Source organism: Dipodomys merriami, unplaced genomic scaffold (genome assembly GCF_024711535.1).
Source record: "Dipodomys merriami isolate MVZ:Mamm:240054 unplaced genomic scaffold, mDipMer1.0.p SCAF_4, whole genome shotgun sequence".
In the NCBI taxonomy this organism is placed as follows: domain Eukaryota; kingdom Metazoa; phylum Chordata; class Mammalia; order Rodentia; family Heteromyidae; genus Dipodomys; species Dipodomys merriami.
This window is the reverse complement of record NW_027205603.1, coordinates 43045151-43189329: the sequence shown is the minus strand read 5'-3', so window position 1 is coordinate 43189329 and position 144179 is coordinate 43045151. Positions and strand designations below refer to the sequence as shown.

Below are 144179 nucleotides of genomic sequence, written 5' to 3'. Positions count from 1 at the left end.
TCGCCCAGGGGAATGTAGTATCTAGAGACCCAGCAAGGTTAATGCAAATTATCCGGGAGCTTACCCCTGAGACAGCAAGCGGTTCCATAAACATTACCTTTGGGATCCCAAGCAGAGAAATGATATGCTTGACTTTGGTTGGCATTTTCAAGGAGACTAAACCTGAAAATGTGAGTGAAATGAAGACTTGGGTTTATAGGCCAAGCTGTCACTGGGCTGTTGAGTTATGAGGCTAGACTTTCGGTAGCTGCCACGTTAGAGGTCAAGCACTTCTAGGTCAACTTTCACCTCGTTCAGAAAACCTGTGATGAAATTTCAAAGGCTCTTTTCGGATGGTGGTTTATTAAGTTAGGTTAGCTTGAACAAGAAAGAAAGGCAGAGCCAAGATGGGAAATTTCATAATCTTTGTCCAGTGTTGTCTGCTTTCTTTCTCTGTTGCAAGGCTAGTCTGATCCTAGTGGTACCTGAAGAGTTTTACATTCATGGTAATGAGTTCTGACAACAGTTTTCAGAATAAACACATTCTGATCATCCCAGTTTCACAAGGGAGGGGAAAAACATGATGCCTGGAGAGGTTAACTGACTTGCCTGGCACTCTTTCCTATGGAAGGAAAGAGACAGATTCAATCCAAGCAGTTTGGCTCCAGATCCTGTGCTCTTAAAAATTTCATAGGGAACCTGGCACTGGTGCCTCATGCCTGCTATCCTAGCTACTCAGGAGGCTGAGCTCTCAAGATCTTGGTTCAAAATCAGCTTGGTCAGGAATCTGTGAAACTTTTATCTCCAATTAACCAACATAAAGCTGGAAGTGGAAATGTCAAGTAGTAGAGCACCAGCTGTGAGAAAAGGTAAGGAATAGCACCTTGAGTTCAAGCTTCAATACTGGTAATTTTTTTTAAAAAAGCATATGATCTCAATAGAAAGCCCACGGATTGGGAGAAGATCTTTACTAGCCATACAACAGACAAGGGTCTCATATCCAAAATATACTTGGAACTCAAAAAATTAAACCCCCCAACAACAAATCCTCAAAGAAACAACTGCCCAATAAATAAGTGGGCGAAAGACTTAAAAAGAAACTTCTCTGAAGAAGAAAGAAGGATGGCCAATAGACACATGAAGAAATGTTCAACATCCCTAGCCATAAAAGAAATGCAAATCAAAACAACATTGAGATATCACCTCACTCCAGTTAGAACGGCAAAAATCAAGAACTCTAACAACAACAGATGCTGGAGGGGATGTGGACAGAAGGGAACCTTACTTCATTGTTGGTGGGAATGTAAACTTGTTCAACCACTTTGGAAAGCAGTATGGAGGTTCCTCAAAAGACTTCACATAGAACTCCCCTATGACCCAGCAATCCCACTTTTGGGCATTTACCCAAATGTTTACAAACAAGACCACACTAAAGCTACCAGAACAACTATGTTTATTGCAGCATTATTTACCATAGCTAAGATATGGAACCAACCCAGATGCCCCTCAGTAGATGAATGGATCAAGAAAATGTGGTATATATACACAATGGAATTCTATGCCTCCATCAGAAAGAATGACATTGCTCCATTTGTTAGGAAATGGAAAAACTTGGAAAAAATTATATTAAGTGAAGTAAGGCAGGCCCAAAGAAACATAGGTCCCATGGTTTCCCTTATTTGTAATATCTAGTATATGTATGAGTCAAGCGGAAAAGGTCAGATAATGTGATGTCAGGAAAATGAACCCTTAGATGTGTATTTTAAGGTTTTTTTCTTTCATGCATGTGTTTCTAACGCATTTATAAGATTATCTCTTTGTTGCTTTGTATGTCCCTCCCCCACAGTATAACCCCTGCTTTCACTATATTTGATGTCAGTATAACTTGTGGAGGAGATGGGGAAAAACCAGTTCTTTAAGGATACAGGTGGACCTGTTGCAACAATGAGAAGTACAAGTTGTCATGTCCAAAACGAGCTTTACAACGTCGGTGCGGGGGGGGGGGGAGGTAGGGGGGGAAGGGGGGAGAAGGAGAAGGATTGGGATTGGGGGGGAGGGGGGAGGCTGGGAAGGGAGGTGAAGGGTAAACAAAGGAGGAGGCTGCAATGCTTGGTAAGAAATGTATGCATTATCCTGCCCATGTAATTGTAACTCCTCTGTACAGTATGTTCACAAATTAAATTAAATTAAATTTTAAAAAAAGCATATGATCTCTCCGTGGCTATGTTGGATTCTATACAATGATGTCCTTCTAAACCATCCATAGTATTTCTTTCAGAGACAATACTAACAGACAACTGCTTGATGCTACAGGCTAATTTTTCTTCACATTAGAGTAAATATGTAGAAAGATGTTAGGGCAGTGAGGAAAATCAAAGTGAAGAAGGCCAAAATCAACCCCCCCTAATTTGAAATCAGCATTGAAATAAGGATTTTAGAGTGCTAATTGCTTTATCAAGTGATCTCATTTAAATCCCATAGCCGCCATTTTACAGTCCAAGAAGACTGAGACTCAGAGTAGTTGAGCACTTGAACAATGTCACATAGGCACATCCAAACCTCCGTCCCCACATGGACCTGGGGATTTGTTCTTATCCACAAAAGATCTATTCAATCTTCAGGTCTTCTGGATCATGTAAGACCTCCCAGAACCTGGTTCAGACATTTATGAACAAACAAGAGAAAAAGAATAAAACCAGACCAGACTTCTGAGGCTAGGGGTGGTGCCTAAGATAAATAACCACCTGCCACAAAAGGAGGGAAAGGGACAAAAGGAATAAAATTGAATCAACCCTTTATATAGCGAAGAGAATATTGTAAATGAAAGTGTAGAGAAGGTTTGTGTCTCCATCTCTCTGATAACAAAGCACTATAGTTGAGGTGGATTTTAAACAACATGAATATATTTCTCCACTTAGTTCTAGCAGCAGGAACTCTGATGTTATCAGTAAGGGCAGGTTCTGGTGAGGACTTGACGGGTTGCAGACCACAACACCTTCTTGTATCCTTCTCCCAAGGTGAAAAGAGCTTGAGAGTTCTCTGGCCTCGTACTATCGGAATGGAAATCTCATTTGTCCACCCTCATGACGTAATGGTGGAGTCCAAAGATTCCACCTCCAAGGGCTACAACACTGGGATTAGAGGTTCAACATAAAAATGTTGGACAGCACCAACATTCAGTTAAAAAGTTAGGGTAACTTTTAAAGCAGATTCAGATAGGAAAAAGTAAAATATTTAGGCATAAAGAGTTTTAGGGAAACAATGATGATAAAATAATAAAAGCTACCATTAAGATAGCATTTACTAGGTATCAGATATTATTCTAAGAATCTTACATTAGGAAACTCATTTAGTCCTCAACACCATTCCATAAGGTAAGCTCTACCATGGCTCACAGTTTACATATGAAGAAACAAAATATAGAGTACAAGTCACTAGTCAAATATAACAAGCAACTCAAGCTATTGAAGTCAGAACCAATTCCATATTTATTTTTGAGATACTCACAGTGAATGGCTACATATACCTATTATAGTAGAACTATATGTGATTTCATACACCAAATCTCAATTTCATGCAACTGTCCCATCACATTTTTATAGTATTTTAAACTTACTTACCTCTTTTGTTTTTTTGGGTTTTGTTTTATTTTTTGTTTTTTGTTTTTGTCTGTCATGGGGCTTGAACTCTGGGCTTGGGTGTTGTCCCTGTGCTCTTCAGCTTATGGCAAGCACTCTACCGCTTGAGCCACAGTGCCACTTCTGGTTTTCTAGTGGTTTATTGGAGATAAGAGTCTCACAGACTTTCGTGCCTGGGCTGGCTTTGAACCGCAATCCTCAAATCTCAGCCTCCTGAGTAGCTAGGATTACAGGTGTGAACCACTGGTACCTGGCTTCCTACTTATCTCTTTTGAAAAAGACTTGGGCCGATGGGGACAAACAAGTCGTTTAAGGATTTAGGTGGACCTGTTGCAACAATGAGAAGTACAAAATGTCATGTCAAAACCAGCTTTACAATGTCGGTGTGTGGGGGGGAGGGGGGTATAATTGGGTGGGGGGAGGGGGGTAAAATTGGGTGGGGGGAGGGGGGAGGCGGGGAAGGGAAGTGAAGGGTAAACAAAGGAGGAGGCTGCAATGCTTGGTAAGAAATGTAAGCATTATCCTGCCCATGTAATTGTAGCCCCTCTGTACAGTATGTTCTCAAATAAAATAAAATACAATTAAAAAAAAAAAAAAAGAAAAAGACTTGGGCCAATTTTCTGTTAAGATGGACATTAATATTAAATGTGTGTGTGAGCATGCATGTGTTCATGTACACATGCACATATGCTGATCCTAGAGCTTGAACTCAGGGCTTGGGTGCTATCCCTGAGATTTTTTTTCAAGGCTAGTACTCTATCACTTGATCCACAGCTCCACTTCTGATTTTTTTGATAGGTAATTAGAGATAAGAATCTCACAGACTTTCTTGCTGGAGATAGATTTGAACCCAGATCATCAGATTTCAACCTCCTAAGTAGCTAGGATTACAGACATAAGCAACCGGTGCTTTAGCAAACCATACACTTGCATCTTAACTTGATCATAGTCCAAATCTCCATTAGCCATTTTATTTCATGAGTTCTTAGGTCTGTAGTCCTATTATTTTCCTTCCTTTTCTCCTTCTTCAATTGAAAAGTGATTAGGATAACCCCAGAGAATGGTGACTTGCAGGAGAAGGGCAGGCATTAGAGCTGAGGAGAACACACAGCTTGAGAATTTCAATTGATTTCAGAAGGTGCTAGAACCAGGTAGCAATGGGTATTTGGGTGCATCTAGTGATGGCAACCCACGTAAAGATGGTGTTAGAGTTAGGAAAGCAGGGTCAGACAGGCAAGGTCATTCAATGACTAAAGACAAAAAGTGGAGCAAAATAACAAACCACAAAGGCCAGATTTCTCAATGACTGAAAAGAACCCTACAGTATTGGATGGGTATTAGAGTTATCAGTGTAAGCTCATGCTTTTGATAAATATAGATATAAACGGTTACAGATCTCTCTGGCCTAGAGCTATGCTCACTGTGAGCACAGCTAACATCTATCATTCAGAACTCACCTTATAAATTCTGATCTGCAGTCAAAGGAACTGGGACTTCCTAGAGGACCAGATGAGTTTCAGGCTGGATCAGGGAATATTATCTTTTTTTGGGGGGGGAGGGGTTCCTGTCAGGGGGCCTGAACTCTGGGCCTGGGTGCTGTCCCTCAGCTCTTCAGCTCAAGGCTAGCGCTGTACCACTTGAGCTTATGTGGTGCTGGGGAATCGAACCTAGGGCCTCATGCATGCAAGGCAAGCGCTCTACCACTGAGCTACCTTCCCAGCCCCTCCTGAAACATCTTTTGGCACCAGACAATAAGAAAGTTCTTTTTAAAAAAAAGTTGTGGGATGTGAAGGGTAAACAAAGGAGGAGGCTGCAATGCTTGGTAAGAAATGTACGCATTATCCTGCCCATGTAATTGTAACTCCTCTGTACAGTATGTTCACAAATAAAATAAAATAAAATTTTTAAAAAAAGTTGTGATAATATGTCAAAAGAACATAGAAACCAGTCTGAATGAGCATTTCTATAGCCAAATCTGGTACAATCTGAGCATTCAAATAATAGTGAGACATTCTTAGCCATAGGAAAATGCAAATCAAAACAGCATGAAAATTTCATCTCACCCCAATCAGAATGTGGCCATCACAAGAAAACAAAGAACAATAAATGTTGGTGAGGATGCAGAGGTACAAGGAGATGGGGGGGGGCAAAACATTTGTACACTGACAGTGACAATGTAAATTACTTTAGCCACCATAGAATCAATGTGGAGAATTCCTTAAGATACTAAAAATAAAACTACCATATATAGTGTACTACCATTCTTGGACATGAGTTTGAAGGAATATAAAGAATCATGTGAAAGAAGGTGTATATACCCATGCTTACAGCAGCACTGTTTACAATAGGCAAGTATTAGAACTACACAGAAGCTCAATAACTGATAATTAGATGAAAAATGTAATACATATATACAATGGAATATTAATCAGTCATAAAGAAGAATGAAATTACATCATTTGCTAGAAAATGGATAGAACTTGAAATCATCATATTGTGAAACAAGACAAGCTTAGAAAGACAAATATCACATTTTCACTTAATGAAGAATTTAGACTTAAAAATAAGAACAATTTGGAAGTGGCGCTATAGCTCAAGTGGTAGAGCGCTCACCTTAAGCTGAAGAGCTGAGGGACAGCGCACAGGCCCAGAGTTCAAGCCCCATGACCGACCAAAAAAAAAGTCACAAAAATAAGAACAATTTATAATATGATTGTAAAAGGAGGTCTATTTGTGGGGGGAGCCAGGGGAAAGGAGGGAGCATAGGAGAGCAAGAACTATAAAAGTACATTATTTATGTATGAAATTAGCACAATAAAACTCACCAAACACTGTTAAAAAGGAGGTGAGGGCTGGATGTAAATGGCTCATGCTTGTAATCCTAGCTACTTAGGAAGCTGAGATCTGAGGATCACAGTTCAAAGCCAGCCCAGAAAGGAAAGTCCATGAGACTCTTAACTCCAATAAGAAATAGAACTGTGGCTCAAGTGGTAGAGAGCTAGCCTTAAGCAAAGAAGCTTAAGGACAGTGCCTGGGCCCTGAATTCAAGCCCCAAGGACCTGCACATACACAAATACACACACACACACACACACACACACACACACACACACACACACACACACACAAAGGAGGTGGGAGAGAAAGCAGAATGGTTAAGAAAGACTAACAAAAAAAGGATTAAATTGATCAAAATATGTCATATGCAGGTTGTAATTGTCAAATTGAAACCCCGTCTTCATGATTAATTTATGCTAATACAAATTCTACATTAAAAATGATAACATAAGACAAACTATTAGATAAAGTAAGAACTCATGTTTCTGATCTGATAAAAACAAGTAAGTAATAAGTAAATAGGGGGAAAGGAATCTTTTCACTTCATATAGCATCAATTAATAACTGTAGAAGAAACAAGAGAAATAGAAAAACACTACAACCAGAATAACTCAAATAAGAAACATCAGTGGATACAAAACTATAGTGAGATGGAAACAAGGATTTACATATAACAGTATTCCCACAGAAAGAGTCATGTAATTGTAACAAGAAAAGGTGATTTTGGGAGACAGAATGCTGACAAGGCAATCAGAGTTCACATCACTAGGAAGGGGAAAGGCATCATCAGCCACAACTTTGCATCTGTGAAATTATCTCATAAAGGAAGATGTTTTTATAGTGGGGAAACTACATAACTTGATAAGAAGGAAATACTTGAAACATGCAAACTGAGTATATTTTTACAAAGTGGCTGATCTGTAACCTTAAAGCATGTAAAGATTTCAAATTAGAGGGAGGACTGGGAAACAGTGAAAGATCTAGAAAGGCAGACATTCAATTCATTGCAGAAAATGACTTTGGATCCTTATACCATTAAGTATATCAGTAAGTGATGGGTAAACTTGAATGGGGCCTAGGTGACTAGTATAGCAGATGCTTTGTACTGTTCTTTATATTTTTATAAGTTTGAAGTGATTGAAATAACTCATTTTTAATCTCAAGTAAATTATAAAAATTATTGAATCTGACACTCTAAACCAAATTTTGCCAAAGACCAATGGATCACACATCTGTAAACCTAGCTACTCAGGAGGCTAAAATTGGGAGGATCACAGTTCAAGGCCAGACAGGAGTAGAAAAAAAATCTCCATCTTGACAGAAAAGTTGAGCACAATGATGCATGTCTTTCCAACTATGGCAAGAAGTACAAAATAGGATGCGCATCATCTGGGCCAGCTAAGGCAAAAAGTGAGACTCTATCTCCAAAAAATAAAAAACAAAAAGGGCAAAAGGGCTGAACATGTCCACATCACTGAGTTCAAACCCCTCAGTGAAAAAAAATTATGGTTTACATATTAAACAGAAAGACCATGGAAATGTGATCAATTGTTTTCTTCGCTGAGGCAGGTACTTAAATAAGCAGAAATATTTATTTGGAATGATATCCTTATTGAAAACTGAGAAATCATGGACTCCTTCCTTTATAGTGTTGGAAACTAAGGCTTAAAATTTTTTAAAGGATGGAGTGCTGTTACATAACAATAGGACAACAGTTATAGATAAGAGTTTTTCTTTAAAAGATCTAGAAGTATTCTCCTATGTTGTGATATAACCAATACAAAACCCGCTTTACACTGTTCAAATAATGCCTGGAGGGAGTATTGTTTTAGTTTCTGATCTGCCTCACACTCAGGTGAATTTAGACTCTTAAGTTTTTACTGGCAAAGAAAAACATTCCATTATTAATCTTTCAGTTAGAAATATCTATTCTTTTGACATATTGACCCTCAAATTTCCTAGCCATTAGATCAACTTCAAACCAGATCTAGGATACAGACAAGTCCCATGGAATCTACAGTAAACATTGTGAATTTCTTCTTATCTTCATCCCAACCCAAATGATCATTCATAATCCACATGCTAATTGTTATTTCTCTCCAGTAGTTTGTTCAGGGGTATCAAGGCCTCTCCAGAATTTGGGAAACAAGTATACTTTAATCTTAGGTCTTGCTAAGACCTAACGTAAGAAATCTAAGGATAGTGTCAGTGTCAATGACAACATACAGAAAGAGTACATCCAAAAGCACTGTTTAGATAACAAATTAACACTGCAGATAGTTTCATCTTAGGATCTCCTAACATTGAAAACAATAAGTATCATTAAATCAATTTGGGATGGGCTTTTTACCATAGCCAAAATTAGCTTGATGCATGAACATCAATGGAAAAAAATATGGCCCAGGATATTTTCCTGCAAAAGAATAGATCTTGATCCACTGTAACAATGAGATGTACAAGACACTATTTTGAAAACTAACTTTACAGCTTGGTGGGGGGGAAGGTGGGAGGGAAGGGATGGTAGGGGAAAAACAAAGGAAGTGGTTAACAATGATCAATAGGAAGTGTACTCATTACCTTATTCATGTAACTGTAAACCCTTTGTACAGTATCTTTACGATAAAAATACATATCAAAAAAGAATAGATCTTAAAATATTATATAATATTTTATTATTAATTTCATTAAGTCATTATTTAATATATATTCTATATATGCTAGATATATAGAATGTCTTACTATATATATACTTACTATACATCTTACTATATATATCTTACTATACTATATATATATATATCTTTTATAACTTACATTAAGTAAAAGCTCCTATATCTCAATCCGTTTCTGAAAGCCACCATACTTAGCAAGCAGCTTTTGTAAACAAGAATTCATAATTTTTCTAGAGTCTACCACCGGGTCCAGTCACCAGAAGAAGAGAAGGAAAAGAGTTGAGTCAACCAAACTCAAGCTCCAAATTTCCACCAACAGCATATACTGCCTCAAAGTTTACTCTTTAAGTTCTTATTAACCAAGACTTTGCACCCCAAACCATCACTTAGTTAAGGCTAGGAAACAGTAGCGGCTAGGACAGCAAATAGCTCCCCTAAGGTTACCACCCAGAGCAGTGGACCTGTAACCAATGCCCTGTCCTCACTCCAAGCCCTGCGACCACATGCAAAGCCCCCACCCCAGTAGCCAAGTGTGACCTTTAGGACAGTGTATACAAAATGCTGAACTGGAGAATTGTCAGATGGAATGGAGAGATGGAGAGATGGGATAATAGCTGAGAGATAGTGTTAAATGGGCTCCTGCCTGGCCAGCGCTATCAGATTTCTCAGAATGGCATGTGACTGCCCTTGGGGGATCAGTTTACCTTAGGCTCCTGCCTAAGGCAGGAGATTCCCACGTAGGGGTAGTGCCACCTGCTGGCAGCTCTCTTTGCAGGGGCAGATGCCCTTTAATTCCAGGGATGGTACTTCTCCCCAGACACAGGAGAATACTCAGCAAGTGATGGTTTCATTTTCATTCTTAAAATCATGCTGTTATCGACTTAGGCAAATACAAAATTCACCTAAAGAAATTGACCAAGGTATCTCAAAAACATTACAGAAAAAGAAATAGATAACAAAACAGACATTTGCAAGAATAGCTATGCCAGTCCAAATAGTTATCCTGCAGATAAAAGTGTCCTTGGGTTTAATCAAACATTAACATTTTACACAAATGACGTGGTGAACCCAATGCTTGGGGAAAAGCACAGAGCTGTAGTACAGTAGTTGATGGGGGCTTATACAGAAAGATCACGTTTTAATCTTCTCTGAGTATCTTAGCCTCTTGGAGAATGTACTCTCTACTTGGTAGATAGAAGGAAAAGGCACACACCTCAAAGTGCAAATCCTGGAGGTGAAAGTTCCCCTTTTAATGCAAGTCCCCAAAGTGTTCTTGGTAGATACAGCTGTGCAAAGCAAGTCAGTTCTCCAAAACACAGACCACGAATTCTAGAACAATGAAATTTCCCTCATTGTCCCAGGACAGACTAGACCTTTCAGTCATATGAGTGTAATAAGTAGGAGCAAATAATTAGGTCATACTGTTTGAGCCACATTGCATTGTTCAGAGTAAGCCTCTCCTCTCTAAGAGCTTGGTGTAGCCTCTGTAGCAGGAACAGTGCCCTCAGAGAAGCCCCTTGATATTACCTTACAAAACTGTGACAGGAGCTAGGAAACTTTAAAGAATAAGCAAAAGTACCAGAGGGCTGAAAACCCAATCTCTAAATAAAGGATTTGCCATGGCAGTAGTCTAGAGACAAGGGCTATGCATAATCAAATGTATTTGAAAATCATCTGTCTTCTCTGCCTGGGCAGAGGACGTAATGATGGCATACACAAAAAGCAAGAGCAAGCAGCAAAGTGCAATCGAAAGAACAGCCACACCTCATGGAAGAAATCCCACACAGACCTTGGGACAGCATTACAGGGTTAAGATACCGAGATGTCGGGGGTAAGCACCACTAAGTTTGCTCTCCAGCTTCATCTTGGATGTTCACTGCAGTCGTAAATTTTAGCCAATTACTTCACATGGTTGTGTCTCAGTTTTCTCATTCATGATGAAGAGGCCATGGTATGTATGTGACAGGGTTGTTATGAGGCTATGAAATTGAGCTAACAATGCCAGGAATGCACTTAACAGGATGCCTGACACATCGTAAGTATTCAGTAAGAGCCCGTGAGTCTTCTGCAGTCTGTGTCATTGTCTATAAAAAGGGAGGGGGTGGGTAATAACATCTATCTAGTAAAGATCATGAAATCTATTCAGTGCACAGGATACTGAAGGTAGAGGGTATACTATCTCAATCTGTCTAAGCCTCACCTTGTAAGAGTAAATAGATAATTGGCTGGGTAGAGTAGCCTACACCTATAATCCCAGTTACTTGGGAAGTAGAGATCAGGAGAATCAACGTTCAAGGAGAGCCTGAGAAACAAGTTCACACGATCCCATCTCAACAAATAAACTAGGTAGTGTAGTACCTTCTTGTCATCCTACCACATATTCAGTGTAGAAGAGCATAGGCCAAGGTCAACCAAACAAAAATCATGAGAAAAAAAACTAACTAAAATCCATAAAGGGATGGAATTATGGCTCAAGTGGTTAGAATAATCTGCCTAGCAAGCATGAGGCCCTAAATTCAAATTCCAGTATCACAAAACAATAAAAAGATAATAAATAAAAACTTGTTCTACACTGGATATAGCATAGTAATCGCTAAATACATTTGTTATCACTATTATTATTTAAGGATATTCAACAATCATCTCTTTAAAAATGTTAACTTAATCATATCTGGTAGTGGATCAACTAGTACTAGTCACTCCAAAGATACAAAATTGTAAGTCTTCTCTCTTTTTTTTTTTTTTTTTTTTTTTTTTTTTTTTGTCAGGGGCTTGAACTCTGGGCTTGGGCACTGTCCCTGCACTCTTCAGCTCAAGGTGAGCACTCTACCACTCGAGCCACAGAGCCACTTCCAGTTTTCTAGTGGTTTATTGGAGATAAGAGTCTCATAAACTTTCCTGCCCAGGCTGGCTTTGAACCGCCATCCTCAGATCTCAGCCTCCTGAGTAGCTAGGATTATAGGCGTGAGCCAATGGCACCTATTTTAAGACAACAAAATTTGTTGTCACTAGCAATAACACCAGATGACTAATCTTGTCTCAGTAATGATATTCAAAGAGATTTCAAGCTCTCACTATGAAGATGATTCTCATGACAGGGAAGGATCAAGGGCAGTAAACAAGAGATACTGAGTAAAAGAAGTCAGGACATTTAAGGCAAGAGACTTCATCTCTCACCCTTGTTAGATGATAGATACTTTCACCAGCCTCACGGGCTCTGCTACTCATTAGTTCAGTGTTGAAACAACAACAGAGACAAGAAAGGCATTGACTGGCATCAATGAAATCCAGCAGTAACCATAATTCCATAGATGTTATTGCTGCCTTCAAAGCCAGCCAGGACTTGGCTAAATTGTGAGTTTTGTAGGTTTATTTCTCTTGCTCTATTTCCTCCTTTTCTCATCCTTTACCCCACTACAGCTCGTCTTTCCAGGCTTTAGCCAGAGCTTAAGCTCAATGATCCGTCTCTGGGAAGACCCTGTTTCATATCCCACTCCTAAAGATTTCCATGCTAGATGGAGGGGCTCAAGCCTGTGGTCCTAGCCGCTTAGGAAGCAGAGATGGAGAATCACAGCTCAAGGCCATTAGGATATAAAAGTTCACTAGACTCCATCTTAATTAATGACTTGGCGCCATGGGTCTCAGCCTAGGACAACCCAAGCCTAAAATAAGCCCCTATTTCAAAAACAACAAATGTGAGAAGGATCTGGCTCAAATGAGAGAATACCTGTCTGACAAGTCCAAGCCCTTGCATTCAATCCCTAGCAACACCAGAAAGAAAACTCCACGTACCCTGCTGCATCTCTCATCTTTTCAACTCAAAGCTCTGTACACTGATAATCTAATGGACAAACTCACAATAATGCTACAGCACCTGTTTGTTGGCTTTCTCATTTCTATCCTTACTGAGCCCTACTGGAAACGCCATAAGCATAAAAAAGATAGCAAGTCATTTATTCACCAAATATTCCCTGATTACCTGCTATTTTCTATGGATAATAGTATTATGCTATACAGTGCTAACATCGTGAGAGAAAAAGAAAGAGAGAAAGAGAGAGAGATCAAGCATGTGTGGGTGAAAGAGAAAGAAAGAAAGGAGTTCTGACTTAAGAGGCTCTTCTGGGTGAGACTATTGAAAGGGGTGACATTGATCAAGATATATTGTATTCATAAACTGCTTTGTTAAATAGCAACTCCTTCATACAACTACTTAAAGATACTATTTTTTAATTAAATAAAATAAAAAGGGAGACATTAAAAAGAAGCTCAGTCAGTCAAATTGAAGCGATGATGTATATAAATCATTTCAATTCAATGTAATAAGCAGACACTCTAATAGAAGGCTACTAGGCCATGCAGAAGCTCTAAGTCATACAGAACTGGGATTTGGGGACCTAGGTGTTCTGACTCCCAAAGCCTATTATCTTGATTACTGTGTAATAGAGCAAGGCTGGTTAGTGAGGCTTGTTCTTTTGAAGGAAAGATTATGAAATATTTTAGGATTTTTTCTGATTGATTTTCTTTTTTTCTGATTGATTTTATAAGGTGCTGACTTTAAAATAATATATTGAAGCTATAGGGGAATAACATGCCAAACATTGAGAGAACAGAGCCTTTTACATTTATCCCAGTATCTGACATACTGTAGTCATCCAATAAACATTTAGTTAAAACTAAGAGAATACTTAACAACTAAATGTGTATCCACCTCTGAATTAGAGTTTTATGCCTGAGTATTTACTCAGAAACATGAAAACATATGACTATTAAAAGACAGGTACAAAAATATTTGTAGACATTTTGTTTGTAATAACAAGAATGCAAGAAAAACCTGTGATTTCTTGATCCAATGGAAGACTAATTAAAACAAACTACATACAGGACACCAGACTAATGTCTTGCAAAGTACTATGCTAAGTAAAATAAGTCAGACAAAAAAGTAGCAAGTGTGGTGAGTGAACTTCCATCCAGAGGAAAACCAAATTGAAATAAACATAAATAAAAAAGAGCAATATAGGTCAGTAATTACCTCTGGTAGGGGTGGAAACATGAGGGGTAGAAACTCACCTTTTAGGGTGACTGCAATCTTGAAAATATTTTTTTGCACAATTGTATTCATCTGTCACAGCTCAGGAATGTTACTTAAGATCTGTGCATTTAATAACATATTGAAATTAATTTGTGTATTATAGGCCTACATTACTGGGTTGAGAATTAAACCATTAACCAATTGATCTGTTCCAAATTGTTAACTTTTGGGGGAAAAAAGGAAAGGCAACTCACTACCTTCTTAGTGGAAAGGGTTTCATTTGAATTATACATAAATGTCTTGCTTCTTTTCCATTTTAAAATAAAAACTAGCTTATACTTTAAAATTTTTCTTATAGAAATGTCATTTTTTTTTTAGAAAGATTATTTTTCCAATCTGGTGTTTTTTTCTAAACGCATCATCCAGCTGCTGCTACTCAGAAGCAACATACCTCTTCCTTGTTAGGCCACAGCTCCTCCTTGTGGTTAGCAGAGGTAAGACCTTTAAATTCCTGCCACAGAAACAATTACAATTGATGCGTTAGTATTAGGATTAATTAAAGTGGAAACACCAGCATGGTTTTGTCTTTACTGCATACACCTAGATTCTCAATCATTCATCTGATCAACTAATACAACTCAAGAAAAAATGCTATTTCTTGGAAATAGCAAATGGAATCCAAAATGCAATTTTTAGTCTCAAAATCTTTTAATCTGTGGCAAAATGGCATAATGTGTGAGCTACTCAAACCTCAGTCAAAACAATAAATTCACTATTGTTTCTTTGGTCTGTAGTAACTTTAAACCATGCTATAGAAAGACATGGACTCTACTTCATTGTGTAAGAGATTTTACCCACTCAACATCATTTTTATCAGTGGCTTAAATGAATATGCAGTATCTTTTATGCCTTCTTTTTTTTCCTTGATGTTACTGAGGTTTTAAACTCAGGGCCTTAATAAAAAATATATAAATAAATAAATAAACTCAGGGCCTTGTGCTTGCTAGGGAGTCACTCTACTATTAAGCCAAGTCCACTTTATTTTAAGATAGGTTCTCACTTTTGCCCAAGCCATGCCTGTACCATCTATTTTACACTTCCCACTGTAGCTAGGATGACAGGTACCCACCAAATAACCAGTTTCTTCCACTGAAATGGAACCTTGATCCTCCCATTTTCAGTCTCCTACATAGCTGGAATGGCAGGCACATACCATTGCACTTAAATATAGGTTGTCTCAATGAGAATGTTTTTGCTGGAAATCCTTTTTTGTTGAAAAAAAGAATATAAACTGATTCTTCATGAAGTAGGATTTCATGTACTTATTTATTCACTCATTTGGTAAATATCTACTGAATTACTCGCAAGTCAGGCTTTGACCAAGGCACTGGGAATCTGAAAAGATGGAGTTGTTTTTCCTTCCTGGGCTTACATTCTGGTGGAAGAGATTGACAGTGAGCAAGGAAATAATTATAGGCCATGATAAGAAGTACTAAGAGAACCTCTCTATACTTGATTTGTAAAACAGTGTCAACAGATGTACCTTAATGGGTTCTTTTGCCTAGATGCTAATAACTTAATTGGAATCATCTAAAAAAATATCCAAGCCATTACACAGCATTTGAAGATTTACATATATACTTTGTTGATATTAAAAGCTTGCTCCAACAGCCTCCTTCCAGTTCATTCCATTCAAAACATCTTTATTTTTCTTTCTTCTTTCTTCTTTCATATTAACTTTAAGTAGTTGTACAAAAGGCTTTCAAGTCAACATGTCAGTTTGTGAGTACAATGTATTTTGATCAATGTCACCCCTTTCACCAACCCCATTTAGCCTCTTTTTTAAGTATAATCTTATCAGTAGAGAGTTCTCCCCTCAGCCATTCTTGGTGTGGTATAAAAACAGCTCCTTACATATTTTTCTACCAATCTTTTCTTTTGCTCCAAAAGCTAGTTGTAACTATTTTTGCCACATACTTTCCATGTCTTTTCTTTTTACTTGTTTCCAAAAAAACAGAGAAAATAAAAATCAATGGCCAAGTCTCACCCATGCCTAGACTCGGTTGTTTATGGAAACTTGAAGAGCAGGAGGCTTGAGCACTGCAGGTCAGTGCACCCTCACCCAGTCTGGAACACCCATGCAAATGTGATACCCATCAGAACCGGCTCAGAGAGGAGCAGAGCACTGGATTCATGTACACAAAGGAAACTGCACTCAGGATACCTGCTTTCTAGATCAGTGAATAGATGGCTATCAAACTAAAGTAAACCTCTTAAAAGTTCATTTCTATGTGTAAGTCAAGCTGTGCAGAATGACCCTGGGATGGAATTAGGTTTATGGGATAGGAACCAAGAAGGGCATTTACAGCTGCCCAGACACGGAAGAAAAACTGCTTCCTGCCTCAGAGCAGGTGAAAAGAATCTCACTCAGCCTGGACAGGGAGTACCATAGTGCAGCAGGAAAAGCCTTGTGTTAAGATCATAGCCCCAAAATTCACTAGGCAGGAGGCCTTAGACAAGTGAGTGAGGTCACTTCTCAAAATCTGTGCTTTACCTATAAAATAGAAAAGATCATGTTAATACCTACTGTCCTGAGAATCAAAGGAGACCGCAATTGTGTAAGGTATACTGGATTTGGATATTTAGGAAATGTTAAGATCTTTAGTAAAAGAAGAAAAGAAGCATGACTAGTTTGGCAAACATCAGCATATATAGTAAAATAAAAATACAGAGCCTGGGGCTGGGAAGGTGGCTCAGTGGTAGAGTGCTTGCCTAGCATGCATGAGGCCCTGGGTTCAGTTCCTCAGCACCACATAAACAGAAAAGGCCGGTGGCACTGTGGCTCAAATGGTAGAGCGCTAGCCTTGAGCTAAGAGCTCAGGGACAACACCCAGGCTTGGAGTTCAAGCCCCACGACAGACAAAAAAAAAAAACCCACAGAGCCTGCTGAAAGATTTTTTTTTGAAACATTTTTAAAAGAGGGTTTGGAACATATATTCATGAAGGGAAACAAAGATGATTAAACCTATTTTAAACAAGGAAGAAGCATAAATATAAAAAGATTTTAAATATCACTATTAACTCCATGTATGTTATATCCTTTCCGCTTCTCTAGCAGAGTCTACCTGGAATGGAACAACATTTAAAATTTTAAAAGTCCAAAAGTTAAATTCTTAAAAGTCTAGTTCTTTAAAAGTTTGGTTCTTCAATTTTTAACTTGAAAGCTCAAGATATATACACTCTTTCTTGGCCTGGGCAAGGCCCTGGGTTTAATGCATAGCAGTGCAAAAGGAAAAAGAAGTTACTGGGAATATGTATAACTGTTCATAAACCATGAAGATAAGATGGCACAGCAAGATAAGATGATAAAAGCATGAATTTCAAATTGGAGGATCTGACTTCAAGTCCCAACTTTGCCATTTACTAGTTGTATGAACTGAAAAGAGAAACATCTTGGTTGTATGCAAAGCGATAATAATGCACAGTTTTGCTGCATAAGGTAGCAGTGAAAAGTGAAATAAAATTATATAATGTATAGTAGAAGTGCCAGACATTGTGTACCTGTTTTATTCATTTATATTTATTAGGAAACTTTTGCTATGATTATTTATGATAAATTTGAATTACAGCAGTAATAAATGACTTTTTAAGCTCACGTAAATAGGACTCTTAAGCTCACGTAAATAGGACTCTAAGTCCTCAAAATAGATGAGTAAACAAATCTCTTCCCTGTGTCAATCAGGACTTAGTCACCGTAAAGTTAAGTTTATAAATCCTACAGATTTACAGCTTTTCAAAAAAGAAACACAATCAAAAAAGACTAATAGATGATGTACAGAGGGGTTACAGTAACATAGGTCAGGTAATGAGTACATTTCTTTTTGAACAGTGTCACCTCTTCCCTTATTTTCTCCCAGATTTTTCCCTCCTGACCTCTCCCCCCAACAAGTTGTACAGTTCATTTTCAACATAGTGTCTAGTGATGTCACTGCTGAATTGGTTCACCCTTTGTCCCTCCATTTCTGTGCTTCCCCATTACTTCCACAAAACAAGACAAAAAGTACAGAAATAAAAAAACAGCAACAAAAGGGGAGGAGGAAAAACATAAATAAAGTAAAATAAAAAATTTCTTTTTCCATTTTTTGTAGTTCATTTCAATAAGTATGATTTTATATGATCACCTTTACAATAAAAATAAATTTAAAAATAAGGCAAAGGGAAATTAAGTGTAGGGATTCTACTTAGGAGACTAAGGTAATTTAGGCTTATGGGATGTTTAACTTAACATTGGAGAGATGAGAAGCAATAGCTCTATCTAATCAGGAGCTTCCAGTCTCATTGGATTTCCTGATCCTCTTCAGTGGGTTTGCATAAAAGCTGCATTCTTATAGAGATTTTATAAGTCTGATAATATCCTGTAACTCTGCCTTCTATGCAGCTATGACAAAGGTTGATATGCTTAATAAAGAAAGGACTCATTGGGTGCTGGTGGCTCACAAATTAATCCTAACCACTGAGGAGGCTGAGGTCTAAGGATCATGGTTCAGAACCAGCTTAGGCAGGAAAGTCTATAAGCTTCTTATTTCCAATTAACCACAAGAAAACGGAGCTGTTGCTTTAAGTGGTAGAGTGCTGGCCTTGAGCAAAAAAAAACTCAGGGAGAGCACCCAGGCCCTGAGTTTAAGCCCCACAACCAACCAACAAACAAACAAAAAAAAGACCTCATAAAAATTGATGAGCAAAGCAATAACACTACAAAGAAAAATGGACAAGACATATGCTCATTTACAAATAAACTTACAAAAACATTAAGTCATCAAAGAACTATAAAAAATTTGAACACTCATGTGCTGTCATTATTAAGCATTTCCTAACAACAATTCAAAATTATAAATAATGGTTTGATGGTATATGTGAAATAGATGCTTTGGTAAAATAAATTGGTACAATTATTCTGGAAAAGCAGTTTGATAATACATATTAAGAGGCTTAAAAGTATTGCAACCATTGGACCAGAAATTCTTTTCCTAAGCCAAAACTGAGCCCTGAGTCCTAGAAGGAGTTCATGGTTATACAAATATATAATAATAACAATAACAATTCTAGTCAGCACTTATTTAGCATTCGTAGTTTTCATCTACTTCCTTGCTTTGCCTGAAATTAGGTCTTACCCTATACCCAGACTGGCCTTACACTCCCTGCCTTAACCTCCTGAGTGACAGGAACACAAATGCATGCCACTGTGTGAGATTCATTATTTTAGGTATCTTACTAATAGTTTCCTTATAACTCACACTGAATTTCTTTTTTTTAATTGATCACCATTGTTTATTTTATTTTTTTAATTTTTATTTTTTATTGTGAACATACTGTACAGAGGGGTTACAATTACATGGGCAAGATAATGAGTACATTTCTTATCAAGCATTGTAGCCTCCTCCTTTGTTTATCCTTCACATCCCTTCCCAGCCTCCCCCTGCCCCCTCCAATCCTCCCCCCCCTCCACCAAAGTTGTAAAGTTCGTTTTCGACATGACAACTTGTACTTCTCATTGTTGTAACGGGTCCACAGTTATTCTTAAACGACTTGTTTTTCCCCTTCTCCTCCACAAATTGTACCAACATCAAATATAGTGAAAGCAGGGGTTATACTGTGAGGGAGGGACATATAAAGCAACAAAGAGATAATCTTATAAATGTGTTAGAAACAAATGCATGAAAGAAAAAAAACATTTAAATACATATCTAAGGGTTCATTTTCCTAACATCACATTTTCACACTGAATTTCTATTGTTTTTCTTGATCCCAAATAAGTAACTAAGGCAGAGAAATGAGAAGTAGTTTACAGTCAGTCACAGAGTTGGTAAGTAAAGGAACTAAGAGTTGAGTTCAGGCACAAGGATAACAAAGCCTATTCTAAAAGTAAAGCTAAAGCGCAAGCATGTAACAGTAAGTGCCAAGAATATATCACATATGCTGCTTATTTTGTTCATAGAGCTTATGAATGTCATCAAAAGAATCTCCCATTTGGGGCAGAAAACAAGTTGAATATCCTTAGCAATAAAGAAAACAGTTAAGGAGTCGTACATAGAAGTAGAAAAGTTGGTGCATGTAAAGATTTTAGAATGGAATTATGGACTTAATTCTCAGGATTACTAATGACCGAATTGACAACACGGTTTGAAATAATTCACCCCCTTTTGTGTTGTAATATCTATCACCTATCTGCACCTTGCTTTCCTCCCATTGGTCTTTATGTGTAAAACCAAGCTATTACATATTCAACAACCTGCCTCTGACAGAATTTAAGAACCCTGGTCCCATTCTCCACACAGTGTCTTCACTCTAGGCTTTATGTTAACAACTACATGTTAGCAGGCTAAACTAAGGAATATATGAAATTACTGATTTTACAGTGAAATCATCAACCTAATGTCCAAATACACCTGGGATCTACTTTTTAAATCATGAATTAAAGGCCAATTGAAAAACCTTTCATTAGCCCTCACATTTGAAAAAAGAACTGGCCCCAAAAACCTATGTGAAGCCCTTAAAAGGGCAACAAATGGGGCCAATTTTTTCCAACATTTGCTATGAAACTAAGAAAAAAATGCCAAGCAGAAACAAAACGCTAACTTTGTTGGGTCAACTGCTTCCATCTCAATGTGCTTTGTGTGACACCACATTCAAATTTTATAACATTGTTAATCAACAAAATCTTGTGGAAAAAGCATTATAAAAACAGAGTGAGTTCATTTATAAATAAGTTGTTCACTAGATTTATTTTTTTAAATATATCAATACGAGGGCACTTAATTTGAAGTATCTCTACTCAGATTTTGAAAAATGGAAAGTTCTGGGGTAAATCCCATAGAAATGGAAAATTAAGCAAATTTTATTTGGTTAAAATCTTTCCTTCTTAGTATATTTTCACACATATTACAATTGGAAAATGACCACCTTTTCCCAATAAGCATATTCATAGGCAGTGCTGACATTTCTCTAGACATGGCTTAAACTGCCAGAGATTTTTGGCATTTTGCAAAAGGACTAATTGCAGTAGATGTGGATGCCAAGGAATGAACGTCTCTGCTTTAAAAGAAGTATCTATGACTACTAAAATGGCATACAAAAATATGCTACAGGCAAGATAGAAGGCTTGAGGGAGCTTTCCAAGGTCAGACAATATAGCTGACAGATTTTATTTTCAACATCACAAAGCTTTCCAAACTTACCCTAATTCTCCCAGTTAAATAAGGTACTGAAAAATACCTATACATGTCTCTCAGATATTAATTCTCTTCTCCAGTCTATATGTCTGCAAACAGAAAGAGAGCAAGGCATAACTTTAAAAGAGCACTAGATAATCTCAGGTCTTAACTTTCAGCAACCACATTCATGTCTAGGTTTGATGACTGTGTCATGTTGCTGTTCTTCCCATTATCTAGGAACTAAATTAAATAGATATTATATACACATGAATGTGTAAGTATGCATGTGTATAAATATAAAAATAGATACAAGCTTAGTTTTTAATCTTGGAATAAATAGTCCATCAAAGAGACTTTTATGTTCCACAGAGGCAGTTCTCAAATGACTTCATGGTATCATGTTAAAAACCAGAACATAGTCCATTTTTACAGTAGATTTACTCAATTGCAGTTACTAATCAGATTAGCATCGCCTTTATGTCCAACAAATTTTAAAAGTTTAAGGATCATTAAAGAAGCTACATTTATGTACTCTGTAGCCTGCATTATTTTACTTGTTAGCTCTTTTAAAAATCTTTGCAATTAATCATTTTTCTTTATAAACAGCATTTAAAATTGTTGGAAATGCATCATTACAAATTTTATTGACTTTTAGTCATGTGACAGCAGTTTTGTTTATTTTAACATGATGCATTGTTGCTTATATCAATGTATGAAATAGGTAGGCTCTATTTCCATACTGACAATATTTGAGAATAAGACAACAATGTTACCTGAAATTTCTTGAAATAACTATATGAAACAAAAGAAAGAAAAAATGTTCTATGTATGGGCAATCGAAAGCCTGCAAAATCTACTCACCTACTAATAATTCTGAAAGAAGGTAACATAAGCCAACATAAGTAATTTTATATGAGTTAAAGGCAAATAAAATTATTTTTGAGGTAATTTCGACATTTTTAAATTTCTTACATTTAAAATGCAATTATTATTTTAAGCCACGGTGGCTGCACCACATTAAGCTAACCTGATATCTTGCATCCAAAAGAAGCAATTTAACTTTCTCAATTATACCACTGGATAAAGAATGCTTAAGAACATGATGTATGATTTTGCTTATAATAGAACAAACTAACATTTTTACAAAGCTTCTTACATACCATAAAACTGATTAGTTTAAATTTCATTTATTGATTTCTGTAATTCATACTTTGGAGGATATATTGCAAACCAAGTCTAAACTTTTGAAGCCAGAATTTAAATTCAATGTCTGAAAAGTTGCTATACAAATGCCTTAACTAGTGAACAGCTAGTATATTCTTCCCTTGGAAAATAAAGATGTCAAATAAGACTTGAGTAATGGAATCTCATTTTTATCACATGCATCGATCTACTACTCTGAAGTCTCTAGCTCTAGCATTTACTTAAACATTAATTTATTCTACTATGTATCCTAATTCAAATAAATTCTACAATAAATTATAAATAAGTATATTATAAATATATATATGATATACATACATATAAGTATGTGTAAGATACAAATATATTAATCTGTATAATAACTATAAGAACAAAATGGACCATGCTGAAGGAAATATGGTTAGTTTTAAATTTTCTTAGTAGCAAATTCCATTTTCTGGTACAGTCATGGCAGGGGTAGAGGAAAGAGGAAGGAAGTTGGATAGTTAATAGACCATGTCCAGAGATCCCACAAATGAATGATCAATTTTCAAAGGATTATTAAGTGTCCAGGTGTCTAATAGATTTCCCCATGGCTTATCTATTAAAATTCTAGATGACAACAATGACATTCACAGACATTACTGTGCACTTTGGGAGGCAGAGAAGTGCTTGGATCCTGGTGAAAAGAAACTTTACAGGGTGGTCTTGTGAAACTATAAGCACATATTGCCTTCAAGGGCTGAAGAGAGAACTACTAAGCAGGTCCTTCAAGGAAATGTCCTTTTCATTAGAACATGAAGACAATTTTTCCAAAATAAGGCATCCTATAGGAATTTGGTGAGACAATTGTGTGAGTTTAAAATGCCTCATTATATCTATGAGAACTCTGAGAAAGAGAGAGAAAGAGAGAGAGAGAGAGCATAAAAGGATGAAATAAGCCTTCAAAACAATAGAACTCAGAAAAAATTCAGGTCCACAAATTTTCCAAAACATCTAAACAATCCACTTAATGAAGTAAGGATGAGAAAAATCTACAGGACAACTGGGAAATGCAGGAGATAAACAGAGAGTAAGGGGTGTGATCAGTATGAGAAGACAAAGAAAGTTAATTGGCTCTGATTACAATTTGTCATTCACCAACTAGCTCTAACAGAGGAAATAAAATGTCTAGAAACAAATTTCAAAAACCAGACTTCACATCTCAAAGTCCAAAGAAAGAAGAAATTAGAGAATCATGATGAATGTGAAACTTAATTCAGTTTGAAATGAAGTTCTCTTACTATTGAGACTATTCTGAACTCTACCCTGAGAAAACATAAAGGTCTTGAAAGATCTCTTGGATGCCATTATTAACTTCTATTAATACTATTTATTCTTTGGTCCTATGTCTTTCTAGAAGGAGTTCAATCGTTCTGTAAGTGCTTTCACTTAAATTGAGTCCATTAAAATCTACAACTATACAGTACAATTCAAGAACACTAAAATAGTTTTGTCTACATAATTATAGGTATTTTCCCGACACTATTCGTGCCTAGCACGATTCTATATAGAATTTTTGACAGGCAGAGGTATAGAAAATATAACTTTGGTAAACTTAGCATTTTTTTCCTTTAAGTCTTCAGTATGCAAAAAGTTTGCAAAAAGTATTAGATTTGCTTAACAGAAGCTCGCTTTTACATAGATCTTGTTTAGTTTCTTATACAGATCTGTGTGCTTGTTTGTTTTTTTTAATCTATCTGACTCCCTGAAGCAGTAAGGCATTTTGCTCAAGCCAGAACTGAGAAATTTTGAGTATAAGACTATTAGACAAGGAAATAGGGAAAACAAATTAAGAAGGGTCAGGAAAAATAAAGAGCAGATCTATAAAACTAAATAAAAAGCATGAAAATACCAAGCAAAGTCTCAACTTATACTACCAAAAATATCCTAGACAGATAAAAATAATCTTATATTTGTCATCTTGCTAAAACCAATCTGTAAATATTATCTACTATATGCATGCTCACATTCAAAACAGGTAAAATAGAAGACAAAGAAAATCAAGTATTCAAATTTTGCTAAAAAGTATGTCTAAGAACAATCTACTGTATTTGTTCTAATGTATTTCTTTGGCACTATCTCCAAACCATAGTACATGTTATTTTTCCAGTATTCTCTACACAGTATTATATTTAAGCCAGTCTACTCTAAAAATGATTATGATTTTATATTTTTTTATTTTTAAAATCCTCAAGAATGGAGCTGAGGGTGTGACATAACTCAGTAGTAGAATATTTTCCTGAAAGGCCCAAGAGCCCAGGTTCACCCCCTACCTAGCTTTATGAGAGAGACACAGAGACAGAAACAGAGACCGAGATGTTGTGGATTGAAGCTGTGGCTCAAGTGGTAGAGTACAACCAAAAAAAATTAAAGCAAACAAGCAAATTCTCAAGACTACAATATACTACAGTAATTTACAAATTCAGAAACTCTTGCTATAAAATTAGATTTTTTAAGTCATTTAAAAATAAAGACTGTATTTTTACTTTAGGCAAAATAGTAAAAGGAAGAAAATTTATCTTCAATGTTCTACTGTTAACATCTTTTTGTACAAATAACTTTTTGTATAGATTCCTTTGTATTTTGATCCTTTTTTCATTTCCAATCCAAAATTATTTCCATCCAAAATTATTCTTATGGGGACATTCTCATAAGATATACCTCTTTGAGATATGAAGACATTTTTAAATGCAAATATATTATCTTTACCTAACTACAGCAACTTTCTCTTACTAGAAATTCTAAAATTTGTGCATACACTCTAGCAATCATGAAAGTTTGAATTCCTAGGTGCATGAATTAATTGTATGTTATGGTTTTTTTTAATATATGTTTTTATTGTAAAGATACTGTACAGAGGGGTTACAGTTACATGAGTAAGGTAATGAGTTGATTGTATGTTATTGTTGTTGTCAATATGTTTTTTTTAAGGAACAAGTAGTTAGGAATAGAAAATATGGAGTATGTGGCAGAGCAGCAACAGAAATATTTGTATTAACTGTCCTATTTTCTTTTACAGAATGAGAACTGATAAAAAAAATAATAACCTTAGAATTTTACTTCAGAGTTTGTCTAGAAGGAGAATGGTAAGTTATACATAGAGCTAATGGCATTTTTATACAAACTGTAGTCATCAGAACCATAGCTATAGGCTCTTGAATTGAGGATGTAACTTTGACAAATACCCATTTTGTTGTGTCAAATATGTTTAAAAAAGAAAAAAATGGGCTGGGAAGGTGGCTCAGTGGTAGAGCGCTTACCTTGCATGCCTGAGGCCCTGGGTTCGATTCCTCAGCACCAAATAAGCAAAAAGAAAAAAGCCGGAAGTGGTGCTGTGGCTCAAGTGGTAGAGCACTAGCCTTGAGCTGAAGAGCTGAGGGACAGCGCCCAGGCCCAGAGTTCAGGCCCCACAACCAGACCCCAAAAAAATTAAAAACTCAAATAATAAATAAATAAAAAAAAAAAGGATTACTCCAAAGCTAGATCAATGGGGCTATAATGGAATCTACAGATAGAGTCAACAACTCTAGACCATACAGGCATTCAGATAGAGCATGAGACAAATAAGAAATCGTCCCTTGCCTTTGTATATGTATTCTTCATGTTCCCATGAGGCAAACTGAACCTTTGTTACATCACATTGAAACTCTAGCAGAGACCCTAAAATTTTTTCTAAGAAGCAGGAAGTGATGGGTGAAGATTAATTGTGAAGGATCTATTATTAATAATATTTACAGGACAATATGTTACCATTTTCTTTAGTTTGTGTTCATTGTTTTGCTTGCTTATTTACAAGAACTTCCATAGGTTTCTAAAACTTCAATCTGTGTATCTGATAATGTCCTATATTCTTTTTTTTCACAAATAAACCAACTTTAATAGATAGTATTTCGTATTTATATAGCACCTTCTTCAAGAATCTTAAATGTCCTATATTCTTGATTGAATTTTCTTTCCAAAAATTGTTTAAAGTGTCTGTCCCTCTGGTTGAGGGAACAGTCTACTCTGCATTTGCAGAGTAGGTAAAGTGGGCTTTTTTTAAGCATATATGCTAATTGTATAAAGGGTCTTCATTGTGAAATTTGCATACATGTATATAATGTAGATACATTTCCCACATGCACACCCACATGCACGCACACCCCCCCCCACACACACACACATACACATTGCTATTATTCCCTTCCCCTTTCCCCTGGAGGCTGGGGACAGGAATGGAAGGAAACAAGTCATATTTGCTGCTCAGGCTGCTCAGAACCAACTATCACTGGGTGTCAAAGGGTTCATTTCATTGTTGGGGCTGGCACTAAGGTAGTGATGATCTAACTAAAATCCATGCAGCCAAGATAGGAATCTAGTCCTCTTTCCTTAATATAAATTGCTACATTAATAGAGAGCTACAATCAGCAGACTCCTATGTTTTGAGATTAATGTAAGTAAGGTAATAGTTGAGAGGGAAATGAGCAGATGCACATACAAAGAATACAATCCTTCACTGATAACCACAAATATTCATGTTCTTCCCAAAGTATTTGAAATTATCTTTGCAAGGTATTCTTTGACGACAATTATGATAAAGTGTCCAATAGTTTGACCTACAATTGACGTATTAATATTTATGCAATTTAGACAGAAAATGAGATTGCTTTTAACTAAAATATTATTGCTTAAACAAAAAAATGTTAGGTGCTACAAAAACATATATATACATATACATGTGTTAAAAATCATTTCTGGGTCATCTTTTAAATCAATGCATATATAATCTCCATCTATATATATATAAATAATATCCTTATGGGGGGAGAAAAAACTTATTTTCTTACTGATGGTTAGGTTTATTGCTTGGGCTCTTCAAAGCTAGATGCAAATTTATTTAAAATATATTTTACATGACACAGAAGACCTCAGTAATGAAGATCCAATGAAATAAGTGAACTGTGTACTTTTATGTTTAGATTTGATGAAGAAGGAAAGAATGTTTGTGGAGAAATATGATTGAACAAAAAACATATCGTCTAATGCTCATCAACAGAGAACTTAGCAAGGCCTATTTGTTCAGCTTCTGTGTCCCTGCTCTTCAGAGGTAAGTACATTCCTTTCTCTCTCTTCCATGCTTCTGGAGGAGTGGCCAGTAGAAAGCCAGAAAGTAAACTTCCTGATTCTGCTGTTTCCTTAAATGCCAGTGTGGCATTTTGCACATATGGAATATTCTGAATCTCATGAATGGTCTCTATTAGAAGTTTGTAGCTCCAAAGAGGCCTTCCATGGTTAGAAGAGATATGATACATGAGCCAGTCTTCCTCTTTTTGAAGACTGGTAGGCTAGAAGGTCACTTAAAAGACTCTAGGGTTTCTTCTCCACTTTCCTCCAAATCTCATCACAGAAACTGACACCTGTTCTGTCTGGGAACAAGTGCTGTCCTAGAGGAATGATTAACTCATGGCTGGAAAATGTGAACATTTTCTTTACAGAAAGGAGGGGAAAGCCTTGGTAAGGACAATAGTAATTTACATTTGCAAAGAGCTTCAGCAGGATACAAAACATTTTCATTTCCATTATTTTATTTGATTCTTAAAACAATCCTATGAGGTAACTAGAGCAGCTGTTATTTCTATTTTACATGAGGAATTTGAGGCCTAGAGATGTTAAGTGATTTGCCCGAAGTCCTCAAATTGTTAAGTAACATAGTCATCGTGCAAAACCTTCTTTAAATTCCAGGAACAACCACCTTCTCGTCACCACTCAGATAACACTGAATAGCAAAGCTCTAGTGGACAGCTTCCTGGAAACACAGTCTCATCCTCAAAGAGAGGGTGGAAACTTTTTATATGCTAGTAGCATCCTGAAAACTTCCACAAGGTGTGATTCTTTCTCATTTTTCCTAAAACACCACTAAATCTCTAGCGTCAGGGACACAGGAGAGAAACAGAAATGTCCTCCCAACTCCAGATCTCGACATGAGACATCTGTTGGTATCTTCTTAGTAAGTTAAGATACTAAGAGAAAGCTGAAATGTTAACAGACAAACCAGGAAATCTGTTCCCATGCAGTACTAAACAAACAGCTCAAGGGGGTAAGAGAACAGCTCAAAGCTGCCTTTCTGTGGGCAGGCAGCTCTTTCTTCACAGCTTCCTGGTATGTCTTTGCCTGTAAGTAGTGTTATGAAATGGTGTGATTTTAATCAGCTTTGACTGCACCTTGCTCAAAAGGTTTACTCAGTGTAGTCCTTAGAGGCACATTACCATTCGGCTCCATTCCAGGGAAGAAGTCTGTTCTTCATCAGCTTTAGAAAGACAGGAGTGCTTTTGTCTCACTGTTCCAGACCTAAAGAAGGGCCTAAAACCCAGATGGCCAGCCATAGACTTGGCCTTGCCAAACTGCATCACTGCTGTAAATAGGCCAGTATGTAACCCAATTCTCCAGTAATAACTTAGCGGAGGTATGTAAAAATGGTACAATATCGAAGACCAGTCAATCCTGAGTTAACGTTTCTCTATAGCGATTTAGTACAAATGACGCTCAGGCTATCAACTATGTTCAGCACAACCCAGCACAAATCTTGTCAAATACCTCCAGTACATGCAGCCATTTTCCCCAAGATTTCAGAGTTCTCCAGAATTCCTACAGATACTCAGGACTATGCATTTACTTACTGACTTCAACAAATAGCACCCAGTACTAGTGATGATAATACACAGTCATAATTTCTTTGTAATAAAATAAAGGAATAAATTAAACTAATGATGTCTAGAATCATAAACTTTATAGGCTACCATGAGATTCCAAAAGTTCTTCAGAAGATTAAAACAAATAAAGCAGGTCTGGGAAGGTGGCTAAGTGGTAGAGTGCTTGCCTCGCATGCATGAGGCCCTGGGTTCCATTCCTCAGTACCACATAAGCAAAAAAGCCAGAAGTGGCATTGTGGCTCAAGTGGTAGAGCACTAGCCTTGAGATGAAGAACTGAGGGTCAGTGCCCAGGCCCAGAGTTCAGGCCCCACAACCCACAAAAAATAAATAAATAAATAAGGCACTGTAATAGGAAGTAAGTGTGCCTTTTTTTTTTTTTACACAGGAAAACCGGAGATGGAGTTTCTAGGGACTTAAGGAAACTTGAAGGAGAAAAAAGAAAGAGCCAGTCATGGAGAATCTCACAGGAAAATGCCCTCCATTAAAAAAGTATTCTATTACAAAGAAAAAAATGATATCTTTGCTGGGCAAATATCTGTGTAGTGGTGTCTGTCATAATCTTCATTTTCAATTTACACTGGGATATTCTTCGGGAAGACCCCTGACACTCTCAAAGGCAGTTTAGTTAGGAGTACGGCTGCGGAACCAACCTGCTTATTGTATATTCAAGCTTTATATTCAACTTGCTAGCAATGCATCTTTCACCAAACTGAGTAAGCTACATGGACTATGGTTTCTTATTCTGACAGTGACCATTAACTCATAGAATAGCAGTAAAGATTAGATATTTGGTACACATATTCTAATGAGCTAGAATGATGTACAATATAAAAGAAGCATTTAGTAAATATTTACAATTAGCATGAGCTTAGAAAAAGCTCACATTGAGTCAATTCAGCGGTGATACTCACTAGACACTATGCTGGAAATGAACTTTACAACTTGTGGGTAAGGGGATTCAGGAGGAGAAAATCTGAAAGAAAAGAAGGAAGGGGATGACACTCTTCAAAAAAAATTTACTTATTACCTGACTTATATAACTGTAACCCCTCTGTACATCACCTTTACAATAAAATTTTAAAAAATAAAATACAAAATGACCTCCTAAAAAAAAAAAAGAAAAAGTTCACATTTTTAGGAGCACTTTTTAATTGAAAAGGTGATGAGCTGGGGGGGTTACAGTTACATAAGTAAGACTATAAGTGTATTTGTTTTTAATCATTGTTACCCCATTCCTCCCTATCTCCCACTTACCCCTCCCTATTCCCCTCTCAAGAGCAATTGTTTTGTTGTTGTTGTTGTTGTTGTTGTTGTTTTTGCCGGTTGTGGGCCTGAACTCTGGGCCTGGGCACTGTCCCTCAGCTCTTCAGCTCAAGATTAGCGCTCTACCAGTTGAGCCACAGAGCCACTTCCATTTTATTCTGCTTATGTGATGCTGAGGAATGGAACCCAGGGCCTCATGCGTGCGAGGTAAGCACTCTACCTCTGAGTCACCTTCCCAGCCCAAGAGCAATTTTTTTCCCAAGAGCAATTTTTTTTAACTAGGCATTTATCCACTCCTTTTCTCTTTGGGTTTTTTTTAACTGTATTTTTTTTGTCTTTTCTTTTTTGGTACTGGGGATCGAACTCAGGACGTTACACTTGCTAGGCAAGCACTTTGCCACTGAGCTACATCCCAGCCCTTTTTTGTTTGGTTTTTTTTTTCCTTTTCTCTTATCATAAAACCTTCTACCCAAGTATCTCACCTAAGCACAAACTATACAGAAAAAAATGTTTTTACAGAGCTACAAGCAGCTTGACTTGGATCTGGTCTTGGAGAGGATCCAAGATATCTAATCTGCTGAAATTTTTAACAAGATTGGCTCTATCTATATATTCTCCTTTTCCCTCTTGTCAATATGTAGCTTTCCTTTCCATTTCAACCACTTGACACAAGCCTCCCTCCCTACAACATTCCCATTTCTATGTTAAGCAGCCCAAGAAACATAACTTCTTCCTGTTTGCTTCACAGAACTTGAGCAAATATCTATGTCCACTGACACTCCAGCTAAGTTGCTTAAACTTAAGTAAGAAACACAGTAATTCATGTTGTTTAATTAGCCAATACGTTTAGCTTCTATACCAGCATAACTAGCTAGGCAATAACACATATTAGATTTGGCAGCTATACATAAACTCATACTTTAAAGTATTTTAAGAGGAAAAAAGAGCATGTTTCATAATTCCTTGGTCCTGCTTATTATCCATAGGAAATGTCCCTAACTCTTGCCTTTAATCTACTCTGCATCTCCAAATTATTTCCAAATGCTTATTTCATATTAACAATGGTGCTCTAACATCTATTATGATGTTTACATATGATGATTTAATGATTCTACCATTTTGCAGACTTGGGCAGAAAGAATTAGCAAAACTTGACTATAGCTATATAATTAGTGATCTATATAAGTAGGTATTTCAGTAGTCCAAAACTGTTTTCCAGAAGTTTATATTTAAAACAACCAATACAAAACTAACATACTACAATACAAAACTACCAATATAAAACTAATATACTATAATAATAAGTAAGTAATACTTTTTGTTCAAAAGAAAACAGTAAATCCATATTATCATAATGAAAATGTCTGGAGATGTATACATATATATACATATACAAGAGATTGGTTAATAAATGATTTTCTTTTTCTTTTTGAGAGCTAGTTGTATTTTCCATGATAAACAGGCATTGCTTTATTGCTTATATATATATATATATATATATACATACACATATACACATACACATACACATATACACACACATATCACCAATCCTAGGGCTTGAACTCAGGGCCTGAGCACTGTCCCTGAGCCTCTTTGTGCTCAAGGTTTGAGCCACAATACCATTTCCAGCTTTTTATGAGTAGTTCATTGGAGATAAGAGTCTCACAGACTTTCCTGCCCAAGCTGGCTTTGAACTGCATTCTTCAGCTCTCAGCCTCCTGAGTAACTAGGATTATAGGAATGGGCTACCAGCACCCAGCTTAAAATACATAATTTTTGTAATAATACACATAAGAACAATGTTATATTAATAGTAGTGGTTAGAGTTTATGAGTGTCTTGAATATATTTGTTCAATCACCATACACCCTAATATGAATTGGTACTGTTATTTATTCCTACTTTAGGAAGAAAATTACTTAGGAAATCTAAGTAATTTGCCCCATTATACATTCAGATTGTGGAGAGGCAGATGCTGAACCCAGTCAGTATGACTTCAGAGTCCTGTACTCTTTTTTTTGTGCTGCTGTTCCTTTTATTTACCAGTAAGGTGTCTTGAACTTAGGAACCTAGTACTTGCTTACTCAAGGCTGATGCTCTATAGTGTGGGCCACAACTTCAGCCTGGCTTTGTTACTAGTTCATTGGCAATGGAGCCTCATGGACTTTTCTGTGCATGCTGACTCCAAACTGAGATCTTCCAGATCTCTACCTCCTGAGTAGCTAGGATTATAAGCACTCATTGACGTCCATTATTCTTAACAAATATTCTATAAGCACTACAAATCACCCAGTTTATTAGCCTATTATTTTATACAAAACACTCAATAGTTAAAGTGAATGATTTTTGTGTTTATATAAATGTTGAAATGAGAAATAGCTTAAGTCATTATTTGGCTAGTAAACTAGTTTTTTTTTCCTTGACTAGAGCAATCTAAAAACCACTCATAACGTGCTCAAATAATAGATGGAAAAGTGCTTACAGGCCAAAAGCACTTTACAAATGTAAACTTTATCATAAAACTGTTTAATGCTCAGTACTCAAAGGAGTTTATTATGTCATTTAGCCTCATCATCAAAATATGAGTTTAAAGATTGTGTCTATTATGAAAATAATTTGAAGTCACTATCACTTTCTATGTCTTTAATTTTGTGATGGACCAGCACACTTACTATTTTATTACCTTTAAGTAGTTGAGCATTTGTTGCCATTTAACAGAGAAATTTATGGATGCTATATATATATATATATATATATATATATATATATATATATACATATCTTGATCAATTTTATGTGAAGCACACCAATACTGGAACTTGAACACAGGGCCTCTTGAATCTTGTCACTCAGAGCTGGCACTCTACCACTTGAGACACACCATCATTTCCAGCTTTTTGCTGGTTAATTGAAGATAACAGTCTCAGATTTGTCTAACCAGACTGGCTTCAAACCTTGATCCTCAGATCTCAGTCTCCTAAAATGCTTGGATTATCGGCACAATCCACTGATGCCTAACTTTGTCATATTTGCTCCTATAGGCTAAGATAGTTTTAGGTACCCTCATCCTATAATATCAATAGTCTTAATCGATATCTACATAAATTCTTTATCATAGTAGACAAAAGCTGATGTTTACATTGCTTATAATCTGTGCTGGGCATTATTCTAAGCTCTAGATAGACAGACAGACAGACAGAGACAGACAAACAGATAGCTTTTGAGATGTAATCACTTCAATTCAGATTAATAACTACTACCACTATTCCATTTTATAAATAGTAAACTGAAGCATATCACAAATGAGAGTTCTCCAAGATCACACAGCTGGAAAGTTCTGAAGCTAAAATTAAAAACCAGGCAGTCTGGCTCAAGAGCTGGGGCTCATAGGATTCTCTTCATCTTCATACTATTGTAATCCTTAAGGTCCAATGATCTGAAATTACAAATAATACATTGCTCGCAGAATTGGAAAAAAACTAAATGGGTTCAAAAACTTCACCATGTTAACATGATACTTCTCTCCACATTAATTATAGACTCACCGCAATCCCAATGAAAATCTCAACACTTATATGTAGAAGTTGACAAGCTAATTCTAACTTTAAAATAAAAATGCTGAAACACCTAAATATACCCATAACAATTCTGAAAAGAGCTAAGAAACTGGAAGGGCTTATACTACTTCATTTCAAGGATTATAAATAAAGAAATAGTAATCAAAATAGTTCATAGTAGTGGCATAAAGATAGATCATAGATTAATAGAAAAGAATACCAGAAAAGAACTCACACATCTCTAGACAACTTTTTGACAAAAGCATAAGGACAATAGTGGAGAGAGGCAGCCTTTCAGCCAATTGTGATGTCATTACTGTATAGCCACATAGGAAAAAAGTGAATTTGGACTCATCCCGTGAACTGTATATAAGAAAATTTAGTCCAAATTCATTGTAGGATCGAAAAGTAAAATGTCAAAGTATAAATGTTCTAGAAAAACATGGGGAAATAAATTTTCTAGATCTGAACTATAGGTCAGCAAACTTTTTCTAAAGTAAATATTGTTAGTTGTGGAGCTTGGACTCAGGGCCTGAGCCCTGTCCCTGAGCTCTTCTACTCACTGCTACTGCTTTGCCACTCTGAACCACAGAGCCACTTCTGGTTTTCATTTGAGTAATAGGAGATAAAAGTCTTACAAACTTGGGGCTGGGAAGGTGGCTCAATGGTACAGCGCTTGCCTTGCATGCATGAGGCCCTGGGTTCGATTCCTCAGCACCACATAAGCAAAAAAAAAAAAAACGCCAGAAGTGGCGCTGTGGCTCAAGTGATAGAGCGCTAGCCTTGAGCTGAAGAGCTGAGGGACAGCGCCCAGGCCCAGAGTTCAGACCCCACGACCAGAACCCCCCCACCCCAAAAAAAAAGAAAAGAAAAAAGAAAAAGAGTCTCACAAACTTTCCTGCCTGGGCTGGCATTAAACCATGATCCTCATATCTTAGCCTCCTGAGTAGCTAGGATTATTGGTGTGAGCCACAGCACCTAGCAATAGTAAAAATTGAAGCTTTGAATATCAAAAGAAAACACAAAGGGTATTGTATATATTATTCAATGAATTCCATGAATTTTTCAAGAAATTCAGAATGAAGTAACAATAGCCAATTGACTTTTTAAAAGGTGATAGTAATAATGGTAATAATGGGATTATTATTATTTGTGTGATATGGAGGGGGTGGGGGGGAGTGTACCAGTCCTGGGGCTTAAACTCAGGACCTGGGCTCTGTCTCTGAGTTTTGCTCAAGGTTAGCACTCTCCTTCAGCCAGAGCTCTACTTCCAGTTTTTTGAGTAGTTTACTGGCGATAAGACTCTCATGGATTTTCCTGTCTGGTCTGGCTTCAAATCTCAATTCTCATATCTAAGCCTTCTGCATAGCTAGGATTACAGGTGTGAGCCACTGGTGCCAGGCTTTAAGACATACCTCAGATTGTTCAAGAAATAGCAGAGGATATAGGTATGTTTTAAGATTACATGTGTACTTTTTTTTTTTTTTTTTGCCAACCCTGGGGCTTGAACTCAGGGCCTGGGCACTGTCCCTGAGCTGCTTTTGCTCAAGGCTAGCACTCTACCACTTAAGCCATAGCACTAATTCTGGCTTTTTCTGTTTACATGGTACTGAGGAATCAAACCCAGGGCTTCATGAATTCAAGGCAAGCACTCTACGACTAAGCCACATTCCCAACCCTGTACTGTAAATCTTATTTCAAAGTCTTTTAATGGTCACCTTATTTAAACACATCTTAGCTTTTTCAAACTAGCTAATTGTGAGCCAATTGTGAACCTGAGCTCAATCAATCTGAACAGAGGGGCAGGGCCTGCTATGTTAGGGATAGAAGGGGAAACAGATGATTCCTATGTGTATTTCCTTGCCAGATTTCTGTGTGATGGTACACCCTTCTGTAGGAGCAAACTTTGCCTTGCTGAGACAATAAAAAAAACGGTTTGAGGGAAAAATTAATTTGTTAAAATGAAGCTCAAAGTTATTGTTTTCTAATATCAAAATTGATGACAGAGTGACATCAGTGAAAACAGAATAAATACTTCAACAGTTTACCAATCAACCAAGCAAAAACAAGTACAGAAAAGGTCAAAATGACTGTCAAGATCACTCTGAAAATTAACAAAAGACTATTAGCAACTCAGACAGAATTTTTTTGGCAGGGAGGAGGGAATGCAGTGTTTTTCTCTGATGCCAAGGCTGGCCTTGAACTCATGATTCACAATCCTCCTAACTCTGCCTTCTAAGTACTAGGATTATAATTTTTGTCTTTTAAAAAAGATTAACTTAGCCAGGCACCAGTGGTTTATGCCTGTAATCTTAGCTATTTAGGAGGCTGAGATCTGAGGATCAAGGTTCAAAGACAGCCTGGGCAGGAAAGGCCCTGAGACTCTTATCTCCAATTAAACACCAAAAAAGCCAGATATGGAGCTGTAACTCAAGTAGTAGAGCACTAGCCTCAGTGAAAAAAATCAGAGACAGTGCCCAGGCCCTGACTTCCAGGCCCAGGACCAATACCAAAACAACAAAAATAAGAAATAAAAGTTAATATTTCTCAATGATAAAATTAAGCTTTAGGGCTGGGAAGGTGGCTCAGTGGTAGAGTGCTTGCCTTGCATGCCTGAGGCCCTGGGTTCGATTCCTCAGCACCACATAAGCAAAAAGCAAAAAGCTGGAAGTGGCGCTGTGGCTCAAGTGGTAGAGTGCTAGCCTTGAGCTGAAGAGCTGAGGGACAGCGCCCAGGCCCAGAGTTCAGGCCCCACAAGCGGACCAAAAAAAAAAAAAAAAAAAAAAAAAAAGCTTTAACTTACACTAGTTCCATACCATATTCTCCAGTTCAACCATATTACTAAAAATGATAGCTTATGTTCCCAGTATCAAAGGGAACAGGATAAACCTTATTCTGAAAAACAATTATTCCTAAACCTGTAGGTAGCTATCAGAAAGGCTCTACTAAAATGCATGCCTTAGTTGACGTCAGCTGAACTTGTCCATTACAGAATATGTTTCCCTAGGGATCACCTGTCAAATGCTTAACATGAAAGATGCCTGAAGGGGAGACAGCTCCAGTTAGAGCAAACAGCAGACTGGTCAAAAAAGGTCTTAAAAAGGAAACCTGAAGAATGTCTATCCATAGAGGTTTGAAAAGCTTTAGCATATTCCTGGAAGTCTAGAAGGTCACAAATAGACCCAGAGCAAAAATTAGGTCTGTAAAAAATAAAAATAAGGAATTTTTAAATAGACATACCTGTAGTAAAACTGACAAGGAAAAAGACATGATTCAAATTGCCAAAAATCATGAATAAAAGACAAAACATAACTGACAAATATACATAATTACAAAAGATTACAGGGAAATATAATATACACTTACATAGAAATTGTAAAACTTAGGTGCTTTTTTTTTCAATTCCTAGACAGGAACTCTCAAAACAAATTGAAAAATGTTTTGTGTGCCTATGCCATTACCAGTGCTTAAACTCTAGGCTTCATGTTCACTAGGCTTCCTTATACACGCGTGGCACTCTACCATTTGAGCCACAACTCTAGTCCTGAATTTTGCTGGTTAATTGGAGATGGAATCTTAAAGACTTTTCTGCCTGGGTGAGTTTTGAACTGTTTTGAACCCTCAGATCTTATCCTCCTATGTTACTATTACAGGCATGAACCACTAGCATCCAACTGACTCAAGAAAATTTTAATCTGAAGTTTCTGAATTGACCTAAAGAAACTGAGTAATTATAAACTTCCCCAAAAGAAATATCTAGTACCCAGTAGCTAAACTGGTCAATTCTACCAAAAATTTAAGAAAGAATTAATCTCAATTCTTCACAAACTCTTCCAAAAAGTAAAAGAGAAAGGAGTATATTTTTAGTATATAGGGCCAATGTTACTTGATAAACCCAAAGACATCACAAGAAGATATAGATGAATATATCTTATTATATACACAAAATCTTCAAAACACACTAGCAAACAGGCTGGGAAGGTGGCTCAGTGGTAGTGTGCTTGCCTTGCATGCATAAGGCCCTGGGTTTCAATTCCTCAGCACCACATAAGCAGAAAAAGCTGGAAGTGGCATTGTGGCTCAAGTGCTAGGGCGCTAGCCTGGAGCTGAATTGCTGAGGGACAGCACCCAGGCCCAGAGTTCAGCCCCCACGACCAACAATAACAACAACAACAACAAAAACTAGCAAAAAAAATGACCAAAATAAAAATGAGCATGCAAAATGACTAAGTGACAACAAAGAAAAAAATCAGCAAGTATTAAGTACTTCACATTAATAGGCTACACACAAACACTCACTGGTCGGTTCAATAGATAAAGAAAAAGCATTTGACCAAACAATTACCCTTCATGGCCAAAACAAAATCAATAAACTAGGCATACCGAGGAACTCATTTTTTTAATTCTTTCCTTTTCTTTCTTGTTTCTTCTTTAGCGATACCGGCAGATTTTTTAATTCATTTAAATTATATCTATAATTGCTACATTAAAAGAATACATATTACTGGATAGTGTATAATATCTTGATATACATATAACTTAATTTTAGTTTTATTATCTTTAAGTAGTTTTACAAAGCAGATACTATTCAACAGCTGGTACTAGAATAGCTAACATCTACAGGCAAAAGAACTCTCATCTTATATATGCAAGATTTATCTCAAAATGAATGAATGATCTAAACAGAAGAACTAAAACTAAGAAAAACTACATAGTTGAATGTCTTTATTACTATTTTTAGTACATTTAGGATGTTTTAATAAAATTCCATAGACTGGCAGAGCACCAATGGCTCACACTTGACATCCTACTTACTAAGGAGGTTGAGATATGAGGATCTCAGTTCAAAGCCAGCCTGGCCAGAAAAGTACCCGTGAGACTCATCTCCAACTAACCAGTTAAAAACTAGAAGTGGTGCTGTGGCTCAAAATGGTAGAGCACTAGCCTTGAGCAAAAGAGCTCAGGGACAGTGCCCAGCCCTTGAGTTCAAGCCCCACAACCACCACCAACAACAACACATAGAGTGTCTTTATATAATAAAAAATGTATCTCACTGTTCTTGGGACTAGACAGACCATAATAATGACCCTGGCTTAGATATGACATTAAAAGTACAAACCAGTTAGGTGCCAGTAACTCACACCTGTAATTCTAGTTACTCAAGAGTCTGAGATCTGAGAATTGTAGTTTGAAGCCAATCCAGGCAGCAAAGTCTGTGAGACTCCTACCTCCATTTAACAAGCAAAAAGGTAGAAGTGGAGCTCTAACTCAAGTAGTAGAGTACTACCCTGAGCAAAAAAAGCTCAGGGACAGTGCCCAAGCACGGAGTTCAAGCCCAGACTCACACAAAAAATAAAAGCACTAACCATAAAGAAAAAACAATAGAGGACTTGCTTTGGGGAAGTTTAATTTTTTGTACTCTTGTTTATTTTAGATATAACTAAACACAGAGCTTCTGTATGACCCAGAAATCCCACTCCTGGGCATTCATTCAAATGACCACAAACTAACCCGTACTAAAGCCACCAGCACAACCATGTTTGTTGCAGTACTATTTACCATAACTAAGATATAGCATCAACCCAAATGCCCCTCAGTGGATGAACGGATGAAGAAAATGTGGGAATTCAATGCTTTCATCAGAAAAAATGGCATTGCCCCATTCGTAAGGAAATGAAAAGACTTGGAAAAAATTATACTAAGCAAAGGAAGCCAGACCCAAAGACACATAGGCTGCATGGTTTCCCTCATTTGTAATAATTAGAATGTGCCTATAAATCTACAAGTAAACCCAATGGATAGTAAAAGACAAACAATTACACTTGGATATGATTAATTAAACAGCAGTCTAAATGTTCACATAGTAAGAACAAAGGAGGATATGCTTATGAGAGGATCACAAGGGCTCAATAGCTATTTGCATATGATCATATAAAATGATGTTTATCAAAATAACTACAAGAAATAGAAGTTTTTTTTATTTGTACTGTTTGTGGTTCTCCCCTCTGCGTCCCCTCCCCCCACGCCCTTTGGTTTATTACCTTCTGTCTCTGTTTTTAGTTTTATAACTTTTGTCTTGTATATAAGTTTATCTGATCTGGGAAAGGGAAGGAGAAGCACAGAAATGGTGGGACAATGGATGAACCAATTCAGCAGTGAAACCCACTAAATACTATAAAATAAATGAACTATACAGCTTGTGGGGGAGGGAAGTCAAGAGGGGAAAAACTAGAAGAGAATGAGGGAAGGGTGACAATGTTCAAAAGGAAATGTACCCATTACCTGACATGTAACTGTAACCCTTCTGCATATTACCTTTTCAATACATTTAAAAAAAATAAAAAACAGGGGCTGGGAAGGTGGCTCAGTGGTAGAGCGCTTGCCTTGCATGCATGAGGCCCTGGGTTCGATTCCTCAGCACCACATAAGCAAAAAGAAAAAAGCCGGAAGTGGTGCTGTGGCTCAAGTGGTAGAGCGCTAGCCTTGAGCTGAAGAGCTGAGGGACAGCACTCAGGGCCAGAGTTCAGGCCCCACGACCGGACCAAAAAATAAATAAATAAATAAAAATAAAAACATGTACTTCATAAAAATTCATCAAAAGACACTGCATGAAAGAAAACTACACAGTCCACAAAATAGCTAATATATTATAAATCATATATCTGATAACACTATATTAAAAAATGCTTGTAACTCAACAATAAAAACATAAATAACACAATGAAAATGGGTGAAAGCTTACAATATTTTTAAAGAACATGTATTAATGTTGAGTAAACCATAAAAAAGATGAACATCATTAATCTTAGGGACATGCAAACAAAAGCTTCAATGAGATACCATTTTATACTGGTTAGGATGGCTATTAGAAAAGGAAAGAAATAATCCATCATTGGTAAGATTATAAAGAAAATAGAAGATCCATATATTGCCAGTAGCATATTAATATGGTACAGCTACCGTTGAGACAGTCTGACACTTCCTTAAAACATTAAACATAAAATAATAATATGCTAAGTATGTTAGTTTTCTGGAGTTCCTGTAACAAATTATCCAAAATTGGATGGTATTAAGTAACAGTTATTCTCTCCCAGTTGTAGAGACAAGAAGTTGAAATTGGGCTGCTGGTAGTGTCACCTTTCCTCTGAGGGTCCTTGGGAAGGAACCTTCCAGCCACTGCAGGCTTCCGGTGTTACATGATAGCCTTGACATTCCATGCTTGCAGCTGCATCACTCAAATCTCTATTTCACAATGACTATCTTCCTCGTATGTATGTTTTGATTTCACTTTTCTTATAAAAATACTTTTTATTGGATTGGTGTCCACCATTGACTCAATAAAAACTCATCTTATTTTATTAACTCCACAAAGATTCTATTTTCCAAAAAGTCGTATCATGGTACCAAGCGAGAAGATTTCCAACAGCCTGTTTTGAAGGACACAGCTTATCCTACAACACTCATGTCTTCTAGTTGCATAGGTACAAGAAATGAAAATAGCTATTAACACAAGGTTTTACGCATGGGTGTTAGCAGCAACGTTATGATTCCACACTACATAATTCCATTTATTTGAAATGTCAGAATAAGCTAGGCACTAGGAGTCCTGTCCATAATCTAAAGAGGATCAGATCTGAGGATCTTGGTTCAGAGCCATCTCTGATTACTTGCAAAGAGCTAAGGGTAGAGATATGGCTAAAGTGGTACAGTGCCAGTGACTACTGTACAAGTAAAAACAAGCAATGACAAGATCCTGAGTTCAAAATTCAGTACTGAGGGAGAAACAGAGAGACACAGAGAGAGACATATTCAGAAAGAAGTGATTTGAATAAACAAATACACAGGGATATAAAATATATTTCTAGTTGCTAGGGTATAGAAGAACAAGAAAATTGGAGTCTCTGTAAATAGAGATAACAATATTTATGCACAAATTTGTGAAAATAGTAAGGAAAAAGCACTGAATTACATATTTAAAATAACTTTATAACTCAATAAAATTTAATTTAAAAATTAACTGCAATGAAAAAAAAATTAACTGCAATGGACTGGGGAAGATGGAGGAAATGATGGAAGAGGTGACATTGATCAAGACATATTATACTCATAATCTGATTTGTGAAATTGAAACCCTTTGTACAACTACTTAAATTTTTTATTAAAATTAAATTAAATTAACCTATAATAGTCTCTGTGGAAAACAAAGTAGCCAAAAACATTGCAAATATACATTCATAAATGCTGGTGCTGGTTTTCAATGAGATCTTGCTGATTTTATCTTTGTAAATATCCTTCACACAAACATTGACTACCAAACACCTATTAATAGCAAGACAATCTGATAAATCTGTTTGACTACATTCATCATCTGCAAAGCATCTATAAAGTTCTATTAGAAACTTTCTCTTCTGTATGTTATTACATGGCAGATCAGTTACTTATTGTTGAAAACTATAAATAGAAGCTCCTCAGTTGTATAAATAGATTCTGAAAAACAGAATTTCCTTTCAATTTGCATCATGTCATTAAAATATGCTGCTGGAAAATATATCTGCTACAAATTTGTATGTAATTGAATATCTCATATTTTCTTGTAAGCTTGAACAGCACAGGAAGAATATAAGCAGCTTTGGCATTATTTGTTACTCAAACAACAAAAACCAAAATGACTTCATGTCAGTGTAAGATCTCATTAAGCACTGCCTGCCTTGCCATTTTCAGTTGAATTCATTAAGAAACTTCATTAAACTAGAGCAAACCCCAATTACAAAAGCCATTACAGTTTTCAACAGCAATGATTCAAAGAGATTCTTTCATTTAGTCTTGGCAGTGAGCTCAAAAAAATGTGATCATTGGGCAACACAGTCAGAATGATCAATGTACATATTTGGAAACTGAACTCGGAAACTAGAGGAGATGGGTAGGGATGGGATAGAGGGGGGAGAATGACAGAAGGAGATATCTGATCAAGATGTACTTACTGTGCATATTACTGACATGTTTAACTGAAACCCCTTTGTATAACTACTTTAAGAAAATGTGACCATTGGGCTTTGAAGGTGGCTCAGTGGTAGAGTGCTTGCCTTGCATGCCTGAGGCCCTGAGTTCAACTCCTCAGCACCACATAAGCAAAAAGAAAAAAGCCGGAAGTGGCGCTGTGGCTCAAGTGGTAGAGTACTAGCCTTGAGCTGAAGAGCTGAGGGACAGTGCCCAGGCCCAGAGTTCAGGTCTATGACCAGCAAAAAAAAAAAAAAGGAAAGGACACTTAGAATAAATGCCAACATTTGAAAATCAATCTCTATAATCCATCATATTAACCACAAAGAAAACCACTAATCAAGATGCATTGTATTTGTAGACTGCTTTGTTAAATGGCAGCTCCTTTGTACAACTACTTAAAAATAATAAAATATATTCATTAAAAAAAGAATTTCTCAATAACTGTAAAAACATTATTTTTACGAATACTTATTGCTGGGCACCAGTGGCTCACACCTGTAATCCTAGCTACTCAGGAGGCTGAGATTTGAGGATCGTGGTTCAAAGCCAGCTCAGGCAGGAAAGTCTGTGAGACTCTTATCTCCAATAAACCACAAAGAAAACCAGAAGTAGCACAGTGGCTCAAGTGGTAGAGTGCTAGCTAGCCTTGAGCTGAAGAACTGAGGGACAGCGTTCAGGCCCAGAGTTCAAGCCCTTTAACCAAAAATAAAAAAAAAGAATACTTATTTATGATGTAAAAATCTGTGGAAGCTAGGAAGCTAGAAATAGAGTTAAAAGTTCCTCAAGTTGACAAATAACAGCAAGAGAAAGAGAGAGAGAGAAGTGAGAAATCTATGATGAGCAATAGATTTTATGACAACAAACTTACACTTTTCCCCTAAGATTAAGAACAAGGCAGGATATTATCTCTCACCACTATCACTTAACATAATGACATAGTCCTGGAAAGCCTAATTAGAAGAATAAAGCAAGAAAAGGAAATAAAATGCATACAAACACAAAAAGAAGTACAACTGTCCCCATTTACAGATTTATCCACATACAAAATCGTAACAAATTCAAAAATGAAGGTAAAATTTCCTAAGACTAATAGGGGAGCTCAGCAAGATTGCAAAATACAAGATAAACATACAAGTCAATTGCCTTCATACGAGCTAGCAATAAACATGAAGCCACCAAAATGTGAAACGCTGGTGAGAATGCAGAGAAACTGCATAGGTCATACATTAGCTATGGGAATGTGAAGTAGTTCTGAAATGCTTCTGAACCAGTAATTGTACTCCTGGACATTTATCTCAGAGAACTGCATACCTATGTTCACACAAAAACATTTATACAGGTATTTATAACATGATTCATCAAAGCTCCAAATGCAGAAGCAACCTGTATATTCACCAATAGACAAATGGTTAAACTATGTTGCATCCATGGTATGGAATGTTCTTCAGCAATAAAAAGAAAACAATTACACTGACTGAAAAAAAAGACAGTTCAAAAAGGTGACATATTGTATGGATGAATTTACATAACATGATTAGAACTTAAAATGAAAGTCAACAGGGACAGATAATAGTCATCAGAGGCTAAGGAGAGGATGGGAGTAGGAGAAGAAAGTATGGTCTTAAGAACACAGCCTGAAGGCTGCTGGTGGTGATGAGAATGGGCTATGTCTTTTCTGAATTGACACCAGCATTCTTTTCAGAATAATGTACTTTAATTGGAAGAGATTGATTAAGGAGGACATGGTTTACCTTTGTATCATGCATACAATGACATGCACATACAATTATCTCAAGAGCAGTTTAATTAAAAATAAACAGAAAATATTGATGAGTAGATGTCAGAAGGTCATAGAAACAAACAAAAATTTCCCAAAGGCCAGAGCTGGCACAATTTGGAAAACAAAGCAAACTCCAAGCATAACATACATCCATGAATCCATACTAATATAAATAAATGATTGAATAAAATAATGAACTCATTATCTTAACTATGTAACTGTAACCCTTCTGTACCTCACCTTGACAATAAAATTAATTTTTTAAAGTAATGAGTAGGAGAGATGAGGTAAATCCCCATGTAGAAAATTCTCAATAAAAAAGTATGGAGAAACCTTCCCCTTAAGGAAAAGTTCAAGTACTCACTCCTTTGGGGTGGCTCTACATGATGATTCACATTTAAAGAGGACAGTAAGCTGGGTGCTGATAGCTCAGTCCTATAATCCTCGCTGTTCAGGAGGCTGAGACCTGGGGACTGAGATTTGAAGCCAGACCAACAGGAAAATCCATGAAACTCTTACCTCCAATTAACCACCAAAAAGCTGGAAGTGGAGCTGTGGTACAAGAGTGCCAGCCTTGAGAGAAAAAGCTCAGGGACAGCATCCAGGGTCAAAATTCAAACCTTACCACCAACACACACACATACACACACACACACACACACACACACACACACACACACACACACACGTGTGTATGTATATATGCATATACATATACACATTTATTATATACATATATGCATATATATAATAGTTCAGTAAGGACATATTTTTCACAAAGAAAGATCACATTGATAATGGAAAAGTCTAACAGATTTTCAGATACATGATCTGTTCATGCTCTTGTATTTACTACCATAAAGTTTTAAAGTCAAAGCTTTAAATTTATAAACTGAAATTTTATGTCCATACCAAAACCAACATGTGAATATTCATAACAGATTCCTAATTTCCAAAAAACTAAATACAACTCTGATGTTCTTTGGTAGGTCATAAACCATGCTTAAATTATTCTATTCCCATCATGAATATTACTCAGTAATGAAAGGAGCTAGTAAGCCACACAAAGGCTCAGCAGAAGCTAAATTTCATATTTCTAAGTAAAAGACATGAATCTGAAAGAACTATGTGACATGGTAAATTCGGCAATACATAAAAAATGTAATGAACTGTGATTGAGGAGAGTTTCCCTTAGTATATAGGTTTAGTATTACATTTGAAAATAAATCAGTATAATTTACTGTAATAGCAAAATATTTTTTAATCTAAGCATCTAAATAAATGTGAACATTTGACAATATTCAATACTTTAAGCTTGGTGTGATGGCACACTCCTGTAATTCCAGCATTCAGGAGGCAGAGGCAGGAAGATGGAAAGTGTGCTTCCAGCCTGGGCTACAAACTGAGACCCTGTCTCAAAAAAAAAAAAAGAAAGAGCTACCTATTCATAACTTTTAAATCTCATAGCCAGGATTAGAAGAAAACTTCCTCAACCTGATGAATATCTACTGAACTAAAAACTTAGAATTAACATCATGCTTAGTAAGAAAGACAATAGTTTTCTGAAAAAGGTGAGAAACAAAACAAAGATGTCTGCCCCGGTTCTGTTCAATATCGTGCTCGAGGGTATATTAGTGAAGGAATTTAAGAAAAGAAACATATGATTTGAAAAGGAAGAGGTAAAATTGTCTTAATTTTCAAATGCATGATTATACACATAGGACATACCAAGAAACCTGTTCCCCCAAAAAAACTACAAAATAAGAAGTAAATTTAGCAAACTGCAAGCCACAGGACCAGTATCAAAAAAAAAATCATTGTTATCTCTATACTATAGTATGAGCAATTTTGCAGGTGAAATCTGGGTTGAAGGGGTGAATTTATTCAATGTGCTAATTCAAAACAAAATTGAAAAAAGGAAACAATGCTATTTGCCACACACAGAAAAATTAAAATACTTAGGGATAAATTGCACAATGCATGTGTCTTCTAAAAATTATAAAAACATTGGTGAAATTAAAGACCTAAGCAATTGAAGAGTTCCTGCAATACTCAGTAGTATTATGATGTAAATTTTTTTTTTTTTTTTGGTCCGGTTGTGGGGCCTGAACTCTGGGCCTGAGCACTGTCCCTCAGCTCTTCAGCTCAAGGCCAGTGCTCTACCACTTGAGCCACAGCGCCACTTCCGGCTTTTTTCTTTTTGCTTATGTGGTGCTGAGGAATCGAACCCAGGGCCTCAGGCATGCAAGGCAAGCGCTCTACCACTGAGCCAACTTCCCAGCCCCTTATGATGTAAATTTAACTCTCAAAACTTATGCATTTTCAGTCAAAATCCTAGCAAAGTTATTTTAAAGCATAACAAATTAAGCATAATATTTATGTAGGCATATAAAAGATAAAGAATAAAGCTGGGCATTGGTAACTCACACCTATATTCCTAGCTACTCAGGAGGCAGAGATCTGAGGATTGCAATTCAAAGCTAACCCAAGCATGTAAGTTTGTGGGACTTATCTCCAGTTAACCACCAGAATACTGGAAGTGGAGCTGTGGCTGAAAGTGGTAGAATGCTAGCTTTGAGCAAAAGAGCTCAGGAACAGCACCTAGGACATGAGTTCAAGCTTCATGACAGACAAACAAAAGCAACAAAGAATAGTGAAAATTTTTTAAATGAACACAATTGCTACATTTACCATGTTTAAATATTTATAAATGCATTAATTCATGCAATGGAATAAGGTTAGATACATAAAACTACAGAACACACTAGACAACACAGAAATTACCACAAGCATGTAAAATCTCAAGACAAAAATCTCAAGGTAATTCAAGAGAAAGGGCAATCTTTTCAGTAAGCTCTGCCAAAAAAAAAAAAAACCTTATACATACACATACATAGAAAAAAAGAAGCTAAATCACTCAAGCAGAGATCATACTTATATTGTTTTTAGACATGCAACATGAGTGAGGAAAGCCATTATGTTCAAACACTAAACACTAAGGTTTGGCCATTTTAACTAATTCAATAATAAAGGCATGGATTATATGTTTTATCTCTTAATGAAAGTGAAGCTAAAGTAATATAAAATGGAAAAAAACACCTATGGACACTGGAAAATTGTCAGTTGAGAATTTCTATCACACATGAAATGAGAGGTATGACTTCAGTGAAGAGATATTTTATTAAGTGTCTAGTGCAGAGAAAAGTTTTAACAGTGCTCAGAGAATGCTATGAAATAATCTGAAATAAGCTCTGCTGTGTATTTTAATCAACATACCTTCGTTCTACATGAGAATGGCTCTATTCTACTAGCCAAGCTCTACCTCCTTACTAAGCCTAGAAAAGACTGCCAACACAAGAAGAACTCATTATAACCACTGTCTCAAGAACAGATTTAATATCCTCGTTTCACCCTGGGTTTTAATTCCAATTATTACAATGATGTACTCATTTTGTTAATTTACTACCTTTGTAAATAGAAAATAAATCAGTATTTTCACAGTGAGAAATTCACTTCCTTTGTTTAAATTTTATTTTATTGTAAAGATGCTGTATAAGGGGTCACATTTACATGAGTAAGGTACATTTCTCATTGAACATTGTTACCCACTCCATTGTTGTTCTCCCACTATCCCTTCCCTTCCCCCTCCACTCCCCCCCCAAGTTGTAAAGTTCATTTCCGACATAGTTTCCCTGAAGATCAGTGTTGCAATGAGTCATCATTTGTACTTTTTCAGTATTTTTGAACAATTCACTTTCTTCTTTTCATTTTTTTCTTTTGCTATGCTAGGTACTAATTTCAGAACCTCATGCATGCTAGGCAAGCACTCTTACCACTGAGTCATAACTCTATCTGGAAATGGTAAAAATAAAGGTAAAGAGTAAAGATTATATCTTTTTCTTTTCTTCTTTAATTCTGTTTTAAAGCATAATATTTAAACATTTTAAGTACCATCACTTTTTTATTATCAAATGGGATTTGGAAATATTAACCTATCATTTCACCATGAAGCTATCAATTTCCTTCCCAAAGACCAACCCACTCCCATTCTCTAAGATTAACACACAAAATTTGATCCAAGCATTTCTCCCTTTCCCCAAAATGCAGAAGTCGAAGCACATTACAGCATTCAACACATTCAAATTTGAATGTGGAACTTGAATTCTGAGCCAAGATAAAAATGTCAGCCTGATGGGAAAAAGAAAGCTCTATTTGTTTTATGACCATAGTCTCTAGATTTATCCAAGTGAACTTCTTTCAAGAACCATTTAACACAGTCAATTTGTTAAGGTATATTCTCTAACTGAATCAAGCCATGTCCCAATGCTCTAAATATACACAGACAACCTATGCTAAGATATCTCTCAGTGATACTCATATAATGTTTACTTCACTGTATGTATTGATAAGATTTCCTTATAACTACCCAAAGAATATTTTTGAGCACTCAGTAACACAATATTGGGCACTCTACAAAACAATGAGACTTATAATACAATGACAGTGTAATTAGTAGAGAAGAGTAAGGTTCTTCAAAATGTTGAATATAATAGAATTATTATATAGTCTATCAATTCAATTCCAAAAGGTTTGAAAGGGGGAACTCAGCCCAAAGACAGACACAAATCCAAGTGCACATCAATAGAGGAATGAGGAAGCAAAATATAATATGTTCCTTTTTTAGCCTTAAAAAGGAATAATATTTTGGTACATGATACAAAAGGATGAACAATGAAAATATGATACCTGAAATGAGATAGGCATAATACAATAAATACTATATTGTTACACTTCATACGAGTACCTAGTAGACACAAATTCACAAAATCAGAAAATAAACTAGAGACTGCCAGAGCTGTTATAAAATGGAATGAGTTATACATTTTTCTAATTTGGGGAAGGAAAAGGAAATAAAATGCCAAACTAAAAATACAGGTTGACCCATTGTAACAATGAGATGTACAAGACACTATGTTGAAAATGAACTTTACAACTTGGGGAGGGAAGGGGGGATGAAGGAGTAGGGGAGATGGGTGGGAGTGAAGGGATGGTAGGGGAAAAACAAAGGAGGAGGTAACAATACTCGATAGGAAATGAACTCATTACCTTACTCATGTAACTGTAACCCCTCTGTACAGTATTTTTACACTAAAAAATATACAAAAAATAGAATGAGGAGTTACTTATTTTTAAGTGCAAAGTTTCTATTTCAGACAACAAAAGAAAAATCTCAGGAGATAAGTAGTTGTCAAGGTAGCATAATTATTGACATAATAATAATATTAAAATTATATTATAAAAAGTACATATTATATTATACACAATAATAAATTATAAATTTTATATTATGCATATTTTTCCATAATCCTGGTGGCTCACACCTATAATCCTAGCTACTCAGGAGGCTAAGATCTGAGAGTAATGGTTCAAAGCCAGCTGGGCAGGAAAGTCTATGCAAGTCTTATCTTCAATAAACTACCAAAAGAATCCAGAAGTAAAATTTTGACTCAACTGGTAGAGTGCTGTCCTTGAACAAAGCTCAGAGACAGCACCCAGGCTTTGAGTTCAATTCTTAGGACCAGCACAGCACAGTGGAGGGGAGAATTGGTAACTACTAAATACTAAGATAATAACTCATATGAATGTTGTAACAGTACAAGATACCAATATGAAGGTTGTAAGCTATGGAAACTGTACCAATTACACATCTTATTTGCCTCAGCAAAGACAAAGGCTAATTAGTTAATGAGTAGCAAGCAGGATAGCTGAATATTTACATTTTAAAAATCTATGATAGGGGCTGGGAAGGTGGCTCAGAGGTAGAGCGCTTGCCTTGCATGTATGAGGCCCTGGGTTCAATTCCCCAGCACCACATAAGCAAAAAGGAAAAAAAAAGCCAGAATTGGCATTGTGGCTCAAGTGGTAGAGCGCTAGCCTTGAGCTGAAGAGCTGAGGGACAGCACCCAGGCCCAGAGTTCAGGCCCCACGATTGGACCAAAAAAAAAAAAAAAAAATCTATGATAATTCTCTTATCGATGGCCTTATCACTCTACGGAGTAGCTGGAAGCTAATATGTATTTTGTTCTTTTGGAGGTAAACTAAGAAAAAGATAAATATGTTGTCCTAAACAGAATATGAAATAGTTATAGAATGATGAAGAGTTATGGCCTGCTAAAGATAACGCTAGTTTCTGATAAGAAATGTACTCACTATCTTGCCTATGTAATTGTAACCCCTCTTACAGTATTTTCACAATAAAAAATAAAAAAGATATGCTAGTTTCATAATTTAGTAAATATTTTAAAGTCATTCGATTTGTTCAGTAACAGGTAACTTAATATACAATTGTTAAGATACACATTATTTAAAAATCAAATAGAGAAAACAGTAGAAACAAATCAGAGTGCTAAGTCCTCTAAAGAGTTAAAACAAACTATAATCTTTGACTGTTCACCCTCTAAACCACGTCTTCATAAATTTGATTCATTTATAGAGTATTTTTGATGACAGCCAATTCTTTGTTGAAAGTTAAGTGCTCTTTTATATGAATAAATGAAGAAGGCTTGGGTTTGAACCAATACATTATTTTGACAAGTGTTTATTGGAAACCCAATTATGGGTTCATAAATCAGAGTTCTTTGTGGTCCATCAGGTGAGCTCCCTGATGCCACCAGATGTTACAATGAATACCAATGGGGTAATTAAAACAAGTCCATGCAATGCTGTCCCTCTCCTACACAATGACAATGGTCAAAACAAGACGAAATGGCTTACTATCTCTAATTCGACTGGCTGAAAATATGTCATAACCATATCTTCAAATAAAATGAAGACATTTATTTTCTATTTACTGTTGGATTAAAATGACAGGGCCAAGCATGATGCACAAGACATGTGATTTTCACATTTCCACAATCAAAAAGGGAAACATTCATCTGCACGGGTCCCATGACTGAACCATATCCTTAGAAAAGTTATTTCTTTTTTAAAAATTTTCTTTTCTTCCCTTCTTTTCCCCTGATTCCTCTTTTAAAATCATTGTTAATTGCTGAAGAAGTTAGCCCTGTTAATATAATAATACCTGTTGTACCAGATGCAGTGAACATTCAGTTTTCTATCTTAGAAAACTGAGTATTTTAAATATCTTATGTAAAAAGCTAAATATTTTATTTTTAAAACTTATATAATTCAATACCAAAAACAAACCTGTTGGTGAGACAATCTTTGCTGCTCCCCCCCCCCAAGAAAAAAACCATTTTCAACTGAAAATTAGAATCTAAAATCTTTTGGAAGTCCTTATATAGTACCTATATTCTAAAATCACTTGAAAATCCACATACAGTCTAGTGCTCCCTCATGAAAAAAGATTTATGAAAATGGGCATTTGCATATAATAGCCAAGAATGGTGATTATTTTTTTAAATCTTATCCTTTAAAACCCAATAAAATATAAAGAAAATGTGGGCTGGGCATGTGGCTCAAGTTGTAGAGTATCTGCCTAGTAAGTGTGAGACTGAGTTCAAACCCAATTTATATATTCATATATATATATATATATATATATTTCAATATTCCAGATCTGAATGATTAGCATGATACCTAATTCTAATCAAACCTAACCAGAACTAAGTCTAAAATTTCTGTCTTGCTGTAGGTATTACTAAACTTATCCAGATTATCTCTGGTTTGGGATATTTTCTTTTTCTTTTTCAATTGTCAGGGTGATGTATAGAGGAATTACAGTTACATAAGTAAGGTAATAAGTACATTTCTGGTCAAACTTGTTATCCAGAGAAAAGTTGGATATTTTCCTGTTTTAAATAGTGTTTATTGACTTAGTTTTGCTTCCTATGGAGGCAGGAATCTCTGCCTTTATAGACAGAATGATATTTGAGTTAATTTTGTGAAGGAAGTTAAAATTCTGTGCTTTCTTGTACAATAAAGTTGTGTAGGTTTGCATGTACACATCACTATTTAGCACTGAAACTGAAGGGTGTCTGCCTATCACAGATTGCTAGCTAGATGACTGCACATTTTACCCAAACAAAGTAATCCAGAACAACACCTTAGATATTTGTCTCTAGACCAGACAACCAAGTAAAGTACAGGTGAGGGAAAACCATATAGGTAGAGTTCTGTTATTACTCTACAACTGTGCTGCCTGTCTAATAGCAGGCTGACCACCGATGACAGTATAAATGAAGAAAGCAAGGGTTAACTTATACTACTTAATGAGATACTCTAATCTTCAATCAAAGAAATTATATCATCAAGACTACTTCAAAGAGTTATATCTAATGATGTCTGTTATTTGTGAAGGACAAAGCAGGGGGGGGGACTCTTTTCATTGTATTATAGGACAGTGTTTAGAAAGAGCAGGGTCTGTGAGCTGGGTCTCCCAGAGCATTTCTGGTTACACACCCTCTGATCTGCCCCATATCCCAAAGTTCTGCTTAAGTTCCTGCAGGGTCCTGATGGCTCCTAGTGGTTTATGCTATAAGAATCTCCATAAGGCCAAGCCAAAGGAAAGGTATTGAGAACAATTAAGGAATAGCGCTCACTGAGTCACTCCTTAGTGAATGTGATGAAAGTTATTAAAAAGTAAGCATTTAGAACATCTACAAATGACCTCAAGTGAAAACAATTCTTCAAATGAAGGCATATATACCCCAAAAATACCTATGAAAATTCAGTACTAATACTTCTTTTCCCCTAGCTCAGTGAAGCCAACTCCACTTAAAGACTGGCAAAATTCAAGAACACAGGGATCCTGCTTCACCAAGTTCCCAGCGGGAGGACCTCCTTCCCAGAAGAAATAAGTGTTCTCTTCTTACTGCAGGTAAATTTATTCTAGGTAAATATGGGCCAAGCAATGGGGCCTCTTTCTTCCCCCTCCCCTGACATCCATGTATTGAACTGATACTTGACAAACAAGCATGATGCAATGGTCCACCCATAGGCCCCTCATATCCCTTCCCTAACTTTCCTGAGCAGGTCTGTAGGACAGGAGAAGCAAGTCAAAAATCCTCAGGGTACCTTCCTCACTCCAACCATTGAGCTCCTCCTAATCTTGAGGTATGTCAGACAGAAGCTTGCCATCATCTCCAGATCCAGTTCCTGAGCCCTAGATTGGAGATTTTTGTCTGGGAGAGGCAAGCCATAAAACAAATAACTCCTAAGGTCTCACATAAAATATGTGACTTCATTTTTAAAAGAGTAAGCAAAGGCTGGGAATGTGGCTAAGGGGCTGGGACGGATTCTTCAGTACCACACAAACAGAAAAAGCCAGAAGTGACCTATGGCTCAAGTAGTAGAGTGCTAGCCTTAAGCAAAAGAAGCGCAGGACTGAGGCCCTGAGTTCAAGACCCAGGACTGGAAATAAATTGATTAATAGATAGATAGATAGATAGATAGATAGATAGATAGATAGATAGATAGATAGATAGATAGATAGATAGATAGATAGATAGATAGAAATTTAACCTATGAGCACTATCAAATAACAAGGGAGCCTATGAAAAGCAACTGGGAAGCCGGATACTGGTGGCTCATGCTGTAATCTTAGCTACTAAGGAGGCTGAGATCTAAGGATCACAGTTCATAGCCAGCCTGGGCAGGAAAGTCCGAGAGACTCTTATCTCCAATAAACCACCAGAAAACCAGAAGTGGTGCTGTGGCTCAAGTGGTAGAGCGCTAGCCTTGAGCTGAAGAGCTGAGGGACAGAGCCCAGGCCCAGAGTTCAAGCCCACGACCGACAAAAAAGAAAAGAAAAGCAACTAGGAGGTGTGTAGATCTAATGAAAAAGGCCTAAACTATAAGACCAGCTAGTTTACAGGAACAATCTGGAGAATAAAACAGCTAGGAGGATCCCTGGTAGGTTCAGAACAAATTCAGGCACTGATCTCAGAATCTCAGAATTCTTTACAAAGAGCCACAATCTGATTGGCTTACTGTGTGAGGCATTTATGCTCCAGAACATTTCTGCAGTGAACCAAGGAGTAAGTCAGCAATTGGTGGTGTTTAGCATTTGGGCGTGGTCAGGATGAAAGAGAGCCACAGCAACCCTGAAGTCATCCCCAGCTGTTAGAGCATTTTAGACGTTGCCAGAAAACCACGCAGACAACCAGATACAGAGAACAAAGAAAGGTTTATTGCCAGGAAAGGGGCCTGGCAAGACCCCTTCTCGCAAGGGAGAAGTGTGAAGAAGCACCGGCTATTGTCTGAGGTGACCTATATACCTAGGAGCTTAGGAGGGGCTAGAAGGGGCTAGGAGGCAGAGACCCTGGTATGGATATTTGGGCCAGAGGCTTCATCATGACGCAAATAGTAGATAAGAGATCCTGCAGCTGCCCAGACCTGAAGATCACTCCAAGGGCCTTACATGGTGGTATCTGCCCAGAGAAGTGCCATACCAAGGTAAAGAGGGGTTGGAGGCTGATTATTACCTTCACTAAATGGGCCTGGTGTTGCCTAAGAAAGGAAGGGGAAGGAGCATACTAAGCTATGGGAAAGAAGCTCACTGAGCTAACACCAGGTAGCTGAGGGCCCATATCCATGCTTTTTCTTTTTTGTTGGTCATGGGGCTTGAACTCTGGGCCTGCGTGCCCTCAGCTCTTCAGCTCAAGGCTCTACCACTTGAGCCACAGGGCCACTTCCAGTTTTCTGGTGGTTAGGTGGAGAAAAGAGTCTCACAGACTTTCCTGTCCAGGCTGGCTTTGAACTGCTATCCTCAGATCTCAGCCTCCTTAGTAGCTAGGATTACAGGTGTGAGCCACTGGCACCCAGCCCATGCTAACTTCTTGAAGAGCAAAAAAATCAAAGGCCTAACAGGGTGGACTGGAGTCAATCACTAAGCAAATAAATAAGAAAACAACAACAGTATGCTCCCAGAGTAGGAGACCAGTACTGAGGGACTAGCTACAGTATCTATAATGGCCAGTTACCAACAGAAAATTATAAAGTATTTAAACTGAGACTCATACTCCAAGCAAAAGTAAAGCAGGGAACAGATTGTGCCTTTAAAAGCAACTAAATTACAACATCACCATCATAAAAATGTTCATAGAAGTAAAGAAATAAAGAAACAAAAGAATATTGACAATGTGATACCAAATTTAATTTTTTTTTAAGATACAGAAACTACAGAAACCGGGCACCAGTGGCTCATCCCTATAATCCTAGCTGCTCAGGAGGCTAAGATCTGAGGATCACAGTTCAAAGCCAGCCCAGGCAGGAAAGTTGGTGAGACTCTTATCTCCAAATAACAGCCAGAAAACCAGAAATATAATTAATATATGCTAATAAATACAAATAAAAGCAAGAAAAAGACAGCAAAATTCCTTATAAAAGTTACTAAAACTTCGGGGGAGGGGCAGTTGGGGAGATGGGGAGGGAGGAGATAGTAGGGTAAAACAAAGCAGGGGGTAACAATGCTTGATGGGAAATGTACTCATTACCTTAGTCATGTAACTAACCCCTCCTTACCGTATCTTTACAATAAAAAATACTAAAATAAATATATGAGTAGGGACCATGATGTAAATAAAAAATATCTAAAAAAAAAAAATGTTACTGGGGCTGGGAAGGTGGCTCAGTGGTGGTAGAGTACTTGCCTTGCATGCATGAGGCCCTGGGTTCAATTCCTCAGCACCACATAAGCAGAAAAAAATAAAAAACAGAAGTGGCGCTGTGGCTCAAGTGGTAGGACTCTAGCCTTGAACTGAGCACCCAGGCCCAGAGTTCAGCCCCCAGAACTGACAAAAAAAAATTACTGAAACTTGAAAATCCATAGTCGGGTTCAACAGTATATTTGAACTGGCTTAATGGCTTAAAGATAGATTTGATAGAGGCTATTCAAAGCAAAGAACAGAGAGAAAAATGAGAAAAAATAAATAGATCTTCACAAATATGTGCAACACTATTAGTATACTCATATATACCAAGATATTAAAAAAAAAAACTCCTATCAAGGCTCATCTCACCTATAATCCCAGCTACTTGGCAGACATCAGGAGGGTATTTGCAGTTTGAGGTCAATCTGAATAAAAAGTTGACAAATGCTTCCTTAACAAATAAGCCATGTGTGGCATAAACCTGTAATCTCAGCAATGTGGAACCACTGGTAAAAGAATGACTATAGTCCAAAACTATATGAAAACCTATACAAAAAAAAATAAGTAAAGCAGAAGAAGCTAAGATATGTGACTAAATTGGTAGAACACCTGCCCAGCACATACAAGATCCTGAGTTCAAACCCAGTACCACCATCCAAAAACAAAACAGAACTTCATAAAAAGTATAATTTAAAATTTAATTAAGTATAATTTAACTCAAGGTGTTAACATCCAAAAATAAAAAACATGCAATGTTATATTTCAAATAAATAAAGTCATATGATCATTTTGATAGATGCAGGAAAAGAATTTGACAAAAATATCTATCATCTTAAATCCATCATCATAACTTTTTAAAATGTGTAGTAAGCTACAAATAAGGAAACACTTTGCCAATCTGATCAAGAGCATCTATAAAGAGCCATAGCTTTTGTTGTATTTAATAACAAAAGAAATCTGGCGCCAGTGGCTCACACCTATAACCCTATCCTATCCATCAGTAGGCTGAGATTTGAGGATCACAGTTTAAAGCCCAGCCTTTGTGGGGAAAGTCTGTGAGACTCTTATCTCCAATTAATCACGAAAAAGCTGGAAGTGGCGCTTTGCCTCTAGAGGTAGAGTGATCGCCTTGAGCAAAAGGAGCTCAGAGGTACCACCAAGGCCCAGAGGTCAAGCTCCAGAAACAGCAAAAAAAATTTTTTTTAAGTCAAGTTTCATGTCCCACACCTATATTCCCATCAAGAAGCAGGAAAGTCCCAGCCTCAAGCCAACCTGAGCAACATAGGAAGACAGTCTCAAAGAAAAAAAAAAAAAAAACAGGTGCTTGCCTATATGTGGAAGGCTCTAGGCTTGCTGACCATCACAGAAGAGGTTGAGAGGGAAAACAGTGAAAGACTGGGTAACGTTTCTTAAGAGGAGGCAGGAAACAAGTTCTGTTCTCATCAGTTTTTCTTGGCAGGGTGTAGATGGATTTGCTGGGGATTATGGGAATTGAACTCAGGGCCTAGTACATGCTTGACCAGCTCTCTACCACCAAGCCACATTCTCAGATGTTGCTCTAACCACATCTCTTCAACATTCTAGGCATAGTATTAGAATGCAATAAAAAATAAATAAATGAAAAGCATGCAAATTGAAAGAGAAGGGATCAAACTTCTTATAATAATATAATCATGACATCAAATTTGAGTTAAAAATACTACATACTGGTGGAAGAAATGTCAACAGTAGAAATTTTCAGGGAGAGGTACAGCTGTAAAACATTATCATATATAATATCTCACTGAATTTTCACAATAGCATGAAGATGCTATTATTATTATTATTGTAATAATGCCAAGGTTATGATTCAAACTTTGATCTTTGGCATCAAATAAGAAGTTCTACAATTTGATAAAAAGTAATTGTTAGCTCAAACCAATAATGTTAAAAGGTGTGCAAAGCCAGGCATCGGTGGCTCATGCCTATAATCCTAACTGCTCTGGATCCTGAGATCTGAGGATTGCACCTGAAAACAGCCAAGGGAAGGAAAGTCTGTGAGACTCTTATCTCTAATTCTCTAATTAATCACCAAAAGCCAGAAGTGGCGGTCAGGCTCAACTAGTAAAGCACTAATTTTAAACAAAAAAGCCGAAGAATAGCACCAGGCCCTGAGTTCAAGTCCCCTACCCCTAGCCCCATCCATCACAAAAAAGTAAGCATGCAAGATTATAGATCAAAAGAATTTTTATTCTTTTGCTGTAGCCCAGGTGAGCCTTGAGCTCTAGATCCTCATGCCTCCGTCTCCCCAACTGCTGGTACTACAATTGTGTGCCACCATACCAGGCCTGGGAAAGAAAACTCTTAAAACTCTTAACAAATAACAATAGCAGTGGCATAAGCAACTTTTAAATTCTATCACAGTAGGCAAAAAAAAATACTTAACAACATTCTAGCAAACAATGTCGTCTGGTTTTCCTCTAGTACTTTTCCACTAGTAAAGTGATCTATGTATGAGAAAAGAATTTAAAATTCCCTATCATCTACAATCTTTATATTCTGTGAATTTTTACAGAGAAAGTTCAGTAGTTTAAAGAGTATTTAAGCCCTCCTTTCATAAACTAAAAGGCACATGTCTTAAAACAATAGATAGCACTTAAGTATGGAATTGTTCCCATAACAAAATAGATCTAATATCAAAATGTACTTGCTTTCAGAAACCACAAGTGGTTCATGTGAATGCCAAAGGCAACTTAGTATATATGCAAATACTCACTTAGAGAAGCCCAATTATGAATTTATTGTGATCTGTACATGAAGTATCAGCCAGAGTTAGAGATACAACAAACCTTTGACCCTCATACTACCAAGAACAAACTGTTTTCTGTATGATATTCAAGAATGGACTGCAGATATCTCGGCTTTGTGTTTTCATGGCTTGCAGCCATCCGTACATGGCAGAGAGAGAGAGAGAGAGAGAGAGAGAGAGAGAGAGAGAGAGAGAGAGAGAGAGAGAGAGAGAGAGAGAGAGTTGATAAGGATTGCAACGTTTGGCTGTGGTTCTATTGCCCTCTAGTGGTTGCTTGAAACTGGTTCAGTTGAGAACTAAAAAGAAGGGGAAGGGGGAAGAATGCAAAAATAATATTCAATGCATATCCGATGAAACTTGGGCAATTGAGAGGAGGGGTGGGGTTGGGAATGATAGTGAAGAATGATGAAAAGAGTGATACTGATCAAGATGCATTGTACTTCTAAACTTACATGTTACATGGTAACTCCCTTATACAACTACTTATCAATAATAATAAAAAGAACTCAAGCCAGGCTCCAGTGACTCATGCCTGTAATCCTAGCTACTTGGATGACTGAGATCTGAGGATGGCAGTTTGAAGCCAGCTCTGGCAGGAGAGTCCATGAGACTCTTATTTCCAATAAACTGCTTAGAAAAAAACCAGAAGTGGCTCTGTGGCTCAAATGTTAGGACGCTAGCCTTGAGCACAAAGAGGCTCAGAGATAGTGCCAAAGCCCAGGGTTTAAGCTCTAAGACGGGCAAAAAAAAAAATCAAAAAGCAATAGGGTGAGAAGGAGAGCAATACCAGCAACATCTAGAAACTTATTAAGACACTAATTTAAACACCCATCTATGGCATACTTTGAACTAGCCATGCATCTGAATGATCTGGCCAGGTGCCCCCAAAGCATGTGATCAATTGAGAAACATTAAGGGAAATGTAGTCATCATATTTGAAGAAGGAATGAAAGATAAAGATGCATATAATTTTTTATGAGAACTCTGTTGGCTATCATTGCTTCTCTACTTTTTCTAAATTTCAAAAAGCCTTTAACTACACGGACTATCAAGGAGACAGTTACAACATAGCAGGGGGAGGGGCGTTAAAGGTTCTATAAGCCATGGCTGAATGACATAAAAAATAAAAGGAGACTACTTCTTGGACGAAAGATGGTGGCTCCCTAAACCAAGGGTAGCAGGCAGCATCTCCCATCCTTGTGCGATAGGAGGGCAACCTTTAACTTCTTGGGGTCTGGAGCCTGCCATTTGCCTTCAGCTATCAGGGTTCTCTCCATGGCAGTAGAGAGTCTAATTTGAGCAGTGACCTCCCTTCCTTGACCCTCCTCTGTCCCCAGCTCTGGCTCATACTTTGCGGGCATCAACTACATTTGAGCCAGCAGCAATGACATGTAGGCAGGCTCGTTTCTATGGTCTGGTTGCACGTGGCTGTTGGCTCCTGAGCTTCTGCTAGATGTGTCTGCCAGACCTGCTGTCTCCACTCAGGAGAGAGCAGCCAACAAAGGGGAGAAGGAAATCCTGCCCCTACACCACTTGAATGTGGTGAAGCTAAAGCTTGATAGACACCCAACAAGGACTTCTAGCAGGAGGTCTTCCTGGGGCAGGACATGGACAGGCTTGATGAGGATACAGAGCCAGGGGAGAGCTGGAGGAAGTTCGTGATTATCTTCTCCCAGTAGGTGCACCATGCATTGTTCTGAAGGACACCTGCATTTGCTTGCCGGCTTGCCTGTGAGATCCACTCTGGTTGCCCAATATGAGAAGCGACATGCTGGAGAAATGTCCATTCGGGTATGCAGTGTTGGAGCTGAGGATCTAGTGGCTACCATTCCTCCAGGACCCTGGGTAGGTAGGAGGTGGAGGGCCAGAGCAGTACTGCCACACTGTACCTAGGTCCTCACAGGCAGGAAGACTCAGGACTCAGAATCTCACCTATCGACACTCTTGGGGGACAGTGCATGTGTTCGCCCTGCCTACAGCCTCGTTCAACTGAAAGGGCTGGACCTAGCATGTGTTGGGAAATAGAACATATACTCCTCAAAGGATTAATAATAGAATTACTATATGACCCAGCTATCCTACTTCTGAGTAGATAGATATAGTTATAGTCATATTGATGAAAGTAGATCCTTAAAGAAATATTTGCAAACACTTGTTCATTGCTGCATTGTTCCCAATAGCCAAGAGGTAAAAGCAACTCAGATGTCCATTAGTAGGCAAATGGTCAGAGAAAATGTAATATATATGAATGGGCAAATATCGTTCAACCTTAAGAAAGAAGGAAATCTTATCACATACTACAATGTGAATAAAACTTGAGGACATTTTGTTAAAAAAAAAAAAAAAGTAAATCTATCACAAAGAAAAATACTGCAAAATTCACCTTATATGAGATACCTAAAGTAATCAAATTCAAGTGGCACTGTGGCTCAAGTGGTAGAATTCTTGCCTTGAGCTTAAGAGCTCAGAGACAGCGCCCAGGCCCAGAGTTCAAGTCCCATGACCAAGTGGGTAAAAAACTAAGCTAAAGTAATCAAATTCATAGGAAGCAAGATTAGAATAGTGATTATCGGGGGCAGGGAAGAGTTGCTCAATGGAGTCGAAAATTTGTAAGATGGAAAAATTCTAAAGATCTGTTATGTAACAAGGTGAATAGAGTTAACAGTGCACTTAAAATGGCTAATATAGTAAATATTATGTTTTTATCATAAAAAAATTGCCAGTCCTGGGGCTTGAACTTTAAGGCTTATATACTGTCCCTTAGCCTTTTGTTCTAGGCTAGCACTCTACCAATTGAGCCACAGCTCCATTCATTTTTTTGGTGGCCTACAGTGTGGTTTAATTAGAGATAAGAGTCTCACACTTTCCTGTCCAGGCTGGCTTTGCACCATGATTCTCAGATCTCAGCCTCCTGAGTAGCTAGGATTACAGGTGTGTGCCAATGGTGCCCAGCTTTATCTAATTTTCTTTAAATAACACAAACAAAACATCAGTTAGTTAAAAATGTTTTAGCATACATAGAGGTAAAATGAATTATATCAAGAATATAATTTTGGTACATTTTATTTCAGAAAAGATATAAAAGTTAAATAATACAATTTGCAGCCTTCTCAAATATATGTGAAGTCCCTTTTATATTTATTGAACTGAGGAAGTTCACGGCAATGAGCATAGTAGGTGTTCATAAGAAGTTGTATTTTCCTTACTTTTTTTCCTCTACTCAATTTGTTCTCAACTACAAAATACATGAACTGAATCAGGACTATAAAAAACACTGAGGTTTTCCACTCTTTGGTCACACAGGTGACCACAGTGCTATGAACAATGAGAAAAGGTTTGGACAGAGCTTCAATGCCAGGCTTAGCTGGAACCAGATCACACAGGCCCAAGATGGCAGCTTTACCAAAGAATAATCAGAGATGGTAACACTGAAGATCTTCAAGAATGACTAGCATGAGTCAGTCAAGGTTCATAGTACACATGTATGACCATGTCAAAATGGAGCCCCTGAGACAAGTCATTGATGCTAACAAAAATACAAACAAACCCTTCAACCCGATTAAAATCTGCAAGCGTGAGGTACCATCAAACACCTTTGAACAATTAACATACAGTTTTAGCCAAGAGCACATTAGGAAGTTGAAACGTGTCTGGCCTAGTGGAAGAGGCAGACAGATTGAGAAAGGGAAGGAGTGTGAACGTAGTCATAATAATTTAAGTACATGCATGAAAATGGAACAAGGGAAGTCAATGAGACTAGTTCAGCAAACAAGAGGAAGAAGGAAGAAGAGTGGAGAGAGTAACCAGAATCAGAGGTGTGAGCTAGCTGCACCCAGCTCCATTGTGGTTTTGATTTACGTTTTCCTTTGTCTAAGGATATAGAACATCTTTTCATGTATTTATTGGTGATTCATACTTTTTTTGACAACTGTCCAATTCATTTTCATACTTGCTTACTGGGCTATCTGTTGTTTTAGTGTTTAGCTTTTTGAGTTTTTTTTTTATATTCCACATACTAATCCTCTGTGAGATAAGTAGCTGGCAAAGATTTTCTCCCATGGTTTTTGTTGCTTCTTTTAATTCGAAGAAACTTTTTTTAATGCTATCTTATTTGTCAATACTTGCTATTATTTCTTGAAGTATTAGAATTTTATTCAAAAAGTCGTTGTCTATGCCTGGATCTTGAAGCATTTTCCTAAAGCGGCTTCAGGTCTTACATTAAGGTCTTTGAATTGATTTTTGTACAGGGTATAAGATGGAGGGAGGCCCATTTTCAGTCTTCTATATATAAATATTCAGTTTTCATAGCACCATTTGTTAAAAAGCTATCTTTTCTCTAATACGTGTTTTTGGCACCTTTATTTAAAATCAGATGACCTAGGCTTTGTAAACACTTTTTTCCCCTGAGGAGATGGGGGTCTTCTTTTCTATTCCATAGTCTACTGCCTGTTTTTTTTTTTGTGCCAGTACCATACTGGTTTTGCTATTATGGTTTTGTAGCATATTTTAAAGTCAAGTATTATGATACTTCCTGCTTGTTCTTTTTGTACAAGATTGCTTTGCCTGTTTTGCTTCTTTGGTGCTTCCAAATGAATTTTAAGATTATCTTTTCTATTTCTGTAAAGAATACCACTGAAATTTTTCTAGTGATTGTGTTGAATCTGTAGGTCACATTCAGTATTATAACAATTTTCATAATGTTAATTCTACTAATCCTTGAACATAGATAGGACTTTCCATCTAGTGTCTTTAATTTCTTCATTCAGTGTTCTATTGTTTGCATTGTAGAAGTCTTACACTTCCTTGGTTAGATTTATTCCTACATCTTTTTGAAACTATTGTGACAAAAATAAGGGATAACAGAGAGACAGAGAACATTTTCTTTACTAACCAATGAAACATAAAAATAAGACATATCTTATAAGTTACTAGTTTATTCCATTAGGAAATACCTCATTCTACAATATCTCTCAACAGATTTTCCATCAATTTCATCACTTTTTGTATCCTCATTTATGTTTGGGTGACAATTCCCATAATAAGTGATTAGAAAAATGATTCCAAAAAGAAGAGTAAGAACTATAAAGACACTGGTAGGTATAAAATAGTCTGAGTTAAAAATAGAGAGTGGGTAAGTCCAGAACATAAACAATATCCCCAAAGTAGCCAGTACTCTTACACTATAATAACAAGACATTGGACACCTGGTATGCTGCCCCTTAATATTAAAAAATGTAAAAACTAAAATGAAACCAACAACCATCCTATATAAGAATTCCATACCTCTGGAATTACAAAATTGAGTTCGATTTTTAATTGCCCATATTAAACCTATCAGCCAAAGAAATAACAAAAGAAATAAAGTAAGGTTAACATTTACAAACAGTAGAAGTACAACACTCAGCATCCAAGATGCTAATGTCAGGAACTTGTAAAGGAGGTAGGTGGTCCTGGGGCAGGCTCCATTAAGAAGATTCTTGTCAGGCAAAGATTTTCTTAAAGCTATTTGAAAATCAACCGTTGCAACAGAAATAGCACAGCAAGAAATTGCGATGGCTGCAGCTACAAAACAAAACAAAAAATTTTAATGTATTATAGGAAGAGTAACAGCAATATAATTAATCTATGCCATACATACTTTATCCGGATATACACACACTCACAAAAATGTATCAGGCACTTTAAACATCTCATATAATTCTTAGATGTAGATATTACTAACCCCAAATTACATATGAAGAAACCAAAGCTTGAAAAATTACTAAACAGAAAGGTAGAAAATTGCAAAAGTGAATTTAAACTAAATCTATTGATTCCAAAGTAGGTATGCCATCTCACTACAGTAGCCTGATGTTAAATAAATTCACTGGATAAATTTTATTGGAAAAATACTCTGCTAACTAAGAGACTACAGTTATAATTTCAGGTTTCTAGACTTTTGGTTTCACCGTGTGTGTGTGTGTGTGTGTGTGTGTGTGTGTGTGTGTGTGTGTGTGTGTGTGTGTGTGTGTATGTGTGTGTGTTTGTGTGTACATATTTATGTTGAATTTTCCTCATTTGATGTTTGATGCAGTTTATTTGAAATAGAATTTAAGGTTAAAAATGCTTTCCACTGAAATTCTGAAGTCACTACTATTACATTCTAGTTTTAACTATTACAGTAAGAATTTCAATGCCATTTTTCCCTATCTTTAGTCAGTGCTCATTTTTTTCTCTCAAATTTTCTAGAGGTTTATCTTTAGCTTTGCTTTTCTGAAATGATATCAGGATGTGCTTGGTATAAATTTATTTACTCTGGAATTTCTTATTGGTATATTGTAGTGACTTTGGGAATTTTAGGTATTTAACTAAGGAAAATTAAATTGAGTTTATACTTAGCTTAGGTTTAGGGGACATGTTTAGGTTTGTTTCAATAATTAAGGCTAGTATAAGGAGAAAAAAGAGTGGGATAAAAGAATGAATATCTGTGTAGCATATTTCAAGTATAAATGAGAACAACATGGAAAAGCTCAACATAAGCCAATGGTCATAAGGCAGTGGGAAGGAAAAGAAATTGACTGTGGGTGGGTGGGGACTAGCAAGATGGTGTGTGCTAGCACCATAAAGAAGGTTGAACACTGTCAAAATATATTACTTGCAAGTATGAAAATGGAACAAGGAGACCTGTTGAGGATGCTATTTTTAGGGGGAGGGGCTTGAGGAGTGTGATAGAAGAAATGAAATTGATTGACATACAATGTAAACATGTATAACTGATATAAGATATTAAAAAGAAAAGAAAAGAAAAAGACTTGGCCAGGCACTGGTGGCTCAAGCCTATCATCCTAGCTACTCAGGAAGCTGAGATCTGTGGATCATGAAACAAAGCCAGCTGAGGTAAGAAAGTCCATGAGACTCTTCTCTCCAGTTTAATAACCAAAAAGTAGACGTAGAGCTGTGGCTCAAAGTGATAGAGTGCTGGTCTTAAGAAGAAAAAAAATACAGCTCAGGGACAGTGCCCAGTCCCTGAGTTCAAGCCCCACCACCACAAAGAAAAAAAGAAAGAAAGAAAGAAAGATAAAGATTCATAAGTGGCATAGTTAGGATTCTCAGGCAGTTTTTCTGATCTAACATCTCACTATATATCCATCCTTCCATGTCCATGTTTCCTGTCTGTGGATTCAAATAATTACAGATTGAAAATATTCACAAAAGAAATTCAACCAGCATGGTGATGCACACATATAATTTCAGAACTTGGAGACTAAGAGGGAAAAATATCTCAAATTTGAGCCTAGTTTTGGTCAGACCCAAGAAGGAAGGAAGGAAGGAAGGAAAAAAGGAAGGAAGGAAGGAAGGAAGGAGGGAGGGAGGAAGGGGAGGGAGTCAGAAGGAGGGAGAGAGGGAGGGAGGAGATCTCTACACTGAGCATAGGCTTTTCTTGTCATTATTTCTTAACAATACAGTATACAACTAGTTACCCAGTATTGTGATCATATTATCTATTATAAGTAATCTAAACACGAGTTAAAGTCTACAGAAGGATATGCACAAATTACATACAAACACTATCATTTTTTATATAAGAGACAAACATCAGTGGGTTTGGGTATTCGTGGAGGTTCTTGAATAAATCCTACATAGATACTGAATGATAACTACATTGTCTTTCATATTATTAGGGAGTGATGACCCCATCCATCCTTAAACATAACACTTATACTTGCATCTTTATACTTTCCATCTTGTCATTTTCAAAACCCTAATGACATTTTTTTTTTCTATTTCTGTTCATTTATACTCATCAACTGTATATCTTTTGGTGCTATAAAGCATTTTTTTAACAACTCATTCTTCTTGGAAAACTACTTGTGAAAATTATTTCAGGCCTGAGACAAGGTGGATTCCTCCAGAAGAATTTATTCTTCCAGATACCTGATGGTACTACTATCAGTCTAGGAAAACTTTTTTTTTTTTTTTGGGGGGGGGGGTCAGGTCATGGGGCCTGAACTCTGGGCCTGGGCGCTGTCCCTCAGCTCTTCAGCTCAAGGCTAGTGCTCTACCACTTGAGCCACAGCGCCACTTCCAGCTTTTTTCTTTTTGCTTATGTGGTGCTGAGGAATCGAACCCAGGGCCTCAAGGCATGCAAAGCAAGCGCTCTACCACTGAGCCACCTTCCCAGCCCAGTCTAGGAGAACTTCAAACTCTGTTTATATGTGTTTATAGCTTTCCGCTTGTTATGGGGGGGCGGGGCAGAAGGCAGCAGTAGTGATGTTTTGTTTTGGGAGTGAGACAACACAAGGTGAGTATTGATTGCTAAAGATACGTTTATGACTTCAGAGGCATATTTTTCCCTGTTCTACTCAGCCTCAAGTAATATTCCTTGAAGTCTCTAGGACTTTTACTCTGAGAAGGATGACTTTTGGAGTCTTTGATAGATTAGTGGCTTACCACCAGAGAGACATCTTCCTTATGAAGAGCCAAAGTGTTGTCTTCTGTCTTCTTTGGTAGGTCATGAAAACTGACACCTGATTTATAAGATTTAATAACAAAACAAAACCTTCAAGGTATAAATGCCCTCAGAATACTACTTAGCAATGTGGCATTCCCCCTTCACTGATTGTAGCAGATATTTGACTTTTTAAATATATTTTCAGAGGAAGCCTTGACTAAATAATACAGCCTTTTAGTGGAAGACTTGATTCAAAATAACCTAAGTTATCTTCTAAACATCTTCTAGGTATTGATCTTACTAATCTACTACTCTAGTATGCAATTGCTTTGCTCTTCTGTATTATATTGATTTTGCTCTTTTATTCTCATTTTGAGAAGAAAAATTACATCAGTATGATTTCAGAAGGCATAGGGATAAAGGACATGTTCATTTTCTGAATTACTTCATTATAAAACTAGTGGTCTGCAGCAACTTATTTACCAATTTTTTGTTATTAGACAACTGTGTTGTTTTGCATTTTTGTTATTTTTCATTTACTTACCTCACATTTTTACTCCAAGAAATATCTATCACCAGGTGTCTGGTTTATAGGAGCTCACTCCTATAATCTTAACTACTTGCTGAGATAAGAAAGATCTTGAGGGCTGGGAAGTTGGCTCAGTGGTAGAAGCGCTTGCCTTGCAAGCCTGAGGCCCTGGGTTCGATTCCTCAGCACCACATAAGCAAAAGGAAAAAAAGCCGGAAGTGGTGCTGTGGCTCAAGTGGTAGAGCACTAGCCTTGAGCTGAAGAGCTGAGGGACAGCGCCCAGGCCCAGAGTTCAGGCCCCACAACTGGACCCAAAAAAAAAAAAAAAGAAAGATCTTGATTTGAGAGAAGTCCAGGCAAAAATGTTGGTAAGAACCCTCCCCCCTCATCTCAACCAATAAAAAGCTGGGTACAGTGATGCATACCTATCATCCCAATGCATTGGAAATGTAAATAGAAAGATTATAATCCAGGTATGCACAAGGCAAGGCCCTGCTCATTAAACTAATGAAAGCAATAAGAGCTGAGGGTATGATTCAAATGGTAAAGCATCTGCCTAGTAAGAGCAAGGCCCTCAGTTCTAATCCCAAAACTGCCAAGAAAAAGAAAGAACTATAAGAATGAAGAAAGAACCACAAAAGAGGTATGAAGATTATTCGCTGAAGCATTTAATAGTTTAATATTACTCCAATTAAGGTAACATAACTTGCTAAATAAATTTTGGTATACCTATAATTTGTAATACTGTGTAGATAATAAGAATGAATGAATGAGTTTCTTTCTATGCTCATCTATATAGATCTCCAAGCTACACTACTGAATTCAGAGACAATTTTTATCTTATGGTAACACTGGTGTTAAGGGAATAAAAAGGACAAACACTTTTCAAAAAGTTATCTGGAAGGTGTATCAAGTAACTGACAGTAGCAGCTTCCTTTCTAAGCAGAGGGATAGGAAAAGAAATGGAAATAATATATTTCCATATATGTCTTTGATACTTGAACTGTGTTACTAAACTTCCTTTTCAAAACAATAATTCCTTTTTGAGGATAAAAACTTCTAAGCCTTTTCTGAGATGTATACAGCTGACATAAGACCCCTGCAGCATTCACCTGATGTGAGTATTAAGAAAGACTTACACTGAATGAAATTCATTTCACCATGTTCCAACAAGATGTAGAGCTGAAGAATAAGTTGCGGGCAACCTTCCAGGTAGGTCTCAAATAGCCTGAGCATGCTCAAATCAGTCACTCTATCAATAACTTCATGCTGCTTAGTTTGCTCTTCCAAGAAGTTCTGAGTATTGCTGGTATGTTTGAAAGCCACCTGGTAACCCTTTTTTAAAGCAAACCAGTACCTGCAAAGTAAATATGAGCATTCATTCACATATTTTTAAAAATTAAATTTTAAATGATGCATAGAATATAATTAATCATTATATGTGGTGTCATGGATGTTTAAATGCACATATATATTTCAGCTTAGACATATTTATCACCTTATCTGCCACCTCAAATGATAAAGGCAGTGATGCTTCTGGCTAAATAGTTTCATAATGGATCTCTCTAGTTCTACTCTTAGTCTCCAATAACCTATTCTCAGCACAGCACTCAGAGTTCTTTAAATGTAATTCTTATGTCACTCTTCTGGACATAATGTTCCCTTAATTTCCATCACATTGGATAAAACCCAAAGTCATTACCATATCATTACCATAAGGCTTTCAATAACATGCTTCCCCCAAATACCACTACAACTATCTTTCCATCTCATTTCTCTCGCTGGTTTTTCTTTTTCTTTCTTTCTTTCTTTCTTTTTTTTTTTTTTTTTTTTTTTTTTTGCCACTACATCTATGTAGAACTCTTCTAAATCGCACATATATGAAGCTGGTCCCTAAATTTCATTCATATTTCTATTCAATTATCACTTCTTCATTAAAGCCTTTCAGAACACATCATCTAAAGCAGCATCTCCATCAAATTCTATCTCTTTACTATATTGTTTTTCTTCATATTACTTACCAAACAACACATTAATGACTAAACTCTTTATATATTCTGGATATTAATCTCTTGTCAGATGAAGACTTTTTCCCATTCCCTATGCTGTCTCATCACTTTAAACGTTGTTTCTTTTGGTGTACAGAAGCTTTATAATGTGATGCATAGTCATCTATTAATTTATGCACTTATTTCCAGAGATATTGGAGTCCTTCCCATTCAAGAAATAATTGTCTGTGGCTATGTCTGGAAGTAATTCCCCTATTTTCTCTACTAGTAGTTTCAAAGTTTTAGGTCTTAGTTTAGTGTCTTTAATCCATTTTGAATTGATTTTTATATAGGGTGAGAAACACTAGATAGATTTTCAGTCTTCTATTTATCATTAGCCAGTTTGTTGAGAAGGCTCTTTTCTTAAATGTATGTTTTTGGCATCTTTGTTATAAATAATATGTAGCTGCATGGCCCTACTTCTGGGAATTCTAATCTATCCCATTGGTTTATATGCCTGCTTTTGTGTCAGTATCATGCAGTCTTGATTGCTATGGTTTTGTAGTATAATTTGAGGTTTGGTATCCTGATACTGACAACATTGTTCTTTGGCTATTTAGGAATTTCTGCACTTTCATATGACTTTTTTGACTATTTCTTTCTATTTCTATAATGAATGACACTTGAATTTTGATGGATAGCCCACTGCTTCCTGTAGACTAATCATGTCCACAATATTAATTCTACTAATGTAAGGACATAAGGGACTTTCCTTCTTCTAATGTCTTACTCAATTACTTTCTTTTACTTTCTTTAGTGCTTTTGAGTTGTCATTGTAAAAGTTCTCCATCTCTTCAGTTAGGTTTATTCCTATCTTTTTCTTAGGCTACTATGATAGAATTGTTTTCTTGATTTCTTTCTCAACATGTTCATTACCGGTGCATAGTAAACCAACTGATTGTTTACTTATACTTTGATGAAAATGTTTATCAGGTTTTCTGAAATAGTCCTTGGGATCTTTAAATACAGACTCATATCATCTGCTATGAACTATAGAATCATATCAAAAGGCCTAGAAATTGATCCATTTCTTCTGTATGTTCCAATTGACTGGAATATAATTATTAAATATTTCCTAATAAAACTCCAAATTTCATTGGTATTTGTTGCAATGTCCTCTTTTTCATCTCTATTTTTATTATTTTAGGTCAAATCCTTTTTGCTTTTGGTTAGTTTGGTTAAGTTTATGGCTCTTGCTAATCTTTTCAAAGAACCAAATCTTTGAGGATTCCTTGTATTGTTCCTTAAGTCTCTATTACATTGATTTCTACCCTGATCGTTATTTCTTCCTGTCTACTAACACTGGAAATTTCTTATTCTTGTCTTTCTAAGACCTTGAGGGACAACATTAGATTCTTTGAGATATTTCTTCTATTATAATGTAGGCACTCAGAGCTAATGAATATTCTTAGAATTTCCTTTACTATATGCAGTAAGTTTTGAGTTATTATATTTTCACTTTCATTTAATTCTAAGAATAATTAATATCCTCCTTGATCTTTTCAATAAATCACTGATCATTTAAAAGTGTATATCATAGCCAGGCGCTGGTGGCTCACACCTATAATCCTAGCTACTCAGGAGGCTGAGATCTGAGGATCACGGTTGTTGGAAGCCAGCTAGGGCAAAAAAGTCCATGAGACTTTTTTTTTTTGGGGGGGGGGGTCCAGTCATGGGGCCTGAACTCTGGGCCTAGGCACTGTCCCTCAGCTCTTCAGCTCAAGGCTAGCACTCTACCACTTGAGCCACAGCACCACTTCCGGCTTTTTTTTCTTTTTGCTTACGTGGTGCTAGGGAATCGAACCCAGGGCCTCAGGCATGCAAGGCAAGTACTCTACCACTGAGCCACCTTCCCAGCCCCATCCATGAGACTTTAGTCACAAATTAACCACCAGAAAACCTGAAGTGGTTCTGTGGCTCAAACTGGTAGAGCACTAACCTCAAGCATAAAAGCTCAGGGACAGTGGCCAGGCCCTGAATTCAAGCCCCACCACTGAAAAAAGGGGGAGTAAATAGAAGTGGGGGGGGGTGTTCTGGACTCCTTTTCTTGCATCTGGGTACTACACACACATACATGCATATGTCTAGCTGGTGGGAACCTGTGCATCTTTGGAGAATTACCTTTTTTTTTCTTTGGCTTGTAGCCCCACTGGTAGGTATTCACCTTTCTCTCCCATTTTACTCAGTGTACTGAACGAATTACATTTCCCTAGTGGCTAAAGATGTTGAATTTCTTAAAATATTTTTTGTTGGTCATTGGTTGTGGATAATTTGGCCCATATTTATGAAGTATAGATAATTTGATCCACTTCTCTTTTTTATTTATTTTTGCTTCATACTTGCTAGGCAGGCACTCTTCAGCTTGAACCATGCCTTCAGTACTAATGTGGCTTACTTTTATGAACTATTCTAGTTTTCCACTTACTTCTCACTATTTGTCTCAGTATGTTGCCACTTCTTGGGCTAAAGAAACATAAAGAGAAAGGAGAAAAAACAATCTTTGCTTATCTGGCTGACATCTTTAACTAACAGCCAACCTAATTCAATTTTTTTCCTTTTATTCTATCTTAATTATTCACATATACAAAATGCTTAAAATTAAAAATAGAAAGTACAAAAAGTCTTATGGTAGAAAACTTAGTCCTACTCCCTTAAGCCAAAGATTTGCTTTCACCATGACCACACATCACTGTTACTAGTTTCAAATGGATTTTCTAGAATTTCTTGATGAGTATGTAAGCAATTACAAACATCTTTACACTTAAAAATACATCTTGGAGCTGAGCATGGGGAGCTCATGCCTGTAATTCTAGCTACTCAAGAGGCTGAAATCTGACGATTGCAATTTGAAGCCATAGAAGTCTATGAGACACTCATCTTCAATTAGCTACCCAAAAAGCTGAAAATAGAGCTGGGGATTAAGTGGTAGAGCATTAGCCTGGAGCACAAAAGTTCAGAGACAGCATCCAAGCCCTGAGTCCAAGCCCCATGACCAACAAAAAACAAAACAAAAACAAAAACACCTTGGACATCTTATCTCATAAAACACATTCTGGATATGTATTATTTACATGTGTGCAAGTATAATAAATTTCATGAAAGAGAACTCCTGCATCTAAAAATATACAAAAGTATGCCACATATTTGCAATAGAATCAAACTATCTTCCACAGAGATTGTACCAAACCATACTCTGATCAAAGTCTGAGAGCATCATTTTCCTATGCCATATTATCATTGGGAATTTTGCAAATTTAATAGATGAAGAATAATAACTCAGTACAACTTTGACTGGCGTTTTCATTATGAATAAGGCTAAACATTTTTTATATAACTCAAGACCAATTTATATTTTCTTTTGTATAAGCTATCTTATTTTTTTTCTATTTTCCTTTTGAATGAATGGTTTTCTACATTTTGACTTTCAGTTATTGTTTGCTTGTTTGTTTTCAGTGCTTGTTTGTTTGATTGCAGTGGTAGAGTCAAACCCAGGACCTTGTATGCTAGGCAAGTACACTACCAATGAACCACATCCCAACCTGGAAGTTTCTAAACATTAGAGAATTCTGTCTCTATCCTTTGTCTCCTGTAAGTTACAAATATATTTTCTTGTTAACAGTTTTTCTTTTGGCATCACTTTATTTTTGTTTGGAGAATTCTACTTTTGTTGACTGACATGCACTTAGTTTATATCAGATCTACTTTTTTTTTTTTTTTGGTCATGGGGGCTGAACTCTGGGCCTGGGTGCTGTCCCTCAGTTCTTCAGCTCAAGGCTAGCGCTCTACCACTTGAGCCACAGTGCCACTTCCAGTGTTTTTCTGCTTATGTGGTGCTGAGGAATTGAACCCAGAGCCTCATGCATATGAGGAAAACACTCTACCACTGAGCCACCTTCCCAGCCCCCAGAGCTATTTTTTTATAGGCTCAATATTTTGAAGCCCACTTTTCTGAAATTATGAAGTAATTTTCCTATGCTTTCTCACAATACTTGTATGGGGTTTTATCACATTAATTATTTGATTCCACTGAAATCTTTTTAGTTGTCTATTCTCTTCCCTGACATATAGCCCAAACATGGTATCTTCAATTGTCTAATTTCTAAAATTCTAAATTGTCTAAAGTTTTTTGGGCCTCGGCACTAGCCCTGAGCTCTTCAGCTCAAGGATAGCACTCTTACCATTTGAGCCACAGCACCACTTCCAGTTTTCTGGTGGTTAATTGGAGATAAGAGTTTCATGGTTGTTCCTACTTGGGCTGGCTTTGAACCACAATCCTCAGATCTCAGCCTCCTGAGTAGCTAGGATCACAGGCATGAGTCACCAGCACCTGGCTAAAGTTTTTAAAGTTGACTTAAAAAAAACTTTACTATTACTGCATATAGCAATGCTTGCTTCCTACTCATCCTAGACAATTTCTAAATTCTGTAACCTATCTAGTATACAGAGAAAAACATTTTTCTTGTCTTTGAAGGTTGCATCTGGAGGGATAAAAATGCTGTGCTGGAAATAAAATTATCTCAGGTTATCTTTCCAGATAATCCTGTGGAATGTCATACTATGATTATGGGAACTGAATAAATAAAATACAATATTTTAAAAGCTGCCTCATGTATATCTCTATATTTACATTCTAAACTTTTTCTCCAGATTATGTGTATGGTAGTGCATACTATGCATATTTTATTTCTTTTTCAATTTTTTAAAATTTATTGTATAGGTGATGAACAGGGTGCTTACATTTACATGAGGAAGGTAATGATCACATTTCATTTTAAAGATTGTTACCCACTTCTCATTTTCTTTGCAGAGTTCAAGCCCCAGGACTGGCAAAAGAAAAAATGTAGAATGTGAAATATTTTCTTTCTTTCTAAATGTCTGCCCTGTTTTCCTGACACAGAAAAAGAAAAAAGCCTGCACAGGGATGTTTATTCAAAACTGCCAAAACATGGAAGCAACCAAGATATCCTTACCTAGAAAAATGGATAAACTGTGACATCCAGATAATGAAATGTAGCACTTAAAATGGATTATTGAGCTAGGAAATGATATGGAAGAACTTATTTGCATATTACTAAGTGAAAGGGCCAGTCTGAGATACATTCAGCATTAGTCTAGCCATCTGACACTGACATCCTATGAAAGACAAAATGAGGAAGCAGTAGAAAAATCAATGGCTTCTATGGGTTAGCAAGGATGCAGAAATGCATAGGTAGAGCCACGGGGCTTTTAAAGCATGAAAGTATTCCCTATGACACTATATAAGCACATACTTTATCATATACTTCTCAAAACTCATGGAATGTGCAACACAAAGAGGGAACTCTAATGTAAACTATAAATTTGGGGTGATGTCAATATGTTTATTGTAACAAATGTATCTTTGAGGATTTGTTGTTGGAGGATTTAATTTTTTGAGTTCCAGGTATATTTTAGATTAGATGGCTATAGGACTGTGGGTTCATTTCTGGGTTTTCAATTCTATTCCATTGGTCCTGAGGTCTGTTCTTGTGCCAGTACCAAGCTGGTTTGATTACTATGGCTTTGTAGTAGAGTTTGAAATTTGGTATTGATATTCCTTTCTGCTGAGGATCGCTTTTGCTATTCAGGGTCTTTTATTGTTCCATATGAATTTTTGGATTGCCTCTTCTATTTCCTTGAAGAATGAGGCTGGAATATTGATAGGTATCTCATTGAATTTGTAGATAGCCTTAGAAAGTATTGCCATTTTCACGATGTTGATCCTTCCAATCCAGGAGCATGGGAGGTTTTTCCGCTTTCTAAGTTCTGTTTTGATTTCCTTTTTCAGTTTTTTAAAGTTTTCATCATAGAGGTCCTTCACTTCTTTGGTTAATTCCTAGGTATTTTATTTTTTGTGGGGCTATTACAGATGGAGTTGCTTTCCTGATTTCAGCCATGCTTTTCTCATTGTTGGCATACAGAAAAGCCATTTGTTTTTGAGGGTTAATTTTATACCCTGCTACTTTGCCAAAGTTTTGAATCAGCTTGAGTAATTTGGGAGTGGAGTCTATGGGATTCTTTAAATACAAGATCATATCATCTGCAAAGAGGGAGAGTTTTACTTCATCTTTCCCTAATGCAGAATGCATATAATAAGGAAACCTCATATATTATGTGTGTGGCAAGGGGATTAGGAAGTGTACAATAACTGTTCTTTCTGCTCAATTTTGCTTTAAGACTAAAACTGCTCTAATTTAAAAGGAAGGATTATATGACTTCAGGATATAAAGTAAGAGTAATCAAGATGGTATATTTATTTCCCAGATGTAGGGAGCCGAGGCGAGACTCCGCCCACTCCCTTGCAGTTTTGAGGATTACCACTCCAGACGGTGCTTGGCGGGACGCCTGGGCTGTGCGCGTGCGCGAGCCCGGTAGTGTCCCCAGCCAATCCCATGACACCTGGTGACGGTAAAAGGCAGGCGACCAACAATAGAAAAGACCCGTGTTCGAATTCCCTATATAAGCGGCTGTGTTTCGGGTGCACGCTCTCTCGCGCCCAAGCTCTCCTACAACTAAAAGGCTCTCCAATAAAGCGTGATCTGAGAAGACTCCTGGTGTGGTGGTCGTTTTTCCTCACTGGTCGAGTAGGCGGTCACTACAATTGGTGCCGAGACCCGGGAACAAACCAGGGACGGGACCCGCGCGAGAGGCCGAATTGGAGCCAGAACTCAACACGCGGAGAGGAGACGTCGGTAAATATCCCCCGGTATGCTGTTCACTGTAGATTTAGATATTTATTGGTTGCTTGCATTGCTTCTTCCCTTGTGGCTTGTCTTTTTGATGGTGCGCACTTGCCTCGAGGAGGGAGGGTTTGATTTAATCCAGGAAGGACGCAAAGTACTAACGCAGCATCAGGATAGTCTATCAGAGTCAGCATACAGTAAGGGGGAGGAAAATAGGCCTAAAAGAAAAAGGGAAAAAAGACAAAAAGATCCTAAAGAATTAAAGCAAGAGGGGCTGCAGCCCTCACAAAAGGAGAAGGGTTTTAGGGAGGGGCTCTCGAGGAGACCCCCGTGCCCTTCTTTAAAAGCAAACCGGTTCTCAGCCCTACATGTGGAAGGGCGGGACCAAGAATATAGTAATCTTGTGAGTGACTCAGAGGAAGAAATGTTAGAGGAGGAGGGAGAGCAGCTCGATCCAGCTGATAGTGAAGAGTTAGAAGAGGCTGCGGCGGAGCACGTGGCAGACAGATATGGAGGGTGGCGCCCCCTAGGGGTGGGAGTACCGCAGCAGCCAGGGAGAGGAAACGGAGCTGCCCCTCACCCGTCGGCCCCCCTGCCGTGCCCGCCGGCAGGGAAGAGTCACTTTATAAAAGGCAGCACCTGGTCGCCGTTAGTGGCCGCTTTTCCAGTTTTTGAAAATCCCATTACTAATGAGAGAATTCTTGAGCCGGTTTCCTACTCCCAGTTAAAAGATTTAGTTGAGGCAGTCAGGACTTATGGGGTGACGGCCAATTATACCACTGCCTTGCTTCGAAGGCTAACTATTAATGCTATGATTCTGTGGGAGCAAAAACTGTTCAATATTTTCCTGAATTAGTGGCTAAACAGGCAATTTTGATCTGAGAAAAAAAATAAAAAATAAAAAAAAATAAAAAAAATAAAAAAAATAAAAAAGCAGGCAATTTTGGGTATAAAGTGTTGTTTAATGCACTTTGCAAAAATTCCAGATAAATTAATTATTCCATACACCCGTGAGCAAGTTGAAATTTTAGCAGCCACAATGGATATGTGGGCAATTCTTGTTTGCTCATTTCCAAATGTAATTGATAATCATTATCCTAAGCATCCTCTGCTTGCCATAGTTAACAAAAATTTAGTGTATTTTCCTGTTGTCACTTCAAAGGAGCCCTTGGTTGATGCTCTAACCATCTTTATGGATGGATCAAAATCTGGACAAGGTGCCTTTTTTGTTCAAGGACACAAACAGCCGGTAGTTTTTAATTTTCGGCCGAATGTCCCACAGGCTGTTGAATGTTTAATTGTGCTTGAAGTTTTTAAAAGATTTGATCAACCTTTTAACTTATTTTCTGATTCATTATATGTTGTAAATGCCGTTGCTTCTCTTGAAGTTGCTGCTTCAGTTAAGCAGGCCAGTACAATTTCTAATGTTTTGTTACAGATTCAATCCCTTATCTTAAACAGAAAACATCCTTTTTATATTGGACATATTCGTGCCCACTCCATGTTGCCAGGCCCGATGGCAAAGTGTAATGATTTGGTGGACCAGGCAACTCGGGCTATGGCTCTGGTCGCTGCTGATCCTGTAGAATTGACAAAAGACTTTCATAGATTGTATCATGTACCTGCTAATACCCTTAGGAAAAGATATAATTTGTCCAGGCATGTGGCAAGAGATATTGTTAAAGCCTGTAAATCTTGTGTCACCTTTCTTCATCCTCCCCATGTGGGGGTAAACCCCAGGGGGTTGAGACCAAACGCCCTATGGCAAATGGATGTTACTCATCTGACGGAATTTGGTAAGTTGAAATATTTACATGTGTCTGTGGACACCTTTTCCGGTGTCATTCATGCCACACCTTTGGCAGGAGAAAAGGTGTCTCACGTCAGAATACACTGCTTAGAAGCTTGGGCAGCTTGGGGAAAGCCCCTTAGACTCAAGACGGATAATGGCCCTGCTTATACTTCCCATGGTTTTCACGCCTTTTGCGCACAAATGCAGGTTGCCCACACCACCGGATTGCCCTACAATCCTCAAGGACAAGGTATAGTGGAAAGAGCTAATAGAAGCATAAAAGAAATGCTTCAAAAACAAAAAGGGGGAGTTGCTGAGTCCGCGTCCCCCAGGGAAAGACTTTCTCTTGCGCTCTTTACCCTTAATTTTTTAATTCTAAATGACAACGATCAGTCTGCCGCAGATCGGCATATGACAAGAGACTCCATGGATACTAAAGACATGGTTATGTGGAAGGATGTTATTAATAATAAATGGTATGGACCGGATCCGGTACTAACGAGATCCAGGGGAGCTGTTTGTGTTTTTCCACAGAGTCAAGAAGTACCTCACTGGGTGCCAACGAGACTGACCAGGCCGGTGGAGACTGCAGCAGAACCCCCTCTTGAAGATGCAGCTGATCTTCCTGCTGTTAGCAACAGTGCTAATAGCAATCCCTGTGATAGCTAAACCAATGATGCTGTGGGCTGTTACAATTTACTGACTGGATTGCCTCTGCGGTGTCCTTTTTCAAAGAGCGGGTGGGAGTCAGAATGTTTTTAGCCTGCTGCTTGGGAGGATGCGTGGTCTGCCTATGGTTGGTCTGTCGCCTTCGAGCCCAAACCAGAAGGGACAAGGTTGTTATCTCGCAAGCATTAGCCGCTTTGGAGAGTGGATCCTCACCCCAGATTTGGCTGTTGGCCCTAAGAGGCAGTTAAGCCTTACCATTCTGCATAGCCTTAGCACCCCGAGGGATCAGGGGATCCCATTGCACCGGGACAGGTATGCAATTTGCAATTTGGGACAGGGTGCCAGGCAAGTGCACTGCACTTGAGGGTACCATCTCCTCAAGAAGAGCATGCTGGGTAGCAAGTGGGTTGATGCCCAAGATCCCACCTCTGCAAAAAAGGCATCGGACGGGCCTGGTCATCACTGGGGAAGGCGCCCCTCAGGCGAAGGCCAGTGCAAGGTCCTCTCATTAATGTCTTAGACAGAGGCCCAACCTCTACTCTTACCTGTTGCCATAAAACAAAGAAGGGGGAACTGTAGGGAGCCGAGGCGAGACTCCGCCCACTCCCTTGCAGTTTTGAGGATTACCACTCCAGACAGTGCTTGGCGGGACGCCTGGGCTGTGCGCGTGCGCGAGCCCGGTAGTGTCCCCAGCCAATCCCATGACACCTGGTGACGGTAAAAGGCAGGCGACCAACAATAGAAAAGACCCGTGTTCGAATTCCCTATATAAGCGGCTGTGTTTCGGGTGCACGCTCTCTCGCGCCCAAGCTCTCCTACAACTAAAAGGCTCTCCAATAAAGCGTGATCTGAGAAGATTCCTGGTGTGGTGGTCGTTTTTCCTCACTGGTCGAGTAGGCGGTCACTACACCCAGAGATATGATTGTCTATGTAAAAAGTCATCATAAAGGCAAGCCCTTTATGTTTCTTCTTACCCTTCCAACTGTGCAAGAATCCATGAAATTAAAACTAGTCCAAACCAGACATTAGTGGCTCGCACCTGTGATACTAGCTATACAGGCTGAGATCTGAGGATCACCATTCAAAGACAGCCCAGACAGGCAAGTCTGTGAGATTCTTATCTCCAACTAACTACCAAAAAGCCAGTGGCTCAAGATGTGCTCTAGCCTTGAGCACAAAAACTCAAGGACAGCTCCTAGTTCCTGAGTTCAAGCACTAGAACTAACAACAACAAAAAAAAATGAGTCAGGAGCTCCACAAGTTTGTATTTTATAAGCAATATAACAACTGAGGTCTGTTAGTATTATCCCCACCTTTGGTCCTCAGCTCCACCCAGTCCTGAGCTCCTCCCTGCTCCAGTTCCCTCCATACAGTTGGCCACTCCCTCTCTCCACCCAGACCCACCTGCACACACATCTACCTCACTACCTGCCCCCAGACTCACTTGCCACTTTGGGTAGGGACAGACACCACGTGCTCCCTCTCCTGGGAAATATGGCCCCTCTAATAAACCTTATACTAATCTTTCTCCTGTGCCTGTTTGCCTCTGCATGGTCCCATGGGATGACCGTGAAGTATTACAGATGATGTGCAAAACCCAGCATAGATTCCCCAGTGGATTTGCCTTCCCCTTCCCTCTCCCTACCTCCCCAAACCCCCCCACCCGCCCCACTTCAAACGGGTGTTTGACCAGCTTCCCTGGGACCTAGCCCACAATCCTACATTGCTGTCACTAGAGGACCACCAAGGCAACTTTTTCCTGACCAAGCACTCTACCTCCTACCCATCCAACAGTGGCTGATTCATTCCTACTCCAAGGTAAGTGACCAGTTAGGCTGGAGATCCAGATTTCAGATTTATGTATAGGCTACCAAGTCTTTGTGAGGGCTACAGAGCCCCCCCCCCACCCCCAGAGCAAAATTACTTGGCACCAAGGCTGGATCTCACTTCAAGGGCCTCCTGTGGCCAAGGGACCCAATGATTGAGTGCCAACTGTAATCAGCTGTTGAATTCCCTTTTTAAGGGACCAAACTGCACTGTCAAGGATGCTCAGCAGAAAGTTCTTTGATTCCAAAGGTCATTTACCATGGGAAGGACCCCAAATTTGAAACTCCACTTCTGTGAGTGCTTGGGCAAAACTACCCCCCTCTCTCTCCCTCCCTCTATTTCTCCCTCCCTCCCCCCTTTCTCTCTTCCTTCTTCTCCCCACCCCCTGTCCCCATAAACTCTGCCTACCTATAAAACTACTATTCAGAATATCAGTTGGTATGGGTGGGATGAATATACCTGCTAGCAAGCAAGCCCTGGAATATTGCCCAGCTAAAGTAATTTGGTTAAAAGTTTCTCTTAAATATTGGTCAACCACAAGAATAAGATTGACAAAAATATCTCTTGCCACTACAAATTCAGGAAAATGTAGGCTAGTTTTTATTTTCCATACTTTAAGATCTTTATGCACAAAAAAAATATATATGTAAACTTGTTAAAAGGTTTGAAACCAAAGGTCTCAAAGGATTACTGCATTGTTTTAAAGAGGAACTGTTTTTTTTTGTTAAGCATGGAGATTCTGTTAAATTCTGTGAAATCTTAAGTTCTCTCTAGCATTGACCATGTGGCAAATAGAGAACTTTAACAGGAGCCTTCTTGGCATCATGGTAGCTCAGCTGCTCTTTTGCACCAATTTGATTTTGTGCCAACTTGACTTGATTCTGTGACCCTCTCCCCTGATCTGACCAACCCAGGCACCATTATGGCATGTCACATGTCTCTGTATGTCCTGTCTCCTGTCTACTGAAAAGTTTTGGTATTGTTAGCAAAGTTTTGTTTTATAACTGTAGCAAAGTTTTGTTTTATAACTGACCACATGGTTCCATCATAATTAGACAAATAATACTGCTAAACTTAAAAAAAAAACCTAAACAGCTGATATAAAAATCTAAGCACACCCTATGATTTGTGCACAAACATGTTGATTTGTCTATATGTAAAATATGTAAAATGGTCATAGTTGCAAAGATACCAAGTATTCTGCTTGCTAAAAGATCTTTGTCAATGGAAGCTGTGATTTAATCTGAGTTGCCTTGAAAATTCTGGGATCACATGACTACAAGCCAAATAGAAAAAACAGGCAGGGGGCTGGGAAGGTGTCTCAGTGGCAGAGCACTTACCTTGCATGCATGAGGCCCTGGGTTCGATTCCTCAACACCACATAAGCAAAAAGAAAAAAGCCGGAAGTGGTGCTATGGCTCAAGTGGTAGAGCGTTAGCCTTGAGCTGAAGAGCTAAGGGACAGCACCCAGGCCCAGAGTTCAGGCCCCCACAACCGGTCCCAAAAAAAAACAAAAACAAAAACAAAAACAGACAGTTTTTTAAAGTCTTGGGAAAGGAGTTTTAAAAAAATAGTTTCCCTTGAAAAGTAAATGAAGTTGGTAATTAAGTTGGCTGTGATTTATGTCATTCCTTATGTCCATCTAAGCTAAAGTTAAATGTTGTACATCTGATCATGACCAGTAAAATAAGGCTATGGTTTTATTACTCTGTTTTCTCTCCTGTGCACCGATCAACTCCCTTTAAGATCAAGGGACCAAAGTGATTCAGGATGTAGTTGCTACCATTCATGGGAAAATGCTATGGGAACTAAATAAAGTTGTCACCAGTGGGCACCAGCTTGCAAAAGCAGTGTAAACCAGGTCTTTAACCAGTATGTGTAGAAATTTTGCAGGAAAATAATGGGAGCTGAGACAATCCATACATGCTGGGGGACATTACTGTAGCCTAACCCAGATTCAGGCCTTGCTCCATCACACTTGACCAAAGCCTCCTGATTGAGGGTGAGGATTACTGTGGGGAATGGAATGCAAATCAGATGATGTAAAGGTCTGAGCTGCAGTGTGATTTGTGTTCCCTTCCACCTGTTGGTAATGTTAATCTCCACAAGAACAGACCATAAAGGTATGTGAGCAAAGAATGTGATTTGATTTCTGTGCTATTCTGCAATTGGATGTATTTCTAAAAGGCAAAAACATGCTAAGTCTAGATTCTTGGTACACTGCTAGTGCTTATAATTGCATTTGAGTTCAAAATTCCCTAAAGATAACTCAGACTATAGGAAAAAAATGGCCATTTTAAACCATAGTCCAAGAGGTAATGTTTCAAAAGAGCATTTAAATGTAAATTAAAGTTACTTTGGGAAAAGGGATTAAAAATGGCATCTCCTTTGTAAAAATTTGGGAAGTAGAGTGGCTGGCTTTCCAGACAAAAAATTTTTTAAAGTAAATTGTTTCAAAGTGGAAAAAGATAAATTAGGATTATCAAAATGATTGTTTAATTGCTATTTCAGTTCGCCATTGTAAGTTTTTGGTAACAGCTTCCAGCAGGCCCACAGAGAGGGACAGAGGAGTCTTACAAGTTTGTCAGATGTAACTGTGGCCCTTAATAAGTTCCAGGTAAGACCATGCTTATAAAACTACTTCCAATGACCACCTTCATTGTTTTTTTTTTTTTTTGGGGGGGGGTCCAGTCATGGGGCCTGAACTCTGGGCCTGGGCGCTGTCCCTCAGCTCTTCAGCTCAAGGCTAGCACTCTACCACTTGAGCCATAGCACCACTTCCGTCTTTTTTCTTTTTGCTTATGTGGTGGTGAGGAATCAAACCCAGAGCCTCAGGCATGCAAGGCAAGCGCTCTACCACTAAGCCAACTTCCCAGCCCCACCTTCATTGTTTTTAACTGGAGTAAAATGGTCTTTTGTAAAGACTCTTTGGTCTGAGACCTAAGGTTCAAAGCCAGCCGAGGCAGAGAAAGGTCCCTATGAGACTGTCATCTCTGATCAGCCAGCAGAATGCTGAAAAGTGGAGCTGCTTTGGGGTTCAAAGTGGTAGAGTGCAAGCCTAGAGCTAGGGAGCTGAATTACAGCACTCAAACCCTAAGCTCAAGTCCAGCGACCAATCAACGAAAATGCCAAAGGTGCATTTATCCCAGCATGGAAAAAGACACTCCTGGGACCCTGGCAATGATGGAGTGTCAAAAGGCAGTTACAAGCCACTGCTTGAATGTCAGAGATGGTGTCAGATCACAGAGTCACTTGTGCTTGATCCTTCAAAAATTGATCAGAGCCAGAAGGTCATGGGAAAGTAAATTGTAAGCATGCCTTTCTAATGCCCATGTCTGTCTACTTCATAACTTGGCAAGGACTTGCCAGTCATCTGTGATAGTGGGTAGTAAAAAGCAAAGGTTGTAAAAATGTGGGGAATCCCACACTTTAAATCCCAAACCCCCTGTATCTGCTCAAAGCCCTAATTGGCAATGGCTTTTAGGCTGTCACCAGCCACAAAAATTCATCTGTTAAGGAAAGAAAGTTTGTGGACCTGAAATTATGTCCCTACTGAGATCTGACTAAAGGCATTGTTAAGGTCAGCTTTCCTCAGTCACCCAGAAACATGCTTTTGCAAACCAATGTGCTAAACAGGCTACACTCCTGTAGCCCAAGCAAAGTTCTTTACATTTATTAAAGGTTAAATGTTGTACATAAGCCATTTTAAACTGCCAGAGGCTGCCCAGAGGCAGCCTAGAGTGGTACCTAGAGTGCCAATTAGTTGCAGTTTGAAAACATCTACTCAGTTTAATTATTATGAAATTCTGAAAAGTAATTGTTAGTCAATTGTTAACAGGTTATAGGTAACCTCTGTCTCCACTGATCTCCTTGTTGCTTTAATTGGAAATAAAAAGGGCTTTTGTGACAAAGACTCCTTTCACTACAGTGCAAAGCAAGCCCAGGCACAAAGAATAACTCTAAAACTTCATTTCCTGACTAACCAGCAAAGAGCCAGGTGGGAGGCATGGCTTGAGAGATTCTCACCTCTAAGTAACCAGCCGAAGGCTGAAAGTGGCATTGTGAGTCTTAAGTGGTACAGCACTAGCCTCGAGCAGAAGTACTCAGGGACAGTGCCCAGGCCTTGAGTTTATACCTTTTGAAAGCCAACTGGGACAAGCTATCCCAGCAATGAGCACTGAGACCCCCTGGACAAGTTCAGTCCTGACAACAGAAAACTGTGGAGAGGAGTAAGAGGAAATAGCATTCTAAATGGATTCACTTTACACTTGCCCTTTCAAAATTAATCAGAGCTGAGAGATCAAGAGAAATAGTTGCTTGCCCACTTAATATCCATACCTGTCTACCTTCTAACTGGACAGAAAGTTACAGTCTTGCCTTTGTTGCTTACTATTCGTATTTATAGTAGCCTCTGACTGATTACTCACAACCAGTCCACTATGCTCTCCCCTACCCAGTTGCCAAAAACCCTAGACATCCTCTTCCTGTCCCCAGTCCAGTTATTCCTCCTTCCTTGTAATGGGCCACAACTGGGCTTATGCTCCAAATGGAACTTTTCTGTCCATGGTCAGTGTGTGTCCTCCTATGTCGTTCACACAAACTATACTTAACACCTTGCCTGCTTTTTGCCTGACCTTTCCAAAAGTTTTTTTTTTTTTTTCATTTGTGAGGCCTAAACTCTGGGCCTGAGCTTTGTCCCTCAGCTCTTCAGCTCAAGGATAGTGCTCTACCACTTAAGCACAGTGGTACTTTCGGCTTTTTCTACTTATGTGTTGCTGAGGAATCAAACCCAGGGCCTCATGCATGCAAGACAAGCACTCTACCATTGAGCCATCTTCCTAGCCCCACCAAAAGTTTCTTTTAACAGGATAACAGCCCCCCAACCAGGACACCACCTGGGAACAAGTCAAGGTCCTCCTGTTACTACAGGCAACCAGAGATTTCACTTACACTATCCTGCCTTGCCCAGTTCAGACTTGGACCCTAAAGACCACAGCTCCAGGGCTCCTCAACATTCTCAGGCCAGCAAGAAGTAGCCAAAGTAACCCATGACACCCATTGGCTCTGGTACCTTGAAAATCTCTGCTACCTCCCCATTAGGTTACTGTTATCTTAAAGTAGGAAAAGTCTTACTCCTCTGCCAGGGTGTGAAGAGCCAGATGCCATGCTATGTCTCCAATCTGAGACAGAAAAGGCAATCTCAGGTCTTTGCTAGCCTCTTCTGGGAATCAGTCTCTCCTTAGCTTGTTCTACTCTTGGGCTGCTAACAGCAATTTTTGCCTTTTACTAACTGTGCCTTGCATTTTAGATAACTATTGTCATTGAAAAGATGAGGATCTTTACCAACCAAACTATCAAGCAAATGCTTCTGGGATGGTATCTGACCAAGCAACAAATCAGGGACCCCTGACTATTTTGCCCCTTTACAGCAGGAAGTAGCTTTAGAAGAAATGATCTCCATCCATACCCCTGTGCTGGGACCCCTAGCTAACATTTTTATAAAACAACAAAGCTGGGAATGTTAGTATTATCCCCACCTCTGGTCCTCAGCCTTATCAGTCCTGAGCTCCTCCCTGCCCTAGAGTTCCTGCCATACAGCTGGCCTCTCTCGACCCAGCCCCACGTGCACACACACATACCTCAATACCTGTCCCCAGACTCACTTGCCACTTTGGATAGGGACAGACACCATGTGCTCCTTTTCCTGGGAAATATGACCCCTATGATAAACCTTAAAATAATCTCTCTCCTGTGCCTGCTTGCCTCTGCTTTTACAAGGACAACCAAAGGAAGCTAAGCCTTTGAAGCACAAATTAGGAATTCCTTCAACCAGTTCTGTAAGTGGAGCTGAAATAGTCCTGATGCTCTAAGTCCTATAGGGCTCAGCTTGCTCTCTTTGCACTTTCAAGGAAGCACAACTCACACCAAAGAAGCAAAAACATCAAAAAAAAAAAAAAGGGGTTCTCCATGCTGCTGATCACATATATGGCATATAACATGTGAGCACCGTTATATATTACAGACTGTGATAGACAATTTGCTCCAGGAAAGTTAGAATGAACTTGTGACTTTAAATGAGCATCATTATTCCACAATACTGTGAATTTCCGGAAATTAAGTAATCACTTAATCACAATCAAAAAAAAAAAAAAAAGAACCTCGGGGAAGGGAGGGAGGGAGGGGATGGTAGGGGGAAAACAATGGAGGGGGTAACAATGTTCAAGAGGAAGTGTACTCCTTACCTCACTCATGTAACTGTAACCCTCTGTATAGTATCTTTACAATAAAAATAAATAAATAAATAAATAAAAGCTTTGGGAAAAAAAATGGGCTCTCCTGCCAGTGGAAATGTGGGTAGTTGTGTGTTTAGCAAGTTGAAGCTCTTAAAAAGTAAAGATTAGTGGCTCACTCCTGTAAACCTACTCAGAAGGCTGAGATATGAAGATCATGGTTCAAAAACAGCCCTTGGCAGGGAAGTCTGTGAGACTCTCCAATTAACTACCAAAAGATGGAAGTGGAGCTGTGGCTAAAGGGGTACAGTGCTAGCCTTGAACAAAAAAATAGCTCAGGGACAACCCACAGCCCTGAGTTCAAGCCCAAGGAATAGCGCGCGCGCACACACACACACACACACACTCACAGAGAGATAAATAAATAATACGCTTAAGAATAAGCAATTCCATTGATGTATACTGGAAACAAATGATGTGTGATTAGACAACACCATTTTGGTTGTTTCCATTCTGTTGCTGTCACTACAACTAAAACTCTTTCTTGAAGGGAGGACAAAGGTTTAAGTCAGCACTGATTTATGATTGTGCCAAAGCACTCAGTGCATCACTGTTGTTTTCTTAAGCTGTTGTTAACACTTCATTTTAGAAAAAATTAAGTTGCTAAATGTCCTTAGCAAAGTCATAGGACTAAAATAAATCCATATAAAAATGAACTTAATTCTCTATACCAGAAAAAAACAGAAATTTAAATTAAAAATAAATTCCACTTATATTTATATGAAACATTTAGGGATAATTAAAACAAACTATGTATACAAATTATCTATACTACTATGTATAGAACTAGAAATCACTAAATGAAAAGAGAAAATATTACGAATTATAAGAATAAATACCACTAAGGTTTCATGTAGAACTAAGCATGTTAATGTATTTAAATTTTTAAATGAGCAGCAATGAGACTGAAATCTAACTCTTCCAAAATAATACAAACCAAAAGACAAGAGAATACAATACACAGAAGGAAAATAACTACTCATCTAGTAATAAAATTTTCAAACAACAAAAAATGAACAGATGTCACCAACAGAAACTCAATATAGATGAAATTTTTAAAGACAAACTTCAGAAAGGCAGAAGAAAAAAGGATTCTAGGGAAGCTCTGAAATTCAAGAAAGAATAAATGCAAACAAAAATTAACTGTATAAAAAGAATACTGCAGTAATAATATCACCTAATAAGGAGTTAAAGTAGAAATTAAAACACTACCAACTTCATTATGTAAATTGGGGACATGGTTGCGACGTGGCACATGGTAAGTGTTTTGAGGTCTTAATTATCAATGTTGAACAGTAAAGATTTTGTTTTCCTTTACATACAGAATAATTTTAAATTGCTCACTTAGTATATCTGAAGCAGAAGAATGCTCCTGTAAAACCCAGAGAAACTAAAAATGAGCTGATAATTCTATATATGCTTGTTGCCTGAAGGTATTTGCTGATTCTTTCACTCAGGACAAAAGTATCGGAATTTGGCCTTTTCAAAGGGCTATTGTTAGTAAACAGAGAAACTAGCTTTAGTTTTAGAGATTTTGCCTAACTGTATGATGTCAATCTCAATTTTTTCCCCTAAGACATTTGCTTAATGTTGAAACTACATGATGGCAGTTAAAAGCTAAGTGGAGAGTTTTTGAAAGCAAGGTAAAGGTGCTAGCAAGCTTATAAAAACAAAGAAATAAAGGCTACTGTTCAGGATCTATGAAGTAAGGAGGCTTTCCACCTGGAGGCTGACCTTTACTATAAATACTTAGCAGAGAAAAAGAAAACAACATTGTCCACTGCCTCTATGCTTTCTATACACAATGTCTGACATTCTATCAAAAATTACTAAGATAAAAAAGTTACTAAAATTATTCTGAGACACTAAAAACCAAACTTCATCTTTCATTTATAATACAATTAATAATTATCTTAAATGTATCAGTTGAAATACTAGTGAAATAGTTCTGTTAATGTGACATTTTTCACTGACAGAATGGCAAATAAACTCTTATTTACTATATTTATAAACTCACTGCATGAATAATTCTTATCCTTCACATATTACAATTACATACTTTTCATTAACAAAATACTCAGTAAATCTTACTATAAATCTATTTAGTTATCAGCACATCTACTCTGTTTTTTTTTTTCCTTCTCATTGAGATGTATAGTTCCAAAAGTGACTTCCAGTATTAGTAACTGAGGTTTCTATTCTGCTTCTGGAAAACCTACAAACATCTTTCTTTCTACACATTTTGTTTCTCTTACCAAAGTAAAACATGTATTAAATTAAAAGTCTATTAATGAATCTGGAAAATTCTGACAGTACAGAAATGGCTCATAAATACCAGCAGTGAAAAGCAAGTAACCTTTGTTCTACTTTGCAAATACAAGACCTTTGCACATTCAACTACCCACATACAGACAGATAGTTTCCATTTGGATTAAAGAATAATAACGCCAGTGATCAAAAGAATAACCTTAATACTATAATTTTTTAAAGACAATGAAAAACAATGTGAACACTATGAAGTTCTACATTAATGTAATGTCATTATTAAGTACTATAATCAAAGCTTAGAATTTTTTAAGTATCAAGTAATGCCTATAACTTTGCTACTTTTAACAGGATACAATAAAAAATTATTCTCTATGTTAGTGTCTAAGATAACCCAAATTCAAAATCTAACTATAAAAATAGTATATTATCCTCTTTTATAAATGTCTTTGATATTTCTCTTTATTTTTAAGGTGTATATTGTTTTTAACAGAATAAGATCCCAAAGTAATAATCAAAATGTCATTAATTGGTTATATGGAGAATTATGGAATTTCAGGCCTAGTAAGAGTCCATTGTAGCTATAAAATAAGGTTTTTCTTTGGGGGTTTATTTTGTCTTTTTGTGCCAGTCTTGTGGCTTGAATTCGGAGTCTGGGCTCTAATTCTGCATTTGTTTGCTCAAGGCTAGCTCTCCACTGATTAAGCCAAAGATCCACTTCTGGCTTTTTGGTGATTAATTGGAGATAAGAGTTTTATGGACTTTCCTGCCTGGGCTGACTTTGAACTGCAATCCTCAGATCTCAGCCGCGTGAGTAGCTATTTTCACAGATGTGAGCCACTGGTCCCCAGCTTAAAGTAGGGTTTTAACAACATAATTCTTATAATTTCTTTGAGTTGTATATGACCCTGTACGTATCTAACTACATGACCACATTGATTATAGCATGATTATAGCAAAAATTTCATGTAAATCAATGATTATAAGAAAAGTAAGTACTCTGTAAAAGTTGCAAGTGTTGGGTTACATTTACACTATCTGGCTTAAAATATACATAGAAGATAAAATTGAGTACAATATCAGAAACAATAACTTAATTAGCTAAGTTAAAATAGTCTACTAAGTTAGATATGGTGGTACACACCTGTAGTCCTAGCACTTGGGAAGGAAGCTAAGGCAGGAGGACTCCAAGTTCAAAGCCAGCCTGGGAGATTATGAGTTTGGAAAAATATCCCAGTACAGTAATTACTCATAAGTACCAATAATGAAAAGCAAATCATTTGTGCTACTTGCCAATAGGGAACCATGGCATAATTGACTATTCATACAAAAAGTTAGTTTCTGTTCACAAAAAGTCACAGTAATATAAGTGGTCAAAATGTATTCTCACCTTCTAAAAACTCCTCCTTGCAGGCAATGGAGTAGAAGAAAACAATCTTGACTTTCTTGGTCTGCTGTTTTTAAATCATCCTTAAACCAAGTATAACTAAAACACTGGACCACAAGAGTTCCAAAAAGCATGAAGCTTAATATTAAAACACCAGAAACATATTGTCCTTCATGGAAAAACCTAACAGATGCACAGATGTCCACAATTAAATCAGTTATATAGATTATAATGCCAAGAACTGACATCATAAAATTGCATTTTGTGTATTTCATTATGAATGACTATAGACCTTGGCTTCCTGGCTATCTCCTTTCTTTCTATAAAAAATGTTTTTAAATGCTGGAATAAGTACCAGTGCACCTTTTGGTACAGCACTAGATTCTAATTTTGATCCCTAAATCAGTTTAGAAATTGAATTTTATGAAACTGGAATACTAAAACCAAAAGTTAACTTTTCTAAATCTCTAATCCAGTGCCAATGCTGTAAGGCCTTACTCAATCTTCTGTTCCTCAATTATCTTCATTACAGATGAAAATACCTAAGATGAAACAAAAACAATAAATCTCTAAAACTTGTAAGTTTAAATGTTTATACTTGAGTTTTAAAGTATAAAGATTTATTTACACTAAAGAATTAGATTATACTTATGTAAAAATTACCAGTTTATAAATGGTTAATTATATATAATTATAAATTATAAGTTAAGTAATATTTAAGTATGCATTTAATAAAACCTCTATTTTTTCCTAAATATATTATCATACATATAGTTATTACATTGGGAAAAGTAAGTCTCATAAATATATTTGTAGCTAGGAAATAAATTATGATACATCATAATAAAGGGTATAGCATGTGTCCTTTAAAAAGGATGAAGTAGCTTTTAACTGACCTCGGGTCTCTAAGATATATGAAGTGAACACAGTGAGTACTGGAAAGATAAAAACAGCATTTCTAACTTCATAAAGAGTTTCAATGACTAGAGGAAATGTATATACAACTAATGACCATTAACATTTATTGAGCACTTTGAATCTGGCACTGGCAAATGTATAAAATGCCCTCATTTAACCAAATTTAGGATATAAATATTATTATTGTGAACCGTATTATCCAAACATGTGCTGAGTGTAATCTGTAGACAAGATTTGTCTGACAAGTATTTGTTTCTGTCAACATTTCACCAAGAAAAAAATTTCTGTCAGCTACTAAAAATTAAAAGATCTGCTATTCTACACTACCATTTCTTCATAAACAATGACAGCTACCTATTTCCTTGAAACATAGAAATAATAATGGAGTTATTGTGAAGATAAAGAGTTCTTAATCTTGTATGAATACAGTATGTATGGTTTGTGATCTGACTTTACTTTATATAATATTAAATGAAAAAGCACTAGGATATGATCTCAAAGCTTTGAAATCACAAAGGAAATATGACTAGAGAATTTTTTAAGGCAAAAGACCTATACTCTCTAAAAAGGAACCTGATGCACCATAATTATAAACTGACATGCTGAATTGAAACCCCTTTGTATGCCCACTTGAAGTTTTGTTTTGTTTTGTTTTGGGGGGGGGGGTCTGGTCGTGGGGCCTGAACTCTGGGCCTGGGTGCTGTCCCTCAGCTCTTCAGCTCAAGGCTAGCGCGCTACCACTTGAGCCACAGCACCACTTCCAGCTTTTTTCTTTTTGCTTATGTGGTGCTGAGGAATGGAACCCAGGGCCTCGGGCATGCAAGGCAAGCGCTCTGCCACTGAGCCACCTTCCCAGCCCCTTGAAGATTTTTTTAAACAAAAACAATTAATTTTTAGCTGTGTTTATGGCAGAATGGACTTACAACATGGAATTCACCATTTTTTCTTCATCTTTTTTTTTTCTAACATGATAAAGAGTATACCATTTCCCCTCAAAATTTATATTTTGAAACCCTGACTCCAAAATATTACTATATTTAAATGTAAAGCTCATTAATAGGAACTAATCAATAATATATGAGGTCTGGCACAATAATTTAATTAGACTGGTCTCTTTCTAAGAAGAATACCTTGGCATGTAGCTCAATAGAAGGGAACTTACCCAGCAGGGGTTTAATCTTCAGCACAGAAACAGACAGAAAAAAAGAGGGAAGGAGGGCATGAGCAAGGGAGGAAGGAAGGAAGGAAGGAAGGAAGGAAGGAAGGAGGGAGAAAGGAGGAAGGAGAAAGAAAGAAAGAAAGAAAGAAAGAAAGAAAGAAAGAAAGAAAGAAAGAAAGAAAGAAAGAAAGAAAGAAAGAAAGGAAGGAAGGAAGGAAGGAAGGAAGGAAGAAAGAAAAAGAAAAGAAAGAAAAAGAAAAGAAAGAAAGAAAGAAAAGAAAGAAAGAAAGAAATTAGTAATATATCATTTTAGTTAGGACTTTTAGAATTTCCCATGTGCCCTTTCCAACTAAGTCAAGGAACAATAAGCTCTGCCTTTGTGGAACTTATTTGCTAGTATACATAATTAACAATAATAATACTGAATGAATAAATTGAAACATTATATCAGATGATCAAAAGTGTCATGGGAAAAACTGCATCATAAGAAGAACCAGAGTGGAAGGAGAGATGTGTATATCTTGGGCTGCAATTCTAATTAGTTGGTCAGAGCAGAATTCGCTAAGAAGCCAGGTGGATAGATTCCAAATAAAAAAATTTCCAAGTAGAGGAACAGACGGATTTCAAATCGAATGTAGAAAAAACAAATTTCCTCCAAAAACAAAAGTTCCATAAAATATTGGCAGATTCCTTAACATAGTTCTATTGGTTATATTTAATGTGTATCCAGATCCTGTTCAGTTATTATTAAAAATGCAACTTAGAGTTGGGAGGGATGTGTGAGAATATTGAAGGAGGTGACATTGATCAAGACACATTGTATTTATAAACTTCTTTTGTTGAATGACAACTCTTTTGTACAACTAACTACTAAAGCTAATAAAACAAATTTTAATGTAATTTATAGCTAAGTAGTCATGCCCATTATAATCCTAGCTACTCAAGATGCTGAGATTGGAAGATAATGGTTCAAAGATGGCCCGGGCAGGGACTGTGAAGGTAGCACAGTGGTAGAGTGCTTGCCTTGCATGCATGAGGCCCTGGGTTCAATTCCTTAGTACTATACAAGCAGGAAAAAAGCTAGAAGTGGCACTGTGGCTCAAGTGGTAGAGCCGTAGCCTTGAGCTGAAGAGCTGAGGGACAGAGCCCAGGCCCAGAGTTCACTCATTACAACTGACAAAAAAAAAAAAAAAAAAGATGGCCCAGGCAGAATGGCCCTTGAGATTCCATCTCCAAAATAACCAGCAAGAAGCTGGAGTAGAGGCATGATTCAAGTGGTAAAATGCCAGCTATGAATAAAATAAGCCAAGAGAGAGTACAAGGCACCAAGTTAAGCTTTGCTAGTGAGGAAAAATTCATATACAGAAAAATAGAAAGTAGTAATAAAAGGTATCATTACAGAATGTTAACTATAAGTTATACATTATTGCATTTAATGCACACTCACAAGTCCCTATGGAAAGGGTATTACTGGCTCCATTTTACAGAGTAGAAAACTGAAAACAGAGATACTGAATATTTATTGTTTATATGAGTAAGACCTGCTTGTTTTAATAAATAAATAAAATCTCCTTGTTTCCAGTATAAAACCACACAATATAATACATAATCTACAAAGGAATGACAGAAAATACTAATATGACACTTTGAATATGACACCTGTGTAGAAGTCTACAGATTAGAGGAAGACTAAAACTATATTATGATTTTCTGTAGAAAAAAGAAGAAAAAACATGATTAGAATTTCAAAGAAAGAAATGCTAGATATTTCTTTTTTCTTTTTTTTTCTTTTTGTCCGTCGTAGGGCTTGAACTCTGGGCCTGGCCCTGTTCCTCAGCTCTTCAGCTAAAAGCGAGCACTCTGCTGCTTGAGCCACAGCGCCACTTCCAGTTTTTGAGTGGAGATAAGAGTCTCAAGCATGGACTTTCCTGCCCAGGCTGGCTTTGAACCGAGATCCTCAGATCTCATCCTCCTGAATAGCTAGGATTACAGGCATGAGCCACCAGCATCCAACTTGAAATGCTAGATATTTCTAAGCAAAATTTAACTCATTTTCTAGACTCTTTTCAGCAAAACTGTATAATCTGAAAAGTTCAAGAAAGTAAAACTTGACTAAAATGTGAACTCAACTTTTACATAAAATTATTTTGAACATAAATAACTTAAAGTTATTGACTACAATTCCTAAGCCGTTTCTGTATGTGCATTTCTTAATCGCTTTACTCATAAAGAGGATTTCCTTTGCCTAAAATGAGTAAATAAAACAGCAATGTGTGACAAGTTTTACAATATGGGAAGAATTATTTCCACAAAACAGAATTTATATTATTGGTAGACAATTAGACTCTATAGCTTAATCTCATATAATAATGTTTATATACCTAATTCAGTCAGACAGAGCATAATTCTACCAGGAAGGAACCTACATAAAAAGCTAAATATAGCAGCTCTTTCAATAGCCACAGTTTCATAACTTGTATTAAGGTTAACATTTCTATCTCTACAGGTGATCACCATTCCAAAACCACATTAAGATAAATAATGCCACCTACAAAAATTGGCTATTAGGAGATTCCTTGTACTTACTGATTTCATAGGACAGTTTCAGTCTATTTTCATTCAGAGGTCAACCCACTTATACGACTACCTGGCTGCCAGCCAAAATATATATAGCCTTTGCCCTTGTACATAATGTCTCTGACATAGAGCTGATATCTGATGAAATAAAACCTGAGCAACTCACCATCAGATTCAACTCGTATGAAATATAGACTTACTTGTCAATCCAAAAAGTCTTCTTTTATTCAAAGTCCCTTCTGGAAAATCTTCATTTTGTGAATTCTTTATTTCTTCTTCATTGAAGACAAATATAATCAAAGAGCATATAGTCCAGTAGGATCGAATACTAAAATGAAACTGAACTCACCTGTTACTCACAAGTCGTATTTCTAATCTAGTGATAAGAGTCTATATCATCATGACCTGTTTATAATTACCTCATTGGAGAAAGAATTACCATGGTTTCTCTCATAACTGAATAGATCCCAAGCTTACTCAACTGTATTAAATACTTGATATAAGCAACTTGCAAAAACTAAAAGGTTAATTTTGGCTCTCAGTGTTAAGAGTTCCCAGTCCATTCTGTAGTGGGCCCACTGCTTTAGGTCTCTGGCATAGGTCTCATGACAGCAGCAAACAGCAAAGCAAAACTGCTCACCCCACATCAGGAAGCAAAGAGAAGAAGAAGACCAGGAACCCATGATCTCCTTCAAATAACCTGAAAACTTCCCACCAAATCCTGTTGAAGGTTTCACTACATCCCATTATCACTATAGAATGAGTATAAGCCTTGAACATATAGGCTTCTGGGGAACATTCCAGATCCAAACTATAGAAATTTCCACAATAAACAGTGTATTTCCTCTTCAAGTTTATTTATTATCTAGAATAGCCACTGCCTACCTGACAAAATTCTTAGTAATCCTTTAAGAATAAGCTAAAAACCCACACTTTTTCCTTGCATTCCTTCCCATCATTTTAGTTGTATTTTACTACTAGAATTGACCCACATATACTTATAATAGGGTCATATGTCTCCATAGTTACGACCCTCTAGAAAGAAGAAAACTATCTTATTCATTTTACCATCTCTTAATATGTCTACTATAACACTTTGCACATTGTAGTAGATAATAAAGAACAGGGAATGTGACTGAACAAAATGCAAAATCTTTATTCTTATCCTATAACATCCTTAGTAGCTTCATGACAGTACTGTTTGTTGGAAATGGGGTCTAACTTTTGCCCCTCTTGGCCAAGAACCAACCTTCCCTATCTCTGCCTTCTGGGTAACTATAATAGCGGGCTTGTGCAATTATGCCAGGCCTTGAATATTTTTTCAGTAACTCATAGCACAAATTTTTAAATGGGAAGAAGTAATTAATTCTGGAGTAGTTAATACTTGGACAATTAAGAAAAGACTCTGTACAAAGAAAAACAAATCCTTCACAAACCCAGCCTATTTCCCTGCATAGGTGGGTAGCACAGAGAAGGAGGGCCATCTTTTTTCTCCTCGCAGAACAAGCGCTGAAGAAAGGTAGGAGGGATTGAAGTAAGTAGGACAGGTCTGGCCAGCGCCATATTGGCCACATGGTGGATGGTAGAGTCTGGCATCTTGTCTTCATGCTGGGGGAAGGAACCCCCCCCCATCACCTGCCTCCCAGGTTGGGCATGCTCAGACCCCTGGAGGGGGCGGGGGGCAGGCACTTGGCTGATAGGTTACTGAATCTGTCATCTAGTGACTGGGACTGGGAATTTCCTGAGGATCTGTGCCCTGCGTCAACCTATTTAAGCCTAGACCAGCCTAGCAGCTGGACTCCATGCCAAGTGTGTGTCTCAGCAATCGTGTCCTGTGTCCTGGCTCATCTCCAGTCATCATGGAGTCCCAGTTCAGCTCTCCACTTGGAGCTGAATTGGCTTCTTGGTATTGTTCTTGTTCTTTCTTTCCTCTTTAGCATGTTTCCTAGCTGGGTTATGTGTATTTGCATGCTGCAGGCCTTTGTAACAACTGGCGGCCAGAGCCTGTTAACTATATAATAAAGACTCCAGTATTCTATATTTTACAATGTGGCTTCTGGAATGATTTACCTTACAACAGGATGAGGCTCCAATTGAAGCAAATCTACCACATGCCACTTCTTTGATCAAACAGAGATAAATAGGACATATCTCCTAGGGCTGAGGGTGAAAAGGGGATGCTTCTAAAATGCAGCACTGCAAGACCGCTGGTTAAGATCTAGCAAAATCTACCCACCATGATTTACAACCATTATTATAAACATACACGCACACACTGCCACTGCCTAAAACCCTAAGGCAACTCTTCCCGGAGGAGGGGGTGGTATGCAGACACCCCAGGCCGGCCTTCCTCTTGTTCCATCACACGATGGATTCCCTAGGTTGCCTGGGCACAACGTCCGTGAGGACGCCCAGCATCAGGACAAGACCAACTCCTCACTCAGCTCCCTTCAGGACAACTCGGGCCAGGGAAACTCTTCCAAGCATTACCGCCCACTCAGCGGTCACGTGACATCTGGCCCCGCCCCTTGCCCCAGCTTCCAGGTGCCTTCCTGAATGCCTGTAGCCTCGCGTGACCCACGGCCCCGCCCCCGGCTCGGCCTCTAGGTCCTGCCCCCCCCATTGTCCGCGGCCTCGCTTGAACTCTCGCCCCGCCCCTTCTGCCCAAGTTCGCACCGCGGGGGCCCTCTGCGTCACGTGGCCTCTGGCCCCGCCCCCGTTCCGCTATTGTTCTCCGCCCTCCGGGCTCGCGTGGTAGTACGTGGACGCTGTCCCCGCCCACCCGCGCCGCCACTGGGTTGCGCTCGCCGGCCCCTCGCAGTCGGGCGGCCGGCGGCTGAGGCGGAGATGGCTGTCGCGCTGCAGCGCATCGAACGGCTGTCCAGTCGGGTGGTGCGCGTGCTGGGCTGTAACCCGGGTCCCATGACCCTGCAGGGCACCAACACCTACCTGGTGGGGACCGGCTCCAGGTAAACGTCCCGCCCTTTCCCGTTAACCTCTTGCTCGGGACCGCGGAAGTCGGGCCGCGCCGGCCGGCCGCCGCAGCCGGGCGGCGGGGCGTGGGCTGCGGGAGCGCCGCGGCCTGGCCGGCCCGCAGCCTGCCCGCCATCTCGGGGCCCCAGGGACTGACGACACCACCTCGGCTTCCTCAACCGAGGAGAAATCAAGAAAAAGAGGGGGAAACCTCCTGCTCTTGCAGCCCAGTCTGCTTCGCCGGGTGGTGTCTGCGTGCCTGGGGGCCGAGCTCCCGTGGAATCGTCTGGAACCGAGAGGAGGAGAGCGCGTTCCCTGCGCGGGCCCGCCACTCACTGGTGTGTTGCCCCGCGAATAACCCATCCCGCCCGTACAAAACCGATCGTTTTTCTCCTAGGCCATTTCTTTATCTCTGCAGCAGGGGGCGAGCTTTTCCTGGTTCCAACATTTTAAGTGTAAAACCCAAAAGAGCAGCCAGGGGGGGAAAGAGGATCTGACCACAACTGATTTTGCTTTTTCTTAGACCTGTGACAAGCTTACTGAATTTTCGTTTACAATCCCTGCTGTGTTAACCTTCTTTCGATAGAATGTCAGCAGCAGCAGATAGAAGGGACTGGAAGTGTTGTTAAGTCAGGGAAGCAAAAAGTTAAGTCCACTGTGAACCAGCCAGGGTACAAGAACCTTTGGCTGCCTCTGGACAGTAGAAAGTTAAGAGAATTAAGCCAAAAAGAAATCCCACATTTCTTAGGAGTATAGCTAGAAACGGATCTCCCTCAGCCAGTAAATCCACGCTCTCCAGTGTGTCATCTTAAACTAACGCCAAATTCAGAGCCAAAGATGAAAAATTATCCTAGTCTCCCATCAGTATGGATCTCAAGTGCAACATAACCTAGTTTTCTTCAAACTTGAAACAAATTTCAAATGACCCTAAGATGGCCCATCTGTTTGAAATTGGTTTGAAAACCAGATGAAGACATCAGCTTGTATATAAAGACCATGTTGTATATACCTAATATATACCTACTATATCTTTAAATGCTAGATTCTCTTAACATAGTAAAGTGTGCTAAAAGAGACTCTAAAAGACCTAAAACTAATTGAAGGAAGAGCAGATTCATGAACTCCCATCTTAAAGTTATTATTCACATGAACTTGGACTGGAATCACCACACTATTTAAACTGTGTCTCTGAATAGTTAAACTAGGATAAGTCAGTGGGCAGATAATGCTACTCTAGTGTAAAAGTTAAGTAAAAAATATTAATTGGATCCAAGTCAAATGTTCCAAGATAGCAGCCACTTTGAAAAACAGATCTAAAGCCACAAGTGACTTCTGAATCACTAAATCCAAGGTTTTGTTCCCTCCTTGACTTTCTAACACCGCATCAGGATATCCTCTTGGCTCTCTACCTGCTCTTCATTTCTTTTATCTTCATGAGATCTTTGAGTTCCTCAAAATGCAATCCACACCTCTTGTTTTTATACTGTATTCCTTACCTCTTGTCTTCTTCCTTGAATGCTGTTAATTCTTAACTCCCAAATTTACAGCTCCAATTTAGACAAAAGCTAGACTTGACCTTCAGACTTACAGATGCTTTCTTAAATCTCTCACATGACTCACAGCACTTGAAACAATTTTTCGTAAAATGAACTCACAGTCTTCCCTGCCCTCCTCCAGTGGTCCCTGTTCTGGTAAACAGGATCATTCCCTTGGTCCATGGACCAAGGAAAATGCCTAAGTTTCCTCCTAGACATTCTTTATATCCTAGTACACATCCAAGCCATTGTGAAGATCTCTTCCTATCCACTGTCACCCTGTCAACAACTCTTGCATAGGCTTCTGTAATGACCAGCCCTGTCTTCTTTGCATCCACTTCTGTTACTTTTCAATTTGTTCCCTGACCCACAGCCAAAGTAGTGTTTTTAAATGAAAATTGAAAGGCTTTGCATATTCTGGCCCCTACTTGCCTCCACAGGCTCATCAGAATTCTCACTCCAGGACCACCTGTAAAGCCTCAGCTGAGGCTGTCTCAGATCTTCTGTGCATACTTCCTTCTCTTTCTTCCACCTATCTCTTGCTTCTTCAAGGCCAACCTCACTTGTCCTTGAAAGCTCGTTTGAAATGGCATTTCCTCATGGAATCCTTCTGTGATTGGTAGGTCAATGGAAAACACTGACCTATCACTCCATACTTAACAATAAGAAAAGGGATATGCATGTGTGAGAAGCTTAATGTATTACATAAAACATATGTCCCGTTAAAGCATAAATTAAATGAAGAATTAATCATCTCTAACACCTAATACAAAGCCTTATACTGTACCAATAGTACAGTATTTGCTTATATTTTCTTAGTTTTCATGATTATGATTATAGGACTGCCAGATAACTACTTGGTCTGATATCATTCTAACCAGCCAGCCTATGGATGCCAAGTGCATTTCACAAAAGCATTAGTAGCACTTAATGATTCCCTAGTGTGTAGATGGCACTTGAATACGTATGTACTTAATAGGTAGGTACCCAATAAGCATTGGAATTAACAAATGATAGCCCCAACTTCCTCAAGAACCTCTAATAGCTTCAATTTAACCTTTCCTATCAAAATTGCTGAGCTAAGATTATATCTTATAATAGGGAAATGGTCCTAATACAGTTAAAACCCTACAGTGCATAGATTAGAATCTACTCCGTTTGCTTGTATGAGATTGAACAAAATGGTCATTTCTCATGTTGTGTAACTGTACAATGAGGGTTACATGAAATCTAAACGAAAACATATCAGAAAAGAAAATTCTAGTGTATTGAAACATACAATCTAATTCTTCTGTTTTCCTCATAATACCTATACAACACTGGGTTGTACATGCTCACCAAATGTGAAATGATGTGTAACAATGAAAGCAAATTGACAGAGATACCAGGTAATTGCAATCAATATAAAATAGTTATAAAGAAGTTGATCCCACTAATTTTTCTCTGGGTTACAGACTATTATTATGTGCCAGTACAAAGTTAGGGTGAATAAATCAGCCATAAATCTTTACTGATTCATTTACATTCCTTTCTTGAACCCTTCATGAGTGTACCTAGCATTTGTAAATGGCTTCCTGACATGAGGATATTGTCTCTGACCATGAAGAATAAAGTCAACCAAGCTTGTAAAGATGACAGAACATAATCCACTATAACTATTCACATTACATGTGAAATAACTTTATTAGGAAGAAAGAGAACATTTCTAGTATAGAACTGAAGCTTTTGAAGTTTTTTTGTAGAATGACTCCCAAGTGTTTAAGCAGCATCCTTTCTACAGCCATTATCTCCTGCTGGCTGTAAGGAGTCACTGAGTCTTTCCAGTCTAGTTTCTTATTCTATCCAATATCTCCCTAGAATTGGTTTGAAGATTAAAGTATATAATTATAAATGTTCCCAAGGGTTTTAATCACCATATGAATGCAAAATATTGTCTAAGGACCTTGTTACTACTCTTCATACTTGCTATAAATTCATTTTTTTCAGGTTTTACAACATCCCTACTCTGAGTAGATTGTTTACTCTAGGACTTGTAAATGTCCTGTTATCTTCAGTTGCATTGTCCTTTCTTTGCCAATCCCAATTTTGTTAAGCCAAGACAGAACGATCAGAAAATCTAAACAAGCCTGGGAACCACATTTAGTGCCTGCCAGAGGTCTGCTATTACTCAGACTTTGATCTGCAAACAGGCTGCACAGGTGTTCTAAAAGATCTGTTTTCTGTGCTATTAGATTATAGCAAAACTGTGTATCCTGCTAATTTTGTCATGACTTTTGAATAACATACAAAAATTTTAATTCAGGTTTATATTGCCAGATATTTCAAATCTGTTTCAAAGAAAGAGAGAAAAGCAACAATTAAAAAATACTAAGAGGGCTTTGTGGTATGAAAGAAATTGAGAAGTTGATCCAAGACAAAGAAGGATTCTTCTCAAGGATGAGAAAACTAAAATAATCTGACTGATGTTGATTAAAGGGCAGCAAGAATTTGGGGTAAATAAGCACCAAATAATCACACATTACTAGAGGCAGTCAAAATCTAAGATTGTGAGCTACAAGGTATATGTTTTGTATGTTTCTAATTTAGTGTGAATAAATGTACACAGGGCCAAGCAATATGGCAGTCTCTAAATTCCTAGAATCAAACAGTTAAGATTCTTGCCCTTATGGGCCTCACATTTATATAGTGATAGAGAGTATATAAGATGACCAATAAATAAATAAATGTATTGAAATATGTTACAATGCAATAAATTTCTGTGCAGGAAAAGCAAAGGAAGATGGCTAGAAATGCTATCAAAATGCCCTGTGAGGGGCTAGGAATATGGCTCAGTGGTAGAGTGCTTGCCTTGCATGCATGAGGCCCTGGGTTCAATTCCTCAGCATCACATAAGCAGAAAAAGCCGGAAGTGGCACTGTGGCTCAAGTGGTAGAGCACTAGCCTTGATCTGAAGAACACAAGCACAGAACCTAGGCCCAGATTTCAGGCCCCATGACCGGCAAAAAAAAATGCCTGTGACCCAAATCAAGCTTAGTTCAAATTCACCCTAGTATTTATAGTCTTTGCTGATAACACCCCAAACATTCCACCTCACATCCTCAGAATCATTGTCTTTTTCATTTCCAGTCATATTGATTATGCCTTGTAAATATTCTTTGAACCATTGCAGTCCTTACATTTTTATTCAACATGACCTTACAGTGCTCCCTTAATTATCTATTTACTGTTTCAAGATAGTTTACTTTCTTTTTTTATTTTTTTATTTTTATTTTTTATTGTAAAGATACTATACAGAGGGTTACAGTTACATGAGTAAGGTAATGAGTACACTTCCTATTGAGCATTGTTACCCCCTCCATTGTTTTCCCCCTACCATCCTTTCCCTCCCTACCTTCCCCGAGGTTCTTTTTTTTTTTTGATTGTGATTAAGTAATTACATAATTTCCCGAATTTCACAGTATTGTGGAATAATGATGCTCATTTAAAGTCACAAGTTCATTCTAACTTTCCTGGAGCAAATTGTCTATCACAGTTATAACATATAACAGTGTACACATGTTATACACCATACATGTGATCAGCAGCATGGGATATTTAGTAGTGGTTCGACCAGATGAGTGGGAGTTCTTTGTTTCTTAAGTCCTGTTAGTTTTGTCGTATCACCTAACATTTTGGATTTAGCATCCACTTATCAGGGAGACCATGTACCGTTTGTCTCTTTGCTCTTGGCTTACCTCGCTCAACATGATTCCTTCTAGCTCCATCCATTTCCCTGCAAATGCCATTATTTTGTCATTTCTAATGGCTGCATAATATTCCATTGTGTATAGATACCATAATTTTTGGATCCATTCATCTGTGGTGGGACATCTGGGTTGTTTCCATATCCTAGCTATTGTGAACAGTGCTGCAATAAACATGGAGTTGCATGTGTCCTTGTATATTGGTTCCTGTTGTTCAGGGTAGAGGCCTAGAAGTGGTATGACTGGGTTGTAAGGGAGGTCAATCTTTAGCTTTCTAAGGACCCTCCAGACTGCTTTCCAAAGTGGTTGTATAAGTGTACATTCCCACCAGCAGTGTAATAGGGTTCCTCTTTCTCCACATCCCCTCCAGCATTTGCCATTGGCTGATTTGTGGATGTGGGACATTCTGACTGGGGTAAGGTGGTATCTCAAGGTTGTCTTTATTTGCATTTCCTTCACCACCAGGGATGATGAACATTTCCTCATATGTTTCTTTGCCATTTTTATTTCTTCATTTGAGAAGTCCTTTTTTAGTTCCCTTGCCCATTTAGTAATTGGTTTGTTAGGTTTGGGAGGGATTAGTTTCTTGAGTTCCCTGTATATACAGGATGTTAACCCCTTGTCTGATATATTGCTGGTAAATATTTTTTCCCAATTAGTTGGTTGTCTTTCTAGCTTGGTTGCGATAGATTTAGCTGTGCAGAAGTTTTTTATTTTAAGGTAGTCCCATTTGTCGAGTCTCTCTCTATCCATTTACTTCTATACAAAGCTTAAGATATAAAGAGAGACCATCTAGCCATAAGGTTACCATCTTCATCCCCAGAGAGAGGCCAGTTAATTTTTTTACTGTGATTCATAAAAACATAAAATGTACATATAAATAGAACCCCATGTTATAGTTTAATACATGTTATATTACATAATGTTCAAATCAGATCAAAGCTCTGATCACTTCTTTGTGATGAAAACTTTCAAAATCTAGCTCTTTTATTTTATTTTGTTGGTCATGGGGCTTGAACTCAGGTCCTGGGCACTGTTCCTGAGCTCTTTTGCTCAGGGCTAGCACTCTACCAATTTGACCCACAGCTCCACAGTTTCTAGCTTTTTTAACTGTGTAGTATATTACTGTCATCTATAGTCCCTCTATTGTATAGTAGCAGACCAGAACTGCTTGCTCCGATCTAACTGTAACAAGGCAGTTTGTTCTAATTAACTGTGGGTTTCAGGGAAACAATTACATCTACTATAGAATAGCCATCCAGTTACTTCCTGTCTGTGTACTCTATTTTAATGCTCTGAAAAATGCCTTTTGTTACTTTCATTGTTTTGTTCCCCCTTTCCACCTTTCACTGGAAAGCAGGTTATTTGTTGTGCTTTCAAAAATAAAGGCACATAATATTCTATACATAGTTATTAATGATTGAATGATAAATGATTCATACTTCAAGTCTAATCTTAGCCTAAATTAATGAGGTATTACTCTGAAACATCATGAAATAATCTCATGAGTTGGTTCTTGAGGAAAATACCATTGATTTCTTTTGTTCAGGAAAACAGAAATACTGGCTCATAAAGAAAATCATAAGGATGGCTCATATATATATATATATATATATATATATAATATTTTATCTAATTAAAAAACTAAACGGCTAAAACTCATTGATACCCCACATTTCCCCCCACCGTTTTGGGTTTTTTGTTGTTTTGTTGTTTGGTTTTTTTTGTGTGTTGGGGGTTTTTTTTGTTTTTTGGTTTTTTTTGTTGATCATGGGTCTTGAACTCTAGGCCTGGCTGCTGTCCCTGAGCTCTTCAGCTCAAGGCGAGCACTCTACCACTTGAGCCACAGTGACACTTCTGATTTTTCTGGTGGTTAATTGAAGATAAAGAGGTGTCACAGACTTTCCTGTCTGGGCTGGCTTTGAACTGGCTTTGAACCTCAATCCTCAGATCTCAGCCTCCTGAGTAGCTAGGATTACAGACGTGAGCCACTGGAGCCTGGCCCCTCCACCTTTTGATGTATAAGGGCACAAATATAAAACTTCAGTGTTCGATTAGGTAACTAATGCCAAAAATTAAGTTTCATTAGGGATGCTATTGAATCAAATTGTTTCATATCTTTGTTTCATATATTTGAAGAATTTGTAAAGGATCTAGAAGTAGATAAGAATATAATTCTGACATCAGAATACCTGATTCTGCTATTTATTTGTGAAGTAACATTGGACAAATTACTTGTAATTATAATAATGAAATGCCTACCTTAATGCCTACCTGTTGTCATGAAGAATACAATTAGAATAGTGTCATGGTTGTTAGCTCTCTCAGGTATTCAAGGTTACTGTTGTTATTTTTATGCAGATTTATATTTAGCTGTTACTTGTCTCAAATAACTTTCTTGAAGTGAGATTATTTTAGTTAAGATAAAGTCAAATATAACTAGTTACCAATCATGTTAAAAGCAACACTTCCTATGGTTTCTTGAATTTCAACACTTTATATGGTTTCTTGAATGTACTAATATTAACTCTGTTTCAATTGGGATTATCTTCCATTTAATTTTCAGGAGAATCCTCATTGACACTGGAGAACCCTCAATTCCAGAATATATCAGCTGTTTAAAGAAAGCTCTGGCTGAATTTAACACAGCAATCCAGGAGATCCTAGTGACTCATTGGCATAAGGATCATTCTGGAGGCATAGAAGATATTTGTAAAGACGTCTATAATGGTAATCAGAAAGCTTTAAGCTCATTGGGGAAAGCTATGTTTGGGAAATGATTTATAATTTAAGCAAACCATAAACTATTACTAATTTAAGTAAACTATTACTAAATAGCTTTTATTCAAGTGGTACTTTTGGAAATTAGTAAGCTTTGAGTGCTATCTTCAATTTTGACAAAAGAGAAAATGAAAAGTTTCTTTAATCCACCTTCATACACTTAGGTTCATTCATTCATTAAGATGACTACTATATGTCAAATATTGTTCTTGGCACAAAAGATTTATTAGTTAACAAAAAGACGGCTCTTGTGAAGCTTTCCTTATACGAGGGAAGTGTTTGCCAAAGGAACTCATAATCTCTCAGCCCGACTTTTCCCACTCTAATCAATATATACTAAATTTCAAACAACTACACTAAATTAAACTACTCCAAGGATTCTTTAATTGGTTTTGTCACTTCGGTCAACTCTCTTTTGACACATAAGTCAGTTTTGAAAATTTAAATATTTATGGTTCACTTTTTTCTTAAATAAATCAGCTTCACTGAGCTTTAATTTACATACCTATAGCGTGTCTATTTTAAGTAGAAATTGGTGCCTTTTAACAAATGTAAGTACCTACACAGCCATAGAACACCTACCCCTCTCATATCTAGCCTCTCAACCACTGATCTTCAGTCTTTCATTGTATGATAACCTTTGCCTATTGTAAAGCCACACATAGTAGAAGAATACATAATCACGCTCTTTTTCTGCTTTCTTTTGTCATCAATTTGAAATGCGCCCATCTTCCAGGTATCAATCATTTTGTTCCTTTTCATTGCCAAGTATTACCATAACTTATTTGTCCCGTCATCTGTTAACAGACATTGACCCATTTCCTTTAAGTTAAAATAGTGTTGGATTAATACAGAGTAATAAATATTTGTATAACACATTATATAGTCAATTGATTTAAAGAAAACACTGGAGAAATCTTACACTGCTTCTTATGGAAACTAAGTTATGCTTGTCTTGAGAAGAGGTATTCTTTCTGAAATGTTGGAGCTAGACAAGTTACTTGAAGACCTTGGATGGTTTAGCATTGAAATTGTGCAGAAGTATCTTTCTTCAAAAGTTGTTATTTCTTCATTTTCTAAGTCCTAGAATGGGAATGGTGGCTCAGCTGTAATCTCAGCCATGTGGGAGGCCATAGATAAAAGGATTTTGGTCTGAGGCCAGCAGCCCCAGACCAAAAAATAACAAAGCACAAAGGGAATGGGGCTCAGTAATACAATATCTGTCTAGCAAGTCAAAATCCTGAATTCAAAGCTGGGAACTACAATTGATTAACTCTTTTTTTAATTTTTTAAATTCTTAATCAGCATTTTTGCCCATTTTCTTTACTGTTATTTTGCTTCATATTCTTTTATAGTTTTAATGGTTGGTAGAGCATAACTCTTTTAAGTACTCTGCAGTGCCAACTACCTTTATTTTTCTTATAAGCCACACCAGATATGTAAATGCCACCTATAAGTGACAGTCAATGTGAAGCACCTTCATTACAGAACTTTCAAGCACAATCAGATATTTGGAACTCACAGTGAATTACAGGGAGATGGAATTTTACTGTGTGATAAGTATAAAGTCCTGGTCTGCTTGCATATTCTGCTTTGGTTTGGTTCTGAATAAAACTTGTAAAACATATTTTACAAATATTATAAATATATATATTACAATTATCTCTGATAATTAAGTATCATTTTTGCAACTGAAGTTGGGTCTCTGCCACATATTTCACATCTGAATCAAAGGAATCAAATATCCACATTTATGCTATTCAATTAAGATTTTGTGTATGTGTGTGCACCAGTCCTAAGACTTGAACTCAGAGCTTTCTTGCCCAAGGTTTGAGCCACTTAAGCCAAAGGTCCACTTCTGGCTTTTTCAGTACTTAGTTGGAAACAAGAGTCTCATGGACCTTCCTGCCCCAGCTGGCTTTGAACTACGATAGTCAGATCTCAGCCTCTTGAACAGCTAGGTTTGTGGGCATAAGCCACTATTGCCCAGTGTAAGATGTATTTTTAACTAGAAATTATTACTCACAAACAAATATCACATTGGTATCAGCTTAAATGATTAGCATATTACCAATAATGTTACAGGCCATCAATTAGATAGCCTAGGTTTGTTCCTATTAAGATAATTATAACAGACAGAAAATAAAATGATTGCCAGAAGCTAGGAAGGAAGGAATAGGAAGTAGTTACCACAGGGCTCAGGATTTCTTTGGGGGACCTTACAAATTAGATAGCAGTGATAGTTGTACAATTCTTGATCCTAGTAGAAGCCTACTGTTGTACAGATAAAAAGGCACAGTTGTACTGTGGACTTCCTCTAGAGTGTCTTATGAATAGGCTGTTTTATTTTTGTTTACATATAATTTTGAAAACGGACACAAAGTTAGAGTGTGACATAGTTGCATAATTCTGAGATAATGGTGATTGCTTTGGGTTTTGTTTTTGTGGGGAAGGGTCTCCTTACAAAGCCCCAAGCTGGCCTGCAACTAATGATCTTCCTTCACCTGCCTCCCATGTGCTGGAATGATAGGCCTTAAAAATATTATTTTGATTAAAAGCATTAGAGTTTCACCATCTTAATCTGTTATGTAATGTTAGTTCCCAAAGAAACTTTTTTTTTCCTTCAATCTCCAAGATACAAAATAAAAGAGTTTGAGGTTGGAAAGTTCTGTTTGCTATTTTATGTTTATATTTCAATGTTTATTATCTTCTTTATTGTGTTAGGCTGATCCCTATGCCTTCCTTGTCAGTTCTAATTTGGGGTGTCTTTTTTATTCTCCCTTCATGTTTCTAGTGCTGTCACTGTGTTCATTATCTTCAGTTGAGTTATTATAGTTGCCACCTCCTGGTTCTGTCTGATCCTCCAGCTTTACTGTCCCTACTTACAGTTGCCATACTGAACCTGTTAACACCCTCTCACTACCTTATTTAAAAGTGGGTAATGCATCCTACCCATAATTTGAAACCCCTTTGTACAGCTATTTTAAAATACTGAAAAGTAAAATAAAAATATTAAATAAATTTCCTTTTTAAATGTATCTAATGGATACAACAGCAATGTATAAACTCCAATTTAAGGCCTCCATGACCTGAACTCATCTGGCCTATCCAATAGTATTTTACATTAGACAAGTTGGGAACATTGATGTCACACTTTTAGCAAGCTGTTCTTCCCATGGACTTTCTCTATACCCTTACCATCCTGCTTATCCTATAAATCACACCTCAGTTTCTCCCATTTCTGAATCCTTTACTGTTTCTCCTTTTTCTGAATTGTTTCTTTTATTAGCTGAATTGTTCTTTTAGTGTTTTGGAAATAGTACTGAGTGTAGCATCTGTTCCCCATATGTAAGTTTCATTTCCTCAATTATGGCAGTTTTTAAATTTATGTATTCTTTGTACATATTATGTTGGTTGGATAACCAACTAAGTTGTTGATTGGTTAGGTAATGGATTCTCTTCATTTCTGTGAGGAGTAGTGTTTGTTAAATGTATTTCAAGGTCTAACATCTCATTTTCAGGTTTGGACCTCCTATTCAACACTCACAGCAAGCTGTATGCTAACTTCATTAACTACCGTCATGATTTTTTGATAGGCAGGTTTCTAGTTAGAAAGAAGTATCCAGTTCAAATAACTGCCTCTTCAATACCCATCCTGATATCAAAGCTCACTGAGATAATTAAAAACTGCTTTCAGAAATTTATACAAATATAAATGATTTAAGGGCTAAGACGGTGGCTCAGTGTTAGAGTGCTTGCATGAGACCCTGGGTTCGATTCCTCAGCACCACATAAGCTGGGGGAAAAAAGCCGGAAGTGGTACTATGGCTCAAGTGGTAGCATGCTGGCCTTGAGCTGAAGAGCTAAGGGACAGCACCCAGGCCCAGAGTTCAGGCCCCACGATCGGACCCAAATAAATAAATAAATGATTTTAAAAGTCACAAAGAGGCTTGGAAAGTGGTTCAGTGGTAGAGTGCTTGCCTTGCATGCGTGAGGCCCTGGATTCAATTCCTTAACACCACATAAGAAGAAAAAGCCACAAGTGGTGCTATGGCTTGAGTGTTAAGAGTGCTAGCCTTGGGCTGAACTGCTGAGGGACAGTGCCCAGGCCCAGAGTTCAGGCCCCATGACCGACAAAAAAAAAAGTCATAAAGACTTATGTAGACCTAGAGGATCTTGGGAGAATTTTCAAAAATTAATTCAAATTAAAAAAGCGTTATTGAAAATAAAGGAAATGGGAGGAAAAAAGCTTTGTTGAGGGGCTGGGAAGGTGGCTCAGTGGTAGAGTGCTTGCCTTACATGCATGAGGCCCTGGGTTTGATTTCTCAGTACCACATAAGCAAAAAGAAAAAAGCCGGAAGTGGTGCTATGGCTCAAGTGGTAGAGTGCTAGCCTTGAGCTGAAGAGCTGAGGGACAACGCCCAGGCCCAGAGTTCAGGCCCCACGACCGGACCCCCCCCCAAAAAAAAAAAAAAAAGCTTTGTTGAAATGTTTAAAAAAATACATTCCAGAGATAAACTGTTATAATTAACCCATTTTTCTATTATCTTAATGTTAATATTTTATGCTGTCATTAATAAAAATCACCTATTTGTAAACTGATCTCTTTAAAGGTTGACTCATTGACAGTGTATCTTACATATCTTTACATATTGTGTGACTAGACACTACCTATTGCATCAAAAAACTTCCACGGAACCCTCAGAAAGAAGAAATTATAGGAAATGGAGAGCAACAATATGTTTATCTGAAGGATGGAGATGTGATTAAGACTGAGGGAGCCACTCTAAAGTAAGTTAATCTTCTTAAGGAATGATGAGCATATGTCATAAAGAAGCAAGAAAAGCAAACTGAGGCATATTTTCCTACATGCAAATACTTTAGGAAAGATACAACAGAAATCTGATAACATTGAGTACTCTGGGGAGAGAAAATTAGTTGCTTAAGAAACCAAAAAAGGGAAGACTTTTTTTCATTTCTATATCCCCTTTTTTATTCTTTGAATTCTGTATTTTTGTACTAGGGTTTGAATTCAACCTCAACTTGCTTCGCTAGCTCTCTCTTTTTTTAAATTTTTTTTTTACTATCTTTAAGCAGTTATACAAAGGAGTTACCATTCAAAGCAGTTTATGAATATAATGTATGTTGATCAGTGTCACCCGTTTCCACATTCTCCCCTTGCTCAACTCTCTTGCTCATGACTGGCTTTCTCCCACTTGAGCCCAGCATCTAGTCCCTGAAGCCTACGATTTCTTTTTACATAAGTAAAATTTAAATTTTAAAAACTTAGCATTTCCACTGGATACCAGTAGCTCACACCTATAATCCTATCTACTCAAGAGACTGCAATCTGAAGATCCCAGTTCAAAGCCAGCCCAGGAAAACCTGAGAAATTCTTATCTTCAACTAGCAAAAAAAAACCAGAAGTGGAAGCATGGCTCAAATGGTAGAGTGCCATCCTTGAATGAAAATAGCTAGCTAAGTGAGAGTACACGGCCCTGAATTCAAGCCCCAATAACAGTGCACATGCATGCACACACACACACACACACAAACTAACTTTTCCTGCTTATATTTTATTTCAGGGCTTTCCCTTGTTCTCACTTTGAAAGATGACTCATTCTTAGAATAAATACTACTAGGCCAGACTCATACCCCTCTGACCCCGAGCAGAGTTCAGACAGGTACTTCAAACTCGGTAATTTCAAAGCTAAATTGCATACAGTAGTCATCTATACATACTTTCTGATCCCAGAATACCTCCTTTGCTCTGTGCTTAGGACTGTACTTATTCTTCTAAGAAAGACATTTCAGGATTACCCTTCACCTTTAACTGTTCTTCACCTTTACTATCCCTGCACACAGACATGTACACACACACACACATGCACACACACACACATATCCCTAATCAGGTTAGTTTTTGCTTCTGATATATGTGTTAGTGCTGTCCCCTCTTCACACTCACCGCTATTAGTTACTACTTTGCCTTCCTGCCTCCAGGCTCCCTGCTTCCCAGTTTACCCCCATACACATTACTACTTGAAAACTTTCATGAGCTTACTGCCTACATCATGCTTATTCTCACGATTCATGATTGTGCTACATTGTGGTCCCAGCCCTTGTTTTTGGTCTTAACTGGCACCACTCCCTCACAGACACAATTGGCTATATGCAAATAATCCTAGACCTAGCTCGTGGGTTCAAATCTTCCCCTTTACCAGGTAGACACTTCTCTTATTCTTTTCTTATTCTTCATACACACATTTTACATGTTACTGACATCAAGAAATCTTTCTGGGGGGCTGGGAAGGTGGCTCAGTGGTAGAGCGCTTGCCTTGCATGCCTGAGGCCCTGGGTTCGATTCCTCAGCACCACATAAGCAAAAAGAAAAAAGCTGGAAGTGGCGCTGTGGTTCAAGTGGTAGAACACTAGCCTTGAGCTGAAGAGCTGAGGGACAGCGCCCAGGCCCAGAGTTCAGGACCCACAACCGGACCCAAAAAAAAAAATCTTTCTGGGCTGAATTAACTGCTCCAGCTTTCATGTAATTTATGTTAATTCATTAAAGCACTTATTAAATTGTATTATAGTTTGTATATGTGTGGGTAGATACATCATTCAAAAGTAATCAGCTCCTTAAATTCATAGTCATAGCTAATATTTGTTGCCATAGCAAACCAATTTGCAAATAGGTAATGGCTTAACAGTGTATTGCAATTCACATAAAGTCCACAAAAGGTTCCTGATTAGGCAGTGGCTGTCAGATAGGCTAGAGACTTGGGTCCCTTCCATCTTATGATTCCACACACTCAGGGTTGCCATGCACACCTCAGTCAGTCCAGTAAGTAGAAAAGAGCATGGTGGGTGTTACTAAGCAGTTACACTGCAGGTCACTGTAGCTGTAGGAAACCTAGAAAATACTATTTTGTACCATGTCCAGGAAAGAGAATATAGATTTGATAACTAGCTAGCTGTTCTCCAGCACAGGCTGATGCCAATGTATCTTTAAATCCTCAGTTTCTGGCATATTGAAGGTGCTGAATATTTATCCTATTAAGTAGTAAATATCTATAAAGCAGCAAGTAGATTAACAGTTGAATAAAAAAGGGAAAATGAGGTAATGTTCTTTCAAATCAATACCCTGTTTTTTCTACTATGCCAGTTATTTTAACTATTCTTGATAATGCATTTCCTCTATAGCAATCCAGTCCTAGGCCAAGTGAATGGGATAGATAGATGCAGACAGTAGCAAGTACTTCATTGAGTATTCTATCTTAAAAGTTGGGGGATCACAGTACTGACTTACTACACTTATCTACACCTAATTTTGCAGATTAAGACTTTCCACCCTTTGCTGGATGTCAGTAGCTCATGCCTGTCATCCTAGTTACTCAGGACACTGAGACCTAAAACTCACACAGCTAAATGCCTTCCTGAGGGAAAAAATTCACAGATTCCATATCCATATAACCAGCAAAATGCCAGATTAAGGCAAGTCTCAAATGGTAGAGCACTATCTCTGAGTAATGGAAATGATTGCTGATTTTAATCTCTAAGTACTTTCCAAATGTGTTATCTTGTGCTTATAAAGTAAGAAGAAAAGGTGAGAAAGCATTAAATTTGCACTTGCAAGATACATACTTTAATGAAAAAAATAGTCTAATGTTCAGTGGGCACAACAAAAAAAAGAGCTGCTTATGCAGCACATTGGCATTATTTATCGATGTCTTGTCCAAAAATAAGGACAGAGAATAATTTGTTCTTCAGCATTTGCTCTCCATGAAGAGTCTATTTGTTATTTTGTTGTTTAATGATATGAGGTTTTGTTCAACCAGAGTTATCTACACACCTGGCCACACTGATGACCACATGGCTCTACACTTGGAAGAGGAAAATGCTATCTTTTCTGGGGATTGCATCCTTGGGGAAGGAACAACTATATTTGAAGACCTTTATGATTATATGAACTCCCTAAAAGCGTTATTGAAAATCAAAGCTGCTATTATATATCCAGGTGGGTAAGTTTTAATCTGGCAAAAAATGAATGTTCATTTTGGTTTGTGTCTCTGTATTCATCCTTGAAGAAATATATATATATATAATACTTTTTATATTTTCAGTGATGTATATTAGCTATACAAAATAAAAGATTTTATAAAAGATTCATACATGTATATAATGCTATGATCATATTTACCTACAATCCCCCTCACCTTTCCCTTCTGCCCACTAGTGTTGTGGGGAGAGGAAGGGATAAAAGAAGGTGAGATTGGAAATTCATTTCCTATTGGTCACCCTTCTCTTTGATAGGATGGTTTTTGTTTGTTTTTTGTTTTTAATGTAGATTACATATGTGAGAAAAAATACAAAATATTTGTCTTTCTGAGTCTAGCTTATTTCACTTCACATAGTGATCTTCCATTCCATCCATTTTCCTTAACATGATAATGATTTGGTACTTCTTTATAACCGAGCAAATGCATATAATATATATATAAATGGTGCTTTTGCTCAGATAGATAGATATATACACACATACATATCTTCTTTATACATTTATCTTTTGATCACTAGGCTGATTCCATATCTTTTCTGTTGAGAATATTGCTAAAATAAACATATATGTGCAGGTATATCTTATTATTATACTGACTTTGATCCCTCCAAGTCTATACCCAGGAGTGGGTATAGCTAGATTATACAATGTTCTGTTTTTATTGCTTGAGGATCCTCTATATTGTTTTCTATAGTTTCCAGACTAATTCATATTCCCACCAACAGTATGTAAAGGTTCCTTGTTCTACATACATCCTCACCAGCCTTTGTTGTTTTTATTGTTGTTGTTGCTGTTTATATTCGTGATCATAGCCAGTCTGAGTGGGATGAGATAGAAGAAGCTCATATAGTTTTGATTTACATTTACTTGAGAAGCATCCCTTCTTTGCAATTAAAGAGAAGGCCACCACCAGTTACATTAATAATAACCTTAAGGAGAGTTCTTGTCAATGTCTACACACCTAATAAACACAAACATAAGCTTGCATTGAAATAAGAAAACATTTTTCTTTGTTTTGTGGAGGGAGTGGGGAGGCTGGAGGGGAAAAAAAGCTACTGTCATTTTGGCTAACTTGATTTCTGTTGTGAACCATAATTTAGTTGTGTCACCTTGGCCAACATTTGACCTCCAAACTTTAGTTTCTTAACAATATTGAAATATCAGTAGTTTCCATAGCAACTGTAAAGCAGTATATTTATTTCCATTCATCAGAAAAAGAACCCTGTTGTTTGTATCTCAGATATCATTGCACTGCTGTATAGTATGACTCCCCCTCCATCCTACAAACTACAAAAAAAAAAAAGTACCCAGAGAGAAGTCCCAGAAGGAAAAAGAAACAAGATTACTTGATTTTCTAAGTCCACCTAACTTGCTTCTAACCAAATAGCTAAGAAAAGATCTGTCAGTACAGATCAGTATACTTACATTCTCTCATGAAATCAGACTGCTCAGGAACAGGAAACCCACAGTGGAGCTAAGCATTTAGATTAATACCAAGCTATAAAGGCATATGTGTTCATAGCTGTTTTAGAGAAGAGAAGAGATGCATGGTACAATCCCATTCAAGCTAGACCAATAAGAAGCTGCTTGGATGTGATTATTTGGATAAATGCCCAAAAGTGGGATTGCTAGGTCATATGGGAGCTCTATATGGAGTCTTCTGAGGAACCTCCATACTGCTTTCCAAAGTGGTTGGACAAGTTTACACTCCCACCAACAATATTCCCTTTTGGCCACATCCCCTCCAGCATCTGTTGTTACTAGACTTCTTGTTTATAGCCATTCTAATTGGAGTGAGATGGAATCTCAATGTTGCTTTCATTTGCATTCCTTTTATGGCTAGGGAGGTTGAGCATTTCTTCATGTGTCTATTGGCCATTCTTATTTCCTTTTCAGAGAAGTCTCTAAGTCTTAGCCCACTTATTTATTGGGCTGTTGTTTCTTTAAGGATTTGTTGTTGGGGGATTTAATTTTTTGAGTTCTAAGTATATTTTAGATATGAGACCTTTGTCTGTTCTAGAGCCAGTGAAGATGTTCTCCCAATCCGTGGGCTTTCTATTGATCTTGCTAGCTATGTCCTTTGCCATGCAGAAGCTCTGCAGTTTCATGCAATCCCATTTGTCCAATCTTTCTTTGATTTATTGTGTTTCTGGGTCTTTATTAAGAAAATTATGGCCTGTGTCAAGGAGCCCTAGAGTTTCTCCTATTCCTTCCTGTAATGTTTTCCAGGTGTCTGCTTTGACTTTGAGGTCTTTGATCCATATGGAGTTGATTCCGGTGCAGGGTGATATATAAGGATCTAGCTTTAGTTTTCTACAACCAATTTTAGTTTTCTATAACCAGTTTTGCCAGCACCATTCTATTTTTTTTAGCTCTCTTATCAAAGATTAGGTAGTTATAGGTCTGTGGGTTCATTTCTGGGTTTTCAGTTCTATTCCATTGGTCCTTAGGTCTGTTCTTGTGCCAGTATCAAGCTGTTTTGATTACTATGGCTTTGTAGTAGAGTTTGAAATTTGGTATTGATATTCCTCCAGCACTGTTCTTTCTGTTAAGGATGGGTTTTGCTATTTGGGGTCTTTTATTGTTCCATATAAATTTTTGGATTGCTGCTTCTATTTCATTGAAGAATGAGGTTAGGATATTGATAGGTATTGGATTGAATTTGTAGAGGAAATGGTTTGGCATTTCACCATTAAGTATAATACTGGCTGTAGGTTTGTCATACACAGCCTTTATTATATTGAGGAATGTTCCATGGATTCCTGGTTTCTCCAGAGCTTTCATCATAAAGGAGTGTTGGATCTTGTCAAATGCTTTTTCTGCATCTATTGAGATAATCATGTGGTTCTTATCCTTGCTCTTGTTGATGTGATGAATTATATTGATTGATTTACTTATATTGAACTATCTTTGCATCCCAGAAATGAATCCTGTTTGATCATAGTGTATGATTTTTTTGATGAGTTGTTGAAATTGATTGGCCAAATTTTTGTTGAGAAGTTTTGCATCAATGTTCATCAAAGAAATGGGTCTATAGTTCTCTTTCTTTGATGAGTCCCACCTGGTTTGGGGATGAGAGTTATGATGGCTTCATAGAAAGAGTTTGGTAGTGAAACAAGGCCATACTAAAGCTACCAGCACAACTATGTTTATTGCAGCATTATTCACCATAGCTAAGATATGGAACCAACCGAGCTGCCCCTCAGTAGATGAATAGATCAAGAAAATGTAGTGTGTATATATATAATGAAATTCTATGCCTCCATCAGAAAGAATGGCACCGTCCCATTTGTTAGGAAATGGAAAGACTTGGAAAAAATCAGATTTAGTGAAGTAACCCAGACCCAAAGAAACATAGGTTCCATGGTTTCCCTTATTTGTGATAACTAGTATAAGTCTAGGATAATCTTATCAGACAAGCAGAAAAGGTCAAAAACTGTACATATGACCATATAAGATGATGCTAAGTAAAATGAACCCCAAGATAGGAACACAAGATGTTTTATCTTTGTTGTGTTGTTTTTAATGTACTATGTGATTTATTTTTGTTTCTTTTGTATGTTTTCCTCCTGTGGTATAACCCCTGTTTTCTCTGTATTTGATTCCGATGCCCTGCATCTTGTATGTACATTTTTCTCATTTAGGGAGGGGAAGGGAAATAACAAAATGCTGAAATAAGCATACAGGGTGACCCATTTTAACAATGAGATATACAAGACACTATGTTGAAAACGAACTTTACAGCTTGTGGAGGGGGAGGGGAGGGATGGTAAGGGAAAAACAAAGGGAGTAACAATGCTAGATGCTCATTACCTTACTCATGTAGATGTAACCCCTCTGTACAGTATCTTTACAATAAAAAAATATTTTTAAAAAAAGCTGCTTGCAGGGCTGGGAAGGTGGCTCAGTGGTAGAGTGCTTGCCTAGCATACATGAGGCCCTGGGTTCGATTCCTCAGCACCACGTAAGCAAAAAAAGAAAAAAGCCGGAAGTGGCGCTGTGGCTCAAGTGGTAGAGCATTAGCCTTAAGCTGAAGAGCTGAGGGACAGTGCCCAGGCCCAGAGTTCAGGCCCCACGACCGGACCCAAAAAACAAAACAAAACAAAAAAAAGCTACTTGCAGAAGATTCTTAAGAGTGTTTTATTCAGTGGACTGGCATTTTATTAGCACAGAGGTTGTTTATATGTAAATTATGTTCTGTAGTCATAGCTACCATGCATTAAGCCTGCTACCCAACAGGTAGGTTGTGGAGGCTTTTCCATCTGTTACACTTACAAAAACCCCAATGAAACAGGTAGTGATATCCTCATACAACTGAAGAAATGTGGAGAGATACACAAACTTCCCTTACAGAGTTATTAATTAATTAGCTAATAGCTAATCATCTATATCTGACCAAAGCCCAATGTTCTTTTATTTTTTCCTGTTTCTTCTTTTTTTTCTTTTCTTTTCTGTTCAGGTACTAGGGCTCACACTTAGGATGTTGCACTTGCTAGGCAAGCACTTTGCCATTTCGCTGCATCCCAGCCCCCCAGTGTTCTTCTCTGGCTTTTTTCTTTTTGCTTATGTGGTGCTAAGGAATTGAACCCAGGGCCTCATGCATGCAAGGCAGGCTCACTACCACTGAGCCACCTTCCCAGCCCAGCCCCAGTGTTCTTTATGTGAGAATAAGTTATCCTGCATCAGGTCATTTTATTCTTAGATATTTGGTTGTTTTCTGGGTTTTTTTATTTTCTGGGTTTTTGTGTTTTTTTCTTTGTTTTTTATTGTTGTTGTTGTTGTTGTTTAACCAGTCCTGGGGCTTGAACTCGGCCTGAACACTGTCCCTGAGCTTTTGTTCAAGGCTATCACTTTACCACTAGAGCCATAGCACCACTTCTGCCTTTTTCCCACATTCCCAATCCCCGTTCTCAGATATTTGAAACATACCTTTTCTAGGCTTTTATAATATATTGATTTGTATGTAAGTAAATTTCAATATAATTTAACCTGAGTTGTAAAAATCTCTGAATTAGTAGCCTAGATATAAGATTCTTAATGTTCTACTATGGATCTTGTGAGATTATTTTATTTTTGTGTGCCAGTCCTGGGGCTTGAACTCAGGGTCTGAGCACTGCCCTAATCTATTTTGCTCAAGGTAAGTGCTTTACCACTTGTGCCACAGCTCCACTTCTGGCTTTTTGATGATGAATTAGAGATAAGAATCTCACAGACTTTCCTGCCCAGGCTGGCTTTGAACTTCAGTCCTCAGATCTCAGCCTCCTGAGTAGCTAGGGCTACAGGCATGAGCTACCAGTGCCCCTGCATTGGTCTTTTCTGCTATCATGAATAGCTATGATTATCCAATGTCAAGTGATACCAGGTTCACAGTATCTGCACTTGACTTCAAAGTAGTAGCTAAGATTACAAGCATGAACCACCAGTGGACATCATCAGTCTTGTGAATTCTTAATGGATCTTAGTCACTTACATAAAACTGCTTTCCACATTTCTACCATTCAGTCTTTTTTAAGTAAAATTTGACCATTGTCGTTAAGAGAAAACAGAATGCTTAAAAATTGCTAGTCAGAATCCAAGCGTTATCCATATGTAGCTGTATGACTTTGGGAAGATCATCTACCCTACCTGTGCCTCAGTGTGGTATAAAAAAGGTGATAATAGTCATACTGACTTCATGGGACTCTTGTAAACACAGTGTACATTAAGCATGTGAGTAACACCCACCACATAACATTTTACAAACATTACCTATTGTTATGTTGTAGTTGCTGTTTTTATCATGTCTTTTTGTATGCATTTTGTATCATTATAAAGGTTTTTTGTATGTACATATAATTTTTATTTTATTTTTATATAAAATGTTTATGTCTCTTGTAGCAAATAATATTTGTATGCTTAACCACTTGTTCTATGAATTATTTTTAAATAGAGTGAATTAACTTTGAGTTTACTTAAAATTTTTATTTGTTTGAGGTAATTTCATCATTATTTTAATTCAGGACATGGCCCAGTAATCCATGATGCTGAAGCTAAAATTCTACAATATATTTCTCACAGAAATAATCGAGAAGAGCAAATCCTCGCATTATTTCGTGATAACTTTGAAAAATCATTTACAGTGATGGACATGGTAAAAATTATATACAAGGTAATTTGTCATTACTTGTACATAGTCTATTGTACTTGTACACAGATCTATTCAAACAATCTATTTAATAGACCTTCCTTATATGATAAACCTACCATATCCTGTCAGACTCAGTTTGTGAATTTTATAAGTGGTGCTTTTATAAATAATGCTACTTGTTGAAAATTGAGACCAGCAATTTCACTTTATAGAATACCAAAGTTAAACAATAACATCCCTCTTCCCCCAAAAAATTGTCCATAGAAAACAAAATTAGCCATCTTGAGCCAACCCGGTCAGGCTTCATATTGTAATCTCCAGATCTCAGCCTCCAGTAGCTATAATTACAGGAGTAAGCCACCAGCATCCCACTACATTGGATTCTGACTGAGGTAATTTGCACATCTTGGTAGAAGGTTTTTAAGAAGTTAAGAAATGAAGGAAGTAGATTTATTCAAGCTTGGCATCAGGACTGTAATCCCAATTTAATGGATAAAACAAACATTTGCCATGTTTCTTACCCAGATAAAAGTTATCAGTACTTCATTATTTTAGTAAAAGTAAAGGAAACCATGCCTTGTATAACGACATTATCGTGTAACCTGAATATTTATACATTTATTACTTCATCTGTATATATTAATTATATCCTGTGTGCCATGATGTTGAACACTAGGAATTTATTAGTGTCATTTTTTGTGGCACTTAGTCTATTTTATCTGTAAGAATATAGTGTCTTACAGTAAAACCATGTACAAGGTAAAATCTTTTACTTTGTTACTATTTAAAAATGTGTTTAAGTTAAACTTTTATATTTTGTATATATTTTGTTTTCCCTTAATGCTTTCAAAAATTAAGTGTTCTTTAAAAAGAATGAAAATAAAAATGTTTGTCTTTTACCTTTATTATTCTTTTAGAATATTCCTGAGAATTTACATAAAATGGCTGAACAGAATCTCTTGCTTCATTTGAAAAAACTAGAAAAAGATGGAAAAATATGTAAGTGAACTTCCAAATTTGAATTGTTTCACTTATTAACATGTAAAATGTTTTTGTACACTTACTACTCTCCTATTTGGAAAAATGGTACCCATCAGAGTTCACTATTGAATGTCATATCATGTTTGGTTAGAGAGACAGGCTCTAGAATGGTTGGCAGCACCAAGCTAATTGGCCACAAGTTGAAACCAAAAGCTCCCACAGTAATTAGAACATCCTGTAGGGTTCTAGGGTGCACCGCCATAATGCCAGCCAGAGGTGTGTATCACAAGGAAGAATCTTACATGTGAAGATGTGGAAATAAGCGTAGGTTTTATGTAAGTGCTAGTAAAGTTAGTGAAGTCAATACACTAAAGTAGTCATTCTTGTAATTTACTAGCATGAAATTAATTGGTCAAAATCAGCAATCTTTATGAAAGTTTAGTCCTTAAAATCAAAACGTTCTTCAAAGCTTGAATTTTGTATAGAAGCCTCAGCTTTTCTAATAAAAAAGAACCTTTATTAAGTCAAAAAAATATTTTTTAAATGTATGATTTTTCTAATCAAAGACAATAAAAATCTGCTGATTGACTTACCTTTTGTTTTTACCTTATTTTCTTTCTACAGTTAGCAACATGGATCCTGACAAGAAATGGAGATCAGTACTTTAGTTTCAGATTAATGAAAGTCTGGCTCAGTTTGATTTAAGAACATGATATCTTTCCTTACCTATAAATTATTTACAGAGAATATAGAATGTGGAGCTCTGAAAATAAGCCTAGATATACTTAAAGACAATGCCAGAAGGAAAGGCACAGAACAAGTGAACAAGTATAGTGATGGTACTCACTGGACACCATGTTGAAAATGAACTACATGACTTGTGGGGAGGGGGAAATGGGAGAGAAAACCTGGGAGAGAGCGAGAGAAGAGGTGACAATGTCCAAAAAGAAATGCACTCATTACCTGGCTTATATAACAATAACCCTCTGTACATCACCTTTATAACAATAAAATTTAAGACAATGTCATATGTATTCTGAATATATAAATTCTGAATATATAAATTATTTTTATCTAAATAAATTATATTTATCTAAGCTTGGTCTTACATTTTACCAAGAAGCCAGGAACCAACAGTTCACCAACTTTCTATGAATTAAGTAAAATGGTAACTTTAAAAATAATAAAATTTACATAATGGAAACCAGATATTACTCTTGGAGATTAGTTCTCTATTACTAGTGGTTAGAAATACTGTTTTGTCTGCTGCTTCAGTTAACAGTACAGACTTCTACATAGGCCTTCCTTTTCTTGAACCTTTGTCTACGTCTGCATACCAGCTTTATTTTCATGTTGCCATCAACTGCATTATGATTAAGTATAGTTCTGTGGTTCTGGATTATGTTGTATTCCTCCTATAATACTTATCTCTCAAACAATCCATGTAAATCAATTTTTAGTGAGTGAAAAACATTGTCATAAAATGAAAATATTACATGAGTAATTGTTTTGTAATACATTAGTGCAGCCACCATATTTGCCAAGATTAGATTTTAATGTATTAGTAGTCATCAGCTTACACATAAATTTTATACCAAAAGTTGTTTTTTTTTATTTTTTTTATTTTTTATTTTTTTGGGTCTGGTTGTGGGCCTGAACTCTGGGCCTGGGCGCTTTCCCTCAGCTGTTCAGCTCAAGGCTAGCACTCTACCACTTGAGCCACAGTGCCACTTCCAGTTTTTTTCTTTTTGCTTATGTGGTGCTTATGAGGAATTGAACCCAGGGCCTCATGCATGCAAGGCAAGTGCTCTACCACTGAGCCACCTTCCCAGCCCCCCAAAAGTTTTTTAAATGAATCAAGGTAGGAGTTTTTAAATGCAAATAGTGTTCTTAAATAGTAGTTTACAGATAGCTCCAAATGCTTAAAAATGCTTTAAAAATCAACCCATCTCAATGAGCAAAGAGTTTGAATATATTTGACATTTCTCCCAAGAAGAGATAAAAATTGCCAATAATCACATAAAAAGATGTTAAGTACTTATGGCTCATGCCTGTAATCCTAGCTACTCAAGAGACTGAGATCTGAAGATCACAGTTCAAAGCCAGGAAAGTCTGTAAGATTCTTATCTCCAGTTAACCACCAGAAAACCAGAAGTAGAGCTGTGGCTCAGCTTTGAGCAAAAGAGTTCAGGGACAAGGCCTAGGTCCAGAATTCAGACTCCATGGCTGTGTGTATGTGTGTGGGAAGAGGAGGGGGAGGGAAGGATTCCTTATTAGAAATGATTAAAGAAATGGCAAATCCAAATTACATTATACTGTTCATGCCCATTAAGATAGCTATTATTGAAAAACAGAAGAAGAGAAGAAAATAACAAGCGTTGGGAAAATGTGGAAAAATTAGAAACCTTGTACATTACTCTTAAGTCCATAAAACAGAGTAGCCTCTGTGGAAAACTGTATGGTGATTTCTCACAAAATTAAGCCTTAAAAGCCTGTCAGGTTAACACATCTGTAATCCTAGCTCTGGAGGTGTAGCTCTGGAGCTAAAAACTTAAGACCCATCTCAACAAATAAGATGACCATGGTAGTGCAAATCTGTAATCCCAGCTATTCAGCATGCATTGGTGAGAGGATCACAGCCCAAGGCCAACCCCAGAGAAAAAGTGTAAGACCCTATCTGGAAGAACAGCTAAAGCACAAAGGCTGGGGGCAGGTTCAAGTATGTATCCATTAAGGGGTGAATAGATAAATAAAATGACATATTTGCCACAACGGAGTATTTTTCCATCTTAAAAAGAAATTCCTATTCATGCTACATCATGGATGCATCTTGAAAGCATTATGCTAAGTTCAGTAAGCCAATCACAAAAGCACAAATACTATATAACTCCCGTTATCATTCAGGGGTGGGAACCTTTTTTCTGTCAAGGACCATTTGGCTAGTTATGACATCATTGGCAAATTTATCAAATTTCACTTTGAAAAAAAGCTCCTTGAAGTGTCATATTTTGAGTCTTGTCTTCAGTTACCTTGGCAGGGCCAGCCAAATGACTTTGGGACACCAAAGTCGCCAACTGGACATTTCCCACCTCTGAATTATATGAGGGACCTATCATAGTCAAATCCATAGAAGTAGAATAGTAATTGCAGAAGAAACTGGAAAGAGAGGAGATGGAGAGCTAGGGTTTTGTAGGTAAAATTTAAATTTGGGATGATGAAAAAGTTCTGGAGATGGAAGTAGTGATTACAAACAGCATGAATTACTAAATTCCATGGAATGACTGAAATGATATAAAAATCACAAGTGTACTTCCTTATTCCACCACCAAAAATAAATGTCAATAATTCCATATTCCTCTCTAAGAAATCTGACTATGAGCTAGGCACCGGTGGCTCACACCTATAATCCTAGCTACTCAAGAGGCTGAGATCTGAGGATTGCGGTTCAAAGCCAGCCCAGGCAGGAAAGACCGTGAGACTCATCTCCAATAAACCACCAGAAAACTGGAAGTGACACTGTGGCTCAAGTGGTAGAGCGCTAGCCTTGAGCCAAAGAGCTGAGGGACAGCGCCCAGGCCCAGAGTTCAAGCCCCACAACTGACAAAAAAAAAAATCTGATTATAATTAAAACACTGTTCATTCGGTCATTTGAGAAAGCCAGCAGTCATTCTTGATTTGCCTCTCTCCCTTACCCAAATCTTCACTTGTCTCCTGCACCTCCAGGATTCATTAGTACTAATTTTTGCACCTATACTCTTTAGTCCCAGCCATTCTCCTCTCTTGCCTAAAATAGTACAATAGCCTTTAACTCTTGGCTTCCATTGTTGGAAGAGGTTTGGAATTTTTTTTTAATATTCTGAGCATAAAAAACTTCATGAAAAATCCATGGAATCTCTGACTTCTTATAGTCCCTTCACAGGCTGTAGATACTACAGACTGCAAGTGGATCTTTTGAAAGGAGCGATGATGGAAAAACTTAATTTTTTTTTGGTTATTAAAAGAGTCTAGCAACAAAGCTTTAACAAAACAAATGGATCACATGAAATGTTTTATGCTGGCCACTACGCCAGGCACTAAGGAGACAAAGGTAAACAGAACAGCATCTCTGCTGTCAAAACAAGCTCATGTTCTAGTTTTGGAGACATAGTACATAATACTGTTATGTTGGTTTGGAGTAAATAAAGAGTATCTAACCTAGTTGCTTATAGAAGGCTACCAAAACAAGCCTGAGCTCAGTCTGAAAAGCTGAGACAATTTAGGGAGATTCATTTGGGAGATGGGAGGATTTGCTCTAGTTGAAGGAAATAGTATATAGATAAACAAATATGGCAGAACATCCCAGGGGTGGGGAACTAATAGCCAACTTTTGAGACTAGAATATATGGTGTTTTTTAATTGAGGTCATGAGGATAACAGACATCACAAAGGAAGCAGTGTGTCATCATTGAGCCATGCTTCACAGGTAGTATAGTGATGCGCTATGTATACATGTTATATTCTACTACCTCCAATGAGTGCCTCAAACCATAGCTACTATCAAATTCTCTCTATACTTTGTATTTTCCTTTATTTACAAACCTATATTGAAGTTTTAATTTATAAATTTGGTACCGTAAGTTAGGTGCTGGTGGCTCACACATAATTCTAGCTACTAGAGAGGCTAAGAATGGGAGAATTGTGGTTCAAGGCCAGCCAGGGCAGAAAAATTCATACAACCTCCTTCTCAATCCATAGCTAGGTGCAGTGGTGTATGCCTGTTATCCCAGTCTACATAGGAGGCTGTGATTGAGAGGATCATGGTGCCAGACCAGTCTGAGAAAGACAAGTCCTCAAGACCCTGTGATGGAAGAGATGCTACAGTGCACAGCTGTGATTTCAGCAACAACTGGAAACCTAAAAGAAAATCTTGGCTTATGTGTGTTCCTGGGCAGGGAGCAAAGCCATAGATTATCTAGTTAAAAACAGGTGCTCAGCAGTATGCTTTATACTTATAAACTGACACTTTGGTAACCCCTCTGTACAACTACTTTAAAACCATAAAAGTAATAGTATTTTGGGGAGGCCTTTTACAGCTCTTCTCTGGCTGATGAGAAGTGCCAGCATCTTACTCTGGAGCACTGTGAGTGCTACTACTGAGTAAAACAGAGATAACTGGAACACAGTTGCTGTGCCAGGGTGCTGAGCGGGTTATGAGTGAGTAGAGGGCATGGAATCAACAAACTAGATGAAGGACTATTAATGTTCTGGCAGAACCGCATGAGGTGTCATCTCACTACTTTGATGTTCAGCTCAAGTTCCAGGACTGTTGTAGTATTTTTTTTTGCAAGAGTAACAAGAGTTTCTCCTGTCATAGAGATTTCTTTTTTCTGTTCCTAGTAGCCCTGCCAACTCCTGACCCATCATTTGATGTACCTGTACTCCTCAAACCTGTGCTCACTTATTTTCTGTATACTTGAGACTTTCTAGTCTCCTTGTCATCACCCTTCCTTCTCTGAGTAACCTCAGCTTCTGTCTTAGCAACTAAGTAGCATTTTGTGTGGGAAACAGACCTCCTCACAGAGGAGTACCTGGTTGGTGTAAATGGGAGGGAGAGTTGTGTTCTTTCCTATGTTAGGGACCAGCTTAGGTGGTTGCTGCTCTGAACCAATCATCTGGGACCAGAATCTCTTCAGAAGGGAACAGAAACTTAATTTAACCAAGATAGTAGATAGGGTAAAGTTCTGAGACTTGGTTTTCCAATACAGTAAGGGAAAGACAAAAGCAGAAGGCAATGTCAAAAGTAGATATCTAGAGACCTGTTAAGACTTGAGAGATGGGAATTGGACAGGAAGGAAAAAGATAGCTATAGATCTCTGACATGGACAGTGCATAGATGTTGATGATCAGGATGAGAGATTACAGGCAATGAGGAAGGTGGGGTGTGAGAGAGAGGAAAGATGTTCCATGAATCTTTGTCTAGAGTTCAAAGATACCTCATCAGCACTTAGAGATATGGAAGTAGAACTAAGTAGATAGAATATATGTCATTGCTGGTGATGGGAACATTTTTCTTTCTTTTCTTTCTTTCCTTTTCAGTCATGGGTCCTGAACTCTGGGCCTGGGCGCTGTCCCTCAGCTCTTCAGCTCAAGGCTAGTGCTCTAGCGCTTGAGCCACAGCACCACTTCCGGCTTTTTCTGCTTATGTGGTGCTGAGGAATCAAACCCAGGGCCTCTGGCTTGCAAGGCAAGCACTCTACCACTGAGTCACCTTCCCAGCCCCATTAGGAACATTTTTCAACTGGCTTAAGCGAAAGGAAATTCGTTGATGCAGCTGACCTAACAAGAATCAATGGAGGGGCTGGGAAGATGGCTCAGTGGTAGAGTGCTTGCCTTGCAAGCCAGAGGCCCTGGGTTCGATTCTTCAGCACCACATAAGCAAAAAGAAAAAAGCCAGAAGTGGTGCTGTGGCTCAAGTGGTAGAGTGCTAGCCTTGAGCTGAAGAGCTGAAGGACAGTGCCCAGGCCCAGAGTTCAGGCCCCACGACCGGACCCCCCCCCCAAAAAAAAAATCAGTGGAGTCAGGGTTATAAGCAAGAACAAGAATCTCCAACCTGTATTTCTATTTTGAAGGTCAAAAGTACCATAGTCAGTTGGGGCATGGTATTTTGGGCAGCTCTAGGCTCATATCCTGACCACTCTATAATCATCAGGAAAAGCTGGTTCTTCCAGTTTCACTATGAAAAATATCCCAAAGATTCCTTGATTTATACTGGCTCACTCCCCATTTCTTAGACCATTCCCTGTGGTTAAAGAAACAGGGGGTTCTCTATATGACCCTGTTTTGATCTCATGTCTAATTCTGGCCAGAGTGGGTGTGCTCTCTTCCCAGAAAAAGAGTCACAAGAAGATTCTGGACAAATATTGTTTCCTTCCTTCAAAGCTTTTCCTTTTTTCCAATGTATGGAAAATGTATTACAAATAAGACTTCTGTCAGTAGCTAATTCTTAAATGTCCATCATCTTTTTCTTCCTTCCTTCCTTCCTTTTTTCTTTCTTTCCTTTCTTTCTTTCTTTCTTTTTCTTTCTTTTTTTTTTGGTACTGGGGATTGAATTCAGGACATTGTACTTGCTAGCAAGCATTGTGCCACTGAGCTATATCCTAGCCCTCTTTCTTTGCTTTTTTTGAGGGTTGTTTTGACACAGAGTCTTACTATGTATATAGCTCAGGCCAGCCTCAAACTCATGATCCTCCTCCCTGAGCCTTACTGCTAAGATTGCAAGCATACACCAGTACATCCAGCTTTGTGATCTTAATTTTGCATGTATGCTTCTGTGTGACTTTGAGAATTTTTAAGTAACCTGGGAGTAATTTCACCTCTCTATATAGATATTTGAATAAGAAGCCCATGAAATGCCTAGTATCAGGGAAGCTGAAGTCCTAGAGAAAATGAGAAAAGATCCAAGGCAAAAGTTCTTCATTCTGCCAGGCGTTGGTGGCTTACACCAGTAATCCTAGCTACTCAGGAGGCTAAGATCTGAGGATCACTGTCCAAAGCCAGCCCTAATGCCAGCACAGGTAGGAAAATATAAGTGAGACTTTTATTTCCCATTAACATGAGAAAACCAAAAGTGATGTTGTGATTCAAAGAGGCAGAGCACTAGCCTTAAGCAAAAAAGCTCAGGGACTGTGCTCAGGCCCTGAGTTTAAGCCCCACAAACAACAACAAAAAAGTTCTTCATTCATTCTATGGACGGTTTGTGTTGGTGTCCCCTTCCTTATAAGTCTGCTCACCAGAGCAACGGATCAGAATGAAAACTACTACCAATTTCTAGGCAACACTGAAATAGGAAAAGTCTCATTATTATCAATCATTTCTTCCTTGTCCTGTTTTTGGGAGTGCTTAGAAAGATACCTTGTTTGAGAAGAGAAAGAGAAGTCAGTATTTGAAATAATGAACATAGATAGACAGATAGACAGACAGACAGACAGACAGACAGATAGACAGATAGACAGATAGATAGATAGATAGATAGATAGATAGATAGATAGATAGATAGATAGATAGATAGATAGATAGATATGGTACCTGTACATTCACAAAATATCTTTGGGGAAAAACATATGGACACTAAGTTCCCAAGAAAGGAACTTACAGGTAGCTAAAATACAAATATCAGAAATGGAAACTTTACAGTATTCACCTTTTGAATTTATAGGAAATTATTGCCTATTTAGAATGTAAATAATAAAGCATTTACATTAAAAGGCCTAGATGAATATGTAACCAAGTACTGGAGAAGCTAAGGTGAAAGGATCATGATTTCAAAGTCAACCTAGGCTAGATAATAAACCCTATCTCATTAAATAAAGAAATGATCCAGCCTCTTTTGCAACACCAAAGCCCTGAATTCAAGCCTTAGGACCAGTATCAAAAAAAAAAAAAAAACAGATTAAGGAGAGCAGGTGCTGATATCACAAGCTGAAGCAGGGATAAAGAACAGTGAGCTGTGTGTACATGTGTGTGTGTCAGTCCTAAGGCTTGAACTCAGGGCCTGGGGGCTGACACTGATCTTTTTTGCTCAAGGCTAGCACTCTACCTCTTGAGCTACAGCTTTACTTCCGCTTTTGTTTAGGTGGTTAATTGGAAATAAGCATCTCATGGACTCTCCTGCTTAGGCTGGCTTTGAACCATGATTCTCAGATCTCAGCTTTCTGAGTAGCTAGGATTCTAGGCATGAACCACCAGGGCCAAGCTTATTCATAAAGAGGAGACAAAGAGGAGCACAGGGGAAATTATGTGAAACACTAGTCAGTCTCCTTTCCTCTTATTTGTTCCCAGAAGAGTGACTGCAAGTTATATATTGATGCCAGATAAAAGACTGAAACCTTATTCTCTAAAGAGTGTTCCTAGATGGAGAAAATGCAGTCACACATAGTATTATGTGGCTTCTACAACAAAATGGCCACTTTTCCTAATAGTGAAACCTACAAAGTCTCCATTTATTTATAGATAATACACAGCTTCCAATGACTACCTCATATATCTAAATATCACCAGATATGATAGCACAAAACAAACTATGGGAAAAGAACAACACAGAGAGAAAAATATTAATGTGCTTAGAGAGATAAGGGGAAGTAGTATAATATGTAAAATAATAAAATAGCATGAAAAACGGTTCTATGTAAAAGCTTTTCAGGAATATTTGGAACTTAGAATAACAACAAAAGCCTTCTTGCCTTGACGTACCTCGCTTTGCCCTGCCTCACCTCTACTCTGAGTCTCTAATGCGTACTATGTCAGATTCCTGAGCACTTCCGTTTCCCAATTCACCATTTGGGGGAGTGGTCCCACGATTCTCTCACATCCTGAATTGAGTTCATCCTTGGCCACTCTTGTGTGGGGTAATCCCATGGTGTTTAGGTGGGTGGATTTTTGTCTAACTTCAGGGTCAGCTGGAAGGCAGTTTCAGGGCCCAAGACACTACTGGTGAGAGAATGATGCTCACAGGAGTGACAGCTCACCCAAGAAATGAAAGCTGCTCACTTCACAGAAACAAAACCATTGTTTGTCTTCACCGAGGATATATTCTTGCTATGGTTTATATATGACTTGAATGTCCCGCCAATTTTTTTCATTGCCTGAAATTGAATCCCCATTTTGAGGTATTACGAGGGGTAGCCTTTGCTGATTAGAATAGGTTTGTTCATCACAGTGGAGCTTGTGATGGACTACTTCCTGAAGGCTGTAAGGAAGTGAGAGGCCAGTGGACAGACATTCACACCCACTGCCTTGCTTTTGCCATGGGAGACCCTGCACTACTTTGGAATTCTGCCAGTGAGAAAGCCATCACCCCCATGTAACCTTGCATCTCCAGAACTGTGAGCCAAAATAAGACTTTTTTTAAAAAAAATACCTCTTCCTATTTGTAGAATGGTGTCATTGGCTTCAGAAAAGGGACTGGTAGAATTCCTTTCTTCTTCTCTTAGTCTCATTTCCCAATTAAAATAAACTACTACTAATTGATTGCCCTGTATGTAGCCTATTCCTATTTTCATTCATCGTGATAGTGGAGGTAATACTTGTTCAGTCAATTCCTCAGCTGTACAAAGGAATCATTATCCCTGCCTCAAAGAGGTGTTGCAAGCCATGTGCCAGTGGCTCAGGCCTATAATCCTAACTATTCAGGATGCTGAGATCGGAGGATAACAGTTCAAACTCAGTCTGAGTAGAAAAGTCCATGAAACTCTTTATCTCTACCTAGCTGGCAAAAAAGTGGAGGAGTGGCTCAAGTGGTAGAGCACAGCCTTGAGCAAGAAAGGTTAGAGTGTGAGGTGTTGAGTTCCAGCCCCAGTACCAGCACACACATACACACACACACAAAGTGCTGTTGTCAGTCTTAAATGAGTAATTTGTAATGTTTAGCAGAGAGGTTGGCACCTAACAAATCTTAATTGCTTATATTTTGTTTTAGTTTTTAATAGTACATTCACATATCCCTTTATGATTATGTTACTCTAACTTACACCTGCTAAGTGCCACAACGTTCTATATTTATTCTTTAGCTAAGCTTTATCCCAGCTTTGTAACATTCACCTTCTTCAGATTAGAAGTTGGAACTTAATACAGTAGATTTGGCAACTACTGTATGAAGCTTTAACTACCAGGATAGAGAATGTGAATTTTATTTTATAAAGTTATGGTGTGAATTCACTAAAGCCTACCTATGGTATTTTGTGACACATAACAGGTATTAAGTCAAGGTGACGTAATCATAAAGGAATGTGTGAATGTAATGTTAATACAACAAAATAAAAGCAGCTCGTGTTTGTTGGGGGCCCATGCCTGTGCTAAGCACTACAACTTGCTCATTTAATACTGTCATTGAGTGAGGTACTTGTGTCACACAAGCTGGTACAAGGGTATCAAGCCTGTAATTCTCCCTACTTGGGGAACTAAGAATGGAAGAATCATGCTTGAAAGCCAGCATAGGCAGAAAAGTTCTTGAGACTCCTTTTCATGCAATAGCTGGGAATAGCTATCATCCAAAACTATGTGAAACTGAGAAGCTCCAGGCTAGCCAGGGCAAAAAAGTCAGTGAAACCCCATCCATCTGAGTGGAGGGGAGCTGGACATGGTGGCATGTGTCTACCATCCCACAAACAACAGGAAGCCTAAAATGGGAGTGTGCACCAAGGCAGGAAGCAAGACCTAAATGACAACCTGAAAACATATCTGGACCTTCACTGAACTGGGCTCCAGTGGCTCCTGCCTGTAATCATAGCTACTTTAGAAGCTAAGTTATGAGGATTGCAGTTCAAAGCCAGCCCAGGCAGGAACAACTGTGACACTTTTATCTCTAATGCACCACCAAAAAGCCTAAATTGGCTGTGTGTTTCAAGTAGTAGAGTGCTACCCTTGAGCAAAAAAGCTTAGGTACAATGAATGCTCAGTCCCCCTGAATTCAAGCCCCAGGACTGGTACCTGGTATTGGGACTTGAACTCAGGGCCAGGTTGCTATCAGGAGCTTTTGATCTCAAGGCTAGTACTCTCACTTGAGCCACAGTTCTACTGCCAAGGTACCAGTTTTATGTGCCAGTTCTTTAAAAAAAAAAAAAAAAAAAAAACACTAACAAAATACCTGAGAAAAATAACACAAAATAACAGGACTGGAGGCAACAGTAAATCACTGCCTAGCAAGGATAAAATGCTCTGAATTCAACCCCCAGTACTGAAAAGAGAGAGAGAGAGAGAGAGAGAGAGAGAGAGAGAGAGAGAGAGAGAGAGAGAAAAGCACTACTAGCAAGCCTTTCAACACTTAAGCTTTCAGACAGATACTTTATGTCTAAAATATAACATATTTTCCTGGCCTGAAAACTCATATCCATCTCAATGCAGTCCATCATTTAGTCTATTTCCAGGAGTCCCAATAGTCAGAGCTTTCAATATTGCCAAAATCCAAGTTCAAAGTCTTCTCTGAAATTCAAACTCAGGGCCATGAGCCTCAGTGAAATTCAAAACAAAAAGAATGCTCTTTCCAACAGGCTGCGTCACAGAGATTTCCATTCCAAAAGGGAGAAATACGGCCTAGAGAGAAACTATTGGACCAAAGCATGACTGAAATGCAACAAGGCAAACTACAACTCTTTTTATAGCATCAAGGACAGATGTTAGCATGATTGAGCTCCATAAAACAAAACTGTATAGACTCTACAGCTTTTCCAATTGCAGCTCACAGGGCAACTGGCCCGTGGCATGGTTCTGCTCAATGACTACAGCATTCTTCAACAGTTATTCCACACTTTTGTCATCTCTACCCTCCTGAGGTCTCCATTACAACTTTATCTTGACACTTCATAGCTTTATATACCATCCTCTCAGGAACTGCCTTGCAAGGATTCCAGTTCTGCAACATACTACCTGCTCTCCCAACCCCACCCCATGCCTTCCTTTGAAATCTGGGGGAAAGCTCCATCACTCTTAGCATTCTGCATACCTGAAACACCAGCACCAGGAGGATAATGCACAGGCCTGCTGTCAGCTTGAATAACAGACCGCTTAGACCAAGGCTGCAGCTGCCTCTAGCTGCCTAGATGGCTGAACAACATTGGGCAATAGTTTCCTAGGTTACCTTATGCAAGCTCTTTCTCAAAGCAAAATCCTTTCAATGAGCCTACAACTTTACATACTTGCCCCTGCAATGTCAACTTTACATCCTTACCCCTATGTGGTATCTCGCTGATTTCTGTCATACCCTTCCAAGTATCTTGCCTAATGACCCTGTACAAGGAACATGCCTTCTTTCTAATGGCACTGAATTCTTCAACAACCATACCTTTCCTGGACATAACTTTAAAAGTGCTTCTTTTCTAGCCAAACAAAGTTTTCCTAACTCTTTTGCTCTGCTGTTTTGCTCCTGATGTTCACTGCAAAAATGGCTAAAAGTAGCCAGCAGTACCCATTGCCACAGTTTGAATGCTACACTGCCTTGAAATTTCCTCTACCATATTAATAAATTTGTTGCTTCTAAACTCAGCTTCACACAAAGTCTTAGGACACTGACAAAATGAAGATGAGTTCTATGCCAGGCTATACAAATGGCCTTTAGTCCAATTCCTAGGGGAGTCCCCATATCTTCATGAAACACTGAACACAGTCTTTACTGTCTGCATTTCTATCAGCATTCTGATGTTCTGAGTTCATGCCTGAATCATCTATTTAGCATTCCAAGTTTTTTTTTAAAATTAGCTTCTTTGAACTTGTAAAAATTCCTTTCACAAACCAGTTCCAAAGAGATTTATAAGCCACATGGTCAAGTAGAGTCACAGCAATGACCCTATTCCTTGGTAGCTGATTTTTTTGTTTTTATTTTTATGATGGTCCTGGGGCTTGAACTCAGGGCCAGGGTGCTGTCAGGAACTTTTGTGCTCAAGGCTAGTACTCTCACTTGAGCCACAGTTCTACTTCCAGTTTTATGTGCCAGTTCTCTAAAAAAAAAAATCACTGTAACAAAATACCTGAGAAAAATAACTTGACAAAAGAAAGGATTTTTAGTGTTGTTGCTTTTTGGCTTTGGGGGTTTTGTTTTGTTTTGTTTTGTTTTTGACTTGCAGATTCAGAAGTTTCAGTCCATGGTTGCTTTACCACATTGTTTCTGGGCCTACGCTGAGGCAGAACACTGTGGCAGGGAGAATGCAATGGAGCACAGCTCCATTACCGTAGCCAGGATGATGCACAAAGTCACAGCACAGCACCTTTCTCCAATAAGGTGCTTCCAACCTATAGACCATTCAGCTTTGAACTCATCAACGGGCTCATCTATTGATGCAGTTAGTTCCCTTGAGAGCCAATCCCCTTTCAGTAGCACCCACCACTGCCTTTGGGGGAAGATGCTCCATTTCCAAACCATGACAGTGTACTGTTATGCCTTTTCTGCAGATGAAGAAATTGGACAAATATTATTACTAAATTATTGCTACTCACATCATGATAAATGGAAATGAGAATGTCTGTAAGTAAAGAAATCACTTTGAATATACATACAGTAGTTCCTCTTACCCTTGCAGGACATGTTATAAGGCACATTATATATATATAACTACTGCCTACTTGAGCCCACAGTGGGCTTCATGACACGAAGTGAGCAAGAATTAACTCAACTTGGGGAAATGGTGGGAGCATTCCCCGACACAGTGAATGGGGAAGGGAGGTACTCAGCATCTGACAAGGTGAAGAAGGTAAAGTTCAGGTTCAGACATGTTAGGCTTCTTTATAGTGAAACTGTTGGTAGTACCACATACTATAATTTAAAATGCCTTCCATCTTAATTAAACATTATCCAGCATAACCGTAATTTCTGTAGCTTGAGGTTACCCCCAAAACTCCTAAGTATTTATTTTTGTCTTATTGACAGATTCATAAACAGAAGCACATTATAATTTCTCTTTACATATCCAGCAGAATCACTCTTGCATATGGAGACCACTAGAGAGTAAAGTTAGAATTACCTGCACACAGCAGCATGAATCTCTTAGATGGCTAAGAGATTAACGGTTATACCAGCAGTGTATACAGCGTGGAATGCAGAACAAATGTTGAATCACACCCTAAGATGGAAGGGAAGATTATGCCGATACTCAGAAGAGCATGACAGTTTAGATTTTTTTTTTAGTTGTTTATTTGGAGAATCATTTGCAGACATGACTGACCTCTGGTAAACGAAGCCACAGAAAGCAAAGCCAAGACTGAGGAGTGGACTGCCACAGCAGCAGCTTTACATTAATGAGAATGTGAATACAAGGTTAAGGAATATACCAAAGGAACCCCCAAGGGTTCCTAAGACAAATAATAGCTTTGTTTCTGAGAAGTGAGCCACTTCCATTTCTTGAGTGATCTATCCCTCACTCACCATCAGTTTTTTGGGGTCCTGAAACTGCCTTCCTGCTCATCCTCAAGTTAGACATAACTGCTGCCTACCTAAGCCCACAGTGGGTTTAGATAATACAGGAGTGAGCAAGGATTAACTCAATTTGGGAAAATGGTGGGATCACTTCCCCCCCATGGTGAGTTGGGGAAGGGAGGTACTCAGGCATCTGACAAGGTGGAGAAGGTAAAGTTCAGGTTCAGACATGTTAGGCTTCTTCATAGTGATGTCTAACTGCGTGAAAGAGCCAAAAGAAGGGTCCTGCAGACAACAAAAGATTTAAACCTGGAGCTTTTGTGAATGATTCCAGATCAAGCTATGTGTGGAAATTGCTCTATGTGACAACAATGTGTTGCTACCTGCCATGTGCCCCTTAACCCGCGGCTCTGGGGAGCAAGGCAGTGACAGAGACCAGACCATGGAATTGAGGTTTGTGGTGCCAGGGGACAGCTTCAGATACCAAGGTTCCGTTCACCAAGGTTGTTATTGGTCTTGTGCAGGAAGTACGGTACAAACTCTACAGGTGACAATATTTTGTATAAAAGTGGTACAATTTGCTTATAATTTGCATAAAACTAAGTCTATCTTCCGGCCCCCCCCCCCCAGGTTAGGATGGAGTTAGCCCACACTTGGGATAGAAATCTGAATTCCCTAACTGGACTGATTGACCTTTCCAGGAAACTCTCAAAGTGTCCTGCCGGTATGTTGGGAGAAGGCATTCTAAACTCCCAATCCTTTCAGGGTCTTACGGCTTGGATTTTCAGGCTCTCACAACAATGGTAGAAGCTACTAAAGTGGATCTGCCTTTTGAGGTGGTGGAGAAAAGAAGGAAGTGCAGGCAGGACTTGCTGGCTCATGCCTTTAATCCTAGCTACTTGGGAGACTAAGATCTGAAGATTATGGTTCGAAGTGAGCCCAAGCAGGGAAGTCTGTGAGACGCTCTCTGTAATTAACTACCAAAAAAAAAAAAAAAGCCAGAGGAAAGAAGAACAATAGATTCATTCAAGGGGGAAGTGGTACTATCACAGGGGTCAAGGGGGATCAGGAGCCAAATTGTAGATGTGGAAGTTTTTTATTTTAATTTTTGTGTATATAGGTCCTAGAGCTTGAACTCAGGGCATGGGTACTGTCTCTGAGTTTTTTTTGCTCAAGGTTATCACTTGACCACAGCTCTACTTCCAGCCTTTGGGTGGTTAATTGAAGATAAGAGTATCCACAGACTTTCCTGCCCAGGCTAGCTTCAAATTTCAATATGCAAGTCTCAGCCTCCAGAGTAGCTAGGATTGTACATGTGAGCCTCCAGCACCTGGCTCAGATGTGGCATTTTAATACCAATTATTTCAGAGTGCTTTTCAAACCACCATAAGCCTGATTGGTAAAACTTTTTAAAGCCATAATATTCTTTCATGTTTTAATCCTAACATCTGATTTAACTTTAGTCTCTAATGCTATTGCAAATAATGTGCTAGTCCAATGGACAGTTATATCCTCTGAAGTTGAAATTTATTGAAAACACATTAAGTGAATCAAGTAATAGAATGAGAAGAGAAAAGAAGGATAATTATATTAAAGAACTTAATTCCTAAGGGAAAAATATGTAACACTGGTTTCTAGGAAGCTGAGACAAAAAGTGAACAGAATGAATTAAATATTATTCAAATTCATTAGTAACACAAACCAGCTTAGTGTAGTAGGTCCATCCTAGAAATAGTTGGATAGAAGATTCAAATGACCCTATTTTTTTTTTTTTGCTATGTAAGTAAAGACTACTTATAATAGGAAGAAATGAAGCCAACTTTAAAGAGAGAGGAAGAGAGGAAGAAATAGGGAAGGAGGGAGGGAGGGAGGGGAACAAGTAAGAAAGGAAGGAGGAAAGGAGGGGAGAGAGAGAAAGAGAAAGAGAGAGGACTCACTGAGTTCAAGTGCTAGTTCTGGCTCCTGAGATCCATAACACATCCTACTTCCTGAAGCTTTTCTCTCGACTCTTTTGATGTTTGGTCCAATTCCCTGGTTAGTCACTTGCTTCTAAAGGAGTAATAACTAATAAAATCTAGTCTGTTGTAACTGAACTCTCCTATAACCTTCACCAGTTCAACAAACATTCCCTTTGGCCAGCTGCTTTAACTGGTCCTCGTCTCAAATCACCAGTTCCTTTCAGAGGTCTAAGTCAACATCTTCCCTCTCCTGGATACTTTCTCTATCTTGAGGCCAGAGATGGGGCTGACAATCTCCTATCTCCCCATACCCCTCTCTACTGGAAAACCTCTTTTTTTTAAGCCAGTTATATAAAAGCCAGCTGCTCTTGTTGCAGAAGTGGAACTCTGTTCATAAATCTCTTAATGACCAAGTAAACTCTGTTAAATTTGTTTTGTCTGAAGTTCTTTTGGCAATCCAAAACAGAAATTTGGCTTATTTCTTGTGTTACTTTCCCTGATTGCACCATCCATGAGGCTGAACCTTAGCTCAGAGTTCTAAGATGTGTGTCTCTACTTTCCTTTGTCCTTCCTTTGCATGAGAAAAGGTGTCTTTCTCTATATTCCAGTCCATTCTAAACTATACAATTTTCCAGCTTCTCAGCAATGCCTTCAGTCTCTTGTTCTTCCTTTCCTCTGGTTATCCAAGCATCTGGTTATTCAATCATCACATCATTCCAAAACAAATCTTACCTAGACTCCCTTATTCCTCTTTAGTTATTATACACCTGACTCCCTCCTGCTCTTCAAAGAAATTTCTTGAAAACATTGCCTACATTTCCTGTTTCCAGTCCCTTACTTTTCAATCTTTACTTTCTGAAACTGGTCTCTTTTTACCAGAGAATCATTAACTCAGGCTTCCTTTAAGTAAGGTAAAGATCTCTGCCTTGGGTTCCCTCAGCCTTCAGAGGCCTTAGGATCACAGTCCACCCCATAGAATCACAGGATTCAGAATATTATTCCCTAGGATCACAGTCTGTACCCAGGATCTCAGTCTGTTCCATAGCACCACAGTCTACTCCTCATAATCACAGTCTACCCCGCAGAATCACAGTCTACAGGACCAGTGGATCCCACAGGACCAGAGTCAGTCCCACAAGATCACAGTCTACTCTACAGACTCAGTCTATCCCACAACTTCACAGTCTACTCCACAGGATCATAATCTACCCTTCAGGAGTGAGATGGGAGTGTCACCTATGGATAGCCTGTTGGTCATAGCCACAAGCAGCCAGCTCTCTCAATCATCAGATCACCTTCAAGCACAATGTGCCACGAGGTCCTGTCAGTCTTAAATACTAGGAACTCCCTGCATCATAAATTTATGATTTCCTTTCTTTCCATTTTCTTAATTGTTATTATAAAGGGATTATAAATTATTATAAAGGAATTATAATTACATAAGTCAGGTAAAGAGTACCTTTCTTTTTGAACAATGTCACCCCTTCCCTTGCTCTCTCCCAGTTTTTCCCTCCCATCCTGTCTCCACCCACAAGTTGTATAGTTCATTTCAACATAGTATCTAGCAGTACCACTGCTATATTTGTTCACTCTTTTTCCCTCCATTTCTGTGCCTACACTCTCTCAAAGATAAAAGAACAAACAAGACAAAAAGAAAAGGTAAACAGCAACAAAGAAAGAAACGTTTCTATTTCCTGAAGTTCATTTTTATAAATACTATTTTATATGATCAGAGTCACATAAGCATTGGGCCTTTGCATTCCTCTCCTAAGAATGTCCTCCTTTGGTCTCATTGTGTGTAAATGCCTAGAGTCCTGTGTGTTTTAGACCAAGCTTCTGCATTTTTATGATTTCTTTAGCATTATATGTTCAAAAACACATGAGTTTTGAAGATCAATGTAATGATTTTCCTTCCTCATAGAAACAGTTCCCATGAGTTAAATTTTAAACTTTAAAAACTTACTATAAATAACGTAATGATAGTATGTAAATACATATATGACCTGCTTTACAAAAAATGGTGCAGGAGCTAACTTCTTTTTTTTGTGTGTCAGTCATGGGGCCTGAATTCAGGGCCTAGGCCCTGTCCCTGGACTCTTTTGCTAGCACTCTTCCACTCTGAGCCACAGCTCCACTTCCATTTTTCTGCTGGTTAATTGGAGATAAGCATTTCATGGACTTTCCTGCCAGCCTGCTTTGAACCTCCATCTTCAGACCTCAGCCTTCTGAGTAGTGAGGATTACAGACGTTAGCCACTAGTGCCTGGCATGGAGCCAAATGCTTAATTAAAAAAATTCGTATTAATATACATTGGTCTCATAAGGGGTTTGTGATGTGCGCGAGGGAGAGGGGACCTCCCCTCTTACTACTCTCCCCTCAAACTGTAACATCCTCCAACAGAATCTGTTTTACTTTCCTGGCATTCTACTTTTTACTGTATATTAATTGTATCACAGAATTTCACATAGTATTCTGACATGTCTTGTTTTAACTCAGGGCCTTACACTTGCTCCACTTTCTTACTCACAGCTGGTGTTTTAGCCCTTCAGCCATGCCCTTAACTTGGCTTTTTGCTAGTTACTTTTGGGCATGGAGTCTAGCAGACTCTAGTAATCTATTTCATCCAACTAAGACCCCCACTCTTAGATTTTCCACCACCTGCCAATAACCCCTCAGCTGGGGACCAAGCTTTTAGTACATAGACCCAGAGGGACTTTTAAGATCCAAATCAAAACACTGGTAATGTGTGAATAGTTTCATTGGGAGAAGATAAAAAAATATGCTGAAGTTCTGTAACAATGACTGTTATTAAACAATTTAGTAGGGGTTGGGAAGGTGGCTCAGTGGTAGAGTGCTTGCCTTGCATGCATGAGGCCCTGGGTTCGATTCCTCAGCACCACATAAACAGAAAAAAAAAAAAAAGCCAGAAGTGGCGCTGTGGCTCAAGTGGTAGAGCGCTAGCCTTGAGCTGAAGAGCTGAGGGACAGCACCCAGGCCCAGAGTTCAGGCCCCACGACCAGACCCCCCAAAAAAATTTTTTTAGCAAATATACTAAAAATAATTGAATTGCATACTTGTTTGCACACAACACCATTTCTGGTTTTCTAGTGGTTTATTGGAGATGACTTTCCTTCCCCGGGCTGGCTTAAGCCGTGATCCTAAGATCTCAGCCTCCTGAGCAGCTAGGATAACTGGCATGAGTCACCAGCACCCAGCAAATTGCACACTTTTAATAGGTGTTATCTCAAAAAGCGTTGCTTTTAAAAGTATAATGGAGGACTGGGGATGTGGCTTAGTGGAACAGTGCTTGCCTTGCACGGGTTCGATTCTTTAGTACCACATAAATAGAAAAAGTCAGAAATGGTGCTGTGGCTCAAGTGGTAGAGCAATAGCCTTGAGCACAGAGAGGCTCAGGGACAGCACCCAGGCTCTGAGTTCAAGCCCCAGGACTGGCAAAAAAACAAAAAACAAAAACAAAAACAAAAAAACTACAGTCTTGACAGACAGGTCAGTCATGGAATTAGTAAAGGTTTTAAAGAGACTTGGAGAAACAGCAGACCTTTCTGACTGGGTTTATGAGAAGACAAGAAAATATTCCAGAGGCAGTAGCAGATACAGAGGCAGAGCAAAGTATGGGAGGGCAGCACACATAGCTCCACACTGTGAGGTGCCAGGAGATGAGGTAGGGCTTACAGGGTAGGTCCAGGGAGGCTGGGCCAGGTGAGTTTCCATAGGCTGGGCCCTGTCATAAAGGCCAGTCATGCTAGCATGACAGACAAGGGAAAACACTGAACAATATTGAGCCTGCTAGAAGGATTATTCTAACATAAAAACTGGAAGTGAAACTTCCCAAAAGGAAGGGAAATACTAATACCTGACTAAATTTATAGATTCCCCAACTCCCTGCTAAGCACTTTCCTTGGATCTTCTCATTTAATTGCTCAAGTGAGTGCCACAATTATCTCCATTTTATGGAACCCATATGGCCTCCTTCAGGTCTCAGGCAAATGCTCCTTCCTCAAGCTGCCCTTTATTTCACTCCTGGGTCCTTAACTCAATTTAACAATTTTCACCTTCGAAATCTTGTTTAAAGACCTTTCTCCCCCTCACCACACTGAAAACCCATACAAATGGGTTAATTTAAATATCTCCTTGAGTTCGGAATCCCCAAACGTCCGGCTCATGGTCAACTCCAGTAAGTGAATGCATGAATAAATGAATACCTGAAATAAATGAGCAAATTGAATCTCATAGAGATTTAGTAACTTGTCTATGACCATAAAGGTAGTAGACTGCAAACCCTGACTTAAGAACACTTAATGATTCCACCAGGTAATATTATAGGAAGAGACAAGCCTTCTCCTGGGACGAAGGCAGCGGGAAGTGGAATGGAATTGCCTAGATTGCTGGTTGTGGCAGGATGCTACAAGGACTAGATCTAAAGTGAGGTTAGGTTGAGGTTTCGCAAATGCAGTTTCCAGTTAAAAGAATATTAAAGGGTTCCTCATTAGGGCAAAAACGTTGAAAGAGTAGTACACGTCTAACCAACCAAAATTATCTTCCAGGATTACTGTTGTCAATAAGAAATATGATATTCTTAGGAGAGGCTATGAAGGCTCAATAGCTAGGTACATATAATCATATAAAATACTGATCAGAATGTAAATGCAGCAGTGATACTCGACACAATGTTGAAAATGATCTATTCCAACTTGTGGGTGGGGACAGGAGGGAAAAACTGGGAGAGGGCGAGGTTAGGGGTGACATGTTCAAATGTACTGCTTGCCCCCCTCAGGTAGCTGTAACCTCTTTGTACATCACCTTTACAATAACAATATTTTTAAAAGAAACATTAAATAGGTGAGCCCAGGCTGATCCCACCGTCTCCGTTGTGACACTCAGTGTGGGGAGTAAAGATAAAAACAACCTAAGTAGGAAAAACTATTGAAACTACTTTTTACAGCAGATGAAAGAAAGAAAGAAAGAAAACGGTGTAGGGTACAGTCTTTTGAGATTTCTCCGGCGGCCGGTGAACAAGCTGACCATCCGCACGGAAGGAAGCCTGGGCACCCCAAGCCCAGGGGTGGCCAGGAGCGCGGGAAAACACGCCGGAGGACCTGCGTGCCTTCGCAGTCTGTTGACCAGGGACAGGAAGCTCGCGCCGCAAACGACTCCCAACTCCCAGCCTGGGATCCCGGCAGGGGCGCGCGCAGCTGGTGTCCCGCCGCCCGCGGATACCCGACCGACCTCCGAACTCCAGGTGGCGCTGTG

The 144179-nt window shown here is 38.0% G+C and overlaps 2 protein-coding genes across 2 annotated transcripts; one reads left to right on the top strand and one right to left on the bottom strand.

Moving 5' to 3' along the window:
* Positions 1 to 64151: 64151 nt before the first annotated feature.
* Xkr9 (XK related 9) lies at positions 64152 to 96125 on the bottom strand. Its single transcript, XM_069991790.1, has 4 exons — positions 96077 to 96125; positions 91226 to 91764; positions 69383 to 69600; positions 64152 to 64845 (listed from the first exon to the last, which is right to left on the bottom strand). The coding sequence occupies exons 2-4, from the start codon at positions 91495 to 91497 to the stop codon at positions 64217 to 64219; spliced, it is 1119 nt and encodes a 372-aa protein (XP_069847891.1). The 5' UTR covers positions 91498 to 91764; positions 96077 to 96125; the 3' UTR covers positions 64152 to 64216.
* A 2550-nt stretch (positions 96126 to 98675) lies between these two features.
* Positions 98676 to 123106, top strand: Lactb2 (lactamase beta 2). The gene is made up of 7 exons (XM_069990910.1): positions 98676 to 98845; positions 106694 to 106857; positions 111573 to 111699; positions 114744 to 114922; positions 120964 to 121112; positions 122009 to 122090; positions 122697 to 123106. The coding sequence occupies exons 1-7, from the start codon at positions 98724 to 98726 to the stop codon at positions 122738 to 122740; spliced, it is 867 nt and encodes a 288-aa protein (XP_069847011.1). The 5' UTR covers positions 98676 to 98723; the 3' UTR covers positions 122741 to 123106.
* Positions 123107 to 144179: the final 21073 nt, after the last annotated feature.

What these genes read in the sequence shown, in the direction of transcription:
- Xkr9 (XM_069991790.1), bottom strand. Translation starts at nt 91,497, where the DNA reads ATGAAATACACAAAATGCAATTTTATGATGTCAGTTCTTGGCATTATA. An exon ending in CAAGGAGGAGTTTTTAGAAG is followed by an intron (nt 69,601 to 91,225) that starts GTGAGAATACAT and finishes TTTACTTTGCAG; the next exon opens with GTACTGGTTTGCTTTAAAAA. An exon ending in TGAAATGAATTTCATTCAGT is followed by an intron (nt 64,846 to 69,382) that starts GTAAGTCTTTCT and finishes TTTGTTTTGTAG; the next exon opens with CTGCAGCCATCGCAATTTCT.
- Lactb2 (XM_069990910.1), top strand. Translation starts at nt 98,724, where the DNA reads ATGGCTGTCGCGCTGCAGCGCATCGAACGGCTGTCCAGTCGGGTGGTG. An exon ending in CTGGTGGGGACCGGCTCCAG is followed by an intron (nt 98,846 to 106,693) that starts GTAAACGTCCCG and finishes TTTAATTTTCAG; the next exon opens with GAGAATCCTCATTGACACTG. An exon ending in AGAAAAAGATGGAAAAATAT is followed by an intron (nt 122,091 to 122,696) that starts GTAAGTGAACTT and finishes TTCTTTCTACAG; the next exon opens with TTAGCAACATGGATCCTGAC.